The following is a 104,532-nucleotide window of genomic DNA, read 5'->3' on the forward strand; positions in this document are numbered from 1 at the left end:
ATAAAATGAAGCCTCATAAGGGACTTATTTAGAACGCTGCACAAAGTTAGCAACTTGATGGGTCATGAAAATAGCGCTGTCCTGCTGAAAAATAGGTTTGCTGGTCTTAAAACTAGTTTGCTGGTTTAAGGTGGTCTCCCACCCTGGCCAAGCTGGTCTTCATATGGTCCCAGCCTTGTCGAGGTAGTATTTTAAGGGTTAGTTCACCCAAAAATGAAAATTCTGCCATTATTCACCCTCATGTCGTTCCTTCATCACCTTCGTTCATCTTAGGAACACAAATGAAGGCATATGACTCGTCCATAGACAGCAATTTAACCACCACTTTCAAGGTCCAGAAAGGTACTAAAGACATTGTTAACTAGTCAACTGGACTATTTTAACAATATCTTTTGTACCTTTCTGGACCTTAAAAGTTGTTGTTAAATTGCTGTCTATGGATGAGTCTTATACCTCTCTCGGATTTCATCGAAAATATCTTAATTTGTGTTCTGAAGATGAACAAACGTCTTACGGGTTTGGAACAACATAAGGGTGAGAAATTAATGACAATTTTCATTTTTGGGTGAACTTACCATTTAACTATATCTAACTAGCTGAGAAGTGCCTGAAACAAGCCAACAGACCAAACTGGGCAATCCTCTAATTAAGGTTATATTTTATTTCCAGCAGGTTCCTCAGACAAAGAGCAGGGAAAGTACTTAGTTTTAGCATTAGTGTTGCATTACTTTAGACCAGACAAAACAGAACTCTGCATCAACTCTGTCTCAAGTATGAGTCCACGACCATATTGGAGCATTTGGACTCGTCTCGGCTAGTCAAAAATTACAGTCTTGGACATTATTTGAGATTTGAGACAGAGATGAAGAGTATGATCTTGTCTGATGTTCAGTACTTCAGCACTAGTTAGCATGTTGTTAAGCTAACAGCATGATACTCTAATGATCATAAAAATGTGCAGAACACACAATGTTTTTTTTTTTTTTATAAAACTAATACTTTTGATAATGAATGAATTATTTCAGTAACTGCTGTCTTTGTTTCACAGAATATAATACCATTAGCATGTTGCTAAGCTAACAACAAGATACTCTGGGCAAAAACCCAATTTAACACAAGTATTTGGTAAGTTATCAGTTTTTAATTTTTTAAATCTGTTGTTTTTAATTTTACCAATACTTTTGGTATAGAATAATTTATCTGTAATTCTTCTAGCTTAGACCACCATCATGGATTTTTTGTTTGTTTTTTTCAACAGAGCTCACAACGCATTATAGGATTTCATTCTTTGCTTAAGATTCCAAAAGTAGGCATCTTAGAAAGCGGCAAACCTTAGAAACCTTTTGGAACAGCCTCAGTGTCGGGAGCTGGCCTATAATGCCTTACAATGCGCCCTACGTAGGCAGTTTACTGGGTTTTGAAACAGAGTTGCCTATATAATGAATGTACGCCATTCATCCTTAAGGAACAACAGTACAGTTTTAGGTTGACCTTTGGAGATCGCTGAATACAACATCAGCTCTCTGCCGGCTCCCCGCCCACTACCACGCATCCTCCTTATTCTCCGCTGAGACTTCCTCCTCTCATCTGTGCTAGTGGCAAAAACTAATAATCAAATCTTTCCTCCCACAGACACAATGGTTTCTTTGGAAAGCCCCTGCTAAAATACCTTTGTCTCCGTTTTTTGTACTGTAGACTTAATCAATGCACCAGCCCAATGACAGCTTGCTTCATCCTTCGAAACCTTCGGTTTGTGTAATTTGTCAGTCTGGTGTCGTCTTCCATAACCTCAGAGGAGAGTCTTCGCAAGTGCCAGAGGAACAGGCTTAATCGTGACAGGCTCGACTTGCAGGTGAGGTCACAAGTAATAAGCACTAATGAATACCAGATCAGGCTTGGCACAATCAGGCTTACTGCAACACAGACCTTATAGTCCTCAAACAGCGCTTTATTTTGAGTGGAGTTAAGATACGCCTGTAAGAGGTGTGGAAGTTTTCACTTTTTTTAAGCTTTAATATAATTAAATGGCAACAGGGTGGAGTTTGTTCTCTAGAATGAGTTCTCTACTAGTTTGCTCTCATTGCTAGAAGGGAAAAATATATATTTGGTTGCACAAAAAAGTGCTTTTGACAGCACGTTTGTGCAATTTAACGTTTGTGTTCAGAGGTTAACGGCGATCACACAGATCCAGAATCCATTAGAAGGTATTTATTTCCATTTGCAGCTATTTGGCATGAGTTACTATATAAATATGTTATTCATTCCTCCTGAACGCTTGGGCTTCAGAGGAAACATGTTGATACTGTTGCTTCTTTCTTCAACTCTAAATAATTGAATAGAAAAGAGGGCCTCTGCAGTCTTTTTTATTGAGTCTTTGCGAGAATCTTCAACATCTGTTTTACTGTGCATCCACCGAGCGCAAGCTCACATACAACCCAGAACAGACTAGTAGGTGACAAAAGAGGCGCTCCTTCCAGCTTTGAGCTTTTTGATAAAAAGGAGCATCAAGAAGCCCGGCACAGGTACAATATGGTCAGCCTCCAGTGGGTTTGCTTGCAGTAACATTTGTCATCCACCATTTACCGCCTGGGGGCCCTGACACATTCAACGTAGCATATTAAAAACAAGCTGATGAGAGTGAAAACAACGCAGAGATGTGTAGCGTTTTACATCTCCCTTAAGTGTCTGCTTCAGGGACAGTTTATGTGCTAGAGATGGCGGTTCTTTGACATTGTCATCTTCTGTCACGTCGCCACAGCTAGGCGTTCCTCCACCTGCACGTTCTTTAGGTGCCATAGAAGGCGCAAAACTCGACTCGCTCTTTGTGCGGAATGTCTCGGGGCCTTTATGATAATGAATGCATGATCTGGGTCTTCCCCCACTAAAGCATTACAATAAATAAAACATTTTAGTCCAGCAAGGCTGATCTCTGCTATGTGTGTGTGTGTGTTATTCCTGGTATTTAAGAGCAAAAATCATAACAGATAGATCCACATGTTTTTGCCTAATGCTTTGGAGAACAATTCACCAGGGAACACGATTCATTCCCGTTTGCCAGACAGAAAAGCACAATGTATAATTAAAAGTGTAAAGTGTAAAGATGTAATTGTTGGAATGTTGATTATCATTAAATAGCTCTGCAGAAACATGACTGTAAGCCATATTTAGCATACTTAATTTATTAATTGAGCAAGCTGTTTGTTGCTTCTCTTATGTAAGCTGGAGGAGGTATGAAGACTCTAGATGGGGTGAACTCTGATATAACAGTCACAATGGTGACTAGCTGCCTCGGCCTATAGTGCAGGCAACACATGGGTAATTATCACGTATGTAAGTACAAACTAATACCACCTCCAGTCCCCCTTCTTGGAAAAGTGTTTCTCCGTAAGAGGCGAAGATGGAAAATTACATATAATGAAAGTGGTTTATCTTATCTTGCATCATTTATTATTCTGAGTAAACTTTCTCTATTATGTTGATCAGTTTTTGTTTTTTTATACTTGCAAGGTAATTCCCCCCTCCACTCTATCTAAAAGATCATTTCTACAGAACTGTCAGTTTATCTTGCAATTGTTCGCAGTCTTGTGCAGCCAAGCCCTAAACACATCCTTTCCTTTAGCAGTGGGTTTGCGTATCAAAAACAGATACACACTGTTGGTGAACAAATAAACAAAGTGTTTATTAAATGCAAAAGTAAAAAGAACCATAACTGTAAACTTTTAGCAAATCTTTACACTGACAATGTATAAAAATAAAGTATAATTGATTTGTGCAATAAAAAAGACAGAATCAAGGGATTTTCTGTGGTATTGTATCAAATGTATGTACAGTAGGGCCCAAAAGTCTGAAACCATGTGTAAAATGTTCTTTTATTTTCCCACCTTATCAGCATAGCAATTTGATTGAGAAAAAAAAAGAAGAATGACAAAAGTGTCAGAATGTATTTGGTTTGTCCTCTTTTTGCTTTAATGACAGCAGCACTTGAGCTGCATGAAAATTTGTGGGAAAACCTGATGATCATGTGCTTAAAAATGATTTGGAATCACATGATTGTGACAAATTTGTTTGATCGGTGACTGCTGAACACCATTTCTTTTCATTTTACATTTTTTACATTACCTTTTTTGTCATTTGTCCTTTCAAAGTTTTTCAAAACCTTGCACAGTTTTTATAAGCTGCAACAGGTATGACTGAAACAGTGTATATTTTTGCTTTCCTTTATCCACCTGTGTGCTGTCCACTTTTGCTTCTATCTCCTAATGATTATTTGCTCATTCTCACGCACCCACATTCCAGTTCGTCACAACAGATCGGAGTGTGTGGCTGCTGCCCTGGCTTTGTTACGCCGTAACACTGAAACTCCACATCTATTATGCAGTTTCACATTAATCTTTTAAATCAGTCTTCAAATTAACGTACATCCTCCCTTAAGAGAGGCCTGTGATGCTGTGAAGAGTGTGTTCCTGGTTGGCTTTGATATGTTTCAACTCTTCTTTAACACTTCAGGATAGTCAGAGTGCCCTCCATTGTCCAATTATTGCACTGCACTCACAGTAGATATGCTCAAATGATGTTCTGTGCACTAGCTTGCTTTAACCACAATCCTGATCACTGACTAGATATCTATAATATCTATAAAGTGTATCCATTTGCATTAATCTCAAAGACTCTTGTTTGGCTTTGCCCTGGAAATAAACAGCATAAAACTTTAGTTGCATCAGAATAGATGACTAATTTTGAATGGCTGTCAATGGAGAAAGATGCTATTTGGATCTATCATATTGTGTAGTTAGAGGATCTACCAGCAGGGGCTAACAACGCCATGCTAAGCATCCAAACTGTGAGGATCACAAACTTGAGACAAGTCTGTAGATAGCATTAAAGATCAACTCATGACGTTTGTAATGTTTTACACCATCTGAAAAGCATTAGGTTGCATTGATCAATATGATTTCAGTCACTCTCGGTGGTTTTAGAGGGTAATATACCCTAACACCATCTGAGAATATTGTGGTTCTGTGTTTTCACCAGATGTTTCAGAGGAGTAGATGCAATACATCTTGTCATGTTGCTCATAGTTGGTGTCGATGGGCTGCATTACCAAAGACTGATGTTGCTCTTCCCTTTCGTTCTTGTCAATAATCTCAATATCTGTTGTTGTGCACTCTTCGTTCAACTGCGTATGGTTCCCCCACCACTTAGAAAGGAAATGACAGGCAAAATTATTTAATTAGAGCTGTCCAAACATGACATTCATGAAAATAAAAGTTACATTTTTGGTTCCCCAAAGAACATCTCAGTGAACACTTCATCCATAAATGAAAATTATCCCAAAATGTACTCACCCTCAAGCTAACCTGGGTGTATATGACTTTCTTCTTTCAGCCGAACACAATCAGAGTTAAATTAAATAATATCCTGTCTCTTCCCAGCTTTGTAATGGGATTGAATGAGTTTTTGAAGCCCCAAAAAGCATATCAATCCATCATAAAAGTAATCCATACTACTCCAATGGATTAATAAATGCCTTTTGAATTGAAGCGATGGGTTTTTGTATTAAAAATATCCATATTTGAAACTTTATAAACTTTAATCACTGGCTTTCAGCAACGAGCTTTACACACGTTCATGTGAAAGTCGAATTCCATTGGAAGGGTGACATCTGACCCAACTAAGGCTATGCCTACATCATATATCCTACGTTGGATCAGAGGTCATCCTTAGAAATAGAAATCATTTATTAACCCACTGGAGTAGAATGGATTACTTTTATGATGGATGCATGCACTTTTTGGAGCTTCAAAAACTTTAGACACTATTCAATGCCATTACAAAGCTGGGAAGAGCCAGGATATTATTTATTATAACTCTGATCATGTTCGGCTGAAAGAATAAAGTCATATACACCTAGGATCGCTTGAGGGTGAGTAAATTTTGGGATTTTCATTTTTGGGTATATTATTCCTTTAAAAGAACATTTTTTTTCTAAGTGTGAAGAGTATTTTAATAATCTAAAGAACGTTTTTCTACAATGAACCTTTTGGTTCCATGGATGGTAAAGGTTCTTCATGGAACCATATATGATGGTGAAACTTTATTTATTTAAGAGTAGGCTAATACAATACGCTAATGAGCCATTAGTTCTTTCAGTAATTTCTACTGGGTTTGTAGAATGTAAAAAAAAACTAGAAATGTGTGGCGAAGGTTATTGTGTGTGTTTACATGCACAGTTATTAATAAACAATGTAAATGCCTTTTATCGGATAAAAATCTAAGTTTAAGCCCAACTGACATTACACGTAAACAGTTTTACTAGTCTTCTGACATTATTCAATGTGTACATTCCTGTTTACATTTATGTGAAATACTGGTAAAACTGGATTTTTAAAAAAGTAAACATTTTAACTTCTTAATTTTTATAAAGAGTTTATTTTTGATAGCTATGAGTTCTGTTTAGAACATTTTGTTCTAAAATATAAATCTCAAACATGAATTTAAAAAAATTGCTAACAAGCTGCTGCAGAAGTACTACAACTACCACAAGTGTGTTTATAAGCTTAATAAAATGTAGCAAATTGTTAGCAATTTTTAGCAACCTTTTTTAAAGCATAGAAAGGTATCATAATTCACATTTGAGCTATAATTGTAATTTATGTTGTAGAAAAAAATGTGAAAGTCTCTTCAAGTACGCTAATGTTAACCACAAACATTAAAAAAAAAAAAAAAAAAACCTGAAGAAGGACATGGCTTGAAAATGTAAAAAATTATCTTCTAGCAGTAAAAACTACAAACATCTTGAAAAGTATTCTGTAACATTAATGCATGTGAAATGTTGTATGGCATTGGCCTTACCTGATACTGGTCAAAGTCCATGATCTTATTTCTGAAGTGTTTGGGATCTGGTACTTTAGGAAGCATCAGTCTTTTAATTCTTTCAAGACCAAAGAATGTCATCAGCATTCAGTAAAAATTGTTTGTATAATATTATAATAACCAAAGTGTCAGTAATACTCACCCCTGTTGAGTCAGCAGACAAACAAGAAGAAAGCCGATCAGTGGCAGCACAATTATTAAAATATAAAAATAATCAAAATACATAATGTTGGCAGGTGATTCTACCATACAAGCACCTGTAAACAAAATGTTTAGTTTATTTCATCACCAGTTAATTCATATATTTCAAACCAGGCTCTGGTCTTGAACCTAAACACATGATTTAAAGGAACACTCCACTTTTTTTGAAAATAGGCTCATTTTCCAACTCCCCTAGAGTTAAACAGTTGAGTTTTACCGTTTTCGAATCCATTCAGCCGATCTCCGGTTCTGGCGGTACCACTTTTAGCATAGCTTAGCATAGTTCATTGAATCTGATTAGACCAATAGCATCGCGCTTAAAAGTGACCAAAGAGTTTTGATATTTTTCCTATTTAAAACTTGACTCTTCTGTAGTTAAATCGTCTACTAAGACCGACAGAAAATAAAAAGTTGCAATTTTCTAGGCTGATATGGCTAGGAACTATACTCTCATTCAGGCGTAATAATCAAGGAACTTTGCTGCCGTATCATGGCTGCAGCAGTGCAATGATATTACGCAGCGTCTCTCACAAACGTCTCCATGGTTGCAAGGCACGTTTCCTGTGCAAGCAGGGGCTCACGGGCGCTGCGTAATATCATTGCACTGCTGCAGCCATGGAACGGCAGCAAAGTTCCTTGATTATTACGCCTGAATGAGAGTATAGTTCCTAGCCATATCAGCCTAGAAAATTGCAACTTTTTATTTTCCGTCGGCCTTAGTACACGATTTAACTACAGACGAGTCAAGTTTTAAATAGGAAAAATATCAAAACTCTTTGGTCATTTTTAAGCACGATGCTAACGGTCTAATCAGATTCAATGAACTATGCTAAGCTATGCTAAAAGTGGTACCGCCAGAACCGGAGATCGGCTGAATGGATTCGAAAACGGTAAAACTCAACTGTTTAACTCTAGGGGAGCTGGAAAATGAGCCTATTTTCAAAAAAAGTGGAGTGTTCCTTTAAAGACAGAGACGGTACCTGCATTGTTTCCCCAACTTTGCACTTTTGTCCATTCGCTCCAGTCCTTATCATTACACCACAACCTCATTCTTATTCTGAAATTGTAATTTTTCTTTATGCTGAGGGTGGACAGGTTCAAATGATACACTTCATCATCTCCTTGTTTATGTTCAGAAGTTCTCTGCATATAAGCAAATGCAAAGCAGACTGTAAGATTTTCCAACTTTGCTTTGAATAGCATGTGTCATTTTATATCAGATTCAAGAGCATTTTTTCCAGTCATACTGTATCAAGCATATTTGCCTCAGTTCAATGCTCACAGTGAGCATTACTGCAGCTCAAATGTGTAAGTGTCTGTAAGTGTTCAATACCTTCCAGTCTTTGACACACTGGCTCTTGTACTGCACTTCAGTTGAATAACAAGTCAGTGTGATTTTATTATTTGGTACCCTCCATGTTAAAGTAATACCATGTGATGTATTACTAATATTAAAAACAATCTGGTCGGCATCAAAGACTTCCATGGGCACTTGAAAAGAACACAGTATTAATGAGTAGCAGGTCATACAATATTCCACAGAATTTGAAAAATCACTGCAATTTAAAGTGTTTATTAAATATTTTGCTTTATTACACATTTCTCTGAAATATTTGATTCTCATTGGTCAATCTCGGCATTTGGTTGTCTGAAATTTTTCAATAATGACCGTCTCACTTATCAATTCAAATGAAATCGGAGGACTTCAGTATGTCCTCATCACAATGTCAGGCTTTATTTTGTAATAACAACTGGCTGAATGTACATGATCTCTTTATACAATTCTGATTGGTCAAAAGTGCCATATACGACTGACAGACCGAAGTTTTCCTAATGTTCACGGCTGTATAGCAAATCACTCACCTGCAACTGTTAATGAATCAAATGCTACTTTCATGTCTCTCGAATCACCACAAACTCGTTCTAGTTTCATACAAATGCAAGTGGCAACATTTTGTCTTGGTTATCGATTGTAGTGAAAATTACCTCAGAGTCATTTTAGCCTACTTTATCATTGCGGTATATTTGTCTCATTGCTAGGCTGATTGCTTTGTACGTTGCAACACACTCTTTACATTTTGGCAAATTGGTGGCTAATTCGTATGAATCTGTAAAATCTCATTCATACATTTTTGTAAAAACTTTCTCACTGACTTTGTTTGGGGCTGGACCTTGAATCACATTGTTCAAATTTATGCAAAATCGCCACCTCGTAAAATAGTTTGTTTTCTCGTGAGTTCAGGTTTTACATTGTAATGGACCATACTTGCCTTTTACTATAATATACAGGTAAAATTATATACTATAATTTAATCTCAAATAAAGTTTTCATGTCCAAGTAATTATTTATTTGGTGAGTATTGTACTTAATGAGAATATGTACAGTCAGTCAGCCACTATTGTTATAATTGTATAATTATAAAAGAAACTGGTGGCCTTAACTACTATGTACTTACATTTAAATTAATCATTTGATACAATGCACTTATTGTGTACATACATGTTTTTACATTGTACTTATATTTTAAAACACCTGCATGTGATTACATCTGTAATTAATTTCTGTAATTACTTTTATAATTACAGTTTGCCCATCCCTTACCCCTTAAACCTACCCGTACCTTACCCCAAACCTGTCCCTAACCTTACCCGTATCCCACCTCAATAGCAGCAAAAATGTTTTACAATACAATATGAACACAATAAGTACATTGTACTTATTTTTTGATGCAAGTAGTTAAGGCCACCTAATATAAAGTGGGACCAAGAAACTCCGCAGAATATGCTAAAAAACTCCACATATTATGTTGAGCCTACAGTATGAGTAATATGTGAATGTTTACAGCCTTGAAATTAACTGAATGAATAACATTATTGCGAAAACCTTGGGGTTTTATTTAATGAATGTGCTCTCACGAGTCTTTGTCAGTGTACAGGATACACCAGTTCATGTAAACGATTTCCCCTCCTCGGGTCTTTTGATGTGGCTCTCTAGACAGCTCACGCAGTGTGATGCATCGCTACTTATCGGCAAACTTATCATTATCATCAGATGTTCGCTGGCAAGAATATACGTGTCATTTGCTCCATTCCTAAACATTTAACCTGTGACCTTTTACATTGGGCAAACACGTTTGAGATGAGTCTAATAATCATGCGTCTGTGAGACATTTTAAGTTCCTCTCAAAATACTTTGCCCAATACAGAAGTCTTTTCTCATGCTCCTCAGCGATAAAATGTTCTAACAGCTCTTTATAGATAGATATGTCACATAAAAATAACAATGTGTAATCAACTCAATTAATTCAAAAGTTACTTCAAGCAATAATTATTGAATGTTTGTTCTGTTCATTAAGGAGTAAAATGACTAAAGATAAAAAATAAAAAAAACTCACTCACCAAGTTCATCATCACCAGAATAATCAGAATCCTCAGTAGCACTAGACTCTGGAGCGAAGCACAAGGCAAGGACTACCAGGAGATACACACTCCAGCTGTTCATGATCTATCAATGAAGAAGTTTCAGTCTAGAGCACAGAGGAACAGGTGACACAATTTATAGTACCTGAATCACCAAACCCCACTGTTCCTACACTCATTTCCTTCCCGTTCTCTCCCCCTCACTTCTTACTGCTAGTTCGGGTGTGAGGGAGGGCTTTGATTTTAACTCTGTCACTTCACTAGTTTAGTTTTAAATTCTTCCTTATTCAGTTCACATTTATTTCTTGGGACTCTGGTAGATTCTTGGTAGAAGTTATTGGTGATTTCACCCAGTCATAGGGGAACTTTTTAAGTTCTTTTGATGCTATAGAAGAACACTCACATAAACCAACAGTGTACTGCTGAACAACCAAGGGCTTTACTTCTGGTAATGGATGATAAATAAAAATAGGGCTATTAATTGCAAATAACCATTAAAAAAACAAATTCAAGACAGTCAAAATTGGTTATGAAGATGGTTCTTTGCTGAAATCATATATATATATATATATATATATTAATGTAGAGCTTAATATAAAAATCTGCAAAGTAAGGTTTTTATAATTTGTGTCAGAATTATAATTGATTTCAATTTTCTTGTGTCAGAAATAAATAGCTCTGTTTTTCTTCTTCTTTTACTTTATTTATTAACCATATTTTCATAAATGTAGTCAAGGTGTTTTAAATGTTAAACCTTTTTAAAATAATATTTGTGTTAACATTGTGGTTAATGGGTGTTCAATAAACTGTAGTTTTTTTTTCTTTCTTTTTTTTAAGGACAATAACGGTGGAAATAAGGATTTTTTCTAGCCATATACAGAAATTGATTTATGAAGGAATATATGTTGGATATTTTTCCCGGCAGTCTTATCTCTCAACAGTATGATTATTTCTGAGTATCTGGTATTCACTTTATTCACTAATCTCACCCCAAGATCAGATGTACTTAGAACCAACCACCGTGGGAGGAAGGAAGAAAACAAGGGTCACACATGAAGTATAATCAGGCTAAAACACCAACTTTACTTAGTGTTTTTCTTTTACTTTTTGTTAAATCTTTAAAACCTACCATAATACTTACTAAGCTTCTACAATTAGCAATCACAGAATCCTACCACCAGATGGTGTTGTGACTGTGCCACAAATAATAAAAATTATGTTATGAATAAATATATATTTAACTCTCACTGCTTCTAATAACAATAATTCGAGGTAGCATCAGCATTTTTCAGCTGTACACAGCTGTTCAAAAGAGTCAGTTTAACATTTTGATATACCGTAAATGTTAGTCATGTCTCTTGTCTCATTAACCAAACCTTTCAAGCAGTTTGATAATAATCTGTATGTTCCAGCCCTAGAAGAATTAATACACCTCATGCAATAAAGACAATTTCCTTCTCATGCATAGGACATATCATATGTTAGATATGAATTACTGCACAAAAGCAGATGCACAAGAAGTCTTGCATGTGAACAGTCACGTTAATGAGCCTGGAGCTGTTGTTTTGTTATAGATAATGATCATGTTTTTGCACCTAGATGTTCATTACATATTTCAAAGTCAAAAGGAAGTGAGTTGGTGTTTATTTACCCTCTTGTCATGAAAACTGTTTAGAAAAACATTCCAGTGCATTTCAAGTACACCTTTTTAATTATTATTTTCATCAAATTAACCTGTGGGTTCTGTTTAAACATTCCATTAATATTTCAAAAACATACTTAACATTTAAGAATCATGTTGACTTTCCCTGATTCTAAACAATATTATAATCTGATAACATGCATTAAACATCTTCTAAGAAAAATGTTACATTACACTTATGCTCGGGTCTTGTCATATAAGAATTTTCACATGCTAAGGTTTTTTTTTATTTACTTTATTTATTTATTTGTATTTCTACTATGTTTTTGCTGTGATAAGTTTGAGAAAAAATGTTTTATAATGTTGCTATATAAAAATATTTATATAAAATTCACATTTCTGAGAAGTGCATAGTATTTGCTCAAAAATTCAATTTACTGGGTTTTGAACATAAAAAAATGGCCACACTTTAGATTAGGGTCCAATTCTCACTATTAACCAACTATTAACTATGAATTTTGCCTTAAAAAACTCCTAATTACTGCTTATTAATAGGTAGTAAGGTAGTTGTTGAGTTGAGGCATTGGGATGTATAATATGGTAATGCAGAATAAGGCATTAATAAGTGCTTTATAAGTACTATAAACAGACAATATCCTAGTATTATGTACACTAATAAGCAGCTAGTAAATAATGAAAATTAAGAAGTGTTAGGAAAAAAAATGCTAAAACAACTGAGGGCAAAATAAGATTCATTTTGAAATATTATTTCATAAAATTCTTGCGGTCTCCGAGATTACAAAGAAATCTCTCTCAATAAATGTATATAGGAGGATAGTTTCAAAGATCCCCTGCATCCCACTGTTTTTTCGAGATATCTGCTTGTAATAGAGATTAATGAGCCTTGTGCTCAGCATTTATAAAATGTTGAATGACACTGACCACGCCAACCTTGTCATTTCAATTGTGCCACAGAGAGGGATGGAACGCCGGCCTGGAGATGTCAAGGTAGAGAGTGAAGGGGGAAAGAGAGAGTCGATTCAAAAGATGAGGATAAATCTTTGAGCAGCACTCGATTACGTCTGGGCTATGGAGCAGTTCTCCCCCTCTGGGAAGGGCTGCGTGTCTGCAGAGAAACCGAGCTAAGACGAGACCTGTCAGGAACAAAGAGCGAAATTCCAATGATATGTTTAGCTAAAAGGGTGAGAGAAAAGTGAATCAAAGCAGTGCAGGATCAAAGAAACGCTTCAGTAAAGTCAACTTGGCCGCCAAGAGACCAGCAGGGGATGCATATGATTTATAAGTTGTTCTTCAGAACCTTCTGATGTTGAAGAATTGATTGTTATTGTTGCTAGAGAGAAGAAGAGAGAGACGTGGGACTGAGGTGGAGGGTCACCTATTTGCGCTTCAAAAGTGGAGCTTTGTGATGTGTGACAGTCGTCAAACACTGGAACGACACCACTGGCCTTAAACAGAGGCACTGGAACATGTCAGGGCCAATAAGCCACCGCAAACAAACGGCGGAAAAGAAAACGATAGTTGTTTTGTTTGCTTTGACCACTGACTTACTTACAATCAAACAAACAGCTTTTGAAAGTCAACATGACTGCGCGTGATGATCAATGTCGGTTTGTTCGAGGCAAGGGGGCACCGTAAAGGTCGACAAAAAGGGTCAATGTCAGGGATGTGGAGTACAAGAGACATCCCGCTTGCTGTTGCTTTGGTTAAATCTACATTTTAAAGGGACAGTACACCCAAAAATGAAAATTTGATGTTTATCTGCTGACCTCCACGGCATCCAAGATGTCTTGTTTCTTCAGTACAACACAAATGATGATTTTTAACTCCAACCGTTTCAGTCGTATAATGCATGTCAATGGGAACACAATCTATAAGAGGAAAAAAAAACAAAACAAAACATGCATAGACAAGAAGAATACATTTTACCTCTAAAACCCCCCTATGTCCAACTGCCCTATGCATCTGGTTGGTGAGGTCTGAAAACGCGCTCTGATGACGGAAGTGATCGCTCACGCGTATACTTCAATGAGTGTGAGATATCACTTCTGTTGTCAGAGCGCGTTCAGACCTCACTAACCAGATGTGTAGGGCAGTTGGACATAGTGGTGTTTTAGAGGTAAAAAATTATATAAATACTGTTCAGTTTCTCGCACAATCCGATCGTTGCGTGTCTTAGGACATCAATGTGTCATCACGAGCCACAGGGTTTAATTTGGATTTGTCTGTGCATGTTTTTTTTTACTCTTATAGATTGTGTCCCCATTGACATGCATTATACGACTGACAGACTGAAACGAGTGGAGTTAAAAAAATCATAATTTGTGTTCTACTGAAGAAACAAAGACACCTACATCTTGGATCTCCTAAGGGTAAGCAGATAAACATCAAATTTTTATTTTTGGGTGAACTATCCCTTTAACTGAGTTTTATAATTCTAAGTGCTTCGCAAACATCAAATTCACAGTAAATTGACATTAAATGTTCATTATCATTGTCAATGTAACAGCATTGGTCAGTTTCCTGACCTACTTTTAGTGAGTTATCAGGTTTGGTTATCACTTACATTTTGCAGTGTACAAGACAAAAGCAGGTGAGCAAAAACATGTTTATCGCAAGCTAACCACGCTAACCACTAGTTCCTTTGGGGCCCAACTACAGGTACTGAATGTGTCAGACCTTTCTCCGTATCTTAGAGCATTATCAGGACGACTCATGCATTATTAACAAAGTAAGTGCATGTTTCTTTTTTCTTATTTTAATAAATAAAACACCACGTGTATCAGAATCATTAATAATTCTGCTCTGGCGTTGTCTCTTTAGCATAGTCTACAATATGTAGTTCTTTACAAAATTTATATTTAATTGTATATTTTATATATTGTATTTAATTTATATTTCATTGTATAGTTCTGCATTTTTTTTTCATGTGTACAATAATAATTAAATTTTTAAAATAATAATAAAAATATGTCCAAACTTTTGACGTATAAGAAAAATCTGGGTTTTCCCGACCTTGGGTGCTCAAACCCCTGGGGGTTCAACAGGGAACTACCCTGAGTTGATGAAAACTAGTAATAATTCAATCATAAAATGTAAAAATGAAAATGAATAAATATTTTAAAGAATTTTAAATAAAACACTTTTAAAATTATATAATAAAAAAACATTAAACTGTGAACATGTGAATTTAAATATTAACTTAAAATCTTCAAGTAATATTTTAGCTCAAAGTTTGGCTTAAAAAAAAGTTTAGGAATCCCTTGTATAAATCATTGATTTAATAATCTAGAAGACAAAGATTCCTTCATTTACTATCAAGAAAGATCTATCTTTTAAATAAACATAAAATTAAGGACACAACACCCTTACAGATACATGCTATTGTTGCTACTGTTGTTGTTGTTTTTTCAAACGGAATGAAAGAGTATAAAGGTGCGTGACATGACAGAGAACATGGCATGCAAGACATCTGAAGCGAGCTGTGTGTATATGTATGTGTGTTTATGAGATGCAGCCAGCAGACTGCAAGGTAAGAGTGGTCCGCTGGGACAACTCAGAAATAACAACAAAGAGTCATCAGAGGTCTGGATGAAAGCCCTGTCATGAAATATTTCCCTTCTCACAGTCCACACCTCAATGAGTGTTTGCTCATGGATTGACTGACTGAGGCTGCTGCCAGAGCACATGGGATTTTGACCACAACAAACCTTGGATCTAGTGGATACCTCGATATAGCCACAGTTAATACCACAGAACACAATCACTGAAGCTTGTAATAACTGCTTTAGCTGTGATATCTGACAAAGGGTTAAGTAATGTATCTCACAAACTTTGCTTTTTTCACAAATTAAGTCAAATTAGGTCTGAACTGCACATAATTTCAGAATGGATTATTTTTTTAAAATACAAACAAACAAAACAGTTCAAATATAAAGAATAACTGAGATACAACTGCATGCTTTTAATGTTAAGAATTTGTTGAAAAAGTTCAAGTTTGTTATGTTTCTTCTAGCAGTTCATCTTACATCTCACAACCATTACTTTGTTTTGTTTTCATTTCAACAGTGCCATCAAGTGGACTTCTTATGTCTGCTTAGTAGTTCAAAACATAAATGTCAAAGCCCAGACATAATCGTTTATTGTGCAATGATAAAAGATAAAGAGCAAGTTTTTAGATGTTTCACCAAATTCCAGTGAAAATGTGTGAGAACTCATATAAAGGAAAGCAGATAATGTTTTAATTTCATGTCACATGTTGTCAATGAACACACAGTTTTCCAAAGTATCAACATGTGGTAACAATTGTACATTTCCTGTTATCTGAAGAAAGTTAATGGTTTTAAACCAGTCATTTTAATATCAAAGCACTTAACACTAGAATTATAATTACTTGCAGGCTGGCAATTCCAAACCCATGTCAAGGCTGCATTTGAAGAAAATTACTTAATATTTATCTGACATGTACAGTATGCTTGGAGTCGGACGAGGCAGTTCACATTACAGAAGATTGCTTTGTATTATGGCTATTTTGGTAAATTACATTGGCCTTTGATCTCTGTCTGTTGATTGACTTGTATGGCTTTCATTATAAGGACTTGCAAAGTCTGTCTGTTGATACGAGTAAACAAAATCAGAGACATAATAGAGAGACTGTGTCCAGCTGTGCTTAAGATTGTAGATCAGCCTTGATTATAGAAGCTTTGAAATCTAGCTGAGGAAGACAATCGTTTTTCTGTTTCACCCTTTATCATGGATGCTTATTGCAAACAAAAGTGAAGTTTCAATGAGGGTGTTCTGTTAGTGACTGTATTGTTTTTTTTTTCTCTCTCTCTCTTTCTTTCTTTTCAGGCTAATGTACAAAAAGCTTAACATGCTAAATATATATATTTTTGTGCAAGTGTGGCAGCTGTCAGTAGGTGTTATGTAAGGGATGATGTTGCATCACCCAGAAGGGATTTATTTCAAGATAATATCAGGCTGACTGTAAATTATCTCGCTTATTACAGGGCAACTCATCAAATAAATAGGCCTACATGAACATGAAATATTATTTTGAGTTTAAATTATTTTATAATCTTACCTGTGTTAAGCTTCCGCTAAGACAAATAGTCCGTTGCAACGTACAAAATAATAATAAATAATAAATAAAAACCGGCCTAGCAACAATAGTACAGCAATATTAATAGGCTAAGTCATCATTACAATCTTTTACTCGACAGCACTAGACTATTTTGAATGAAGTAAAAGGGCACGAGTCCGCGGTGTGTGATATGAGTAACGCTGAAAGTGCAGAAGTCACTTCCAAACCAGGCCGCTTTATATTGGTAAATGAGGCGAATTCGCGTGATGAATGTTCAACAAACTTGAAAACTATGTGAATTCATTTTTTTACCTCGTGGAATTTCGTTGTAGAGAGGAAATGTGATCACGCACTTTTATGCAAATGAGCAGCTTTATTATTGGACCGTGGGCAATTAGTATATGAAATAACTTGCCATTTAATTTCACAACTGAATAATTTAGAAGAATCAAGTATTTGTAAAAAATAAATAAATAATTAACCCTCTACCGCAAGCATTATGATAAATCTATAAAAAAAAAATATTTGACTCTTTTCTTTTCTTAGAATGGCTTAACTTGAAGTGCTGTAAATTATTATTTTAAGGTACTTTATGATATGTTGCCATACGGCAACAACATACAATAGTGGAAATAACTTAGAATAAGTGTAAGTGTATATAGTTAATATTTTTCCTCAGAAATGTTGTTTGTATTGAATCAATTGGTGCTATTATACGCTTTAGCAGTAATTATAAACAACACCTATTTATTTTCCAACATCTTGTGTTTTTATTCCATTCTCTTTTGCTGAATAATGCTTTATATTCTTTGAATTTCATTACGTTTTTCATGAATATTATTAAAAATGCAAATGTAGACAGTTAAAAACAAATATAATACTGTTCATCATGTATCATAAAACTTTTACATAAAACCAAAAACTTTGCAGTTCATGAAAATTCAACATTACGCAATCTTATGAGAGGAAGGTTATGAACACCCCATAATAGAGTCCTGCACGGGTCCATTTTTCGAGACCCGCCCCCGCCCGTACCGGCAAATTTTAACAACAGATCCGACCCTTCATCCGTGATAATATCAAAATTAAATCTGCACCCGCCCAAACCTGTTTATATTTGGCCCGTTACCCGATCCGTGCCCGCGATAAATCACACACGCTAAAATCATTCCAATTACAGTGATTTTTTTTTTTATCTCGCACCTCTCTCAACATCACAACAGCGTCATGGATGGGCTAATGAAACAGGCTAAAGTGTGATTTGAAGATGTGCCCAGCTTCCAAACGCCCAAACTTTATGGCATGTTTTAAGCCGCTTATGATATTATTTTCCTAAACTCGTATTACTTCACACTTTCTCCACACATCCGATTTTGCCTTTAAAGCAGAACGAAGCAACTTTTTTTACCTTCATAAATAGTTTTCTAAGTCCTTACGATGGTTAATTGACTTGTAGTGGTGTGTTTGAGGCGTGCACTAACCCCCACTAGCACGTCTACGCCAAAAAACAGCACTTGCAAGTTGAGCTGCGCTGACCCGACACAATCTCGCCTCATGTTCACGTTCACACGAGAGTGACAAAACGCTTTACAGTAATTCAAAAACAATGTATAAATTATGACTTTATAAGACAATTTCGAAAATTACCCACCTCCATCGAGATTTCTTGTACTGTATCTGCAAAACTACTGCGCTGGTGAGCGTTGTAGTCCAGAGCTGCGCTTGGAGTATTTACAACAGTGTGATTCACTGAAGAAAACTGTAGGGGGAGCTTCACAAATCTTACTGAGCTCCGCTTTAAAGACTCGTTGTCAACAATTTTATATGCTCCACACGCCAACCTTACTTTTACTTCATCCATATATAGCTATAGCTACTCCTGCAACGCTCGCTCCAACTAGGGTAAGAGAAGCATCAACAAAAGTCGCACTGGTGGTGACGTGATGGGTCAAATGTCATATCGTTGTTGTGTATGTGTAATGGTAATTTAGACATACAAATAGTGCACATATTTTTCATCCCCGCCCGTGAATTTTAGGAATGTCACAATCCACCCGTTTTAGCCACTTTTATGCGGGTACCCGACCCGTTGCAGGACTCTGCCCCATAATCCTTGAAACTTCACCTTTTTTTCTGTACGAAACATTTTTTTCCAGAGGTGAGACATTTGGTGCACTTCACCCTAACACTACACTTACAGCCACTTGCACCTGCCTTTTTGAGACACTATGGTAGGCCAGTAGGTCTGGCCCAGTACTGGCTGTGGTGGCAGGTCTCTGATGTTGATTTAATCCATAATACAAATGCCACGGCAGTCCTTAACATACGACTAATTAACATTATATCATTAGCATTAATGTTGTTATTGTTAAAGGTACAATATGTAAAATTTTTGCAGTAAAATATCCAAAAACCACTAAGCTAGTGTTATATATTTTGTCCAGTTTATTACTAACAATATCTCTAATGTTTTCAACTACTTGTAAATCATGAGAAAATTCCCATTCTAAACAGTGACACACGGGGCAGTGCAGTCGCCTGTCAATGACGTCAGTTACCCTTTGTTACCGCCTTTACTGACGTAGAAACCACATGACAACAGTGCCGTGAACAAATGCGGAAGTAGTGTCTAGCGTCCAGCAAACCACTAGCTCGCTTCAAGCAGTTCCTTATTTACTTCTTGCACGTTTTATGGTGGATTGTGTTACTTATTTATGGAACATAATTACTGTTTACCATCTGCCGCTGGTTCTGTCGACAAGGACAGCTCCCGTAAACTCATGACCGGAAAAGCGGAAGCGGCGCCGGCGACTGTGTCATAATAAAAGCCCCGCTGCTCGTGAGGCGTGTGTTGATCAATCGCTTCAGCTCCTCGTTCAGCTCCCGCAACCCTCGGTCCTGCTCTGCTTCATACTACAGTAACGTTAATAATCGCATCCACGAACACGAGTTCTTCCAGACTCCAATCCCTATTCTTTTGCACCGTCCGTTGAGATGGAGACCACATGTCCCAAGTTTCCGCTCTAAAACTTGGCGTCATCAAACTACGCCTTTGTTTTGAACAGGCTTCTAGCGACCTCTAGCGGAAAAAAATATCACAAATTGTACCTTTAAAGCTTAACAGACTTCAGCTGGCCTTTGCTAGCTATCTACGTTAACCTATTATAATAATGTCATTCCATTATTGCGCAGTGTTGCCATATTTTATCGATTTACCAAAAAATATTTTCATAAAAACTTTTTTGAGTGGTGAATATCTCATCATAACTTACCTGAGATTATGTTTTGTGACATTTGTGAACGTGACATGGGCGGGTCCTTGTTTGTTGTTTTAGTTTTGCTTTCGATGGCTTTCAGCAACTACTGAAGAGACAGAAATCGCGCCACAGAAAATGCATGTCATGTGACTTAACCAAAGCACATCATTGGCTAAACTAAGGTCTTCTCTTACCAACGAAAAAACAAAAACGAGCATGTTCTCTTAAAGAGACAGTGGCAAGGAAATGAACACAAAGAGTATGTTGCCATATGGTATAATAAAAAAAAAGCTCATAAACTTTAAATTGCCACGAACCCCAAATGATGAAAAAATGAGAAAACGCGAAAGCACATAGGGTATCCACTTTTATTGAATTTACAAGCATTGGTGTTCGGACATTACCGCAAGTAATCTGTGTAGGTAGGCAACAGCCTTTCTCTCCATATAGCGTGGAATAAAAGTACAATAGCTCTACATGCTAAAAATGAGTGTTACGTTTCAGTGTCATTACTGAACTCAAAATGCCCTTCCTTACTTGCCCTCACATTTATACTTCTAAAAGAGGGATCTACTTCATCAAGATCAGCCTGACGCAACCAAACACTGAGACTGACAAGAAAATGACCATGAAAATATGACTCCCCTCATTATCCAAGATGGAAAATACTTAAGCGGACTTCCAAAAAGAGAAATCATGGAAATACACTTTTCGTGTCACATAAGGTCTGACTGTGAATGCCATGTCTCTGGCTCCACACATTCTCTGCTGGAACACTTTACTGGGCTCCCTTTCATTGCTGAGACACATAGAGGGCAAATCTGTTGTGAATTAAAGCGTCATATTTAATACGTCTATGATTATATCGGACACTAGCTCTCAGTTGGTTTTTCAAGTCCAACTTGAGAAAACGTTTAAACTGTGGAACAGTATTCTGTGTGTTTGAACTCCACATTGTGTTTTGAGAGTGATATTGTATACCCTTGTTACCAGAGACCTTGGCTAGGAGAACTGAAAAACTACAAGAACATGGTAGTGTATGAATGCAGGACAAAATGCTGTCGTATCACGCCATCTTGAGGTGGTATTATGGTATTGCACGGTATAGACAATATATTAATGGATACAAATAATGGCTCAGATTTATGTAGGAATATTATAGACAAAATCAATACATTCATATCTTTTTTTATATAGTTTTGAATATACATATGCAACACCTTTCACTAATATTTCAAATGCATAATTTTTATAATTTTATCTGTAATATTTCTCTGGCTGCACACTTAAATCACACATACAGATGCTTTCTTTTGCCAAAATATGGATTATTTATCATTTAAAGAAAGAGCATTTTCTAAACATAAAAACATAGCAACCAACAAAATTAATGAAAAACATAAATTGCTTTTGGTATCTAACACAATTTAACCAAGACCACATCTGTGTGGATTGGAGAGGGTTTGGTTAAAGTTTCTACTTTCTTTTAGCATATAATGTTTAAACATACTTCTTGAACTCATCATAAAGCACGAGCACAAAAGCGCCCCCCATTCCTCTGAGCACATTGGACAGAGCCCCTTTGAAGAACGCTTTGCCGCCTTCATCACGAGCGATCTTTCTCCAGCAGTCAATGGTTCCAGTGTACATAATATCCGCTGGGAAAACAAAAGACAAAGGCCTGAGTTGAAATAAATGCATACTTGATGGAGAGCAGGGAGTTATTCAAATGAGCGAATATTGAGCATGTGTGCTTTATACCTCCTTTGCGCCCAGACTGCATCATCATGCGACGCCGAACAGTGTCAAAGGGATAGGAGACCACGCCAGCCACTGCCGTCACAGATTGTGCAATCATCCAGCTGACCACAATGTGGGTGTTCTTAGGGTCGGCCAGCATGCCTGTACATCACCACATAAGAAACAATGCATGGATCTCATTTAATTCAGAATTCAAGAACTAGCTGTGTGAATTTGAATTGAACCGGCCATATCACAAGTAAAACTGCAATGACAGGGAGAGTCATTTACTGAATTGTAATCTAAGACTTTAGATATACTATACAATAATGTGCAATATGGCGGAATAAGACCTGCCTTCTAAATGAAACAGCCGATTGCCAATAGAGTGCAACAGTCACGTTCTAAACTCCATTTTCTCCATAGGGGAATTGATTTTGAACAATAATTAATAAACATTTAAAGACAGACCAACTGTGAGCTACGAGGTTGTTAATCCATGGTATTTGCTTCTGCTGAAGCCATCAGTCCACATTATTTCAGCTTATATTCAAAATAATCGTGTTTAATAGAATTCCTGGTGAAAAACTACATTACCCATGATGCTGTACAGCTCTTTAACTCTGCCCACTTCCATGAAGCACTGCAAATTACATAATCGAGTCACTAAATACTTAAATGTTCGTATATATATATATATATATATATATATATATATATATATATATATATATATAAACTTAATTATTTAATTATGCTGTTCGCAGTGCTTCATGGGATTGTAGTTCTTTCCCTCACTAAAGCGTTAAATACACAGTCTTATACCTTTGTCTTTTTGTCCGATTTTCAAAATTTTTTTTTTTTACTTAAAATTAAACTCTGTAGTGTTGTGAATCACCTCGTAGCTGATTGAATTTAAAATCCCTATGGGAAACATTAATGGAAAATAATACTTCTGGAACCAGTGCCACTCTATTGGTAAAGTCATTGGGTCACGGCGGCTGTCTTTAAAATCTCTGGTTGCTATAGAAACAGTCAGTGTTCTGAAACATGCTTATGACAGCACATGCAGGTCCAGCCTGAAAAATAAATTTTTTTGTCATGATTTGAGCATTTAGAGACAAAATAGACAGTTTGTTGTCAGATTTCATTGGTAATTTTTAAAAATAAAATGTAATTGTAAGCTTTTTGAACAGCTTTGGAGAATTTGATGTTTCCCCATTCAAAGAGACAGAAGCTGTACTTGCATACCTGAAATAGCTGCCAGAGAGGCATTTCAAAGATGGCCACCAAGTGAAATGACTTGCATTAAAGGAATAGTTCACCCAAAAATGATCCCATAATTTGCTCACACTCAAGCCATTCTAGGTGTTCTTTCATCCGAATACAATTTGAGTTATATTAAATAATATCCTGACTCTTCCCAGGTTTGTAATGTGATTGAATGGCACTCAAGTTTTTGAAACTCCAAAAAGCATATCAATCCATCATAAAAGTAATCCATACTACTCCAGTGGGTTAATAAATGCCTTCTGAATCAAAGCGATGGATTTTTGCGGTTTTCACGAGAGATGTCTATTCTCATCTTAGCTTACGCTATGTCTACATCATACGTCCTACATCATATGTCAGGTCAGAGGTCACCCTTCTGCCGGAATTCTGTCGTGAACGCGCATACGGCTATTGCCGAAAGCCAGTGATTATAGTTAATAAAGTTCTTAATATTTATATCAATATTACTCAAATTGTGTTCAGCTTAACAAAGAAAGTTATATACACCTAGAATGGCTTGAGGGTAAGTAAATTATGGAATACTTTTCACTTTTCAGTGAACTACTCCTTTAAAGGTTCTTCCACCCTTGTCCACAAAAGTTCATTTTTAAATAGGATGAAATATATAAAGGAAAAAAAGTATCTCTCTCTGTAAGACCTATAAATCTTCAAACTTTAAAAACTTTTTCTAAACTTTCAAACCAGTGTCGTTATTGTTAACTAAAACGATTACAAATCAATGCTTTCATTAATTAAAATAAAGCTTAAATGAAATAAAATATAAATATCTGATGAAACACTGGCAACTGAAATAAAATAAGTTGAAGTACTAAAATTACTAAAACTGAAATTAAATAAATTAAAGGTGCAATATGTAATATTTTCTGTCCGCTAGAGGTCGCTAGAGGCCTATTCAAAACAAAGGCGTAGCTTGATGACACCAAGTTTGAGCCCGGAACCTTGGAACATGTTGTCTTTCACCTCAACGGACAGTAGAAAAGAATTGGGATAGGACTCGGGAAGAAATCATGTTCAAGGATGCGATAATTAACGTTACTGTAGTATCAAGCAGAGCAGGACCTAGTGTTGTGGGGATCTGAACAAGGCTGCTGGAGTAACTGCACAACACATGCCTCACAAGCAGTGGAACTTTTATTATGCCACAGTCGCTGGCGCCACATCCGCTTTTCCGGTCATGAGTATGAGGTAACACAGCTCTGTTTGTCATATTAGACACATTTGAGTGTGTTGTAAATTATGTTATGTCACTCACACTGCAGTAAGATAGATCGATTTTTAGAATATCATATTAAATATTGGATGGCTTGTGTTGATAAATGGCATGCAATTAATTTTAAAATGTATGATGGAGAAAATTATGTATTGCTGTTACTAAAAATAAAGCTGCATCTGATTATGCTATGTTAGCTACTTGACAAAATAGTATTTTTCTCTGAGGCATGGTAAAGCATGGTACTCGCAAAAAAATCAAAAAAATTAGATTTAAACAATAAGACTAAATGTGTTGAGCTATATAACAACAATTAGTTTTCTGTCTATAAATATATCAAAACAGTTGTTCCCTTGTCTATTAAAACGTAATATATTAAAGCATCTTTGGTGTTTCAATGGTTTCTACAAAATAAAACCAGAAACCAAGGGTAACGCGGGTATGACGCCATTGACAGGCGACTCCTCACACTTGAGCCTTGGTTAAAACTGCAATTTTTTCATGATTTACAAATAGTTGGAAACATTTGGGATATTGTAAGTACTCAAGTTATCAAAATATATAACACTGGCCTAGGGGTTTTTGGATATTTTACTGCAAAATTCTTACATATTGCACCTTTAAAGCTAAATATTATTAAAAACAAACTAAATGACAAAAGCACATAACAATTAGTTAAAACAAACTAAAATGAAAACTGAATATATATAAAAAAAAAAACACTAATTCAAATTATAAATAAATACTGCAATATTATATAAACAATACTAAAATAACAGTTTCAAATTCAAACAAGGAAAGATTCAAAGTTTACATGCTTTTCTAGTAATAATTACTGTTATTTTTGTTCAGAGTTTTAAATTTTGACTTTCAATTTTAATTTAACTTCCAAACATTCAAATTGCAATTCAGCATTCTGTTTTTGACCTATATTTAAATAATTTCAAATTCAGAAATTCCACTGGAATTTAAAATGGATTCTCAAATCAATTGTTTGTGTGAAGCACAAACCTATTACCTTTAGCAGTGTCATAGACTCCGAAGTAGGCCGCCCTGTAAATAATGATGCCCTGGACAGAGACGTTGAAGCCCTGGTACAGACCCCGCAACCCGTCTGACTTAAAGATTCTGACCAGGCAGTCGGCAAGCCCATTGAACTCTCTGGTGCTGCCAGCTTTCCCGACATCTGCAGCCAAACGGGTACGAGCAAAATCTAGAGGGTAGACGAAGCAGAGGGAAGTGGCTCCTGCAGCTCCACCAGAGGCCAAGTTGCCAGCAAAGTATCGCCAGAACTGCGTGTGCCTATCAACGCCACCCAAGAATACCTGTTTATACTTGTCCTTGAAGGCAAAGTTGAGGGCTTGTGTGGGGAAATAGCGAATGACGTTGGCTAGGTTGCCGCGCCAGAAGGAAACAAAGCCTTGCTCCTTAGGAATCCTCACAATACAGTCGACAATACCTTTGTACTGTTTGTCTGCACTGATCTGCTTGCTGGCATGTTGTACCTGTAAAGTGAAACAAAATCCTGTGAGTTGGAACAATATTTGAATCAACCAATCCCGTTTGATGTGTGGGTTTAGTTTGATGTTTATAGCTTGAGGTTGGGGCTTTTACAGGGATGGATGGAGTTAAATACTGAAACCCCCATAAATAGTGTCTAGCAATAAGCAATCATTTTTACTGTTTTTGGAAGGAGTCTCTTATGCTCAAAAATACAGTAAAACTATTTTAATATATATTTTAAAATGTAATTTATTCCTGCGATGACAACGCTAAATTTTCAGCAGCCAGTCTTCAGTGTAAAATTATTTTAATATGCTTAAGAAACATTTTTTATTATTATCAATGTTGAAAACTATGCCTAATATTTTTGTAAATTTATTTTGTATTTTTGTTAATATTTTGCTTGAATATTTGATGAATAGAAAGTTCAAAAGAACAGCATTTATTTTATTTTTGTAGCATTATAAAATAAAAAAATGTAATTTTTACTGACACATTTTATAAATATAATGCATCTTTAGTATCCATTTCTTAAAAAATACTTTTGAATAACACTGTATGACAGCTTCCACAAATGATATTAAGCAGCAACAACTGTTTTCAACATTGATAATAATAAATATTGTTAATTGATAATATATCAAATATATTAAAATAGAAATGTTATTTTAGAAACTTGTAGAATTATGTCGAAATTTGGATTTTAACCATGTTTCTCAAAATTATGTGAAAATATTATATAAAATCATTTTAATGTATTTTTGATCATACATGTAGCATTAGTGAGATTTCAAACTATTGGATAGTAATGTTAATCCAAAAAACATGAAAAACATAAAGTCTCGGCCTGTAACATGAGACAGGGCGGCAGAGGACAAGATGTACCAACCAGCCAGCAGCTAGAAATTCACAGTTTGTCCTTCAAATACACTTGGGTTAATAAAATTTAGCAATAAAAATCCAAATTCGAGAACTGGAGAATAGACAAGTCGCACTCGGTATTAGAATGACAATTTGAGTGTTGAGATGCTCGAAGGATGCGGATGTTGCGAACAGACGACTCAAAAATGGCCTCTGAAGGACAAAGTCAATTCGCATCGTTATAGCCACAAGATAATTCATGTCATTCTAAAATACGACAGAAAACAGATTATGAATTGGCATGCGTCAGTCACGACATGTCAAAGTGCGTTAAGAGAAGTCAAAGTGATGATTCTCACCTGCAGCAGCAGTTTGACTCTCTCTATCGGTGCGACTGCGGTTTTGGAAATAGCAGCTGCGACACCACCGGCCAAAAAGTCTTTAGCAAAAGAAATGGCAGCATCAGCCATGGCAGCGTTAAATACTTAAGCTCAGTGTATTGGAAAACACGATGTACTGAACGAGCAGGCAGTAGCAGGAGGTAGAGCCGAGGAAAGTGACGGTGATGCTGCAGACAGAGGACACACAGCGCTAACTCTCGTGCTTTCTCGCGATGTTTGCACCCGAATCTACAGGGAACAATTCATGACATGCGACAATTTTTAACTAATTTATATCTCTTTAATGAACTAAGCGTTAATATACATGTAGTAACACTAAGCGTTGAGCGTTGTATAAATGTAATAATACTAGTTATTATTCTAACTGATTATAATTTCTTATATTATTCTAATTTAAAAGAGATTTGAAGTTTAACATAGAGATATGTTATATATAACAGAGAAAATTTTTTTTGTATAATTGGTCTTTTTGACTTACGAGATATAGCCCTTGTGATAGGACTACAAACCCCATATAAAAACAGCCTAAAGACAAGAACAAAATAGAGATTGAAACCATATTTATTTCAGTTTACAACATTACCGGTTTAAAACTTTATCTGTAATTAATAATAATCATGTACAAATACTTATTTTGAGCTTTAGGTCAGAAACATTCAGACACAGCTTAAAAAAAATACAGTTAATGAACTAGACTGTAGTGTTTCTGATTCAGATGCTGTAGTCTTTATATCACTCCAGTTCTGCGGTCTCAATGGATGCTAGAGAACAGCCTAGTAATGTCCTTTTGTCATTTGGATCTTCTTTGACAAAAAGCATGGCATCCAGCAGGTTGTCTGTGTGTTTGATGTGTTTGAGAGTGAAGCCATGCTTCTCTAGTAAGTCACTGTATTCTGTGGTGCTCCTCTGCTTTCCTTCGGTCATACTCAGGGCCTGCAGAAGGGCTCGACTTGGCCTTTTCCGCTCATCGTCCAGGAAGATCTCAGACACCAGAAGTCCACAACCTGTTTGTTATCAATACATTCATAAAGTAAACACTTCAAACAACAAATTGCTTACTTGCAGTGGTCTCTGCATTTTAAAGAGCCCATATTATGTAATGAAGTCTTGATTTTGTTTTTGGGGTCTACTAGAATGGGTTTTCATGCTTTAATGTTCCCATCAGTCAACATTAGTCAACTGCTTCAAGCTGTTTTGTCAATGTCACACCCTTTAATCACGAGTTTCAATAAGGCAACTCAGCCTTGCCCATTTTTTTTGTGTATGCTTTGGGAGTGAATTATTTAAATCCAGTGGTAGACAGTAACAAATTATTTCACCTTGTTACTGTACTTAAGCAAGTTTTTCAAGTATATGTACTTTATAAGAGTATTTTAATTTTGGGAAACTTTTACTCCTCTGATCCTCTGAGCTTGAGGGCGTGTGACTGATATCTCTAAAAAAGTTAGCTACTAATGCCAAATTTTATGATTCACTACACTGTAAACAGAAATCATATTTACGTCATGTCAGTTGTTTGTGAACTAAATCTGCTGTAAAAGGGCAAGCTGTTTAAGCCCATTGTATGTGGACATGTCCATATTTGTGTATTACCATCTGAACAGGGTAAGTTTTAGGTAAAAACTAAACATAATGTTAAAATAACGCAAATTAATGCCCATGCATCTTCCCTGCTGCTGTAAAAATGTATGTAATAGTTTCAAATCATGTAAAACTAGCATGTTTGCATAGTGTTCTTCTTAAAATGTTAAAGGTGCCATTGATCTTTTTTTACAAGATGTAATATAAGTCTAAGGTGTCCCTTGAATGTGTCTGTGAAGTTTCAGCTCAAAATACCCCATAGATTTTTTTAAATTAATTTTTTTAACTGCCTATTATGGGGCATCATTAACTATGCACCGATTCAGGAGCTGCTGGCTCTTTAAATCTTGTGCTCCCTGCCCATCGAGCTCACGACTCTATAATACAGCGCATTTACAAAGTTCACACAGCTAATATAACCCTCAAATGGATCTTTACAAGATGTTCGTCATGTGTGCTGCATGCCAGGTCATGTGAGTATAGTATTTATTTTGGTGTTTATATTTGATTCTGAACGAGTTTGAGGCTGTGCTCCATGGCTAAAGCTAACATTTCACACTGTTGGAGAGATTTATAAAGAATGAAGTTGTGTTTATGAATTATACAGACTGCAAGTGTTTAAAAATGAAAATAGCGACGGCTCTTGTCTCTGTGAATACAGTAAGAAACGATGGTAACTTTAACCACATTTAACAGTACATTAGCAACATGCTAACGAAACATTTAGAAAGACAATTCCCAAATATCACTAAAAATATCATTTTATCATGGATCATGTCAGTTTTTATCGCTCCATCTGCCATTTTTCGCTGTTGTCCTTGCTTGCTTACCTAGTCTGTTGATTCACCTGTGCAGCTCCAGACGTTACTGGCTGCCCTTGTCTAATGCCTTTCATAATGTTGGGAACATTGGTTGGCATATGCAAATATTGGGGACGTACACCCCGACTGTTACGTAACAGTCGCTATTATGTTGAGATTCGCCTGTTCTTCTGAGGTCTTTTAAACAAATAAGATTTATATAATAAGGAGGAAACAATGGAGTTTGAGACTCACTGTATGTCATTTCCATGTACTGAACTCCTGTTATTCAAGTATGCCGAGGTAAATTCAATTTTTAATTCTAGGGCACCTTAAACATACTGTATTTTTCCCTATGTGGTGCCTCATTTTGTTTTTCCTCTTTATTTTCACTTGTTTGCACACTTGAATTATCAGTAATTGTCAGTAGTAGTTATCAGTGTATGACAAGTTTTGGTAATAAAATAAAACTTTTTCTTACTTGCAGATCAATTAAGTATCTGCATAATCTTCCTTATTGACTAGTGCTACTTAAGGTGCTACTTAGGCCTACTTAAATTCATAATTCAAAATGATGTCAGACTGGGCTGTAACCTATTTAAGTTTTATCTGTGTGTCTAATACATTATACCCCTCACACATTTTGACCAGTATGATGGAGTATATAAAATTGCAAAATAAATAAGCAATTATCAATCAATACTTTTTACTTATAATACTTAAGTACTTTTTAAAAAAAATCAAGTACTTTTGCACTTTTACTCAATTAAAATTAAGAAGGAGTACTTAATACTTTTACTGAAGTAGTATTTTTTAGGGTACTTTTACGCAAGAACTTGATTTGCGTACTTCATCCGCCATTGTTTAAATGAGGAATACTGTGATATGAGAAAACTCAACAAACTTTGCAGATCTTTTTCATGCTCAATAAGCAACATTTCAAGTTAAAAATGTAAGAAAGCATAATAGATTCACTTTAATTTAAGATATTGAGAAGACTGGCTGCTGTGACATAAAAAGTCATGAATTAAGACAGACTAACTTTTATTTCATGTTAGCAAATAGATCTAAATGAAACCTAAAACACTTGATGTTGAATAAAAAATGTTTTCACCTTGGGATCTTCACAATTCAAAATACATTCAAGGTAATGTGAAGTTTATTCCAATAGAATTCATGCTGTAGGAATCAATTCGGCCAAGGGTTTACAAACTGGGGGCCGCAAGGGGGTGCTAGAGGGCGATTTGCAAAAGGATCATTATTTTAGAGCTGGGATGGGAAACTCTGGCCCTCAAGATCCGCTCACCAGCCTGTATCTTTCTAGTAATCCTGATGTCTTTGATTAGCTAGTTCAGGTGTGTTTTATTAGGGTTGGAGCTAAGCTGTGCAGATAAACAGTGGAAGCCAGAGTTTCTCACCCCATATTAGAAGATCTTTGGCATCAAAAAGTTTGATACTTCAGAATCAGGCATTCACATTGTCACATTTTAAAGCACTTACCTGGTGTGCACATTTTGGACAGTTTACTCAACAATACGTGCAGTTTCTTATCCGACCAGTCATGGAGGATTCGCGCAAGAATATACAGGTCTGCTTTAGGCAGGTCATCTTTAAAGAAATCTCCTATTTTGGAGAAGAAAAAAAAAAGAGAGAGAGAGAAAAAGTGCAAGTGCGAATTTAATAAGGTCTTTTGCACATTGCACAGTATTTCTTACATATTAAATGACTACATTTTAAAATTTTTCATTATGAAAAGAATTCACTGACCCGCAACAAATGACACTCTGTCATCATCTTCTTTAGGTTTAAAGTGACGTCTCATCTCAATGACTTGTGGCAAGTCAAATACAATAACTGACAATCCGGGGTGGGCTTTTGTAAACTCGTATGCCATGGCACCAGTGCAACCTGTGCAAGAACGCTTTTCTTAACATGCATCATACCATGATAAAATATATATACATTTCATAAATCTGTAAAAATCTGTAAGATTTTCTAAATTGTTTTAGAAAGAAGTATCTTATGTTCATCAAGGTTGTAGATTTGATCAAAAATACAGTAAAAACAGTAATATGAAATATTATTACAATTTAAAATAACTTTTCTATTTTAATATATTTTAAAATGTAATTTTTAGCAGCCATAGACCTTATTCACATCAGCGCCATCTTTTTTACGTTTTAATGTTGTACTATTATTTAATGTGTTTTTGGATTGTTCTGCTGACGAAACACATTAGCTGTGAAAAATTATAAGTGATCTAGGAGATTGTACAGTTTTTTCATGCCACTGAAAACACGGGAAGTCTATCCCTCGTTTTCATACCTGTCATAGTGCTGCTCTGAATAAGGTCTATTACTCCAGTCTTCAGTGTCACATGATCCTTCAGAAATCATTTTAATATGCTGATCTGGTGAGGCTGATTTAGGTCAACGCGGGTAAAGAAAATAAACAGAATACAATAAATACAGATGTCCTTGGCATAAAAAGCCCTTAAGAAAACTGGAAATCAGAAGCACATTTAATTTGCATAACAAACATGCATCTCCTTTTCGGATAAGCAGCTTTTGAGAACATGCTCTTTTAGAATAAAATATGCAGGCTCTTCTGCTTTTGTGAAATCTCAAATTATGCAAGACAGCAGGGGGACGGTGGTTTCTGCACATCTTATCTTTGCGCTCTCGTGGTCATTCGCTCACGTCTCAATGGGAAGTGTGCAGCGCAATGTTTTATCCGTTTTTGTAATCATCACTGTTTTTTATGTGTGGAGAATACTGAATATTTTATTATTTTATTATGTTATTTTCTTAAAACATTTTGAAATTTACTTCACTTTGAATTGACGTCATATTAGGGATGTATTCGATTAATCAGTATATCATTTATTTAAAAATTAACCAATTAATAGTTTCTAATTTTTGAGAGAAGATCATATACCTCCAATGTCACAGGCTGTTTTATAGGGAGAAAGATCAAACGCTGTTGCAACGTCGTTTCCAGTCACTCTTGCGATACTGTGCATTGCATCCATGAATCGTATCTTAACTTCATCTTTACTGTAGTAGGCGTCCTAGAAAACAACAAAACAGTTCTACTTAGTACTAGAATGCCAATGGCTTTTAAAAGTGCATGTAAGCAGAAAGCATGTGTCTACCTGAAACACATCCTCATTCTTCTTCCCAAAAGCGCGCTCGTGCTGGCTGGTGCCCTCCAAGACAGCGTTCTCTAGATGACTGAAGAGAGGCCACACCATATCATTGCAGTGGAGAATGTAGCCATGCAGAGACACCGGGCTGTCCGATACCAGGAAGCGATTGGCCTGTTCTGTATTTCTGTACACTGCAACACAATAAACAAAGTTACATTCACAGTCCACCTCCGGACATAACAATGAAGAGAACATGCATCATACAGTAGGAGGAAATGCATCCATGCATGCAAGTGCCTTGATTCAATGAACAGAGAAAGTACTTGTAGGTTATAAATGGACAATGATTTTTGATGGGTTTCAAAACTCACATGTGATTTCTACGACAGCAACATCATCTGTAAGAGTAAATGTCAGTATGTAAATCTTACCACTTGTATCTCGCTGTTTGACCCTTTCTAGGAGCCCTAAAGAGACAGCAGCTTCCAGAAGCCTCTCGGTGCCTAAAACAGAGGCGTTGATTTGGCCAGCTACTTCTTCTAATGTCAGATTTTCAGAGCTGTTCAATACATCAAACACCTTCAGTTTGGATGCTGTGAATAGAGTCTGATAAACAAAATGTATTGTAGAACAATTACTAAACATTGATAAATCATGCAAACTATATGACAATACTTTCATTTGTATTTTTAATGCTACATGTATTAATGAATGGACTATTAATAAATATAACATCTCAAAGGGATACTTCACCCAAAAATGAAAATTGTGTCATTATTTACTGATTCTCGTGATTTTAAAAACATTTTATGCCATTGAATAATATAATCACTGAATAATACCAATAAAAAAAAACTTGAATAAATGGTGAATATTTAAAAAAAAAAGTGTAAAGTAACAAGTAAAAAAACAACAAAACAAAATAAACTGCAAATGTACAAAAGGCACTATGGAAATTTTCCATTTACAGATTTTTCCCTGACCTTTTCTCTGAAAACTCAAACCCTACTTAGCAGTCAGATGTCCATATGAACAAAGGCTCAGATGCTTCAACAGGCCATATCTGCTGCTAAAACTATTTTTCTAGAGACGTGTTTTTTAAAAGTTAGAAAACTTATTTTAACTTAAGCGCCACATGATTATGACGCAGCATTGCTGCAAAAGATGCGAGCACAACGGTCAAACATTTCTGTTTACATAGAAAATACAATTGAAAAACTGTGCAGTGGAATGCAAAAAACGCATTGTGAACTCTAGACTCTAGACTCTCAACTGCTGTGTCCCTTGTGAAACGGCCTTAACACTAGCTGTTAGTGTGCAGTGTGCACCCTTTTGCACTGTGACATTTATATTTGCACCGGAACAGTGGATAGTGGCTTTGAAATTGAGAGCATTTGGACTTGCTCTTCTAAACTGTCTGTAGTTGTCACGAAAATGCTAATGCCTTTTTTCACTTGTCGATGACTGCTCTGTGTAGGAACTGCAGATGACAGCATAGTCGCCAAAATGTTGGTGACATTCATTATCATGTAACCATAATATATATTGCGTCACCAAAAATTTGAGGTCAATCTAACACTTCTAATACATCTATACACCGCGTTCCAAATTATTATTCAAGTGACATATCAGTAAGATTTCTGTACAATAAACATTCAGATTTTAGTTGTTCTAAGAAAATGTTTGTTTGTTTATTTATCCATGTCTTTTTAGATAACTGGTATCAATCTCAGACAAAATAATTTGCCAGGTCTATGGAAACTATACTTAGAGGTTGTTCCACATTATTAAGCAAGTCACAGTTCTCATGCAATATGAGGAGGAAGAAAGATCTTTCTGAAGATGAAAAGCATGAAATGGTCCAATGTTGTGCAAAAGGCATGAAAACAATTAATATTGTGTGAAACTGAATGGAGATTATCGAATTATCATAAGATTTGTGAGTGATTTAGAGCACAGCAGAACTCGGTCAGATAAAGGCTTATTAATGAAAGTTTAGTGAAACATCACTGAAACACTGCGCACTGATGACCACTAGAGAATGCGGTGTTTAGCATCAGCAGCGTCAGGCTGGGGTTCGAGACCGACTCAGAGCACAGCGGTTAGGATTGGAGGGTGAGTTTTGGAGGTTTTGGGTTGATTTCAAATATCAACAGTGTCAAACAGCGTTTTTCAAAATCTACTTATCCCACCTTTAAGTGATATAAAGTCACAATTCTTACTTTTTCTCAATTCCTAGTTATCAGGCAATTCTGACTTTATAACTTATAATTAACTGACTTTTTTTTTTTTTTCGGAGAATTCTGACTTTACATCTCGCAATTCTGATTTTATAACATGCATTTGAAAGTTATAAAGTTAAAGAATGTCAGTCTTTTTAGACATTATAAGATGCAATTGTGAGTTTATATCTCGCAATTCTGAGAAAAAAGTCTGAATTGTGAGATATTTTTTATTTATAAAAAATATTACTTATTTTTTATTTGATGATGGAAACAAGCTTCCATACACTATTGTTGCATTGAAAAAAAAAAATCTGTGAACAATTTTTCAAAAATTCTCCTTTTGTTTTCAACAGAAAAATAACAATTTTAAGCATGACATGAGTGTGTGTAAATAATGCCAGAATTCTTTTGTTTTTTTGAAAACCATTACTTTAAATTGAAATAACCTAATCACTATTACCTTTGAAGCTTTGAACCCATCCAGTAAGCTGATAATACTGTGGGGGACGTCCTGTCTGCTGCACGTGGCAGACTCCGGCACCATCACATTCTGTTCTTGCATAGCACATTTACTGTTTTCCAATAGCTTAACCTCCACATTTGTGCCGCCTTCAGACAGGCTGTTAACCAGAGTCCAAGCCTCATCCGAATCCCGTTTGATTTTGAGTGCAGGACTTTCAGGTGGGCTGTTGAAAATCAACCCCAGCTGCTTGCAGAAATGGTTAAGAGGGAAGCCTACAACGTTAAGGAAATCTCCTCGCACATACTCCACTAACATGCCACCCAATGCCTGGATCCCGTAACCACCAGCCTTGTCCCTGTCAAGCACAGATAAATCCATCACTCTCATCATTCACCAAATTCTGCATGGCAGGTGAAATGCAAATAAACTTGTTTACTCAAAATTGACAAAAATGGACTAATGTACTTAAAAATACGCATTTTTAGCACGTCAAAGCAAACACAAAAATGACTCCACCAAGGTCCAAATTCCACAGGTTCAACAAGTTAAAATTCACTGAACATGCTCAGAAAATGTGATCACCAAGCTTCAATGCATTAAGCATGTCAAAATCTATAAACTCACATGGGCTCTCCACTATTGATGTATTCCCAGAGCATCTCCTCGGATAACTCTGCAAACTTAACTTTTGTCTCTTCATAAAAATCAACCACTTTGTAGTCTGCATCTGTACCGGCAAAGATGAACAAACCCCTCTTTAAAATGATCTCGCCATCTCACAAATACAAGACTTTAATTCTAAAACTAAAACATTAAACATTCACATACCACTCGTGTCATGGCAGATCACAATAGCGACACCTGTGAAGACGCTATGTTCCTTACCACTCAACCTGAAATACATTCATTTCAATATATTTTAGCTCCTGAAATAAAATGTGCAAGAAATGCCACAAATTCTCACCCGTGACAAAAAAAGAAAAGAATATGCACCTGGAAAGCATACGGTAAGCATCTTGTTTATCTGTAGGTTTCTCCAAGATCAAGCCATCAACTGTCTGAGAATGAAAAGAGACCAATTTAGGAAGGCACTTTTTATCACAGAATATCCCATGTAGAATTTATCACAGCATACAGCTACTTACCACAACAGTGTCTGCTCCGATTACAATATCTGGAGTTTTCAAGTGTTTCTGAACCCAGCACGTATGAAGCCATACAGAATAAAGGGGACATTGTAAATTGACAGTAACAAAGTTAGAGAGCACAGCACATATAAAACCATACAGAATAAAGGGGACATTGTAAATTGACAGAAACAAAGTAAGAGAGAACAGCTGCTTTTTCTTATACAACTTACAAATGGCATTCGTTGAGCCACTTCCAAAGCCTTCTGTTTAGCGGTCTCCACTGCATATTCATGTGGGCTTTTAAACAAGGATTTGTCCAATGTTTCTTTAAACCAGGAGGGAACAACCTCGAATCGTAAACCCTGCCTCATCGATGCAGAAGAAAAGATAAAGGACTGATCATTTTAAGTTCATTGCCTCTGAAAAAGACCTAAAAGATTAGGTCCCCCTCACCCCCCCATATACATATACACACACACAAAAAAAAAAAAAAACTTACAGCATTTGATAAAATCTCCAGCCGTCGTGGAGATGCACTTGCCAAGACAACAAGCTTTCCACTCAGCTTGGATATTACTGGATTTAACAGCATGTTATCCCACTTCGTTCTGTCACTTCCAGAGGTCTATCCTGGTAATAAAGAGAAACACTAGAAGCATGTCAAAATCATCAAACTTCCAGCAAGTGCAGTAACTGGACATGGAGTTGACCAACAAGGCTTATAAAGCAACTTCACAATTGCATGTGCTGCTGAACCAGCTAAAGTCTATGTTCTATGGGACAGCAACCTTAATATTGGTTAAAGGTGAGCTTGACCACAGTTTAGCCAGATCATCATTTCCTTATCATTGTTGTTTTTCTGAAATTCAACAGAAAAGGACGCATGCATAGTTGTGGCTGCATTAAAAGAGGATTTAGTTAGTCTAAACTCTAGAAGAAGATATACAGCAGTGAATTCATGCAAGACTAATGAGCGCTATTCATTTGTTTCACTTCTGACAGTAATACGGTCAGGACTAGACATTTACACATAACATTACATAAAAAAAGAAGCAAATATTAATTTATCTGTATTATTTTTTTAAGGCTTTTACCTGGAAAGGACTGTTGCACTCAACGCTTTGCGCTTCCCGAAACAGCAGCACACTCACTGACCAAGATCCTGAAGAGGCGGAGTCTACCACGCACATGCGCAGTAAGCCGACGTAAGAACGTAACTCTGGACTCGACTCGGGTTACCATCTAAAGAGAGTTTAGAACATATTGCTTTCAAACCAGTTGCAGCATTATCATGCCAAAATATGCCACTGTTATATAAAATGTTATACCAAAAGTTACATACATTAGTAATAATTATTATTATTATGAAAAGTGATCAAGTTCTTCAAACGAAGCAACTTGGCTCGTTCTGACGCGCAGTCACAGGTGTGCGTAAGTACGCGTCTCATTCGATTCGAATTTACACTAGTTTCATGAAGCTTTTTAGCATGGTAAGAGGAGGCTTTATATTGTAGAGATGTGGAGGGAGAGTGGAGTACAGTGGGTGTTGCCGTTTAATCTAAAAAACTAAAATAGTGGGCTAAATAATGTACATGGTATGTAAAATAAATTATTTCAAAGTCACATTTGCATACACATTTGTCCAGATCTAAAAGTTTAAGTATGTTGATAAATGTATGAAACCATGTAAATTAGGCTACTTGTCTTAAGATTACTCCGCTAGATAAGCCTCCAAACGCAATTTATAAGAATTGACAAATTATAAGAATTGAATGCATTAATCTAAGAAAATGGTTTCAACTGCATTGAAATACTGAATAATAAACCTTCTCATTGCTGCTTTATGGAAATCTTTAAAAGAAAATCTTAATCATGTGCAACAGATTAAGAGATATTTAGATGGGACAATGCATTATTGTAAAAATAACACATTTATGTATTTTATTTAGAATTCAAATTACACAAAAATATTCCCCAATGACTTCTCCTGACATAATCGTTGATATGACAGCTTACCCCTATCATTGTACCAATCTTTTTCATATTTCTAAGTCATATATCTATGGCTCTATGATATAGATGCATACACACACACACACACATATATACATACAGCGCACAGCATAAATGAGTACACTCCCTCTGAACAAATACAAAAGATGTATTTTCTTTATGATCACTAATGCAATTCATGGAAAGATGGTAAAACTAAAATCTATTAAACATATACATAATAAAAACTGAGGAATATATATGTCATTAATAGCCATAAAATAAGTAAATTAGCCAATTTTGTTTAAATTAAGGATTGCAGAAATGAGTACACCCTAGATTTAATTCAACAAATGTATAATATTCTAGTACCTATTATGCCCTCCATAATTTTGAATATACTGCTCTGGTACGGAGTGTACAAGTTCATGACAAACTGTCACATCTATCCTGTTTAACTCCTGGATGATGAGCTCCTTAAATGCCCCGATCTTTAATGGGGAGTGTCACTCAACTCGTCTCTACAGAATCCCCCACAGGTGCTCAAGAGTGTCCACAGAAGGTTTTTCACCTTGGGAGATACATATCCTCATTGTCATGTTGTAAAAATGCCCAACAATGCAGGGAATGAGGAAAGAGTAACATCTTCTGTTTCAAGTTTGTGTATTAAATTACACAGTGGTGTGGGAATTCATGACAGCATTGATAAAGCACATCTCCCTCACACCTTCAGCACTCATACATCCCTATATAAGAGCTTTACTACCACTGAACTTTACTGTGGGAACCAGGCACTTCTCACTGTACTCCTCCTCTAACAACACCGTAACATTTTGGATGCTGTTTGATCCAAAATGATTGATTTGGTCACATGAGACCACAGTATTGATTCCCAGAATCTATATTTTGTAAATATGGGCTTTGGAAATGGTTAATGACTTTATTGTGCTTTGACAGTAGGTAGTTCCAGTGAGAACAACAACCGTGCATGTCATTTCTGCAGGCTGCATCTTATTCTGTGAGATCATAGCTTTTGCTGGCTCTGAGACACTCGCTTGGTATTTCTCCTGCTCTTTGTCTAGCAAAAAAAAAAAAAAAAAATCCCTCATCACTAAATGAAAGCTTAAAATGAAGGCCTCTTTCAGGGGCCTTGTCACAAGTCCATTGTGTTTGAATTTCTGTGTTACTTTTGCTATATTTTCACACTTAAAACAATGATTTGGCAATCCTCTTGTAGCACTGTCCTCTTTTGTGCTAAGAAATAAGTCTCCTGACAGTTCTCTCCCAAGTGCTTCCACTGTTGTCAGCATTAAGTCTGAGAATGATTCAGTGGGCTGTATAACACTTTTAATTGTCAAGAAATTACTTCTCTTAAAATGTTTTGGTTCAACATTCTTACCTGTTGATCAAACATTGCCTTAAATTTACACCAGTTTATTTCATTTTTTGTAGTAACTTGTAGGAGGGTCTACTCATTTTTGCTACACAACATTTTATCACCTTGATAAGAAAGTCTTATTTTCCTGAATAATCTTGACATGCTTTTTTTGATAAATTGATTAAGTAGACTTGCTGGAACATTATATCTCTAAAGAACCCTAACATGTCTTCTAAGTAATTGAGTAATTGTTGACTTTCAGAAGTTTCAGAGGGGGTGTACTCATTTATGCTGTGCACTGTATTATTTTTATCTTGTATCTCATTGTTTAAAAGACAACCTAAGCAAAAACTTACTCCACTCTGCCCTATACTTCTCCATGTGTAACTTTAGTTTGATTTATGCCTACTATAAATTGATAAATGCATCTCCTGTAGACTATGCTCTCTCTTTCTCTCTTGAACCATAATACCTGTCATAGCACACTTTGAAGTGGTATTTGCAACTTGCTTTATTTCCTTTTTTGTGCATTGCCTTGGGCAGTTGCCGTAGCATTCAGTTGCTGTATAAATCACATCGAATGAGGCTACTATATCAATGACATTTCAGTACTGATTTCCCAGAGGCTGTTTTTTTTCCACCAAAGTCTTGCACTAATTAGTTTTACATTTTAAAAGTTACATTTGTTCCATACATGTATGTACATCGCTCGACATGCAATAGTTCTCAGTTTCGAAGGAACTGAAAAAAAATCTTGACCTTGCTGTGACATGTTTGTGGCTCTGAACTTGTTGCCTTGCTGTGAAATGCCTATTGTCAGCAAGTAGCTGAATATAGATATTAGGTGATTGTACTGACCTTACTGAATAGCCCGTATGTCTTTAATCTAAATGCAAAATTATTTGCTCAAGGGTATTTATTAAATTTAACTTGACATAATAAATGCCCTCATATGACATTGTATTCTTTGATACAATAGAAAAAAAACAGTTTAATTATGTTAGCAATACAAATAAGAAACGGGTAACTAAGCAACTGAATGTAAAAATGCATGCACATTATAAACAGCGTAAGTGAAATAAATATTGAACCACCTTGGCTCAATCATGAAAAAGAAACAACAAAAAACAACCACATTTTCAGTCAAAAAAATACTCATAGATCAAAAATAGCTGCCACAATAAGTATTTGAAAGTACTAAAGTTGATACAGAAGTCTAATCACACAGCAATGTATGAAGAATATGTGAACTTTTCAGTAAGAGGATCTTGGATGTCTGATACCAAATAAAAAACACAATATCACGCGACCTGAAACCAATGTGAGCAGCATGCTTTTTCTCAGCTGCTCAGTCAGGAAATTAACACAGAACAAAATAGAAACTCTCAAAAAAAGAAAAAAAGAAAAGAAAAGAAACAAGAAAACTAAATATGGGAAGTGGTCCTTTTTGAATCCATTTGAATTAAATAGATTCTTCTAAAACCTAAATGTTTTGACAGAGCCGTGGCCTAGCGGTTAGCCCTTGTGCTCTGACACATAAAGCAACAGTGCGAGTTTGAATCATGACATTTTCTGATTCGTATGACATTTTCCACATATTCTTCTCTCCTCCAACACAAGCAGAGACCAAAAGTAATGCTACAAAAAAAAAGTTAAAAATTCTCACAGTCTTCATTTGGATTGTACGTTGAACGTCCAGAGAAAAAGCTTTCTCTGTGACCCTCAATCATTTGAGTCTCACCAGTGCTGAGCGTCTGCAACCGCAGAATTTGCCTTAGCTTCCGACGAAACTCTTTAGATGCAAAATAATAAATGAATGGATCTATGCAACTGTTAATGCAGCTAAGAGACAGTGAGAGTTTGTAGTAGATATAGAGAGATTTGTCAAAGTACAGCCTTGTGATTGTGTGGGCCAATAGTAATATGTTATTGGGAGCAAAACAAAAGATGAACACAAATAGGACAATGCACGCCAGGCGCACAGCACGGCCTTTCTGATGACTGTTGGACTTTCTGACCAGGACACGGATGATGTTAATGTAGCAGTACACCGTTACGATGAACGGACAGAGGAAGAGGATGATGAACATGCCGAACAGGAATCCCGCCCAGTGAGCAACACCAGGGAGCATGTCCTTCTTCAATACATCAAAACATGTGGTAATATTGCGCTCTCTTACATAATATGTCAGGTTGGTTTTTTCCAGCGGACTCAGAATGGCAAGGACCAGCAGCCACATGAATATACAGGCAAGAATTGCAAATCTTTTCCTCTCCCTCATCTCTCTGAAGCGCATCGGTTTCACAATCCCCAGGTAGCGGTCGGCACTAATAGCAGTCATGGATAAAATGGAGCAGTACATGTTGGCGAAGAATACCACAGTCAGGACATTGCACATGCCCGTACCCATAGTCCAGTTGTGGCCTTGCATTTGGTACACAATCTGAAAGGGGAGCACAGTGCCCAGCATCAGGTCAGTGAGGGTGAGGTTGATCATGAAGATGATGGAGGGGGTTTTCGGAGAGGTGCGAAACAGCAGCAGAAACAGAGAGACGCTGTTACCGCTAAGGTTGGCTAGAGTCACAATGACATAGATGGCTGACACAATATGACTGGTCGATCTGTTGTCAAACATGGCCAAGGTGGCATTGTCCATTTTGATGGCGTCCTTTAGTGAGTCATTCATGATTGTTTTCTTGACCTGTTGGAAAAGGTTGAAGAGACAAAGAGATTACACTTAGCAAAAACTTTATCGCTTTAACCACAAATAGCGTGATAAACAACTGCAGTGTTGGTAGGTTTTATTTTTTGTAGTTGTACTATGAGTGCTTGATTTCAGATTTTATACATTATAATGCATAATGTACACACAGTTTTTACTATAATTTATATGTAAATTATATTTTAATGTATGCATTATAATAAATATAATTAAATATATAAAATATATTGCCTGTAAGACATTGTAATGTGTTGCTAAAACACTTCTCAGTTGTCATACCTGCAGTCACACACACAGAAAAAGTGATGCTTCAAAACACCCTTGCATATGTTTGAGTGCAGTTCTGTGAACAGGAAGTCTGAGGCCATGTTATAGACGTTCCAGACATGCTGCTTCAGCAGGTAGGCTGAAGCAGCCAATGCAGTTGGCATGTATAACCAAAAAATCACTGCCTATTGTAAGTCTCAGAACTGTTTCACAAATGTCACAAACTGAAATGATTCACACGGACAGTCTCGAGCAAGGGACTTTTTTCGTGATCTTTCAAAGGAAGTGAAAATTTATTTTAACGCCGCAGCATGCGCCAGCATCAGATTTGGTGTAGTCATTACTGATTTAGTGTGGCTGTCTTGCACAGATTGAAATTGTAGAGGTGGGCTGTAGTTTCAAATGCCTGACGTAAAATAAATGTTTCTGGAACGGTGTCCTTGTTTCTTGAAAAGATACAGATTTAATAACCCTTTTTTGAGGTCATGATGCCAACTAATGGGTACACCACCTTTCTGCATACTTAAAGTTTATACCTAAAGTTAGTGGCTAAAATGTGTCCCCAGGTTCGTTTAGAAAATCAACCCTATGCTCTGAGTCATTTATTTTCTGCTTTATATTTTTTATTTTGTGCGACCTAAATAAGCAGACTTAAAGGGATGAATACAAATACGGTCATCATTTATTCACTCTTGTGTGGTTTAAAACATGCATGTCTTTCTTTCTTCTGCATAACACAAAGATTATAAAGACTGTGGGGTCCAAACAACATTGGACCCTATTAACATTCAATTTATGGACAAATAAAGCACTGAGACAATTTTTAAAACATCATCTTTTGTGTCATACAGGTTTGGAACAACATGATGCTGAGCAAATGATGACAGAATTTTATTCATTTATGTATAGAATTTTATGTTTATTACATACACTCTTTACACATAATAACAGTTTCTATTTAGAACAGTGTTGTCTTGAAGAACCGTTTATATGCTGAAATAGTTCTTTGTGTTAGAGTTTAGGGTTCTTTTTTCCCATCTTTTTGTTTTTCAAATCTGTAACTGTCAAAGCCGCCTCATTACTGATTTTCTAAAGCTCAGGAGCCATCCAAATCCAATTACACAGACTGTAAACACACTCTCATCAGGTAGGCCTTTATTATTTCTTTCTTAAAATGTCTTTAAGTTTTAACTTTCAATTTGTCTTTTTCTGTATTTTTCTGTTTTTAGTTTAACAGAACATGTAAGGGTGAGCAGCTCAGTTCAGTTAAGGATACGCATCTTCTCTTCTCCACAAAGTAAGTAATGGAGATATTAAATTTATGATCCATATATTTTTTAATTATTATTACTTTATACATAAACATACCCAGTTACAAAAGACATTGGGCTCACATCCTGTCCGTTTTGCTAATTTTAGCCTTCATAAACATAATTGTTTTTTCATAAACAAATAAAAAAGACACACTGTAACTGTAATATACTAATATTAATAAAAAAAAAAAGGTTATTTATAACACCATTGAGGTCTTATATAGCACAGCATGGTTCTTTATGAAACCTTATAAAAAGGGTTCTGCTGTTGTTACAAGCCAAAGAACCCTAATTTTAGAACTGTTTTTCTTAAGAGTTAGAGACGTTTTTGCCATTTGTTTAGAATTTTTTTCAGTGGCTTTTTACGTTTCCTGCTAAATATCAGCTACACTATACTATGATGCCATCATTCACAAAGTATTGTATGGGTGTTTCTGTCATTAAGCAGTAAGCAAGTTTTAAGAAATAAGTTTGCGCAAGGGAGAATGCATGAACTGCTAAAATTTGATTCACATGGAATAAGTAAACTGATGTATACTATACCTGAATGTACTGCATGTCATTTTGGATTTGGCATCTGCCTAATTAATGCAATTACAAAAACGCAGTAACATTTATTGGTAATATGGCAAAATATATAATAATAACCTGACACTAATAACCTATTATCACACTTAGCATGACATGTTTTTGGGTTTTTTTTGCAGCGAAACCATGGAAAATAACAACCTACATGAAGTGCCTTCACAGTTGGTGAGACCGGCTAGTTGTCAGGCGGTTTTCCCTCCAGTTAACAGAAGTTCTCATGGAAGGTTTAGTTTTGAAAGCAAATTTCTGTATAGCCACAAACATCGTGGCTATAAAAAAATCATTAACATTTCCACAGTTAGTGCCCAGATAAAATGTTATTGCCAAAGTTCATTAAACACATATTGCCCCAATTATGGGGCCTGTTATCATATTTAATGGGGTACGTTGTCTCAATGGAACCTGCCATTATAAGCTTGTCAGTGAAACTTAAACAGTAAAACAGGTTTCAAACACAAAGTCATAAAACAGCAAAAATATAAAAAGTGACATACAAAATGTTTTAATGTGGAGAACAAAACTACCAAATTATTATAATTCCATATTTTACACTGTTAAATCCACATTACTGGCTCAGAGTAAAATGTGTTTGTGTTTTCATAATACTTTCTCATCACCCATGCAGTCTTACACAATCATGACTCATCTGCTAGTAGTCAGACTAAAAGGTTCACTGTGTGAAATGACGTTGATAGTATGTGATCAGTGAATTTATACATGGATAAATGCTGTCAGTGTTACTATATTTATATGTAAATTTTACATTTGTTGTTATTTGTATCAATAGATTCATTTGCAGCTCAAAATTCAAAATAGATCCATTCAGCTTTCAAAATACATGTCAAATCTGGAGGAATTGCGAACTGAGATTGTATGAGATCATCCGTCTAGCGAAAGAACCCACAGTTCTACCTCAACAAGAGCAGCAAAACGTGCAGGTAACAATTCATCTGTTCTAACAGCAGTAAGATTTTGCTCAAATCAAAGTAGGCAATGATCTTTTAAGGAAAGCCATGAAAAGTCCCTGGGATTATCAAATCAACTCAAAGTGTGAAGTATAATGGCACATATTTAGGAAATGCATATTTAAAAAAAAAAAATAGTATAAGGCTTGTGTACATACCTCAAGAAGCATGTGCGACTTGCCTCGTGTGTTGATGGCAGTTAATCTCCGGGCATGACTGTTAGACTCAGGAAACTTCTTGATGAGAGGAAGTACGCCGCCTGACTACTCATTTCGATCGAAATATAGTAAGCTTAGAGTTACACAATGTGAAATTTAACAACATATTATGTTTCCAAATATCATAAATTGATCATTTGTAACATTTATAAGAATATTACATACAGTTTCATTATTAAAGTTATAACATCTATTAATTTACCAGTTCAGTGACATTTTGTTTTGCAAACAAAACTAAATTCACAGTATCCACAGAGGAAGTTCCTCTAATGTCATGCTGGTTTTACAGTTTCTCTTTCTCATTAATTATGTGTGTGTTTGAATGTTTTTTATTGGATTTTTAAATGACTCTGAAGCTGAAATTGATGTGGGAGGATGTGGTGAAAGGCAATAGGCCACATAAACCAGTAAAATAAAGGCACACACCTTTCCTCACGCCAAGCTAGTAGAAGTCTGAGGGTTCCCACCCTAAACAAACAGTGAAATGAACATGAACACATGTCAAATTTTTATTAGTGAGATGCATTACAGATGCATTAATAGAAACCTCACACTGTAAAAAATCGTGATTTTAACAGTAAAAGATGGTGAAAAACAGTTAATTGGTTTACACAAAGTTTCCATACTATATACGGTGAATAACTGTAAGAGATCTAACCATACATTTAATGTAATTTTACAGTAAAATACTAAATACTTAAATTTACAGTTTTTGGAAGTGAAAAATAATTGTATAATTGTGCAGTGATTCTCTGCGTGACACTTCACATTTGATGTATTTTCAGTGAAATTTCTTCTTAGTTTTCCAGTTATGTACATTAGGGTTTTATGTTACATCTAACGATGTTAAATTAATGTTTATTGCATTTTTTAAATTTCATGTGTGTTACCATGATGGTGTTTAGTGTTTGTGTGAATGACACTGTGTGCTCCTTCTATATATTAGTGTTGTCCTTCTCAGCTTTGATTCATCACCACTGTGTTTGGTGGTTGTCAGTGTATTACAAAGATATTAGTACTTCAACAGGTTGGTAAATTAACATATCAGTTAATGAAATATGTTTTTTTACTGTAAATTTAAGTTAAATCTGTAAAACCTAAAATGTTGCTACTGGTTTTTTTTACGGTAAATTTCTGGCAACCACAGGGTTTTTTACATTACATTTATTGGATTTTTTTTGTACAGTGTGTAAAATAAACAGTTATGAACCGAAATTATTAAAATAAAAACCTTTACATTTTGAACTGTAAAATAGGCAGTAAACTAAGTGCTGTCCCGTAAAACCTAAAACGTTGCTACCGTTTTTTACGGTAAATTTTACGGGGAATTCTTTTTTTTTTTTTTTTACAGTGTAGTGTTTCATTGGCCAAGCCTGTAAAATCTGGTGTGGAGATATATAGAGAGAGAGCGAGAGAGAGAGATAGAGAGGGAGAAAGAAAGAATTTATTGACTGATTTATACAGAAGAAAAACAAAAAAAAGGGAAACTACAATGCAGAAACTCGTTCAGGGGGTTTTAGCATCATACCTATGATCTTGTTTCCTGTTTGCTTTGTGAGCTGTACTTTTATGTTGGTTATTCTTGCACTTTACTAGAAAACACACAAACCTAAAATAAGTGTGTTGTCTTGGAGAACAGGGAACTATACTTTTTGCTTTAACTAAAAACTGATTACAGATAACTGCCATTAGTGACAGTATGCTTCTGTACAGGATGCATTTATCATCTTTCATCAATACTCCTTCACACTTCACCGAGTGCAAGAAAAGCAGGGGCAATAGGTATGAACAAAACAAAGTAAAAGTAAAATTAGAGGTAAAAAGTAATGTTGCGAAAGACACAGGAAAGTCATTATGACTTGCTTTCTCAGTCTGAAAGCATGGGAACTAAAGATGTAGTATGAGAAACTTGCAAATTATATTAATTTCTGTCTTGTCAGTGCAAAGATTCTGGTTTAGAATTGACTCAAAGTGCAAACTTGAGCCGCTGAGCTGTTTTGCAAGTGAAAAAGAAATCCAACCTTGAGAAAAGTTTGTCTTCAAGTATTTCAGCTGCGATTTATGTGTTATATCTAATTATGGTACAATTTGGTCTGTTATTTTAAGAAAAAAGCCCATATTTAATGATATAAGAATATTGATACATTTCCCTGAAGACTTTTAGTGACTACTATATCTCTTTATCTCAGTTTATATACCATCCTTGACAGTTACTTCTTATTCAGATATGCAGTTGTAATCTTTTCTCTTTTCATTATTTGTTTTTTATGCACAAGTATGCACGTCTTGTAAGCTAAGCTTGGAAAGCTATAAGCTAAGTTTTAGTTGTACATGTCGCTGTGAGATACCAGTACCACTGTTGTGTTATTTGTTGTAAATAAAAACAATAAAATTCAAATATTACTTTATATAATCATATCTTTATTTTACACAAATGGTCAATCCATCAAACACAATATCACATCTTTAAAGTATTCTACAGACTTCATTTTTTTTTTTTGGACTCTAACTAAACCATAATTCTAAAAACCTGTATTTTTGTATTTAATAACGGACAGGATCTTTAAGTGCAAATCAAAGGTAAGGCAAGTGAGCCCACGTAGCTTCTCACCGCTGAATGACTGCAGTTTGTCAAAAACATGCACACTGGTTAGAAATATCACAAAACAACATCTTATCTGACCTAACAGAAGACAATTTTAACAAATAATTTTGTTCTTCTTGGCCCGCATGTGAAACGATGCTATGAACTCTGCTATTTCCTGTTGTGAGATGAATTTAAAGCAGAAAAGCCACAATGCCACAGGGACAACAGAGGCATCGTTCAAAGGCATTACAGTGTGAACATGTGAAATTAAGAGTTACATGCTTAAATGTTTCATTAATATACTGTAGCATTTTTATATTCTTAAAGAAAAAAAAATATGTCTCTGTTCCCCATCCCACATTACATTTATTTAAAATACAGATTTCACAACACATATTGATTTCTTTACAGTAAAATCTATATATATATCTATATTCTCGTTTAACGGAATCAATTCCTTGCACTACAAAAGGCATACAAATCTGATCTCTGTAAATAATGAGGTATTTGTCTCAATGAAGTGGTGTGAATCCTCGATAAGCGTACTGAAGCTGATCATTTTACATTTATGACACTGTTGATTTCAATGCACTATACTCACAGATGACTCAGAAGACAAAAAAACAAGGTTGAAGTTGAGTGTTCTTTCTATACTGGCATGACTTCTTCCTGTCGTGGTCTTTTTTTTCACTCGTCAGCACTCTTTTCTGAGCCTGTACCAATGACCGTCTTGTAGCAATGTTCTCCTCCGTGCTCGGGAGAGATTGGCGGGAAGTCAAAGGCCTTGTTCCCGGAGCCCATGCGCTTGCGATTTCTGGCACCAGGTTGGTACAGCTGCATTGCTGGTCGGTCCTGTACCGTGAAATGACAAAAGAGACAAAAGAGACAAAAGCAATACACTCATATTTCATACCACAAATACAGACATCACAGCTTTGTTCATGGCAATGCTATTCATGCATACAGTATAATACATTTCACATTTTTAGCAAGACAGACAACAGGCTATTGACAGCCCCTCAAAATCCATTTAGTCCATAACAAAAACATAATACTGAATTGTATCTGTTATGCCTGTGTTTGTGTTTAACAGTTTCTGTTTATGGTGGTGGTGGTGGTGACGGTGGTGACACATAATGGCTAAAGCTCAGGGCTAGTAACCAGACTACCATTGCTCACTTCTGGATAAAAGTGTACAGTAAGTCTGTTTGGATGAAAGTATCTGCTAAATGACTACTTACTAAATGTATAAACAGAATCCAGCATGTAAGCATTTCAATGTGCTTACAATGTGCAAGATCTTAGAAGTATTCTTCTATGTACAGTACCTGTAGGATCTGTTCCAAAACCAAGCGAAGTGCAATTTACAGTCTACGTAGGAAGACGGCTTTTAAGACAAGTGTCATTTAACCTCATACTTTATAAAATCGTAACACTCAGCAACTCATACCAATATTACGCCGCACACAAAAAGCAAAGGAGACTCGACTTTCAATTCATTTCAGTAGAGATTGGTGATAAGGTTGCTAACTAACAGTGTCATACTCTAAGCATGAATACACACAAATATTATGTAGAACAGTAACTTTTTGATCAAATTTACCAATCTTTTTTGATACTTTTAACTATAATTGAAATTTCTCTCACCTCTTTTATTTTATATTATGATAATGGTTCTTCGTTTTAGATGTTCAAAATCCTTGAAATTTTAGTTTATTTCCTGGTTTAAATGAGATGCTCATTATTGATGCAGATTTGAACTTTGAAGCTAACTGTGCAGCTGTGTGTAAAAAGGGCCACCAGCGTTTATATTGTCTAAGGAAATTAGCACACTTTCACATTGACCGAACGATAATGACCATGTTTTATCATGCTTTTATTGAGTCAGTTTTGTCCTTTTCCTTGGTGGCATGGTTTGGTCATACATCCTTAAAAGCAAGAAATTCTTTAAACCAGATCGTTAAATGGTCTAGTCGGTTGGTTGGTGAGTCACAGTTGTATCCAGCATCCCTGTATACTAGACAGTTACAGAGGATGGCTGACTCTGTTTTAAATGATGACTCCCACCCTTTTACCAGTGAATTTCAGCTTCTTCCTTCTGGAAGGAGGTTTTTAGTCCCAAGATGTAGAACAAAGCGGTATAAAAGCAGCTTTATTCCTGCTGTTTTATCAGTGTTAAATAATAAATAGGGTTTTTATTTGGGTATGTATGTTTATATAGGTATAGGTATATATATACATATATGCAGGGATGTGCATTTGTATAAGAAGGTACAGGTTTTATGTATATATTACAAATCTTGTGTGGTGGAGCCCTTGCACATGTATCATGTAACTGTTTATTTTGTCTTTGTTTTTGTTTATTTGGTTTTTTTTTGTCTTTGTGATATTGATGCCTTTGTACTCATCATGCTGCAAAACAAATTTACCTGCAGGTATTAATAAAGTTACCTAACCTAATGTTAAATCTAATTTACAGATTTTTAAAACTATATTTATAATTGGGCACCATCTTGAATGGATTTTTTCCCACAAAATAGAGCAGACATTTTTTAAATGCATTTTTTATGTTTCACAATGTTTCAAATTTCTTACAATTTTCGTTTATTTCTATGTTTAAATGAGATGTTTTTATCTATATTAATAATATATAATTAACATTCCTTGTCTGCCATCTTGACTGGATTGTTTTTTTTCTCTGAGCTTGTCGCAATACATTCTGTGATTGCATTTTGCAAAGAGAGATAAATAAATGAATATAGAATTTGACCAAAAACATTTTGGACCACTTCAACATTGGGAGCTTGCATACGATGCCTTAAAATGTTAAATTGATAAGGTGAGTTTTAGGTTTTAGTAGTTTTTCACATGATGATGTATCCCATTTTAGACATTTTGATTGGTTACCTATGGAAAGCAGAGTAGCAACATTGTTATAATACTAGGCAAAGTCTTATGGATATTACATTATTTTGTTTTAAAACTGTATGGTCGTAGGTCTTTCAAATACTCAGGGGCTCTAGAATAAATAAGTTGCCACTGGTTATTAAAAGTATTTAAAATATGGTTGGTTTCGTTTGAAAGTCAAACATTGGTTGTTTTAGTGATTAACTTGTATTAGTGTATTATGTGGATGTTTAATTAAATGAGTGTATTTCACCATTTTTTTGCCTAATCAAATCAAATCAAGATGCTGATGCCTATACATAGGTAACTCGCTAGGTTTTAGAACAGAGCCGTAGGTTTCAGTTGTATAAGCTTCTTCAATCGGGAACCGCTCCTCATCTGTGCCATTACAGCAAAACCAACATTCTGCTGTCAGCAAGTACGCCTGGCACTGTAAGGTGCGGGGCCTCTCAGTATACAGCATGTGAAGCATCCCCTCCCGTGGGTAGAAAGGCTAAAAAACTAGCTGTACCTTTGCTGGCAGAGCCCCTCCTATCTGGTCTGGCCCCTCAGACTGGGAAGTCCTTTTCTCCTGATGCGCTAACACAGACTGAGAGACACGTTGTCTTCCGTCAATAATATTGCCAACAGCCAAATTACAGCTAACTACCTCAACACATCAGTGAAGGCTGCATTGAAAGCCCCTGGAGGGAGGCATACTCGTACTGTATTTCCCACAGACATAATGATGTATAAATCAAGTACAGATGTGTAAATATTGAATGCATTAGTGGATTCATCTGCTACACAGACCGGATGACAATAACTCTACATAATACCAGAACCAGAGTTGCAAATGGCCTGTGGCTGAGATATGGCTACTCTGTTAGCTTTTATTTACCTTATTGCGAATCCGTTCTTTCCTGCTGCCCATGTCTTCTCGATCCTCTTTGCCAAGTTTGTCTCCGGTCTCTGGACAGTAGGAATAGCCATGATGTTGTTCTTTCTTGGCCCTGTCCTGGCAGTAGCCTTTGCCCCATTTGGTCTCTTCCTTGCGTCGCATGAACTTGTCAAACTCGTAGTGATGCCTCTGACGTTTACGTTCCTCGTCTCTGCCGCGATGCTCTTTGTCCCTCTGCCGACGGCCGTGACCTTCCCGCTGCTCCTTGTCACTCTCGATTTGACTCCTGCTATGGAAAGCACACTTAGTGAAATCAACCACCTCAATGTGATTTTATAAATAAATGTATATACAGTGGGGTCCAAATGTAACTTAACACATTTTCATTACTGCATATATGAGTTGTAAAACTTTTTTAGTTAAAAGTTATCTTGTTCTCCATTATGAATTGAGAACAAACAATTGATCGTTGACAAACTGAATTGATTTGTGACCTAGAAATTATACAGAATTTTAAATATTTCTTCTTCACTTGAAGACAACCTTTTTTTGTTTAACATTTTTCTAAATCCTTAGTCACGGTGAAACAAAAGTATCGAAAAATATTTTAATCCTTATTGTGACGTACATCCGAGTGAACGTATTATCAAAAAAGAAAAAAATTAGGGCAAGAATTTGGTTCAATCGATCGGTTGTTGATTGAGAACTTGCAGTCAATTGTAAATAGACAAAAAGTTTAAAATGTATATCCAAATTTGAATTACAGTAGATGTCAAATCCCAGATGCCAGGTTTTTTTTAACCCCACTATTTCTTTTGAAGGTAAGCAAGGTGAAAGACAACTTTCACGCAGCTCTTACTTATCCTTTGAATCCTTTGACTTAGTGTGTCCAGCTGACTTTTCCCATCTGTTCTTTTCCATCTCTCCACTGTCTCCTTTATCTTTCAGTCTGTCTGAGTCCACGTCATCGTCTCGGTCACACTTCTTTAAAAGCTAAAGGAGTCAAGATGCGGATCTTAATAACTTGTAATAACTTGTTTACAGTACAGTACTGATAACCACAGTTAGTAGTAGTCAGCTTCAGGATGCTATATGGTTTTAAGTCATACCTTGATCTTAATCTCTTTTTCAGATAGTTTCTTCTGTTTTTCAGCCTCCTTCCGCTTTCGTCTCTCCTCCTCTCTGCGTTTCCTCTTCTCCTCCTCCCTTTGCCGCTTCTTTTCCAGTTCTCTCCTTCGCCTCTCTTCTCTTTTTTCCTCTCTTATTCTCTAGAATTGAAAAGGATCATGTATATACAGTACAAAACCACAGTGTATAACATGCAGGTGGTGCTCTCTGAGCACTTACCTGTTTCTCCAATTTCTTGTTTTTGATGTATTCCAACAAGGGTGTCGTCCTTTTGGCTACAATTAAAGTCACACAGGGAAAATAGAGCTTAATTTATAGTCCTAAAACCTGGAAGAGAATTAGCATTTTGGAGCCATGGGTTCTCTCTCAAGTGGTTTTCAGCTAAGGAGCTCTATATACTAGAATAGCATTTCTCAAAATCAGAAAATGTGTCATCAAAATAAACTAAGACCATCTTTGCAATACTTGTACATACCTGTACATACATTTATCTACACAAATATAACAGCACTAAACAATTTCAAAAACCATACCTATAAGTTCTCGGGTTTTAGCTTCAATCTCCCCCAGTAGTGTTTCTGGGTTGGCCATGGATTTCTCTTCATCACAAGAGTAGTTTTCCAGAAATCGCCTGTATTCTGGGTCTGAAAAAAGATTTTAAGCATTTAACAAATGTATTAACTTTTCACCATATATACTTTACTCAGTAAAGTCACTTTTCCTGAATATTTTAAATGTATAAATATTATAAATATTTTTTATAAATACCTTCTTCAATAGTTCCTGCTTTAGCATCTTTCTTCTTTAACTTTTTCTTGGAAACCTTTTGAAATGGGGCAAATTCTACAACAGCTGGATACTCTTGGCCTAAATAAAAATAATACAGCGCACAGCATAAATGAGTACACCCCCTCTGAAACTTCTGAAAGTCAGCAATTACTCAATTACTTAGAAGACATGTTAGGGTTCTTTAGAGATATAATGTTCCAGCAAGTCTGCTTAATCAATTACCAAAGAAGCATGTCAAAATTATTCAGGAAAATAAGATTTTCTTATCAAGGTGATAAAATGTTGTGTAGCAAAAATGAGTAGACCCTCCTACAAGTTACTACAAAAAATGAAATAAACATTTTCTGGTGTAAATTTAAGGCAATGTTTGATCAACAGGTAAGAATGTTGAACCAAAACATTTTAAGAGAAGTAATTTCTTGACAATTAAAAGTGTTATACAGCCCACTGAATCATTCTCAGACTTAATGCTGACAACAGTGGAAGCACTTGGGAGAGAACTGTCAGGAGACTTATTTCTTAGCACAAAAGAGGACAGTGCTACAAGAGGATTGCCAAATCATTGTTTTAAGTGTGAAAATATAGCAAAAGTAACACAGAAATTCAAACACAATGGACTAAAATAATCAGGCCTTCATTTTAAGCTTTCATTTAGTGATGAGGGATTTTTTTACTAGACAAAGAGCAGGAGAAATACCAAGCGAGTGTCTTAGAGCCAGAAAAAGCTATGAAAAGAGTGACTGTTTATCTCACAGAGTAAGATGCAGCCTGCAGAAATGACATGCATGGTTGTTGTTCTCACTGGAACTACCTACTGTCAAAGCACAATAAAGTCATTAACCATTTCCAAAGCCCATATTTACAAAATATAAATTCTGGGAATCAATACTGTGGTCTCATGAGACCAAATCAATCATTTTGGATCTAACAGCATCCAAAATGTTATGGTGTTGTTAGAGGAGGAGTACAGTGAGAAGTGCCTGGTTCCCACAGTAAAGTTCAGTGGTAGTAAAGCTCTTAGTGCTGAAGGTGTGAGGGAGATGTGCTTTATCAATGCTGTCATGAATTCCCACACCACTGTGTAATTTAATACACAAACTTGAAACAGAAGATGTTAACCTTTCCTCATTTCCTGCATTGTTGGGCATTTTTTCAACATGACAATGAGGATATGTATCTCCCAAGGTGAAAAACCTTCTGTGGACACTCTTGAGCACCTGTGGGGGATTCTGTAGAGACGAGTTGAGCAACACTCCCCATTACAGATCAGGGCATTTAAGGAGCTCATAATCCAGGAGTTAAACAGGACAGATGTGACAATTTGTCATGAACCTCTGTGCCAAGAAGGGTCAGGGCCAACAAAATTGGCTAATTTACTTATTTTATGACTATTAATGACATATATTTCTCAGTTTTAATTATGTATATGTTTAATAGATTTTAGTTTTGCCATCTTTCCATGAATTGTATTAGTGATCATAAAGAAAATACATCTTTTGTATTTGTTCAGAGGGAGTGTACTCATTTATGCTGTGCACTGTATATTATATACCTGTTCATAATTATATTAAACTAAATATAAAACATTTTAAAAAGTAAATCTATTATAGTTATAATTGGGATGAACTAGATTGAGGGAGGATAAATAGAAAAAAAAAAAGAGTAAAGTGAATCACCTTTATTGTCAATGAATACATAGCCATCAAAACGATCTCTGAAAATAATGATATCCTCTTGGTTTTTGAAGTTGATGTATGCTCTTGAGAAGAGATGCGGATATAAGCTGCGGAGAAATAATATATAAAGACATGCACATATATAAGGGCAGACAGTGATCATAATCACAAACCAAATATACCTCTGATCAGCGGGGAAGAACTCAAAATAGTCAAAAGATGGAAGAGGACTCAGATGCTCCTCGAGCTGGTCTTTTGATAGACTGGGTGGCAGTCGGCGTATAACAACCTATATAAAAGAAGCATGTACAAAGATAACTGTACTAAAAAAAAAAAAAAAAAAATCATTGACATCAAAAGCAAGATCATCAGCCACAATTACAAAATATAAAGTCGCAGATAAAAAGGAGAGTAAATAATGTGTGAGTAATAATAATAATAAGTGTGAGTAAATAATGAATAATTTATGACAGAATGATCCCTTTACACACACAGGATATCATATCTATATATTTAAAATGTCCATTTTCAAATGTCTATTGCACCATTGACTGTTTTTCCCCCTACAATTATATAAGCATATAAATTCAACGCCTGGACTATTCAATTATTCAAAGGGGTAACGTTAATTGTTGAAGCGTACGAATGCATTTGTGTTTGACGTGATTGATGCCACTAGGATATTCGTTTCGATTGGCTGCCCTGTGTTTTCGCTGTCTATGGTGCTGAATCCCGTTCCCTCCATCATCTTCACACTCTCCCAACCTACCCAACAACTGCGCCACTTACCTTGGTGAATACCTCCTTTTTCTCCTCCTTGTGCTTCGGGTTCACCGCGACGTTGTCCTGCTCCCTCTGACACTCCCTGAACTGGATCTCGACGCTGCCTCTCTCCCTGCTTCCTGTCCTCTGCTCCTTTTCAGACCTCATATCTCCATTTCGCCCTCTTCGCTGTCCGAAATCCGCCAACTCTCGCGGGAATTCACCACCAAATACCGCGAGGCTTGCACGTTGGCGTTTATTCTCATGTCATTTTAAGAAGAATAAGTTTGTTTTTATTTTGTTTATACAATAAATTGTTAAAACAGAACTATGGAAGAGTGCCACATTTTTTCATGAATTAAAGCTAAATAGAATATGGCTATATGGGCAGTAGCCTATGATATATTTGCTTAATGTTTTCATTTAAAAAAAGACACGGAAGAGAGATACTAATCGAGATATTACTCAAGTTTCTCCTCTGTTCTGAGAACGAAAAAATCTCTTGGAGAGGCATAAAAACAACGACCATGACTGTCATCGTTTACTGCCGGGTGCCGCGCTGTCGTCCTCAGAGTCGCTGTCAGTGCAGCTCGGCTGTACGCATGGTCGAGTCGGACCGAACGGGCTGCCGGTGCTGACTGTGCTCCATACGTCCGGGCTGCTGGGCTGACTCACGGAGCGCCCGTAACAGTCGGGACTAGGAACTGCAAGAAAAACGAGACCACAATATGTCTGAAAAAACGTATATTGGTGCGTTCAAGTCTTCCTGGGAAGTTCGTATTTACGAGGTGGGAAATCGTGTGTACGACGGTAGGTGCGTTCAAGTCACTTTCGTCGGAGTATGATGGCGGTGTGCCTTCTCTAAATTAATTACACAAAATTACAACACTTCTGCTTCTAGAAAATGTAGAGCAAATAATGTACATTAGTTGTATGTTGCTTTTTTATGTTTTTTAATTAATTTATGAAGCTGTTGTAAACTTTATTGTTGCATATTACATTTTTATACTGTGATGCTATTGTATTTTTTTTGCTGGGAATCAGCTTACTTTGTTGTAAATAGAAAAGCCTGACAATTCACTGCTAAATACCTGTAATATTGTGGTATTTCGCCATGTTTCTGACTGACACGCCCCCAACTCGTACAGATCGGAGCTTAAAGAAAATTACGAGCTTCCCACTGGTATTTACGACATTGTGGTGGCATTCATGTCAGTTCTGCTCGTAAATACGATCTTTCCGACATGACTTGAACGCACCATATATCCATCCATATTTCTTACATGTCTTGCATGTCTATCCATTTATTTATCTGCAAAATGTATCCATCCATGTGTATAAATGTATGTATCCATCCGTCTGCAAATGCACAATCCATCCATTAAGTATCTATGCATAGCATATGTCTACAAAAATATCTATTCATCCATCTGCCAAAGTACCCACCCATGAACAAATGTCTATCCATCTATCAACCTACAAAAGTATCTATCCACAGATTTATTAAGTATCTACAATAATCTATCCCTTCATCTGCAAAAGTAGCCTACTATTCACCATTTATTTATTTAAACAAATGTAATCATCGTTCTGTCCATCTATCTACCAACAAAAGTGTTCAAAGGTAAAGGCTATTTATCTGCAAAAATATCAATCTACACATCTGTCATACAAAAAGCATGCCTACTGTGTCCATCATCCATTTATTTATCTGCAAATGTATCTATCCATCTGTCTGAAAAGCATGATGCATTCATTCAGTATCCATCCACAGATCCTTATGCCATAAAAATATATATATATATCGGTCCATCTATCTTTCTGCAAAGGTACTATCTATTTATTTATCTAAACAAATGTGTCTATCTATCTGTCTGCAAATTTATCAATCTACCCATGATCCATCTCTGCAAATGTGTCTATTCCATTCACTTATTTGCAAAAGCATCCATCAGCAAATCTGTCAACTTTCTACAAAAGCATCTAGCCATTCAATTACCTGCAAAAAATCCATTCACCTGTAAAAGTATCTATTACCAATTTTTATGTCTACAAAATTATCTTTAACTACCATGTATCATTTAAATAAACCATTTGATAGTGTACTTTTGAACTCCCCTACCCTTTAATCCACCCCTAAACCCTAAACTATACCACAAAACCTGTCCCTAACCTTAACCATATCCTACCTCAATAGCTGCAAAAGTATTCTGATATACAGCTCTGTAAATTATTTCCTATGTATATCACTATCTATATTTCCATATATTTTTCTAATTTCTTACCACTCAGAAAAGTTTGCTTCCCACTGGCCGTCTCAAGGCAGAGCTGAGGCGAAGGCCTCTCTGGTGTAGAAATGGAGCTCTTTAAACTGGGCACAAACGTAGAACAGGTGTCCAGATCTCGACTCACGCGCACATGAGAGTAGGTGACGTTGGATTTGGATGGTGTGCAGCCCATGACTAATTCTACTGCTCACAAGCCAGCTTCCATCTGAGGAGCATCCAGAGTGGCACAGCCTGCACATTTCAGAGACAACAAACAAAGACACTTCTGCTCTACTTCAGGGGCCGGTTTAAAAAGACCCCATGACGTTCCTGGATTCACAATTAGGGAGGCGGTGCCTAATGTTCCCCTTGAGAGGGGCTTATACAGCAAATTAAATGAATAAATAAAAGAAATCATAAAAACTTTATAATAACTTTGAGGGTCCCGCTTTATATTAAGTATATTTAACTAATACTAACATTTAAAATTAACCATTTGATACAATGCGCTTATTGTGTACATACATGTTTTAACATTGTACTTACATTGTACTTCCATGTAATTACATCAATTACACGTTGACCCTACCCTTCCCCTTTAACCCCCTCTTAAACTTAACCATAACACCAAACCTGTTCCTAACATTCCTTACCCATATCCCACTTCAATAGCAGCAAATGTGTTTTGCAATACATGAACACAATAAGTATATTGTACCTATGTAAGTACAATGTAAGTACATAGTACTTGTTATAAAATATTTTGTATTTATTGTCCTATCGTTACATTCTTCTATGGATCTGGTTGGACAAACTAACTCAAAGCTTTTATAAAGTATTACAAAACTAATTTCCTGTAATGTAGATTTTTTCCTTTAATGCAACATCATTAAATAAATCTGTGCCGAGAACATGCACACATCTCCTTGCCTTCTGAACTTCAGACACAGATTTGAGTAAACTGATAAACTGAACTGATAAAACAACTAATCAAAGTCACGCAAGTAATTTCCTTTGGCTGACTAATTTCATGTAAATGCAAGTGTCTGCAGATGCAAACATCTGATTGGCAGTATAAAAAAAATAAATAATTTTGTGCAGCCTCATCCACAAAACAGGCGTTTTAATAGAGCACCAATAAGAATACACAAATCTGTGTAAAAATATGGATGCAGGGTTTATTGATTGAACCATTAGAACCCATTTGCATTCACTTCATTACATTTATTCATTGTAAAAAAAAAATCCACAGGGGTCCAACACAGAGGACACGGCAGGGATGGCAGAGGGAGGGAGGGTGTGTGTCGTGTCCTCTTCAGAGTCACATTCTAATCATCTCATGCTCAAAGTTCCTCTTTGACCCATTCACAGGTCTCGATCACGTGCTGGTGTCAGACATGGACGTCTCCAGCATCATGTCGCTCTCATGCATGTCACATTCTAAGAGGAAGCGCTGGAACGCATCGGTTTGTTTGTCAGCGTTAAAAGAAGGCGTTTCCAGGCACACGTTCACCTCTTCTACGGGTTGCGCTCTGCTCTCGTTGCCGTCGGTAGAAGTGTTGAGCATCTTCATCAGTGCAGGAGTGCTGAGGGTCTTTCTCACTTTGTCTTTAATGTCAGTTCCTGCAAAACAAGATAACTTAATAGCCGCAAGGGCACTTTGAATCTGCAAATTTACATCGCACACGGATGGTCGTCTTACCAATGTAAGCATCCGAATCGCTGATATACATCTCAATGCAGTGGCCCAGCATGGTTACGGAAAATGTGTCATCCCTTTTAAGACCAAGTGCCTAAAGAAGGAGTTTATATGTTGGAAGTGCAGTAAACTCATAATTGACTAACAACACAGAATTATGATTGTTATATATTCTCACAGTGTGAAAGTAGTCGATGGCGCTCTCAAAATCTCCCATGAGGCTGTGCACGTAACCGATGGCTGAGTAAGTAGAGGCATTCTGTGGGATGAGGACCAAAGCTTGCCTGTGGTATTCGAGAGCCTGTTCATATTTCCTACACAAACAAGATGAAAGCAATCACTGACCTGATTTTTGTCTACAACAGATAAACAACTAGACAAGCTCACAACAGAGGCAGTGAAAATTATTCTCAACCACTGTAATCAAAAAGTTTAAACAGTGCACATTATTATTGAATGTTCTTTAAGTATTTAGTTTGGGACGCTGGGACTGATTTGCTATTCTGTACAATAAATCTCTAGCAACATAACAATAGCTGATTGTTAAAGAAAACCAGTTTTGCGTTTTATGAATGACGATACTTCATGAAGAATGTTGTTAAAGTTGGACATGTGCTTAAGTTTTAGGTTTTATTTCTGAAATGCTCAGTTCTCCTCGATCTATGCCTCATTTTCAGATGTGGCCATAAATGATTAAATACTTGGAAGTAAAACACCAACACCAATTCAGTATTCATATATTGCAATGGTGTCATTACATTGTAGGAACATTCTACCAATAAAATTGGAAAACTTTCAAACTTAAGTCATTCAATTTTAACTTTCTTATTTTTTATAAAACATTTACAAAAAATAGCACAACTAAGGCTAAAAGAGAACTACAAAACAAACTTTGAATGCAGTCTGTATGTTTGGAGCTGAATTCATTGCAGAAGTTTGTACTTAGTAGTATTATTATATTGATACAGTCCAAACAAACATAAAAGAAATAATTAAACAGCCATTTAGAAATAAAGAATCATGAGTGGAATGATCTTCAAGAATGAATTGCGAGCCCTTTGATATCCAGTGGGTGGACATGCATAATTCATCAAACACTAGAGTGACAGAACAAAACAAGCACTCTTTAAAAATGGAAAAAACAAGATACACAAGAGAGGAGGGAAGCAATGTGACCATGCCTCCCAATTCATGCTCTTCATTTAAATACCACTTGAGATCATTTTAGAAGCAGGCACTTTTTAGTCGCAATTCCAGGTTAGTGCATCACTACAGCCCAGATCCCGCCTATTTTAACTGGGATATAATGAGGTACTTAAGCTGCAATAATTGGCAATATGCATTTTTAAATATTTTTGAAAGAAGTCTTTTACGCTCACCAAGGCTGCATTTGTTTGATCACAAAGAGTAGAAAAAAAGTTAATGTAAAATAATTATTAATAGTTTAAAATAACTTTTCTATTTTAATATTATTCCTGTGATGGCAAAGCTTCAGTGTTACATGATCCTTTAGAAATCAATCTAATGTGCTGATTTGGTGCTTAAGAAACATTTCTTATTATTTTAGTGTCAATGTTAAATATTTTTCAGGATTCTTTGAGAAATACAATTTTTTTTTTTTTTTTTTAAACAGCTTTTATTTGAAATATTTTTTTTAAGATTTTTAAGAAATTTTTAAGATTATAAATGTCTTTACTGTCACTTCAACTGAATGTGTCCTTGCTGAATAAAATAATTAATTTCTTTTTACAAAATAAAATAAAAAAAAATCTTTGCGACCCTTAAACATTTAAATGGTAGTTTACATTTTAAAAACCTGAAAAGAAAAACACTTAAAACTAAAATGTACTGTAAAATGAGAATTCTTTTAACTTACTTCAATTTTCGACACACATGACCCAAATTGTTTAAGAGCGGCTCCCATTTGTCTACTGTTACCTGGAGAGAAATAATTCATTAAGACAGAACAATTTACAAGGGTATGTTTCCTACCATGTACCAACAAATAAGATGTAAATGAATACAAGAATCTGTTTGTCTACTGGAAATTTGTGGAAATTTTTTGACCAATACACCCAGGAACATAAAAGTACGTCATACTGAACAAGCTGCACAGCTATGCCACCTATTCTGACCAAAAAACAAGTAGAAAAACAGCTAGATCATAGAAGCAAGAGGATAGTTACCTCATTTCCAATGGCTTTGATCTTGTCCATAGCATCTAGAAACAACTTCTCGGCTGTTTTATAACTGCAACAAAGCAAAGCGCTCAGTAGCAAAACCACTAACCACTGATTCATATAGTGTGAATTTTTTTAAATCACTTACTCTCCATTTTGGAAGGCAACCACAGCTACTTCATGTATGACAAAGGGATCTTCAGGTGCGATGCTGAGGGCCTGGCTAAAGAAACGTTCTGCCAGCTTGGGGTTGTTAGTGAGTCCATACTCCAGACCAATATAGAGCATGGGCAGGTGACATCTGTTCAAACAGGAAGCCAGAAAGTTTTTTTTTTAGCTTAATGGTTTTACCAATTTCAATGCACACAAGTCATACTAGAGGCAAATATTCTTGTCCTAGTGAATATAATTGTCACAAGTACTACAGGTTTACAAACCCTTTCATGAGCTGGGCAGCAGTGAAGTAAGCAGCCATGGCCTGATCGTGCTCGCTCTCCACAGCAAACGAGTGACCGTATGCTATCCATGCCGGTCCGTATGTGCGCTCCAGCGTGGTTGCTTTACTGTGGAAGGGGATTTTGGTGTTAACCACAACAAGTTTCGTTGACAGAAATACTGCTATCATTACAAAACCTTTTCCCAGATTTACCACAAAAACATGTTTGCTAAAAAATACCAGGGGCTTGATTTCTGCAGTATCAGCAGAAAGTTTTTCTATTTATATAAAAGAGCAAAAGATTACAATACTTAAATCTAATTCAGTCTTTTTGCATTTTTTGTTTTTTTGAGTAAGCAACATATGTTAAACAACATTATATGACAGCTTGTGTGAGATTTTTCAAATGTTTTTGTGCTAATACTCATCAAGACTGCATTTTTCTGAGCAGAAATACAGTACAAGCAGTTACATTTTGAAATATTATTACAGTTTAAAATAACTTTTGTATTTTCTTTTACTTTTCTTTGTTTTAAAATGTATTTTATTCCTGTGATGGCAAAGCTAAATTTCCAGCAGTCATTACTTCAGCCTTTAATGTCACATGATCCTTCAAATCATTCTAATATGCTGATTTGGTGCTTATTATTAGCTTGAAAATTTCTTATTATGTTGAAAAGAGTTATGCTGCTGTTCCATGATTTGTTTTTAGGATTCTGTGATACATATAAAGTTTAAAAGAAGAGCATTTATAGTTTGTTACAATGTAAATGTCTTCACCATCAATTTAATGCATCTTTGCTGAACAAAACTATTCATTCAAAAAAAAAAAAACTATAGTGAAAGCCCACAAAGCAACAAAATACAGTCATACCTGAGATACCGCCTTGCATGTTCATTTTTATGCCCAACCATGAGGTAGTAACATCCAACAGCAAACCATGAAACCTTGTAGAGGTTCACAGAGAAAGAGCTGATAAGAAAACAAATCTCATGAAACTTAACTGAAACTCATCTTCTGAAAGACAGTTTCCTTGTTACTCACTGGATTGCTGGGATACAAATCCACCAGTTTATGAGACAGGTAAAACAACTCTAAAGAGACAATGTATGATAAATGTTATGATTCCACATTAAAATTCAAAACTTAAATTAAACCTGAAATCAATATTAATTTCATACCATTTGCTTTGCTCAGCTCGACGAGGGTTCCTATGTGCACTGGTAAACAGTTGGCATGAAATGGGTCTTTTACCATAACCCTTGAATAAAAAACACACATTAGAGGATTTCAACCCATCCCTAAATGTCAAACCAAACATTAATATACCCATGTTTTGTAGACTTACATTGATGTAAGTGAGTAGCACATTTTAAAATCACAGTTGTAATAATGTCGCTCTGCGAGGGAGACGACAACATCCAAGTTGTCCTGGAGACCATTGACTATATCTGGGACGACCATCTCACTAGGTTTGTTATACTGGAAGAGGAGAGTTGATGATTAGCTCTTCAGCGAGCACTTCAAAACCCTTGACTCAATAAACAGGTACTTCAAATTCTCCTAGTAATTTGTGCACGTTCTTTTTTTAAACTGAAGAATAAACAACAAAATCAGGAAAGATAATGAACAGCATTTATTCTGTGTGATGCTGTACATTTTAGCCATTTCATATGTAAATTGTAGCAAACCATACAAAAATATTTTACTTATTTTGTCCTGATTTGACCTTATAAGACTTTAAATAGAAATGAGGCTCTCTTACCTTCTTTAACTTATTTTCAAAAAGGAAACGCAGCAATTCCACTTCTTCTTCTGTACACTGTTGACTTAAGGGCAGAGAATCCAAGAAATCTTTTTCTACAACAAGATAACATTTTATGAATTTGAAAGCTTTATTCATTTTATCCATGGTGACTTTCAAGTGAAGAAAATTATGACAATCAAAATGTAAAGGCATAATATCTTTATGATAAATCATTTTTGTTTGCTAAACTTAGTTAAGCTTAAGCGAATTTACTTACAAAAACAGGGACTAAAGAAATTCAAAACGGTTTCTCTCACCCTCTTGGGCGGTCAACATGTGATGGGACGTCAAAAGGTCAAAGGCTTCAAAGCAGTAGACGTCCAGTTTCAAGGCCTCTTTGTAGCTAGACGTGGCTAGGGGTCTGTTGTCCATGGCATCATAGATCTTCCCCCGCAGGAGACAGATGGAACTATTGATCTGAGAGAAAAGGCCACAGGGAGTAAAAGATCCAGTCAAACTGTTATGCCATTCAAATACCAAGTTTGTTTCTAAACTCAGAGCAACTGGGCTCATTCATTCAGGCACAGTACAAACATCAAAAATAAAACAATAAACAATCAACGACAAGAAAAAAATCCAATAAATAATGATTTGGACTCACTGAGGCAGGAGACATTTCCCATTCCTTTACGGTTTCCCTCGAGCCATTATCCTCCTTTACATTCTTGTCCATTAGTCTTTTACTGGCTGCTTCCTCCATGTCCAGTATGTCCAGAGCTTGTTGATATTCTTTGGCAGCATACTGCAGAATACAAAAATGAAATAATAATAATAATAATAATACAAATCACTGATTATTTATTTCAATATTTTTAGGAAAAAATAGTCTTTTAATCATAAAATTACACAAATGCACCAACCCTTGCGTGTTCATTTATTAAATATTTTGCCAAATCTGATTATGCTTTCAGCTACCAATATGATTATAGACCTCTAAGCTATATTAACATTTATCATGTAAAATTCCACAAATTAAATTATATATATAAATTATATGAAATATAAAAATGTATATGAAATATAAAAATGTATATAATAATAATAATTTATATATATATATATATATATATATATATATATAAAGTGAGGCATATACACTTTATATATATAGCTGTGCATAAATCAAATTTGGTGCATTAATGTAAATACTCACATGACATCTTGCAGCTAGATACTGACAGGCTCCATACAACTGAAAAACAAAAACAAGAAAGTCTGTCATAAATAACAAGAGTTACTTCTTATACTTATTCATTAATTCCCTTGAACATTAAGTTGATTTGTTTGCTCCATTCTATTGCATTAATGTGCTTCAAGCATTTTAGTGAAATACATTTGTGAGAGTTATTTTACTGGGTTAAGTGTTTGAAAGACTGCAACTTGAAGAACTAAGAATATCTGTTACTAATGAAATGACTTCTTTCTTTGACCCAGAAAATCTTACCTTGTCAAGTTTGCGAGATCTGAGCGCATGAGAGGCTCTGTGATACTGCGCTGTCAAATAAAGGCACTGCGCTAACCAATAAATATCTTGAGGATCCTCTGTAAGAGATTAAACAGTCTGTGATTAATCCAATAGACAGTTAAGAGTCAAGCTAGTTTAATTAAACAAAATATTATCTACATTGACAACTGCTATTTGACAGTATCCATACAGTGTTCAGGAGGATGAAGACACTTACCATGTGATAAGGATGCTACTTTGTCAGCCCAGAACAGAGCACTTTGATACTGTTGCTATAAAATAGATCATGGAAAAATGACAAAGGGGAACTGCATTTGATTCATATTTTGAGGTTTACACTATCGAGATAAAATTTGACTTTTATTCATCAATCAACATAAATAGATTAAATCATTTAATCACATTAGTGCTATTTGACGTGCACCAGCCCTCATATATATTACGTATCTATTCCTGAGAATGAAATAGCCCAAAACAACATGATGTCATATATATTATTAATCAATAATTATGTTTTTTAAAGAAGCTTTCAAACCTGTTAGCATGAAAGTCACCTGGCTAGCTTCGAAAATATATCAAATGTTTCCCAATGCAGTGTACTAACTCTGCCTCTTTCTTTTTCTACAATATACTGATAATGTCATATGATCAGCTTCATATAATAAGAAATTAATAAAAATATAATTTAGTGTGTAAATTAAAGCTAGTGTTCATGCTAAATATACTGCCTCTTCTTACCTGATCAATGTAGTGCCTCACTCTTTTACGAAGCCTGTCAAGATTCATGGTGATTGTACTGTTTGTCAAAAACAAAAAACTGTCATTCTTGTCAACTGCAATAGACTGAAAATGGGTTTGTAGAACCGATCCTCTGTATGCAGATTGAAGCCCGCGGTTAGCATAAAACGTGTGTTACATTGATAGCACTCCGTGGAGAAACACCGATTTTGTCAAGTTCCGTCATTTTTGAATATTTGTATATGGAAGTAACAACGCAACAAAAATACAGATTTCAGTGAAAATACATTTTTTTTACAGACCGAGAATATTATAACATACACATAAACACAAATAATAAAAATACAGCAATACATAAATACACAAGCTCTCAAAACGTCAACGTAAAGCGTCTTTGGGTTATAAACACATTGCCGCTCTCTTGTGGCACACAGGGAAATCGCATTGCACAAGTTCATTTCCGCCATTAAAGGACTAAAATAAAAATTCTGTCATCATTTAATCACCCTCATGCTGTTCCAGATTCACAAGGCTTTCTTTCTTCTGTGCAACACAAATATTTAGATTTTCAGGCAGAATGACAGCCTAAAATCTTGTGTTCCACAGAAGAAAGTCATGAGCTACATCAACAATGTTTGAAATAGCCTAAATTAAGTGAAACAATCAGTTATTTTGAAATATACTTCAACTTCACCTGTGTTCAATGCACTAAATCAAAAGATCTGCCTGTGATGTGGAACTCTGAGATGAATCTAAGGATTAAAAAAAGCTACAAAAAGTTATAATATTATTAGCAAAGCCTTGTATATTCCTACACACATTAAGTTCATTGTAACAGAACGGATGAAAGTAGCATAGACAAAAAGAGGGAAGATGTCATACGGGTGACCAAGAGGCCAGATACAGTACTGAACACATTGCAGAGCATTTGGTCTGACATCAATATTTTCAACACTGCAGATTTGGCACTCTCTTTGGTGAGAAGGAAACCACTCCTGAAAAAGATGAACATTACAGCATGCCTGGATTTCGTAACAAACCTGAAAGCTCTTAGAAGAAAACTGTGGTCTGAAGACACTAAAATTAACCTCAACGTCCTGAATGTTTGTTGCAAACCAAATATAACCCAAACGCAGTTACTCCATCCCTACCACCATGCTCGGGGGTTGCTTTGCAGCAGGATGAATTGCAAAACAGTTTGAAGCACTGTGATTTATGAAGTGAGATATTAATATTCTGGAATGATTATTTTGAAGTGTGTTGAATTTGTGATACTGATGGGAGAATGTTTCAAAGTGAAAGCTAGCAAAGCCTCTTGTTGTCCAAGTCTATTATATGATTCCTGTTAAAGAATAACAGGGTTGTTGTAGATTGAGAAGAACATAAAGGGCAATAATTTATTTCTCAACATAAATCTGGTAAAGAAAAAAAAAAAAAGAAAAAAGAAAAGAGTAACACTGAACCATGTTGTTACAAGTTCCGCAACAGGGCAGATGACACGTTTGACCTAAAATCACACAAGAACATGGTATGGAGGCATCTTTTTTTAGACCACGCTTTTCTTTCATATGTCTCATATTTCATATAATAAAACATTACTGATAATACATTTCTCTCTGTACATACTGCTGCAGTAGATACAGTATTTTACAACTGTAACAATAGTGCTGGTGTTGCGAGCCGCATGCTGTGCTGCCCATGAACGTCTGGCTTAAAATGCGGACATGATCAGCATCAAGCCCTGCATGAGATACACGCCCAGACAGATGGGTACATAATCTAAAACGAAACTGGAGAGACTATTCCATAATTCAGACTGTAAGGAGTGGGTAGGCAATGAGGACTCTGCCCTATAGAGTGACACTGATTGCTATGGAGATGAGGTACTAGGTTCAAAGATATCCACCCAAAATCTCCAAAGGTTTCGGGCTAGAATTGAGTAGCCAGTGCAAATATAGCTGGCCATGTGCATTTGATGGCTCTATCGGAAATCTTGAGTCTTGCACTCTTGTCCTTCCCGTGCGGTGTGTGGAAGTCTGAGTCGTCTTTTCCATCCTGTTTTCCTTTTGCAAAACTTGTCGGTTTCAAGTGTTTTACTTAGTTCTCTCTTATTATGCTTACAAGTCTTTAAAAAAAACTACAAAGTCAATGAGGCGACCAAAGTGCGAGTTCTCGCCCAGTGGTAGCGTTACTATACAGTTTTGCGTTTTGATCCTGTCACGATTGGCCGAGCGTATTCCACAAAGTCATCAATGAGAACAGGCCATGCTCCTGAAACAAAACAGGAGGTCACATGATTAAAATCCATCATAATCTATGAATAAAGCCAGCCAATTTACAGTACAGCTTCAAAAATCACTAAAATCATATTAGCTCACAAAATACAGCAAAAATTGATGACATGTCTCACCTTCTTCATCATAGTTTGACATGTCATCTGCGATCATGTTGCCGAAATCCAGAAGCAAGTTCCACGTGTCTTTGGGAATTGATCGTTTATGATGCTCCTGCGCAAAATAAGGGCAGAGACTAGAGAGCATCTAAATTAATTGCTAAAGGAAATTATTCCACTATGTGGTTAATGTGTTGCGTAGCAGCCAGAAAACCCATTTTAATTTGTACTCAGCGCTAAAGAGGGTCAAAAGTCCAATGCTGTAATGACTTACCAATAAAAATCTGTTCCAGAGGTCTAGGAACTTAAAACGTCCAGCCAGAACCAGGTTCCAATATGCTACTGCCATCTCTAAATCTGTAATGGAAAAAGACGGTTCAAACATTAATGTAGTTGACTGTTTATTCAGAGTGAAGTCACACAAAAATGCAGAAAAAAAGAACATTAAGGTGCCATTACCTAAACCTTTTTGTCCAGGATTCTTGGCAAAGTTGAAGGTGAACTGGTAGAAATCTTTAAACTTTCCGCTGTCTTTCAGATCCTGTTCTAATCTGGGCAGAAGAGCTCGAAGTTTCTCCGGACTGTCACAGCTGAAGAAGAAATGTAAAGTTTAGGTCTAATCACTGGCTCACATACATGTCATTCATACACAAAGATTTATATTGAACATGCTCTTAGCAATTTCAACCTGACTTCTTCTATTCTGCCAATTTCAACCACAGCTTCACTTAGCAAATCGGAACACGCAAAATAATAATTTGAGACTGAGTAACATCAAGCATTTCAGTTTGGCCCATTTGTCTGTAGCTATTAAAGCCGAGGACTGTCAGAGAAACTATTTCAGTGATTCTGTCAGGTAGTATGTATGACATTCCAAAAATGATCATTATCAGAGAATGATAATCCCGGCCGCCACACACCCCAGATATTGTCAAAATAATGACTAAATAAAGTAATGATTTCATAGCCCACCCCAGTTCTGTCATTCCATCAATGAACTCTTTTTTGCTGAATTCACACTGTGTTGCCGCACGGAATTTCCATGCCACAACCAGAACACTGATGCTCGCTGGATCCAGATTAAGGTCATCACAGAACTGTTGGATTCCATCAATCCCAATCTTATTCTCATCCTGGGGATCTGAGGGAGAATAAAAAACACTTAGGTCACTTAAAAAATAGTGTCAGTTAAGCAAAACAAACATTTCTGAGAGGTGCACAAAGAAAGTTAAAAAGTTTTTCTTTAGGTTTTGCTGGCACGGAAACTTCATCCCAGTGGTTTTGGGCTTTATAATAACACATGCATGAAGTTTGTTTATGAAGGTCCTGCCATTTTTTTTTTCTCTTCGCTCTGTGGTGTGCGACCTCGACCTGCAGGTCTTGTTTCATTGCTCTAACAAGAATCGCTTGTTTGGAAATTTTGTTTTTCCACTCAAACATACTTTTTATTCTAAGTTTTATTCTATTATGTTCTTTGTTTGGTTAAAGTCGCAATGTTACAAAGTTAGCGACAGATGGTTTCTTCCATATTGTGACATACATCCAAATGATTATTGGAATAAGAAAAAATGTAGGGTGGGGACTTGGTTCTGAATGCAAGCTTACAGTCGATTTTAAGAGGCAGGGTTTATGAGGATGAAATGATTGGAGAAAGGCCGCTATACATCACCAGAAAAAAAAAAAGGTCTGTCATTTCATCAGAAATGTTTGACATTAAAAAAGGAACATAAGCATGGATTAATAAGATCATTATGATGCACTTAGAAAACAGGTGTATTTCCATTTCATGCCGACTTGAAACACTGGAAAAGGACTATATAAAGTAAACTTGTTTTTATTATTAGTAACTCAGCATGACACAGCTGGTCGTGTGATCTCAAAATGACAGCTCCCATGAGGGTGTAACCCTCTCTGTGTAGAAAACTAAAATAGCTTTACATTTAGTAAAAAGTAATAGAAAAATATTAAAAAGTATACATTTCTCTATTTCTAAAACTTTTTAATGAATAAAAAAAATCACCTTTAAGCATGCAATGGTACTCTCAGGCACAGGACAGCAGGCATAATAAACATCAGAATTTGAAAAACTCACCTTTATATCGATTGTAAAGCTGCTCCAGCTTTTTTCGGTCCACCGAGCTTTTCATGGATTCCTTGTGGTACAAATCTGGGTTCTGAAAGTAGTTGTCGGTGGCCACCTCTAGTTTCCAGTCATTTTGAGTGAGGCAGTATACGGCGGTCTTCTCCCCGGCTTGAGTGAAGGACATGAACTGCCGTACCTTGTCCTTTTGGGAGGATTTTAGCTTATGCTGTGTGGACACAAAAGATATGCCCTCAGACATGAACTCAGACAGACGCAGGAATACACTCAGCAGTGTGTACAAACAGAAAGAGACACAAACAAACATACAGAGAGAGAAAATTGCACACATTCAGGCACAAGACTAAAGCTGACAACTGGAAAAACCGTAAACAAAGCGGTGAGCAAATGTCCAGACCAATGTGTCAATATAAAAGGACATTCTACCGGTTATAGCAAGTTTGTCTGAAGCACCAAGCATGTGAGGACCTGTGACAGGCCACTTGTGCTTGGCATGTAATATGAGATGGCAAGCTCAGGGCAGCCAGTGCAAAACAACCAGGTTACCCCACAGTTATTTCCATCGATGCACAGTAAGCTGTTTTTACTCTAGTTCTTTAAACAAGTTCAAAAGAACCATTTTGACCGGGCCATCACAAGACATGGAACCAGAACACAATGTGCAAAAAGTTTGACAGCCCACTCAAGACGTGTTTAGAGGGTATTACAATCTGGTAAATAACCAGGCTACTATTGGGGGCTGGGTTAAAAGGGCAGGGCTAAAAGACTGACGTTTGACATTTCATGGACTGGGTATGGATGACACTTAACCCTCCTGTTCTGCTGACATTGACTGCCTGGCTGTTTGGGGTCCCAGAGACCCTATTGTATATGTGTAAAATAATAGTAGACATTTAAAAATATCAGTAATATCAGTGCAGGTTTTTAACTTGGGCTCTCAATGACACCATAACAGATATATGTTGTTGTTTTTTCATGTAAAACAATTAAAACATGTCATCAAGTTGAAATCTTTAAGAATCAGATCGCATGCATTTTGGAAAAGTCATGACAGTTAACCTGTTCAATGTTAGGTACGATTTTAAGGTATTAAAAAGGGGATTGTGGGTCTCTAAAACCCACAACAGGAAAACAGGGTTAACAGCATGCATGTCTGGCTAAAGCACAGAATAATATCCGTTCTCGTATGTATTATGCATTACATAGGATTTGATTCCAGAACACCTAAGCGGAAAGGTACATGCTGAACTCCCTAAATATCAACAACTGACCTTCCTGCCCATACAAAACATACACACAATTATGATCATTCTCGGTGCGACACGCACAGACAACGACTGGTACAAGACGTGGGATATCTACGTTTGCCAGATCTTCTCCGTCGAACACAGAAGCAGAAAACGACAGCAATATTTTTAATTTCTATGTCACCTACCATTTTATCACCCGCTGTTTGACCAAATTGATACCCAATGCTCCCATGTACGACTGCGCATGCGTGGAGGCATCAAGGGAATGCGCTAGAACACCAGCGAGTCTGCGCGGTGAAACAGTTAAGTATTGGGAGTTGTAGTTTGTTTAAACCTGAGTTCTGTAGTTTTATCTATGGTTGTAATCTTTCTACCAGTGTTGGTATTAACTAATACAAACTAGCGACTCTACTAAACTACGTTTTCTATAGTGTGACAATAGTTCAGCTGTTTTCATCTCTCTTTCTCTCTCCTACGAACTATTATATGAATCAATTCATGTAGTTCAGTTCAAATGATTCACTCATTTATACGTTGCGCTTTGAAAGTCCGAATCATTTTAGAGAATTGGGTTTGTTCAGACGGCTCATATATCTGTTATGAATCTGTTCAAAAGGGATTCATTTGAATTCTTGTGGTATTTTTACTGAGTAGCTTACAGAATGGAAACCTAGTTTCACAGCAGCTTCTCTACTCTAACTACAACCTGTTGCACACAATCTATTGTAGCATATGCTTTCTACTTGATAGTTCATACTTTTTTAATAAGTAAAAGGCCTTTTAGTATAGGCCTAACTATGTCCACCTTCAGGTTGTGGTACAAGTGTCTTTTTTGCTGTGAAATCTTTAATGATTTTTATGTAAACATAACAACTTTTACATTGTTAGTAGAATATTGAAAGACAAACATTCACTAGGTTTACTTCATTACATCATTTTTTTTTTTTTTTGTGAAAAATCATATTAAAATGTATGTTGAATATGATACAACAGGCTTTTGAGGAATATTCTCATTAGATGGCATTGCATAATAGGCCAGTGTTTTTCCGCCTGCAGTTAAAATACAGAGCTTTGATAATGAAACTAAGCATTTAAATAATGTAAAATCTAGTAAAAAATCATGGGAAAAATTCTGAATGTTATGATATACTACTGTCATCTCTCAGTAGCACAATCTGCGGACTGCCAGCATAATCTAACACTGGTTATGACCTACTTTTGAGCATGTTCAGCTGACCATTGCAGTATGGCTAAACCTTTGAGTGGATAACAGTGTTGGATGTTTAGTGTGAACAGAATAAAACCGACTGATTTGAACATGTATTATTTGTTATACCTATTTATTCAGGTCTGTACATATTCAGGTCTGTCAAATTACCTGCTGCTCAAAGTGTTTCAGTAACTCTTAATAAACAGACATATCATGTGTTGCAAGAGCAAGACTTCTCTGATTTACATGCACAGTTATTTGTAAACACAAACAGTGTTTAAAGTCAGGCACACTGACACAGTATATGATTATAGAGTTGCAATAAAGGTTGAATTATGTTTATGTCTCATTTATTGGTTGAATATTTTAGAAAAAAAAAATAGTTTCTGTAATGTATTTTTATTTCTGAATAATGTTTCTGTTTAATTGCTATATATATATTGTATTTATGTGTTAGTCTATTTTCCAAAAGCAAATCCACCTTCTTAAATGTACAGATAATATGCCCACCCAGAGACCTGAAGATGATAGTGACATGTAAATGGTGACACCCTTTTTTGAACTCATCTCCATGTAGTTATCTGTATAAAACATACTGTACAGTCCTGTCTGTGGGGGCAGCATGAATACAGATAAATGGCTTACAGAGCCATAAACCACACTGTAAAAAAAAAAATACAGTAGTTCTTACAAAATAATTTTGCCAGATGTGGTTGCCAGAATTATTATTTTTTAAATACAGAAAAACTGTAAACACATACTGTATATTTTACAGTATAAAACTGTAATTACAAGAACATTTGAAAGTAAACCAGTAAATTCAACAATGCACACTTCTACTAAAATATGTTTTGTACCTTTAACATATACTGACAACCACCATAATAATGCAAAGACCAAAGAATAAAAATGTAAAAGAGAAAGTCACATGAAGAATCAGAGTTAGTAGCTTTTCCACGAGCTGAAGTATATACTAATATATAGAAGGTGCACAGAGTCATTCATGCAAACGCGAAACATCATCATGGTAACCCACAACACTTACATAATGCAATAAACTTTCATTAAACAACAGAAGATGTAACATAAAACCCTATTGTATAACTGATAACAAAAACTATTAAGAAACATGAATATTTAAACAAAATACTTTCAAATGTGGAGTGTTTCATAGGGAATGTGGGAATATCAGTTTACTGTTTTTGTCTGTAAATTATACGTTTATTTGTTTTGTTTTTTTTTACTTCTAAAAATTTTAAAATTAACAGCAATTTACTGTAAACTTACATAAAATGTCTGGTTATATGTTTTACAGTTTTCCCCTGTATATAGTACAGGAACTTACTGTTAACCTAGTAACAGTTTTTTCCATAGCGTTTTTACAATATTTTACAGTTAAAATCACATTAAATTTTTATACGGTGAAAAAAGCAACCCTAAAACACATAGTTTAATTACAGTCATTTTAAAGTGAGCTGATATATACTTTCTAAATATTGACCTCTGTTTATTTAACACCAATTGCTTCCAAAATATGGATTTTATAGCCTACTTCAATAGTATACTATTTTGGAGAATATGTACTTTACTAGAGTTCTGTTAAACTAAATGTTTTTACTCAATTGCATCCACAAGGACAAAATAATATATATATATATATATATATATATATATATATATATATATATATATATATATATATATATATATATATATATATATATATATATACTCCATTAAAGTTTTAAAAGTTCAAAATACATGTGACTAACAAGGCCAAACACTTCTTTTTTTATACTTTGAATTGAGAAATACTTTTGATAAATTATCTGTACTTAACCAGGCCTACAATTTCTCAGTACATTTTACACCTCTACCTAATAATGATAAAAAATAAATAGAATAGCATTTATGTAACAGTGCAATGGGGAAGTGGTATTAATGCAAATATCGTTAGAAAGTTACGCAAAAGTGGTAATTAAACTTGGAAATACACATAACTAGTTATTATCTTGGAAATATTGATAACAGCCATTTGTCTTTGACTGATTTATGAGATACTTTATATGCATTAACCATTTTATTCGTGAGTTTCTCTTTATTATTTACATGTATTCCTACGCACGCTCCGCCTTCAGACGCAGTGGGGTGGGGTCCAATGCAACGAACCACTAATAAAAATGTAAGTCGGGTACTGTAGAGCTCTACCCAATCAGAATTTAGCGTGGGCGTGTCTTCCGTACCACGCTCCTCTGGCGTCACGCGCATCACCGTCCAATCGGATTTCCCGTGGCGTAGACACCGCCAAGCTCAGTTTTACAGACCCGGAGAGGGAGCAGTTTCAGCTGTGCGCGCTCCTATTCATTCAGCGCTAGACAGTTGAAGGCGGATGCAACCGACCGTAAGTGAGACCAGGGGGGGCTTGGGGTCCACGTAGACAGCTTTGACCTCTATTTTCTGTATCTATAATTCATCATAGCTTAAAGGAGCTGCCATTTATCTGCGTTTGAAGATGATAAGATAATTTGGCATGAAATTACTGCGTCTGCCAGCCAAACCGGCCAGTCACCTCAGCGTGTATCTTCATGTAATTATACATAATGGAATCGTTAGTCTATCAACCGTCAGTCCGGAATACTTATCACTCATGTGAAAGATTGAAACTGTCTGTCTCAAATGGCTTGTGTTAGCCAGCAAGCTAACCCATGTCAAGTGCTTCTGTCAGTGCAGTGCAATGGGAAATCCGCACTGATCTTTAGTGATGGTTGGCTACTGCACGGAAAAGCTCTGGTATACAACACTGGACGTGTAGTAAACAATAGTATGCAGATCTAAGGTTGATTATACTAAAGCGGCTGGGATGACCTCGATTTGAGTGGAAGTTAGCTTACTACGTTAGCTCGCTAGCTTAACAGCTTTATCCTATATTCGCTCTAAAGCTTTTTTGAAACACTTTTGCAAAATATAACTGTTATTGTTGTTCATTGTGCATAACCGTGAGGGGTGTATGAACTAGATTATAAGTACTTTAGGTCGTCATATGGACCTGTCACTTCAGCTAGCAAGCTATCAAAGCATCACTGCATGTTGGCTTTGCTTTAGCTTCCATGTAAAATGGCTGCCAGGCATTAAACCAAAACCATCCTGCTTGTTAAATTAGTTCTGATGAGTTAGTTAACAATTATGCCCCATTTTGCTCAATTATTTTCCACTTTTGAAGGATTTTCAGTCGTCTAAACCCATGCTGTGGTGAACCAATGAATTGTGTTACCCTCCAGCAGTATAGTGTTATGACTGACTGTCAGCTGTGTTGCTACATTTAAAGAGATCGTTTTTATATTTTGTGCCTAAAGTAAATTAGAGAAACTATGTGTGAAACACATCATTTGAATACCTTTTTGAAATCATGCATGATGATTTTACAGTTGCCATGCGTCTTTTATGTGCATGCTTCTAACGTCCGCATCCATTTTGGGTTTCATGAATGTGCCATGATCTTACAATCAAACATCTCTCATGTGCAAGCTCCTTACTAAAGCACGATCATACACTGCACATGATATTTTTATTTTCTCTTATTATTTGATTTATCTTTGTTTCCTGTTTGAGAGATGGGCTTCAGACCTCCTCTTCCTCTGTCCTCTTGCTAACTGGCTATGCCAACAAAAACAGCACCTAAGAAGGCAAAGGGCTTCAGGACTGTAAGTTCAGAGGAAAGTTTACACACTTCATTTCCAGATGGCCATTTAAGTCCGATCCGTTCGCAAAACGGTACGAGCACATGCACAATACCCGACCTGGTCACATTTAAACAGGAGGGGCGCGTTTTGATCACATTTAGAACTGGGTTTCATTCCAAAACGTGTTTGAAAGGCAGCTAGCTAACTGGGCTAACACGCTTTATTATAGTACATACTGCTCCGATTGTGCATTATGTTTGAAGCGGAAAATATAAAATCAAACGGGTCATCGTTCTGCGTTATGCGTTTACATGCTTTTTATAACTTAAGACATTGGGCAGGAATATTTTCTATATTTTAGGGCCCATTGCTTTTGCTAAAAAGTTACTCTAAACGACAGGGACTGTTGCATATAAATGATTTAATAAAGATTGCATGCGGTTTTTGAGTGCATGTGTTGAAGTTTTGATGTTAAAGAGATGAAAAGATTCGTCGAGGTCTTTGTCTGATAATATAAGCTGCATGAGTGCTGTGGAAGCAAATCGGCGGGCCTCGTTTTCATCACCTATGGTTGTCTCAAAACCTAGTGAGCTTCCTACCTAGACCGCATTTTAAATAAGCAAACTTAAACCTCTTTAAGTGAACTGAGTGTCGAAGAACCCAACTGTCTTTGCATTCACACTGTTTCGGTTCTTAAACGTGTGCTCAAGTCTTATTTTAGTCCACTTTACCTGTGACAGAGTGTCAGTCCATTTCTCATTCACACTAGCAAGAGTGCTGCTGTGCTGAGGGTCAGCATTCATCTGATGAAATTCAGTACTATAGCATTATTGCAAGTATGATGCTGCTTTTTATACAACAATTCAATAAACAAGTTATTGATATTGAGTAGCTTTGAGTTTTTGACAAAAATGGGCAGTTTGTTGTTTTCTGCCAAACAAAAATAGTAAGAATTCAAATCATCAAGCTTTGTATGTTTTAGTAATCTTTTACTGATACTGATCATCCAAGAAAACATGTCGAGTGCTAATGCCTCAAGTTTTATTTTAATTTTTTTTTGCATCATGTATGATTTAGCATTTTGGATGAATGCTTACTCACAGAGGATTTAGGCAATTCTGAGGCCTACTGTAGAGACCAGCCGCTTCTGTTCATAGATCAGGAGGATGTTGCAAATAAAAACTTTCCTCATTAGTCACTTTTTCTATGAGAAACAAAGATTTGTATTGTAACCTTGGTTACAGTCTTCAAGTGTCCTCTGCTCTTTTGCCAAACCAGTTTTCAATTCTGTTGCAGAAACGTTTTGTTGTGGAAATTTGGCTCAGGTTTTTCAGCTAGACCAAGCATCTATTCCTCAGCCCCAGGGATCATGGCCAAAGATGTGAGTATTCTCTAGCTCTATTAGATGTAATCGACTGACAGTCAATGAGTTTGATGGTCATCTTGTTCTCTACAGGCTGGTCTGATTGAGGCCAATGGGGAGCTGAAGGTTTTCATCGATCAGAACTTGAGCCCTGGCAAAGGTAAGAGGGACGTTTGGAGTTTCTGAAGATAATAGTGCACTCCATCAGCAGCTATTTTTTTTCAAGAGAGTTAGTCCTTACAGTAATGCTTTACAAAAACCCAGACACCTGCTTGACCTTATATAGCACTGGATTAAGATGTTTTCTCTGTATACTACGCCTGCAGGTGTGCTGTCTTTAGTAACGGTGCATCCTCAGTCAGTGACTGTTGGAAAACAGCTTTTGCCAAAAACACTGGGCCCTTCCAACGTGAACATCGCACCACATATGGTAAGATTTAAATGGAGTTTGGCTGCATGAATGCTAAAACGTATTGATCACATGGGCCGCATTTACACTACAGGTCTTGATACCCAATTACGATTTGTTGACTATATCTGAATTTTTTTTTTTTTTTTTGACAACCAGCTTACATCTTTTAAAAGTGTCCCATATATGATATTTGCATTTATGCAAAACAACTCAAGGTAGACGTACTGACCCAGAAAAGCTTAAGATGAAAAGAAAGTAAAAATGGCACAATTTGCAAATGCAAACAAAATGATAATACAAGCTTTTGCTTTATGTACCATCTTTAAAGGTCAGCGAAACATTGGTCTCTTAAGGCAGAGGAAAAAGAGGAAAGCCCTTATTGCAGCCTGGGCATTGAAAAGAGTCATGTGTTTGTTCGAGGTTGGCCACTGTCGCCTTTCCAATGACATGCGACTCGCATTTACAGGAATTTCCGATCTTTCTGCTTACATGGCAGATGCAAATGCAGAATAGTGAAATCCATGTGTTGTTGTTGTTGCTTACATGTTCGTGGGTCATATCAGATCTGTGCCACATGGGAGGAAAAAAAATCCGAATTGGGTCACTTGAACCATGTACATTGAACCGGCCATTAGCATTATTCACAGTGTTGAAAACATCTGTGCTTCTTTAAAGGGTTAGTTCACCCCAAAATTTTGTCATTTACGTATCCTCATGTCATTCCAAACCCGTAAGACTTTCGTTCAGTTTCGAAACACAAGTGAAGATATTTTAATGAAATCTTAGTGATTTCAGTCCCTCCATTGACCGCTACGCAACTACCATTTTGAAAAGTTCGTAAAAAGATCATAAAACTAATCCATATAAAATGAGCGGTTTAGTCCACATTTTCTGAAGAGACACAATCACTTTATATGATAAACAGATTTCATTTAATTTTATTCACATATAAACATTCAACTCGCACATCAGTTGTGGTAAACAGAAGCTCAAGCATGTTTGCTTGTGTAAGAACCAGTGAGGTTCATTCTGGTGTTACCCAGCACGTTTGAGCTTCCACATGAACCAATGAGGTTCATTCTTGTGTTACCCAGCACGTTTGAGCTTCCACAAGAACCAATGAGGTTCATTCTGGTGTTATGCAGCAAGTTTGAGCTTCTACAAGAACCCGTGATGTTTGTTCTCATGCGTCTAGCAGGTTTGATTTAGCTTTTATATTAGCTGATCAATGTTTATATGTGAATAAAAGCCTAAATTCAATCTGTTCATTATATAAAGTGATCGAGTTTCTTCATTAAATTTGCACTAAACCTCTCAATTCATATGGATTAGTTTTACAATCTCTTTATGAACTTTTGTCAATGGAGAAATGGAAATCTCTCAGATTTCATCGAAACATCTTCATTTCAGTTCCGAAGATGAAAAGTCTTATGGGTTTGATGACAGAATTTTCATTTGAGTCAATTATCCCTTTAATATTTTTCTGGAAGGGTCATTCTACAGAAACATCCACTTTTGGTATGGCAAGATGTCTTAAAATGCATTTACTTTCCTAACATTTAAACTTAGACCACATTATGATGGTACACTTTGACTTTATGAATACACATAAATGACCGCTTAATGTGTGTGTGTGTTTTTTTTTTTTTTTGTGCATTTATTTAAAGACCACAAATAAAAAATTTGTCACTGCTGTTACCTTACTTCTCTGGCATTTTTAAAAATTTTTATGAAATATTATTTCTCATGTAATGATGCAGTCCTTTAAATCTTAATTCTTGAGTGTAGCAGAATTCAATGGATGTAAAATTATCATGTCACATATGACACATTTTATTTAATGTGACAGACAAACAGTAACACCAGTGACAATGAATCACCAGTGACAAACATTCTTTAACTATAATTAAGTAGATGGGACTAAATTTTTACTTTTGGTATACAATCAAAGATCATCATTGTCACTTGGTGAAAGCAGTCAGTTAAATATCATAAACAACATTTTAAAAATGTCTGTTAAATACGCTGTCTGTAAAGTCGCTGCTTCTCAGCTGCACTCAATTTAGCCATATACCCTCAATTTAGCCATACCTACCCGAAGGAGGATTAACAATAAGAAAAGTTAGAATCATGTAATCTTGGTGCTATTTTATGCAAAAGAACTAAATGAATAGCTTTGAATAAAGTTTATCTATAAATGGGAGACACTATTGACAGTAACTCCAGTGTCAACTTTCATAAAAAAAAAAAAAAGCTCAAGAAGGTTTAATTGTTCAAATAACATAGTTTCATTTTAAAATATAAAGAATGTTTTTCAATTGTAATATTTCTGTAAAGGCTAGGGACAGAAAATCCCCCCCCAGGATTCTTGGATAAATCTAAGGTTCAAATGAACAGCTCATTATACTAAAAGATATATTATATTATATTATATTATATTATATTATAGATAGAGAGATAGAGAGATAGAGATATATAGAGAGATAGAGAGATATATTTTTAACATATCCTTGCAGAATACTTAATTTCTTTCCCAAAAAAAAAAAAATCATCCTGACCCCAAAGGCTCTTAAAATCACACGTTAATATATAGCAGTATATATTTTTGATTACAAAAATATATGACAGCTTTAACCATCATTAATAGCAATTGAGCAGAACATTACTGATTTAATATTCCATCCATTTTAACTTAACTATCATAATTCATTCTTGCATTTTCAACAAAGCAAGGCATAAAACCCATATATAATACAATCAACAAATGTAAGAGCGTTGAAACTAAAGAACTCAAGCATGAGCAAAATAGGGCGAGTTGCACTTTCGTCAGCTGGCACGAAACTCTCACTTTGGGCCCAGGCCATCAGGCCATTTTTATTTTTGAGCCCTGCAAGTGACTTTCGTTTACAACAACTAAAAGTAGCCAGGCGTCAGTATGGGAAGAGCTAATGGAAAAATGGAAATGTTGCCATTGCCCGTTCAGTGTTTTACACACAGCTAGATTCTCAGGATGACGAACACTCACCATCTCCTGAATGAAGAAAGAGAATTACTTGAATTCTGATCTGACAGTTCAGGCTGAAACAGATTTCCAAGAATGGTTATGTTTAGATTTACAGTTTTATTAATCCAGATGGAGCAATTCACAGAAATTATTGAAGAAGTGAGGTATCTCCTTCTTAGGAATGGGAACAGTTGTGGAATATAACCTATGCTGTCTGAGCCTGAAGCTTTGGAGTTTTCAGCTGCTTTAATATATCAAGAATGCGATGCAGCTTTTAATTGCTGGACAGAATCAGGGTTTGAAGGGTGTCCTCCATTGTCAGAGACTGAAACCGGCTTCCCATAACAACTAAAAAATGGAATGAACTCATTTAGAAAAGAGGAATCGTTTGCTCCTTTAACTGATGCTTGCTGTTTAGCCACCTGCATATTCACAGCTGCTGTGTTGTTAATTCCTTGCCATATGTCAGTGAGAATAGGAGCAGTGTCATTTATGTGTAACCAGCATAAAAAAGAAACACATTAGCTTGCATTTGTCTAGTTGAATGTTTACCTTCCTTAACATCAGTGTTAATAACTCTTTTAGTTTAGATTTCATTGTAATGTGATCTGTTTAAATATCATACTTCAATATGCAGCATCATTTACTCATTTTATTATGTTTGCCGTATTATCTTCTAACCTGATTGTCTCTATCACAGGTCATCAGCACACCTCAGAGGCCCAGTGGCTCCAATGTGATCCTAATGAACAGCCCACACACACCCAGCTCTCAGTTTATCACCCAGAGTCAACCATCGGAAGCTTCTCCGTGGTCCTCGGGGTAAGTCAGCAGACTACTTTATAACGTAATTACATTTCTCTTTCAGAAATAGATCAGGTGGAACCAGGTGCTTTTCTGTCCTTAGCCACATTTCCACTGTCGGGCCAAAAGTAAGTGTGCTAGTGCGTGCCAGGGCCAGTCGTGTTTCCACTGTCACTTCCGGGGCTTGATTAGACCTTGTCTGCGCATTCTTGGGGCCAGCGGCCAGGGTTTTTTAGCCTGCCAAATACCTTGGTCCAATGCAGGCCAACTGGGGCTTGAGGTGTGGTCATGAACAAAGGTGGAGTTTACCCGAGTCAGGAAAGGGTCAACACCGCTGCTAATATCCTATGTTATCATAACAGGCTACCAGCTATCCTCAACATTTAAGACATTTAAAACAATTTTCAGCTCAACTCACTTTCAGACACCAGCATATGTTTGAAATAACTTCCAGTTGTCATCTGATGGGTATTCTGGTCACATTATGAGGCAGAAATATATGCAATGCTAAAGGGTACTACTTATGCTAACCATTGTGATAATAATTACACATATGTTTATGGAAAATACCAGAGACTACTTGACAAACATAGAAAAATCATGTATGATTATAATTGTGTATTTATTTATTGATTTCATGTTTCATCTGTCTCTTCCCTGTGCCATTGTTGATACCGGACTAATGCATCTGCATATGTGTCGTAAATTACATGCACTCCAGTTAACTTGTAAAACTCATAACTACTACTTTTTTCTTCTTGTGAGCTCCCTCTGTTGCTCTGGCTGAAAGGATTACAATATAGTGAGATGGGAGAGATCGCTCAAACCTCCTCAGATTGCATAATTTCACGAAAAATTAGAAAGAAATCTGACAAACATGATATTTTTGATACTGATTTGAACATGATACTTTAAAAATATTTTTCTAAATGTGTAAGCCTTTGGACTTAAAAGCTTTAATGGAGTTGTTTTGTGCATTTCTGTGATCAGAAATGGAAGCAGGTGCAACTGAATAGGTATTTGTTATCTTTTTATATGAAATGGTAAATACCAGTTTTTGTTTTTTTTACCAGTTGGAGTCTTAAAGGATTAATTCACTTCAGAATTAAAATTTCCTAATAATTTACTCACCCTCATGTTTGTCTTTCTTTCTTCAGTCGAAAAGAAATTAAGTTTTTTGAGGAAAACCTTTCAGGATTTTTCTCCATATAGTGGACTTCAGTGGCTACCAACGGGTTGAAGATCCAAATTGCAGTTTAAACGCAGTTTCAAAGGGGTCTACACGATCCCAGCCAAGTAATAAGGGTCTTACCTGGCAAAATGATCGGTCAAGTGTTTACTAAGCGAACGTGCGAAGACTAAGTCAAACACCCTTTTCAAAAAAAGGTCAAACAACGATGTTTGGCGATTTTGAAGTTGGAGGAGAAAATGAGATTTTCGCCCTACCGCGTTACTTCTGCCTATGTCACGCATGACCTTTCTAACATGATTATGTAATGCGTGGCACATCGCAGAGTTAGTGCAAGACGAGCATTTGTAGTTAAAAAGTGTAATTTTTTTTTTTTTTTTAGAAAATGACCAATCGTTTAACTAGATAAGACCTTATTCCTCAGTTAGAATCGTGTAGAGCCATTTGAAGCTGCATTTAGACTGCAATTTGAACCTTAAACCCGTTGGTAGCCGTTGAAGTCTGCTAAATGGAGAAAAGTCCTAGAATGTTTTCCAAAAAAAAAAAACAATTTCTTTTCAGCTGTAGAAAGAAAGATATGAACATCTTGGATGACATGGGGTGAGTGAATTATCATGAAATGTTAATTGCGAAGTGAACTAAGACTTTAAGGAAAGACCAAACATTGGCTTCTGTCATGCTCATTTTGCTCATCTTGCTCATCTAGCTAGTTTTCAGTCAGCTGGTGGAATGGTGAGGTTGTGTGATGTCATTCTATGGCGGCATGTTAAGTGGAACAGTGGAGACAGTGGAAACTCGAAATTGATTTTGGCCTCAGTGCTCGAGGTTCTAGGCTTTTGGTCCCGGACCTCCGTGCCAAACATCATGCATTATCATGCAATAATTTGGTGTTTGTTTGGCTTTTTCTCCAGGAAGAGGGGTAAGAAGGGGGAGAAGAATGGGAAAGGCCTCAGACATTTCTCCATGAAGGTTTGTGAGAAGGTCCAACGGAAGGGTGTCACAACCTACAACGAGGTTGCTGATGAGCTTGTGGCTGAGTTCAGCTCTGGTGATAATCATATCTCCCCCAATGATGCGGTAAGCCTCTTCCTGTGGCCAGACTTTGATCCGGAGCTGTGTTTAAGTGCAGCGATTTAGAGTTGCTTTTTTACTTGTATCTCATAATGAATAGTGCTTCACTTTCTTTCTTTGTCCCTTATTAGCATGTGTATGACCAGAAGAACATTCGACGGCGTGTGTACGATGCGCTTAATGTGCTGATGGCCATGAATATCATCTCCAAAGAGAAAAAGGAGATTAAATGGATTGGCCTGCCCACAAACTCTGCTCAGGAGTGCCAGAACCTGGAGGTGGGTTTACTCGTTCTTTTATTTCACCTAAAGTTTTTGAGATTTCCTATTAGACAATTAGTAGGGCAACTAGTTTAAACTGTTGTTTTTTTTTTTTTTAAGGTGGAGAGGCAAAGGCGTTTGGAGAGAATCAAACAAAAACAGTCGCAACTTCAAGAACTCATTTTACAGGTCAGAAGTTGCTCTTTTTGTTTTATAAGATTTTTTTTTTTTAATGATGAACATTTGAAAATTAATGTATTTTTTCAATTGCAGCAAATTGCCTTCAAGAACCTTGTACAGCGGAACCGCCAGAGAGAACAACAGACGAAAAGACCCCCGCCTGCCAACTCGGTCATTCACCTGCCATTCATCATCGTCAACACCAGCAAGAAAACCGTCATTGACTGCAGCATCTCCAATGACAAGTATGATATTAAAAGTCAAACCATCTAGGCTGTTGGTGGCATGACTCAAATATCAAAGATCTTCACTTCACACATCTTTTCTCATTACTTCCATTTGTTGTCAGGTTTGAGTACCTCTTCAACTTTGATAGTATGTTTGAGATTCATGATGACATTGAGGTATTGAAGCGCATGGGCATGGCTTGTGGTCTAGAGGTGGGTAAGTGCTCTGCTGAGGACCTGAAGACTGCCAGGAGCTTGGTGCCCAAAGCACTGGAGCCCTACGTCACAGGTTAGTGCCAGTTGGCCACCACATCAAAGTATATATGTGATCAAAAGATCAAATTTTTAATTTGATGGTTACATTTTGAATGCAGAAATGGCACAGGGGCCTATCAGTAATGTCTACATGACAGGGGCTTCGTCTGCTAACGGAGGCCGCTATCATGTTGGGAGGTGAGTTTCTGTTGTGCACCTTTCAGTTGTTCATTAATAAAATGGATGGAAGTTGGAAACAGGAGTAGCTATTGAATCAGGTTACACCATGATCGTTTCCAGTCACTCACTACCATTCAAAACTTTAGGGTCAGTAAGATTTTATTTATTTATTTAATACTTTTTATTTTCTTTATAAGTGACAGTGAAGACTTCTACATTATGAAAGATTTCTATTTGAAATATATGCTGTTCTTTTAAACTTTTATTCATCAAAGAATTCTGGAAAAATGTATCAGTTTCTATTGTTTTCAGCATATTAGAATTCTGAAGGATCTTGTGACATTAAAGACTATAGTAATGGCTGCTGAAAATTCAGCTTTTCCATCACAGGAATAAATTGCATTTTAAAATGTATTAAAAATAGAGGTTATTTTAAACTGTGGTAATATTTCTCAATATTACTGTTTATGCTGTACTTTTGATCAAATAAATGCAGCCTCGGTGAGCGGAAGAGACTTATTTCAAAGGTGTTTTAAAATTTTACTAACTCCAAACTTTTAAAAGATCTCATTAACCCAAACTTTTGAATGGTAGTGTACCTGTACAATACGGTGACCACTATGCACTATTTAACCTTAGGCCATAACCTGGGATGCTTTGACAATCCTTCAAAGCAAGTTGAGTTGAATTAAAGTGATGTTTTCTGATAGAAATGATGAGAAGTATAGTTCTGATGGTACTTTTGATTGTCTGGTTAATTTACAGTGAGGTGAAAGGGTGGTAACACCACTCTTATAACCTTTTTGAGCTTCATATCTTAAAATCTCAAGGTTCACTGATTCAGAATTTTATTATTTTCAAATTTTATACATTATACAATTTTATTTTATATATATATATGAGACTAGTGAACTGAGGCAGAAAGATTTCTCAATTTTAGGGTAGTACCATGAAAGTAGTCCATAATAGTTAATATGCACCATATACTTAATTTTTTCTAAGCTATCTGATAACTTTGTGTAAGGAACAGAGGAGGTGCAGGGGAAGAAATTCAGTGAATAATGGCTTCAAATTGGGTCACAAAGCTATCAAAAGACTTGGAATATAGCAAGCATGCTCTGTGGACTCATTTCTTGTGGTTCAGGTCCCCTTTAAAAGAGTCTATGTGTCTTGTTTTTCATCCAGTTTCTCTTTCGTCTGTTTCTCTGACAGTGACGGTGGGGCAGACGGCACGATGGCTTCGAGTTCTAATGACTCCCACTACAGCGGCTCTCGAGTCGAGACCCCCGTCTCTTACATGGGCGAGGACGATGAGGATGATGATGAATTTGACGAAAACGATGACGAGGACTAAGCCCAGCCCTCATTCAACCTGTCCATCATGCACAAGTTCTTCCAGCTGCCATATCCGAGGATTGATCAACCACATCGTTCTTTTTACTCTTCTGCAACTCACCGTTTCCTTCACTCTCTGTCAGAGAAAGGGCATTGAAGAACACGGGCTTTAATGGAATGAGTTGTTTTCATCCTCGTCTTTCTGAGCTCAGGACAAGCACATCATCCTAGGCTGTGTGCTTTGCCTGCTGGGAATTATAGTTTTCAGCTGAAGGACTTTGCTGAAGTTTAGAGGTGTCACTTTATTCCCCGTCGCAGCGCTCCTGCTGGGTGTTATCCGCTCTGTTCTGCGTGACCCTCTGAAACCTTCCCTCCTGAAGAAAACCCCTCTTGCGTACAGCCTTGAGAGCTGTTGAAAAATGTTGTGTGGATCTCTGTGTGAAGTAGTTCTCTTCTGTTTTTGGATGAACTTTTTTGTTTTTGAATGTGCTGGCTTGATTTTGCATTCTGACGATTTGGAGACTAATGAATCGAAGAACCTACAAAGCCGGCTGCTATTTTTTGCCCCATGAAGGGCAGGTCTTTGGATGTGTGGACTCTTTTCGTATGCTGACCTGATGATTTCTTGCAGGCTTTTTTTGTAGAATCTCCTCCTGTGTGTGTTCGGCTCCTTGGCGTTCTGCAGAGCGCTACTTTTTTGGAGGACTCTGAGAAGTCAGTCTTTTTGTGTTTTGTTTGTTTTCTTTTGGTTTCGGAACTTCATAGGCCAACCTGTCCTAGAGACACCGGAGAAACTTCAGTACCTTAAAGCAGTTATAGGAATATAAAAATGCTTTGTTTTTTAACCACATGATATCAAGATTCGTTTCTCTGTAATACCTTGAAGCGTGTACGATTATTGTTGTGTATTAAAAAGATATGGTCTTTAGGTCTCTCTGGACTTCCCTTTGGAAATTTCCTTTAAAAAAAAAAAAAAAAAAAACGGAATCCTTGTACTGACTCCTCAAAGTAACTTTTTTCTGTAATCTAATATAAGTTTCAAATTTAAATATAAAGAATGTTTTAAGAATTCAAACTCATTGTGTTTATTTGCGACACTAATGTAATACTACTAATTTCAATAAACTTTATTTTATATATGTGCCTAGTGTGACTAGATTTGCATTCAGGAAGTTGACATGGCATAACATTTTCTAATTCTTTGCCATTTATATGACCATAATATTTGAGAGTGCGTACTTTTTGTTTTGTTTTTTTTTTGTTTTGAGAATATTTGTACTTTTAGCATTCACTTGCCACACCACATAGCCATTGATTGTTAACTGTATGGCAGAAGGGTCCCTGTGCGATCCATATTGTCGAACCCCCTTCAGGACTCTACTTCCTCTCATTTCTTTCTTTATTAAGCGGGCTAGCCTACTGTTAGCATGTCTTTTTTTTCACCGATTCTTTGAGGATGAATCTATTTTGTTAAAATTATTTATTACATCTGGTCATACACACTGATGTTCAAAAGTTTGAGGTCTGTAAAATGTTTTGAAATAAGTATCTTATGTTTATCAAGGCTGTATTAATTAGATCAAAAATACAGTAAATAGTAATATTGTTAAATATTACAATTTAAAATAGCTATTTTCTTTTTTAAAATGTAATTTATTCTTGTAATGGCAAAGCTGAATTTTCAACATCCTTACTTCAGTCTTCAGTGTCACATGATCCTTCAAAAATTATTTTAATGTGGTGATTTGGTGCTCAAGAAACACTTCTCATTATTAGCAATGTTGATAACCATTGTGCTGATTAATACTTTTTTCAGGATTCTTTGAATAGAAAGTTCAAGAGAACAGTATTTATTTGAAACAGAAATCTTTTGTAACATAAATGAATAAAGCTATTCATTACTTTTATTTCAATAAAAAAAAACTTACAGATCACAAAACTTTGAAAGGTAGTGTAGGTTTAGGAAGGAGATTAGCATTTTGCACCATGTTGCAAAAAGTATTTTAATAACAATGACAGTATAAATGGTGGCTTGCATAATACATTTGGGAGCAAAACAGCAGCACTAACAGTCTTCAGTCTTTTTGTTTGTTTTTAGACATTCACAAAAAAAAAAAAAAAAATTTCTATGGAAGCCTATTTCCAATTCTGACAAATAAATACAACAGATTGCAATGAAAAATCAAATAAAAGTAGTTGAAAATTGTGAGAAATGGTTGCATTGTGACAATGTGACCACTACAAGTACGAGATCGCATTACTACAAAAAAAAATTATTTTTATCTGAAGTGATTCATAGTTTTAATAAACATAAAATCATAAAAATGTTTTTTGTTTTGTTTTTTTTGCATTATTGCCAGTCATTGTAACTTCTCAGATGGCCAACAGGTGGAGCACCTTCCATTCAATATTGAGGCTGCTGGCCTCATTTATTACATGTATAATCTCCCATGTCTTACACATTTCTTACTATTCAAATCATGTTGGTTTTCTCTCTTCTCCTTGTCCTCTCTCATTTGGGCTCACTTCCTTGCAGTGGCCTGATAGATCCTTACCTCCTCTTGTGGGATCTCTTCCAGCAATGTGACGTTCAAAACATTTTTTAAGTTTTCAATAAAACGCAGGTCAGATTGGAATCTCACCTGTTGGAAATAAGACATCGAGAGCCAACAGGTCTTACAAAAGAGACCACCTCAGACCTCATAAATTTAACATGTTAGCTAAAGAGAATGGTTATATGAACAAAACACAGAGCCTGACCTTATTTGCCAACAGTATGGTGGTTCCTGGCTTGCAGAAGTACTGCATGGTGATCAGTAGATCTTCCAGAAAGTTGTGATGATAGACCACGTCTGCACACAGCACATAGTTGTAATGGTAGACCGAGCTGGGGAAGTTACGTTTCACATCCTTACCCCAGGTCAGAGCCGCCACCTGAGGCGTGTACCTGCAGCGGCCCCGTGTGTTGCGCGAAAGGTTAAAGTTCAGATTCGACAAGACATCGGGCAGATCTGTGGCCGTGACCCAAGCACCTTCATGTGAAAAAATAAGACTTTTGTAAATGAAAATAAATGGTCAAATAAGTAATTTAAATTTTGACCTTTCAACCGCTACATCATTGTGCAAAAACTAAAAATACTTAGGCCTACCCAGTAAACTTGCCACTATGGACACCAGTCCTGTTCCCGCTCCAAGTTCCAGCACTGCTTTATCCAGCAAATCAAGCTTTTCCTGGTTCCTCTCCAAATACCGACAGAGAGCCACAGCCTGTGTGCACGCATACATACAAGTGGTATCTGAACAAACGCCTACGCCACAAAAACAAAATGGCTTCACACTTGAAATAGTTAACCCGGTGTCATTCTCAATCGCGGGTAAACAGAATTCTGGGGTATCTTGCTGATGTTTCTCATTCAGTACATTCCGATAACATGTGTAAATAATTAATGACTAAATAATAACTACACAGGAACAAATGAGTAACACAATATTAACATTCTAGTAACTACTAGGCTATTAACTAAACTCTGAGTAACTGATTACTAAGTAATTGCGCTTAGTTGAATGTGGTCGTTAGCTAATCGATCCAAAACCTCACAAAAACCGCATCGTTTTACACTGAACAAGTTTGGCAGCTCAATGCTGGATTATAACTGCAAAAGTTTCTGCCCCCGGGGAAAAAGTGGTGCTAACACCGCTTCTAATTTACCTGGGGTTAAAAGAGGCGTTAAAAATGGCGTTAACACGGGCAGTGGGCTATAAAAAGATAAAAATATCTGTTCTTACGCCTGGCCAGATGACTGCGCCAAAAGAGTCGAGCGATTCTCGGATGCTGATCTCCTGCCCGGTGAAGAAAAAGGTCTCGTTGCCAAGGGAGTAGAAGAAACTGGGCTCCCAAGAATTGCGCCTGTTCAGTGCCTCCTTCTGCATGTCTTTTCCCTCCACATCCTCTGAAAGGAGCACCAGTAAAAATGTGTCAGTGCAATTCGTATTAGTTTGTGTGATCTCGTTTGTTTTTTTCTTCCCATCATACGACTCACCAAATTGTAAAATAGTTTCATTACATTTTCTCATGAGATCAGGTTGCAAGTCTTTGAAGTGGAGCAGTCAAGTTTTAGGTGTTTTGTCAAGAGTGCAAGTATTAGATCTAAATCCTGTTTGGTAGCAAGATTTTTGTTATTTTTATCTAAAAAAAAGTCAAATATGTTTTAATAGTTGTGCTAAACTGCTATAATATTTATTAAAAAAAAAATGCAAATATGCTACATAATAGGTGCATTTTTATTCACTGATTTTTGGAACCCACTGTCATTCTGCTCCCATATCTCAATTTTCTACTTACCTTCCTTTGTGTTGTTTGGTGGTGGTTTGACAGGGTCTGCTTGTTTCACAATTCCCATTTTCTGCACATTTAGACCTGGCCCTTCTATCTCCATAATGGAAGTCCAAACGCTCAGTACAGCTATCATGGTGGAAGATTCACGTTTTTAATTCTCAATAAAATTCTCAATAAAACTTTATCCTTACCAGCTAAATGCATTGACACCTAGCTATTATCCAGTGTTTCATATACTTCCCACATGCATGAGTATGAATTGAATAGCACCCAAACATGCAAAATTCCTTTGGAAATAAATTTAACGCTAAACTAGTTTCAGTAACAAACAGTAGGCCTAATGAAATGAAATCACACTTAAATACTATCACAAACACTTAGAAACACAAAAACAGACCTGACACTTGACAGTTGACATCCTCAGGGCAAATATTCTTTTATAAAGAGGCAGCATCCCTCTGCTTCTGAGTTAAATGTGCAGTTAGTTATGAGAGAGAGGGAGAGAGAGAGTTGCATGCAGCATCAAAGCCATTTAATTCCACAGCTCTGAGAACAATCCTCTCCTCAGGGATCACTGATCCCTCTCATTGGTTTCCGAGTTTGTGGAAAACAGACAGAGATATAGACAGAGGGGGGAAAAGATGTCTGTCGGTATTTGTGTTTGTCCACATGTTGACTTCATTGGGAGCCGGTTTCCTTAGAAAATCTTATCCAAGAAGGCATCTCCCTTTTCCTCGCCGTGCATGGCTCTGGCAGATATACTGCGGCCTATGGGAACTTGGAAACTGAAACTGGGGTCCAATAACCTGTAAAAGCACAGATGGTAAATTAGGGATGTCTGCAAGAGTAGGATGACCTAACGGTCAGTTTTAATAGCTGGGATGAAATCAGACTTCAGAAATAACCTGAGGCTGGGCTGACATAGAAAACATGATGATGTCTGAAATACCAAAGTAATAAGCCAAGAAAAAGTCTTGGGATTTTACTATTGGTAAGGGGTGTTCGTGGTGCACCTAAAGCCCATTTATAAAATTACATCAACATTAATATGACAGAGTATTCACAATGTTCAATAAAAGAGTTAAAAAGAAGGCTACACACATCAAAATGATCTCCAACAAGTGCAAGATCAAAACAGAAGATATGAAAATGAGGAAAATCCACACAGTTTAACTATTCCCTTTATTTAAAATAAAATAAAACAGCAATGTTTCGATTGTTTGAGTGATAATATCAAGTGGTTAACTTAGCATTGTTAGGGGCGTAGTTTGTGGGGGGGAGGTAACCGCCCCAATATTCAAATGCTTCAGTTACAACCCCCCCAATATTTCAACATAAAAATCACCATAGATCAGATGAAAAATATGTAGAATTAATTTATTTTGAAGCAATAATTTCGTTTCTATTGAAATATGAGTTCGTCATAATAAATTAGAGAAAAAAATACCTCCCCCTCCATTGAACCGATTGGTAACGTCCAACCAATGCGTGTCGCACTTTCACCAAAACAACGCGAATGGCGCTCTACTGTTTGAATGAGAGAGTACGGGTAGCTCAAAAAATGAAGAGAACTGCTTCCCAGCCGACTATATTAAACTGCTGGTCAAAGAGAGACGTTAAAAAGAATAAAGCATGTACTGAGAAGGAGGTATGAGAATATTGTAATAGCTAGGTACACTCCACATATATTTTAGCTAGCTAGTCCATTGCAATTCAGCCATAGCTAACAGTGTAACTGCAACCACCAAAACAGCCGTCTGTTTTGTTAGTTCATGTTTTAATAGTGTCTGTATTTATCAATGACAAAAGTATTCACATCGGTGTTTGTTTTCTTCCTAAATTAATCTGACTTTTGAACGAATTGGCTGAATGAACGATTTAAGTGACTGACTCAAAAAAAAAAAAACGAATCGCTGCCACCTACTGGCTGTGTTAATATTTAACATAATTTCTTTCTTTTTAGAATTACAGTTATGTTAGAATTTGATGAATGATTATACATAATTTCATAAAGTTATGATAGATAGATAGATAGATAGATAGATAGATAGATAGATAGATAGATAGATAGATAGATAGATAGATAGATAGATAGATAGAAAATAAATTATCCAATAAACGTTACACACAAAACAGATTATTATAAAAAAATAAAAAAAAAACAGACAGCATACCAACGTTCAACCCCCCCAATGTTGAAACCAAATCTACGCCCTTGGTTTCAGGGTTGAAACATCTGTACAACCTGTACCACCATCTGTACCACCTGAAGCAAATACAAAAACTTTATTTGTTTAAAGATAGATAGCTTTCTCATCATTAGTGCAAGGTACTTTTTGGTTATGAAACAACTTTTCTCTAGAGCTTGCACATATTTGGCTATAAGTAGCAAAGCGGCAAGGGATATGACAAGTATTAATTTCTGACTGAAATGACTGGAGTGGTTTTGCTTTAGTCACTGCAAATCCTTCGCTGACACCCAGTAGCGAAAACACAGCTGCTGAGGTAAAATGGAAAACTGACTCAGCCATGAAGAACAATGTATTGTGCATGCCAAAGTAAGCCTTAACCCCATATCCCAGAGTGTGTGTTGGACAAAGTGAGAGAGAGGGCGTTAATCTTTAGATATTCTGATAATAATATCCATATGAACCATTCTAGAAAATCTTTGGCTTTAAAGATTCTAGTAGATTCTCTCAGCACCTAATCCTCAGCATCCAGCAGGCCATTAAAACCAAACACTTGGAAGTAACCTCAGTAACCTCTTAAGCATAACTGTGCTAAAGTTCATTTTTAAAGGTGATGTGTGTAATTTTCTAGTTGGAATTTGTTAAAATTTCTCATAGAAGGCATTTATCGTTTGGTTTCTGAAAAACATGTAAATACACACATACACACCCATATACAGTAGTAACCAATGATGTCTTTGTATTAATGACCCTTCAAGTTAAATCAAACCATCAAAAATTAGGTGATTCTCTCTCATTCTCTTGTTTTTACATGTGTTCATATTTTTTTGTATGACAGCCTGGCCAAAAATTTTGTCCGCACAATTTGACGTTTCATTGCTTTATCACCTATAATCCAATTGACTTCAAGCACAACAATCAAATTCCCTTTAAGATAAGTCATTTCACTCGGCGACCATCTTTGAAACGCCTCTCGGGCATCCTGGGCATCATGCCCTATCTCTTTGAAGGGGGAAATATCAAATTCCCCAAAACTGTTCCCCAACCTTACGATTACATTTCATATTTGAAATCACCAATGAAATCTGACAACAGCTGTCTTATAAATGTTTAATCCAAACGCTCGAATCATGACAAAAAACGTATTTTTTAGGCTGGATCAAGCTAATGCGCATGCGCGGACCTAAATGCGCGTCTCTTCTGCCATGTTTCAGAGGCGCGCGTCTGACTGTTTCTATAGAAACCGGTGCTTCTAAATTCTGCTGCAGTGACGCGATGACTTTACCAGTCAGCCATTGGCTCTTATTTAGAAGGCGGGACTTATTCCGCCATATTGCGCGTTACACTTTCTTCCATTCAAAACAATACGAGTGACACGTCTTGTGTTATTCTTTAGTCTTTGCAACAATGCAACATAAATCTTTAACACATTTTTAATGATATTTAAATAAAGTGTGAAGATGTCATTTTTTCTAGGCCAGACATCACGTTTGCTCACTACTCTGTGTGAGTGTGTGTGAGTGACACTTCCAGTGTCCTTGTAAACCAAATGGCTTAAAAAATATACTAAACCGTGTTATTTTGAAATTCAAAACATGCAGAATGTTTTCTGTGATGGGTAGGTTTAGGGGTAGGGATAGTGTAGGGGGATAGAATATACTGTTTGTACGTCTATGGAGAGTCCCCGTAAACCAAATATGTGTATGTGTGTGTGTGTGTGTATGAAACATGAAACAAAAAAATATATATATTTTGCAAGTATGTTTGGTAATGCTAGTGACACAGAAATTACACTTTACCTTTAGAACTTCATGCACTAAAGTTTTCATATTTTTAACATTATGACTGTCCCAGCCCAGGCTCCACCACTGACTTCACAACATATGCGTCTGTCAGACGAAGTGACTCTCTCTTTATCCCATAGATGATGCATAGAAACATAGGAATCCTGGCATTCCTGGACAGATGATGAGATGGAAAACAGCCTGCATGGTAGGCTCATGGTGATGAGAGCTATTAGCGTACCAGCGCCTGGCTAAAGCCTCTGTGAAGCTTTAGCGAAAAGCTCTGTGAGGATTTAGCATTGAGTGTCCTTTCAGTTAACAGCTAAATGAGTCAACTATTGGCATGAAAATTACAGGCGTAGATACAGTAATAAAAAATATAATAGAAGACCATAATAAAAGTCACTTATTTAATGCAGTTTTACATAAAACATGAAATACAACAAGTGTTCCACAGGATGATTTTAGCAAGTAAATTAAATTAAACAAGTATTCAATAGATCAGTTGTGGAGTATAAAATGTATGTTTAGTTTAGTGGCAAATTTAACAAAACAGGTTGATTATGGAATAACCCTTATAAATTACTTTTTAAAAATTACAATAATAATTCTTATTGTTTACATGTTCTTCATAAAAGTCACTGTATAGCAGGTTAGGTTAACCTCCTGGCTGTCTAAAGTGGGCAGGAACAGATGAATGGTCTGATATCACGGCATGGCATATCATTGAATCGCAGGTTACCTGAAATTAGAGAAAGCTTTGTTAAACTAATAAAACAGATCATAAAAAGAGGAAAGCATCTCTATAAGAGAAGTACGAGATATAAATTAAACCCTTGGATTATCTCTGTGACGAGTGCTACACATTTTTGAATTTAGTTGTTCAGCAGCCACACTTACTCAGTATCTCTACACAATTCTCTATCCCACCATCATTACTGGGCTGTCCAACACCCCAGTTATTATAGCTCCACGGCGCTCCATCCAACCATCTGAAATTATTCGTCTGTCAAAACAGGAAAGCTACTTACTAGTGGAACAGATATGTAGGAGAAAATATCAAATCATGTGAAAAAGTGAAATGCTGCAAAGCAAATAAACATACACCAATAACTCTCCGTCCTCCGAGCCATGTTATAGTGCGGACGCCATACTGGTCCATTAGTTTTCCAATTTCTTCACGAATGTAGTTGCTTGTCACTGAGGCCAGGTGGCCATTAGGGCAGATTTCTTGACATTGTAACTAAGGAGATTATAAAGTGGAAATAAAAAACAGAAATCAAGTTCTATTATTACATATTTCATAATGATTTCTAGATAAAATAATCTATCTTGTAATTCAATATAGATGTTTTATTTGTATCGAACTAACTCATTAACCAGGATATGTTTCATTTGAACCTATCAAGCCAGAAATGTTACTTTGTACTAAAAGTTCTTTTGATTTACATTTCATTTGACTGCCAGAAGCATATTACACTAAATATGTGAATAAATCAAATGACATGAATTCATTATTACCTCAGCTGCATCGGCATTAAGGGTTCTTCTGAAGAACTGGTAACATTTGCCCTGTAGGACAACTCCTCTACAAGTCCACCTCCCTGTGGACATATCACACATTACAATCATCATTCCATAGCCTCCAAGTTTATACAACACTTTATATCAGCTCAGTAAATGCAGCTGTCAACAGTGACTGTGAACAAAAAAAAGTATGTTTTTATCAGACCTGTTAAAATCATCATGGCTTACCAGTCTTTAATGCCATTCTTCGTTCCCTCCCAGGTTCCATTACTTCTTCCAGATCTTCAGCCACAATATAGTCACCCTCAAGTGTAGGCTCCTTTAATAAATGTTCTTCTTTTTCAGATTCCACCACCATCTCATCTACAGACTCCATCTCTACTACAGGTTCCTCCACAGGTACGTTGTTTGTGTTCATCTCAATGGCAACCATTTCTGGCTCAGGTTCTAGCTCTATCTCTGGTGTCTCTTCAGTCAGATAATCTGCCGCTAGCACAGGTTCTTCCACAGGTTCGTTGTTTGTGTTCATCTCAATGGCATCTATTTCCAGTTCAGTTTCTAGCTCTGTCTCTGGTGTCTCTTCAGTCAGATAATCTGCCTCTAGCACAGGTTCCTCCACAGGTACATTGCTTGCGTTCATTTCAATGACATCTATTTCCGGCTCAGGCTCTAGTTCTGTCTCTGGTGTCTGGTAATCTGCCTCTAGCACAGGTTCCTCTGCAGGTGCGTCGTTTCTGTTCTTCTGAATGGCATCTATTTCAAGCTCAGGCTCTAGTTCTGTCTCTGGTGTTTCTTCAGTCAGATAATCTGCCTCTAGCACAGGTTCCTCCACAGATATTTCCAGCTCAGGCTCTAGTTCTGTCTCTGGTGTCAGATCATCTGCCTCTAGCACAGGTTCCTGCACAGGTACGTTGTTTGTGTTCATCTCAATGGCATCTGTTTCTGGCTGTAGTTTTGTCTCTGGTGTCAGATTATCTGCCTTTAACACAGGTTCCTCCACCATCTCTGATGTCTTTTCACTTACTTTGTGTTCCTCTGTTGTCTCTGAATCAGGCTCCACCACATCTGCAACAGGTTCATCCTGCATCAGAGGACCTTGTTCTTCTTTTGTGTTCTGTACTATTGGTTCTTTTTTAAGCACTGGTAAAACATCCACCTTCACCACGTGATCAAAAGGCTGATCTCTAAATGGCAGCTTTTCCTCCTGAAATGGTGGACTGGCAGAAGCTAGAGAGTTGTGATCAGAAACTTATAATGTTAATTAATCTAGCAATTAAATATAATTATTCACCACTTTTAAGATTTATTTAACATTTAGCTTGTTAGATATTCTAAGCTTGAAGATGCATAATTACAAATAAGCAGTATTTTTAGAGTTCAAAGTTAGTACACCTTCCAAGCTCTGAGAAAAAGTTTATATATGGGTGCACTATGGCACCAATCCACTGCCAAAAGAGCAACATTTTAAATAAATAAGCCGATAAAAAATTAAACACTGATCAGTGTTTAGCCTACAGAATGCTGCACTAAATGGCCAAGAGTATAGAAAATAAGACAAGCTGTTAATTATTAAACTAGAACAATTAATATTAACTGTTAATGTGTAACTAGAGCACAGATCATACCTGTTAAGGTGAGAACCAGCAAAAGAAATGTTTTCATCTTGCCAAAAATCTCCAAAGAGTTGCTTTCTGCAAAAAAAGATGAATTAATATTAAACCAATATAAACCAATCAATTGGTTTAGTTTTCACTTAATGAAGTTTTAAATCACAAGACTAGAACTGATGAAATTATTTGGTTATTCATTTCATAGGAATGTACTACACTGAGAGAAAAAGTTATTTAAATGATCTGATTTAATTAAAGGTACCCCATATAACTTTTTGCCCTCTAGCGGTGAAAAAAACAAAACTGCATGAATAACTAATATTGCCTTGATGTGCTATCGGAAATTTGACAATTTCTGACTTCGGAAGTCGTGATTATGAGCTCATCGCATTCAAGTTTTGAAACGGGAAGGCGTTCATGAGCAATTTTTACCTAGGAAACTTTTATTTACGATCATTCCGAGAACACGTGAAGGCTGCATAAAAAGAGACTAGCCTACTCATAAATCATTCACTAATAGGCTAAGTTTAGCAAGTTTAGATGGAAAGGATCTCAAGCAGCTGAAGACGTTACTATAGCTATACCCATTAATAGAGATGGCACTTCCTTGAAAATAAATTTCAGCACAGCTCTACTACAACAACCTATAATGAAATGACCCTTCACAGATAATGCTCATATCAGTGAACTCTGTTAGAGAGCTACATATGGCAGTTTATCTGTTCAATAAAATAGCTTACTCACCCGTTGAGTAATAAAAACGCCATCTCCTTACAACGTTTATAAATCCTTAGTTATCGCCATCTCTGTTGATTCTCGTTTTATTATGAGCACTGTCATGTTTTATTTTTGCCAGGACACTGTCCTCTGTTGGCGTTTGATTCCCTGGAGGTTCGATTTAACGTGCTCCATGTCAACCTTTCCCGCTTGTTGTGACAACTAACACCATACATGCGGAGCAACTTTTCTCCATTTACAGATTTGATGAGATAGCCTACCTCATTTCCCATGAAAACTGATGCAAAAATTTGTGAAAATGAGATCCAGGCAGTAGATAAAGTTGATGAAAAATTATTTATTAATTACAATTAAATTTAATTGTCTCACACGCAAACTTTAATCGATAATGAAAATACTTAATAAAACCAAAAGGTAAAATAACCATCATAAAGTATCAGTCAATAGTTAATAATAAATTTAGAGTAATAAATCCAGAGTATTGTATCTAATAGATGAAGATCAAAAAGAGCAATAATTAAGACATTTGTAGATAAAAGACAAGAAGTAGAAGCCAAGGAGAGCAAAGGAGGGAAAAAGCTGAATTATCAATGACTTGGTCAGCTTTATACCATGAACATATAGGGAAATTTACATCCCACACAAATTGATGTTTCACCCATTACGTCATCTACTGGTCCAGTGTCAAAAATAGTTGTTTTATCCCCTAGGGAATTTTGCAAATGTCAGCAGACATATTTTGATCAGATTCAAATGAGCAATAATTTTGAAAAACACCACTTCTGCAATACTTGGCAGGCGTCCAATATCTAACCACAAACGTGTCAGCATGACCTGTCACACCGGAAGAACAATTGAACATAGATGTCATACTCTTAAATATAAAATAAAAATAACCATAAGGGTACAATAACAAGTAAATACTTGAAAATATGATAAGAATTAATCTATAAAGTATGAGTAAATAAATATATGAAAGCAAAAGTAAAACTTATAAATCATAAGCCATAAATGATTAAAAATAAATATTAATAAAAGTGCATGAATATGAATATTGACCATTCCGGATCCATCAAAAACCATCCCACTTTAGGTCTAAAATATGAACACTTATAATAGGCTTACCACAATAAATTAAAAAAAATGTTTTGCAAGAAGGATTGACATTGACTGATTATTTAAATTTTGTTCATTTTTAACAAAAAGTTACTTATAGTGTACCTTTAAGTAAACATCATTTAATCAACCAAAATACATAAGTTACACTAACCACATTTGAGGGTTAGATCAGGATAAAATTACAGATTAACACCCTTAATTTGAAAGAAAATCAAACAATTATTTTCAAACAAAAGAAAGAAAGAAAAAAACAAACAAGGAATGTTATTCTTAAATACGTACAGAAGGTGGTTATTCTCACCGGTCTGGTGTTTGCTCTGGTGCTGCTCTGTATTGACTCTTCACCTGTGTTTCTCTCAGTGCTGTGAGATCAAATCAGCGCTTCTTATAAAAGACATTTACGACCCTTTTATTGCTTCTGTCTTGTCACGTGTAGGAGTGTACAATAGCTAACTCCATGACATGCTTCAATATGTACTATGTTTATCTAAATAACATCTCATTATATTTCCTTATTGTTTGTTTTTCTTGTAAACTTTTGCTTTGAAGTTCAGAGTACCAGATCACTTCAGTATGAAATAAAGTTTATGCAGAGATTGGATGCTTCTTTCTTTCTTTCTTTCTTTCTTTCTTTCTTTCTTTCTTTCTTTCTTTCTTTCTTTCTTTCTTTCTTTCTTTCTTTCTTGACATTTATTAGTGTGAAAAAAACTTTTTATTCCCACACTAATAACAAGTGTTGGGCACATGTGTATGTGTGGATAACATGATTCGACAACAGCACAACAACTGATATGTGGACAGGTGTTGAAAGGGTATATCAAAATGCCATGTCCTACTGAGGAAAGGAATACTGTGGACAAAGCAGCTGTCAAAAGTTTCATACAAGCCTCGCAGTGAGTGTGAGGTCTCAAAAGCAACATGCATGAACAATGCATCTCTGTTCATGAAACCTAAACCCAATGAAGAGCAGTGCAAGCAGCTACATATTATCTCTCTCATCTTATCTTTATTGCACACGTCTGGATACTTCAGAATTATGACAGACAAATTAACTGTATTAAGCCAAACATTTCCCTGAAAGGGAAGCTCATAAAACATTAAAAAAAAAAATTGCAGGACTTCAGCACTTTTTACAATGAAATTGCATTGTTTACCATCCGTCCCCATGTTTACCTGCATAACTTGATTCGACCCTTAGAGTTTGCTTTAGCTGTTGTAAACCAATAGATATTTAAGGTGGTTCAGTTATATACTTTGGACTTGAATAAAAACAATTAATTTTTAGGTTCTAAATTTAATATATATTTTTATAGACAACTTATTTTTATAGTGCACATTGCACAGCACAAAACAACATTATTATCATACCTAAAAATAAAGTAAATAAAATTATAGAAATATGTGGGAAAGCTAAATTGTTTTAATTTATTGTGTTTTACAGAAGTAATAATATCTGTATTTTCAATATCTGTATCTGTAAACTGTGGTTACCACACTTACACGAACACACACACATATATATATATATATATATATATATATATATATATATATAGGCTATACAGTGGTGGTCAGAACACCCTTGGTGAATATGATCAAAGATGACTGTAAAAATAAATCTGCATTGTTTATCCTTTTGATCTTTAATTCATAAAATGAGCAAAAATCTAACTTTTCACTGAAGAAAATCACATTATGAAATAAATGTTTTTTTACCAAACACGTTGGCCACAATTATTGGCACCCCTAGAATTTTTTATGAGTAAAATGAAGTATATTCCCATTCATATTTATATTTGTTTTTAGCACATCAACACATTGATCATAAACATGAAATTGTCCAGGCATGACTTCCTGTTCCACAGGAGAATAAACATGAGGAAACACAAAGGCCAAATTCCCGTAATCATTCATCACAATGAGTGAAACCAAAGAATATAGTTCTGATGTGCAGCAAAAGATTGTTGAGCTTCACAAAATAGAAAGTGGTTGTAAGAAAATAGCTAAAGCATTGAAAATCCCCATTTCCACCATCAGGGCAATAATTAAGAAGTTCCAATTAACTAAAGATGTTACAAATCTGCCTTGAAGAGGACATGTGTCTAAATCATCCTAATGCACAGTGAGGAGGAAAGTTTGAGTGGACAAAGACTCTCCAAGGATCACAGCTGGAGAATTGCAGAGATTATTTGAGTCTTGAGTCTCAGAAAGCCTAAAAAAATAAAAATAATATCAAACAGCACCTACATCCCCACAAGTTGTTTGGGAGGTTTTCAAGAAAAATCCTCTGCTCTACCAAATACCAACAGATAAAAAAACCTGCTTCTGCTAGAAATCTAATAATGGGCCATGGTTTGATCTTCCATTAGGACAATGATCCAAAACAAACATCAAAACCAAAATGTGTCACTGAGCACAAAATGAAGCTTCTTCCATGGTCTTCCCAGTCCTCTGACCTGAATCCTATCAAAAAATGAGTGAACTGAAGAAAGGAAGCACCAACATGGAGCTGGGAATCTGAAGGATCTGGAGAGATTCTGCATGAAGAAATGGTCTTTGATCTCTCCTCAGGTGTTCTCTAAACTCATCAGGCATTATAGAAGAAGACTGTTTTCTTGGCAAAAGGAGGCTGCAAAAACTATTGAATAAAAGAGTGCCAATAATTGTGGCCAACGTGTTTTGGACATAAACATTTATTTCA

General features: G+C 36.1%; 10 protein-coding genes across 25 annotated transcripts; 1 reads left to right on the top strand and 9 right to left on the bottom strand.

The window, feature by feature from the left end:
- Positions 1–4,957: 4,957 nt before the first annotated feature.
- crlf2 (cytokine receptor like factor 2) lies at positions 4,958–10,576 on the bottom strand. The gene is given in 6 exon segments (XM_067410281.1): positions 4,958–5,197; positions 6,853–6,931; positions 7,016–7,130; positions 8,055–8,217; positions 8,408–8,565; positions 10,474–10,576. Coding segments are annotated over 6 exon segments (858 nt in total).
- An 11,042-nt stretch (positions 10,577–21,618) lies between these two features.
- Positions 21,619–27,716, bottom strand: slc25a6 (solute carrier family 25 member 6). The gene is made up of 4 exons (XM_067409556.1): positions 27,461–27,716; positions 25,756–26,242; positions 22,256–22,396; positions 21,619–22,152 (listed from the first exon to the last, which is right to left on the bottom strand). The coding sequence occupies exons 1-4, from the start codon at positions 27,569–27,571 to the stop codon at positions 21,995–21,997; spliced, it is 897 nt and encodes a 298-aa protein (XP_067265657.1). The 5' UTR covers positions 27,572–27,716; the 3' UTR covers positions 21,619–21,994.
- A 271-nt stretch (positions 27,717–27,987) lies between these two features.
- On the bottom strand, positions 27,988–38,059 carry asmtl (acetylserotonin O-methyltransferase-like). 4 transcript variants are annotated; one of them, XM_067409186.1, is made up of 14 exons: positions 37,944–38,000; positions 37,349–37,498; positions 37,080–37,211; positions 36,865–36,912; positions 36,713–36,777; positions 36,548–36,612; positions 36,344–36,446; positions 35,717–36,074; positions 33,463–33,637; positions 33,038–33,222; positions 32,821–32,953; positions 31,651–31,791; positions 31,384–31,506; positions 27,988–28,506 (listed from the first exon to the last, which is right to left on the bottom strand). In XM_067409186.1, the coding sequence occupies exons 2-14, from the start codon at positions 37,439–37,441 to the stop codon at positions 28,235–28,237; spliced, it is 1,893 nt and encodes a 630-aa protein (XP_067265287.1). In that variant the 5' UTR covers positions 37,442–37,498; positions 37,944–38,000; the 3' UTR covers positions 27,988–28,234. The 4 variants fall into 4 exon arrangements, with proteins under 4 accessions (XP_067265287.1, XP_067265289.1, XP_067265290.1 ...); XM_067409188.1 differs by having other exon boundaries at positions 37,349–37,474; positions 37,944–37,993; XM_067409185.1 differs by having other exon boundaries at positions 27,989–28,506; positions 37,349–37,479; positions 37,944–38,059.
- A 908-nt stretch (positions 38,060–38,967) lies between these two features.
- Positions 38,968–46,296, bottom strand: p2ry8 (P2Y receptor family member 8). Of its 2 annotated transcripts, XM_067409740.1 has the most exons (3): positions 46,234–46,296; positions 45,066–45,103; positions 38,968–42,921 (listed from the first exon to the last, which is right to left on the bottom strand). In XM_067409740.1, the coding sequence occupies exons 2-3, from the start codon at positions 45,078–45,080 to the stop codon at positions 41,872–41,874; spliced, it is 1,065 nt and encodes a 354-aa protein (XP_067265841.1). In that variant the 5' UTR covers positions 45,081–45,103; positions 46,234–46,296; the 3' UTR covers positions 38,968–41,871. The 2 variants fall into 2 exon arrangements, with proteins under 2 accessions (XP_067265841.1, XP_067265842.1); XM_067409741.1 differs by lacking the exon at positions 45,066–45,103 and having other exon boundaries at positions 46,234–46,286.
- Positions 46,297–48,739: 2,443 nt separating this feature from the next.
- On the bottom strand, positions 48,740–57,600 carry upf3a (UPF3A regulator of nonsense mediated mRNA decay). Of its 3 annotated transcripts, none has more exons than XM_067409590.1 (11): positions 57,050–57,600; positions 56,443–56,549; positions 56,261–56,367; positions 54,564–54,662; positions 54,329–54,439; positions 54,015–54,070; positions 53,777–53,935; positions 53,527–53,660; positions 52,668–52,953; positions 52,299–52,376; positions 48,740–49,732 (listed from the first exon to the last, which is right to left on the bottom strand). In XM_067409590.1, the coding sequence occupies exons 1-11, from the start codon at positions 57,188–57,190 to the stop codon at positions 49,568–49,570; spliced, it is 1,443 nt and encodes a 480-aa protein (XP_067265691.1). In that variant the 5' UTR covers positions 57,191–57,600; the 3' UTR covers positions 48,740–49,567. The 3 variants fall into 3 exon arrangements, with proteins under 3 accessions (XP_067265691.1, XP_067265690.1, XP_067265692.1); XM_067409589.1 differs by having other exon boundaries at positions 52,668–52,956; XM_067409591.1 differs by lacking the exon at positions 52,299–52,376 and having other exon boundaries at positions 52,668–52,956.
- Positions 57,601–60,221: 2,621 nt separating this feature from the next.
- On the bottom strand, positions 60,222–68,851 carry cdc16 (cell division cycle 16 homolog (S. cerevisiae)). Its single transcript, XM_067410652.1, has 18 exons — positions 67,616–68,851; positions 67,095–67,149; positions 66,857–66,954; positions 66,566–66,604; positions 66,014–66,154; positions 65,670–65,829; positions 65,371–65,465; positions 64,954–65,087; positions 64,787–64,866; positions 64,650–64,699; positions 64,479–64,552; positions 63,606–63,731; positions 63,317–63,469; positions 63,175–63,238; positions 62,865–62,926; positions 61,167–61,302; positions 60,992–61,082; positions 60,222–60,912 (listed from the first exon to the last, which is right to left on the bottom strand). The coding sequence occupies exons 1-18, from the start codon at positions 67,661–67,663 to the stop codon at positions 60,668–60,670; spliced, it is 1,851 nt and encodes a 616-aa protein (XP_067266753.1). The 5' UTR covers positions 67,664–68,851; the 3' UTR covers positions 60,222–60,667.
- Positions 68,852–68,991: 140 nt separating this feature from the next.
- dcun1d2a (DCN1, defective in cullin neddylation 1, domain containing 2a) lies at positions 68,992–73,676 on the bottom strand. 5 transcript variants are annotated; one of them, XM_067410657.1, is made up of 7 exons: positions 73,544–73,676; positions 72,100–72,316; positions 70,980–71,148; positions 70,467–70,597; positions 70,282–70,364; positions 70,026–70,122; positions 68,992–69,886 (listed from the first exon to the last, which is right to left on the bottom strand). In XM_067410657.1, the coding sequence occupies exons 1-7, from the start codon at positions 73,544–73,546 to the stop codon at positions 69,807–69,809; spliced, it is 780 nt and encodes a 259-aa protein (XP_067266758.1). In that variant the 5' UTR covers positions 73,547–73,676; the 3' UTR covers positions 68,992–69,806. The 5 variants fall into 5 exon arrangements, 2 of the variants coding, with proteins under 2 accessions (XP_067266758.1, XP_067266759.1); XM_067410658.1 differs by lacking the exon at positions 73,544–73,676 and adding an exon at positions 72,418–72,434; XR_010897205.1 differs by lacking the exon at positions 73,544–73,676 and having other exon boundaries at positions 69,835–69,886; positions 70,026–70,144; positions 72,100–72,507.
- On the top strand, positions 73,523–89,643 carry tfdp1a (transcription factor Dp-1, a). 4 transcript variants are annotated; one of them, XM_067410654.1, is made up of 12 exons: positions 73,523–73,660; positions 79,545–79,629; positions 79,705–79,771; positions 79,938–80,041; positions 83,728–83,849; positions 85,932–86,097; positions 86,223–86,369; positions 86,472–86,540; positions 86,625–86,776; positions 86,881–87,047; positions 87,133–87,211; positions 88,406–89,643. In XM_067410654.1, the coding sequence occupies exons 1-12, from the start codon at positions 73,581–73,583 to the stop codon at positions 88,545–88,547; spliced, it is 1,380 nt and encodes a 459-aa protein (XP_067266755.1). In that variant the 5' UTR covers positions 73,523–73,580; the 3' UTR covers positions 88,548–89,643. The 4 variants fall into 4 exon arrangements, with proteins under 4 accessions (XP_067266755.1, XP_067266756.1, XP_067266754.1 ...); XM_067410655.1 differs by lacking the exon at positions 73,523–73,660 and adding an exon at positions 76,460–76,969; XM_067410653.1 differs by lacking the exon at positions 73,523–73,660 and adding an exon at positions 78,178–78,269.
- A 920-nt stretch (positions 89,644–90,563) lies between these two features.
- mettl21cb (methyltransferase 21C, AARS1 lysine b) lies at positions 90,564–93,447 on the bottom strand. Its single transcript, XM_067410386.1, has 6 exons — positions 93,262–93,447; positions 92,871–92,990; positions 92,315–92,478; positions 91,678–91,795; positions 91,289–91,560; positions 90,564–91,170 (listed from the first exon to the last, which is right to left on the bottom strand). The coding sequence occupies exons 2-6, from the start codon at positions 92,962–92,964 to the stop codon at positions 91,051–91,053; spliced, it is 768 nt and encodes a 255-aa protein (XP_067266487.1). The 5' UTR covers positions 92,965–92,990; positions 93,262–93,447; the 3' UTR covers positions 90,564–91,050.
- A 3,773-nt stretch (positions 93,448–97,220) lies between these two features.
- Positions 97,221–102,207, bottom strand: si:ch211-160b11.4 (magnetosome-associated protein MamJ). 3 transcript variants are annotated; one of them, XR_010897200.1, is made up of 7 exons: positions 102,114–102,206; positions 99,990–100,055; positions 98,593–99,591; positions 98,359–98,441; positions 97,943–98,080; positions 97,738–97,829; positions 97,221–97,579 (listed from the first exon to the last, which is right to left on the bottom strand). XR_010897200.1 is itself a non-coding variant. In XM_067410634.1 (7 exons), exons 2-7 carry the CDS (start codon positions 100,024–100,026, stop codon positions 97,512–97,514), a joined length of 1,431 nt encoding a protein of 476 aa, XP_067266735.1. In that variant the 5' UTR covers positions 100,027–100,055; positions 102,133–102,207; the 3' UTR covers positions 97,222–97,511. The 3 variants fall into 3 exon arrangements, 2 of the variants coding, with proteins under 2 accessions (XP_067266735.1, XP_067266734.1); XM_067410634.1 differs by having other exon boundaries at positions 97,222–97,579; positions 97,738–97,843; positions 102,133–102,207; XM_067410633.1 differs by having other exon boundaries at positions 97,223–97,579; positions 97,738–97,843.
- Between the last annotated feature and the right edge of the window lie 2,325 nt (positions 102,208–104,532).

This window comes from Chanodichthys erythropterus, chromosome 14 (genome assembly GCF_024489055.1).
Source record: "Chanodichthys erythropterus isolate Z2021 chromosome 14, ASM2448905v1, whole genome shotgun sequence".
Taxonomy (NCBI): Eukaryota; Metazoa; Chordata; class Actinopteri; order Cypriniformes; family Xenocyprididae; genus Chanodichthys; species Chanodichthys erythropterus.

Coding starts and splice junctions, on each gene's coding strand:
- slc25a6 (XM_067409556.1), bottom strand. CDS start 27,571: ATGGCTGATGCTGCCATTTCTTTTGCTAAAGACTTTTTGGCCGGTGGT. Junction 22,397..25,755: donor AGTCTATGACACTGCTAAAG/GTAATAGGTTTG, acceptor GGTGATGTACAG/GCATGCTGGCCGACCCTAAG. Junction 22,153..22,255: donor GCAGTCTGGGCGCAAAGGAG/GTATAAAGCACA, acceptor TTGTTTTCCCAG/CGGATATTATGTACACTGGA.
- asmtl (XM_067409186.1), bottom strand. CDS start 37,441: ATGCTGTTAAATCCAGTAATATCCAAGCTGAGTGGAAAGCTTGTTGTC. Junction 33,223..33,462: donor CAAACAGCGAGATACAAGTG/GTAAGATTTACA, acceptor ATTGTGTTGCAG/TGTACAGAAATACAGAACAG. Junction 31,507..31,650: donor CAGAGTGTCATTTGTTGCGG/GTCAGTGAATTC, acceptor TCTCCAAAATAG/GAGATTTCTTTAAAGATGAC.
- upf3a (XM_067409589.1), bottom strand. CDS start 57,190: ATGAGGTCTGAAAAGGAGCAGAGGACAGGAAGCAGGGAGAGAGGCAGC. Junction 56,368..56,442: donor TTCTTCCCCGCTGATCAGAG/GTATATTTGGTT, acceptor ATTTCTCCGCAG/CTTATATCCGCATCTCTTCT. Junction 54,663..56,260: donor TGTATTCATTGACAATAAAG/GTGATTCACTTT, acceptor ATTTTTATTTAG/GCCAAGAGTATCCAGCTGTT.
- cdc16 (XM_067410652.1), bottom strand. CDS start 67,663: ATGAATCTTGACAGGCTTCGTAAAAGAGTGAGGCACTACATTGATCAG. Junction 67,150..67,615: donor TGAGGCACTACATTGATCAG/GTAAGAAGAGGC, acceptor TCTATTTTATAG/CAACAGTATCAAAGTGCTCT. Junction 63,470..63,605: donor GCTGCCCAGCTCATGAAAGG/GTTTGTAAACCT, acceptor CTGTTTGAACAG/ATGTCACCTGCCCATGCTCT.
- dcun1d2a (XM_067410657.1), bottom strand. Junction 71,149..72,099: donor GCTTTACAATCGATATAAAG/GTGAGTTTTTCA, acceptor ATTCTCCCTCAG/ATCCCCAGGATGAGAATAAG. Junction 70,123..70,281: donor TCTGGAACAGATTTTTATTG/GTAAGTCATTAC, acceptor TATTTTGCGCAG/GAGCATCATAAACGATCAAT.
- tfdp1a (XM_067410654.1), top strand. CDS start 73,581: ATGCTCCCATGTACGACTGCGCATGCGTGGAGGCATCAAGGGAATGCG. Junction 83,850..85,931: donor GCTTCTCCGTGGTCCTCGGG/GTAAGTCAGCAG, acceptor CTTTTTCTCCAG/GAAGAGGGGTAAGAAGGGGG. Junction 86,777..86,880: donor TGCAGCATCTCCAATGACAA/GTATGATATTAA, acceptor ATTTGTTGTCAG/GTTTGAGTACCTCTTCAACT.
- mettl21cb (XM_067410386.1), bottom strand. CDS start 92,964: ATGGAGATAGAAGGGCCAGGTCTAAATGTGCAGAAAATGGGAATTGTG. Junction 92,479..92,870: donor ACCAAACAACACAAAGGAAG/GTAAGTAGAAAA, acceptor TGCTCCTTTCAG/AGGATGTGGAGGGAAAAGAC. Junction 91,561..91,677: donor CATAGTGGCAAGTTTACTGG/GTAGGCCTAAGT, acceptor TTTCACATGAAG/GTGCTTGGGTCACGGCCACA.
- si:ch211-160b11.4 (XM_067410634.1), bottom strand. CDS start 100,026: ATGAAAACATTTCTTTTGCTGGTTCTCACCTTAACAG. Junction 99,592..99,989: donor GCTGGTTCTCACCTTAACAG/GTATGATCTGTG, acceptor ACAACTCTCTAG/CTTCTGCCAGTCCACCATTT. Junction 98,081..98,358: donor TTAATGCCGATGCAGCTGAG/GTAATAATGAAT, acceptor TAATCTCCTTAG/TTACAATGTCAAGAAATCTG.